The following is a 101,358-nucleotide window of genomic DNA, read 5'->3' as shown; positions in this document are numbered from 1 at the left end:
AAGCATCTAGAGACAATTTTGATTGTAAAAGGTGCTATATAAATAAAAATAAATTGAAATTGAAGCGCTGCAGTCCACCACAAGCTCAATGGTTTGGATGATATTGAGCTTCAGATCGTTGTTGTCGGACCATGCGATGAAGCTCTCTATTAGTCTTCTGTGCTCCTCCGTACACAACGATCTCTAAGTGAAGACGGCATGTTTCTCACTGGAAGTTATTCACTGAAATCATACACGTCGGCAAATTAGTGCTTAATGTTTTATATGCGACCTACACTAAGTCAGCATTTATTGAAGGTTAAATACAAATACAGGCTATACAAGGAGCTATAGTTCACATAAATATGAAAAGCGCTCATTAACAAAACAAAAAGCTCTAAAATGAGGATATATATGTATCACTACACGTGTATCACTATATCTGAATGTATGATAACATTTTGTGTGAATATGTTCAAATATGTGAGTATGCAAACACATTTTTGATCAATCTGAACAAATAGATTTGATTTAAACCTAAAAGGTAAATGGGCAACCACTGCACCTACAGGCTGGACCTTCCACTGAAAAACAGACAAAAAAATAACCAAACAAACAAAACAAGATGATAATGCCATGTGAAATGGTTTAAAAATTAAAAGTGACTAACATGATTAATTAATCGTTTAAGAAATTATCAAATTTCCTGTTCCCAATTTCCTGTTGGTTTGGTCAAACCAATTAGCTGACAATTCTTTTCAACTCTGGATTAAAGTTCTGGAAAAAAACAAAACAAAAAACTAGTAGGTGGACTTTGAGCTGAGACTGTTCATCAACCATTTCTGAAGTCAAGAATAACATTTCATTTTAAATTTATGAGTTCAAAAAGTCTGAAAGGTGTTGTGGATGAAATAATACATGAACAGATCCATCTCCATGTTACTACTGATGAATTTTTGTTTGTGCCTTTAAAGAAAATGATTATTTTACTATCATCAACTATTCTTCTTTTATCAATCAACTGACATCTAGTGGCTTATGGTATGTTGACTATTTTGTATCATGATACACTTGAAATATGAGCACTGAAGAGGTTTTTTTTTTTTACTCCATCTCAACACAGGCAGTACAGAAACAGGCCTTCGTTTCAACGCAACAAGTCGACCTTTAAGATCAGCGTGATTCACAGGGTCGTAGACTGAGCTTAAGTTTAAGACAAGAACGTCTACAGTGTGGCCACAAAGGCTACAGTAGCCCAAAAGAGTGCTGGTGCCTGCAGCACTGTGCACCTTGCTGTGATAAGAACGTGCCTTTTCAGCACTTTTTTGAGTTGGATCATTTTTCTGTTTGTCGGAACACGTGGAGCTGAGAGGCCACAATGCCGAAGATCGTAAATGTTTACGAAGATGTCTCACTCGTTTGGAGGAGGGGGGGAAATAAAAGTTCAGTTTCCTTCTCCCGGCGGTGATGCGTTTTGACCACATTTTTATGACGCGTATCGTTCGTATATTTCAGTTTATCGTATGACGTATTGCATCAAGATCAACAAAGCAGGATATGAAAGGAAATGCATTTTAGATTAGCTACACGCGTTAAGCCTTCAAATTTTCAAGAAACAGGCAAACAACAATTTATTTATTTATTACACATACATTTGTATAGATAACAAGGCACACTGTGAGGTTTTTTTGTCGGTATGTGTTGATTTTGATTTTAGGTTGTAAACATTACACGAAAAAGTCATAAAATGAATGATATTGGTGATCCTGCTCTTTATATATGCTTTTAAACCGATGTTAAAAGCAACGTTACTGCTGGCTCTGGTTTAAGTGCGATATCTTTTCAATAGACGAGCTTTGGCCATGAGGAGTCTCGACGTCACTAAAACCCCCTGCTGGGTTTTACGCTTGAAGCGGAGAGTGTGAGTGGAGGAAGAAGGGCAGCCTGGGGGCAACTTTTCGAGTGGAGCATCATAAAAATAGGTTTTCGTGTCGTTCAAAAATGGCTCAGATAACAAGCGAAGGGGCCGAACAAGATTCTCAGCCGTCGTCGGATCAAAACGTCACCGGTGAAACAGCAGAAACCGGCAAGGAGGGACAGGCCGTGCCGGACCCCAAACAGGAACCGGGCGACAACAACGAGAACAGAGCAAGAATGGACGTGAACAGTGGTCGTGGTGTGGTGGGGGAGCACGGGGACAGTCCGTCTCCTGTCCCCGACTCCGGCATAGAAACAGCATTACCGACCGAAAAAAGGGACAACGGTGAAGGGGAAACCGGTGGTAAACTCTCTGAACCGGGGAAAAGTCCCGTACAGGGGAGTTTGGCGAGTAGCACTGATTCCGCACAAGAGGGCTCCCGGGTGCTGAAACAAGAACAAAGAGAGGGAGAGAACGTGTCCTCTTCACCGCCTCCCGACCGCACAAAGACCGCGGAGAAAGCCGAGCACGGTACCAAAAGACGGGCCAGCGTAGAACTGACCTCGTCGGATGGAGAGCCGCTCAGTCGGATGGATTCAGAAGACAGGTCTGTTGAAGTAACGTTAGTAACCAGTATGAAGAGGCCTCACGCTGACTCCTAGAACAACCAGGGGTGATATGAGTTCGTAGCGTAATTTAGCACTAATTCAAGTGTTAGCTAAGGGTCGTTTGTTTACAGGTTCAGTTGTTTCGCCTCTGCCGGGCCAGCCGGCGAACCCTTACCGGTTCGGGAACGTTCCGCTAAGGTTAGATGAAAGGTGCGGGTCTGCGGGACATCTCTGTGGGGTTCAGTGTCCCCCCTACGGTCATTCAGGAAAGTTTTTCTCTGCGTATCCAAATTCGTTTTGGTTAAAATATCTAATGTCATATATATGTTTGCAAAACATGTCCACAAACTCCGTTAATAAGCGTTAGTAAGCGATGGATCGAGTGGTTTTTAGCACATGACAGTGGAAAATCCGTGACAGCCTTCATCAGCTCACAGCGTGTTATTGTTCAGATCAATTTCATTATTACACTCTAAAATGAATTGTGTTTCTTTACTGATATGCAGTTCATAGTTTAATCATTTGTCATAACTTTCTACAAAGGTGGTTACAATGAACATATGTTAAATTCAATGGTATCTGGTGACCACCAACAGCTTTTAATGGGGAGATATTATATTGATATTCAGAAACAGTTTACCTGTAAAGATTTGTGTTATGTTTAAACCCAAGACTGCTGGATAGGAGTACTGTAGTCTGTCTTCAGCACTTTTGACTCCAGCTTAACAACACAAAATGAGACTGGAAGAGGTACACACATATAGTACTTTAGTATAGAAAATGTACCACCTCGCTCACAGTATTGCGATATATTGAATTATAACACCTGTGTTGTGATATGTATTGTATCACCGGATTCTTGCCACACCACAAACCCAAATTCCAACGTTTGGTGTTCAGGGCTTTGACGGATTCCATTCATAATTTACTCTTGTTGTGATGAGTTTATTGCACTTACAAGTAACATATTGAGTTGGCATATCAACTTGCTTGACACTGTCCTCACTCAACATGTCTGTCCTCTGCTCCACTCTGTAGATCTGTAAGATAAGACAGGCAGGTGCTTCGTAAGGCCAATTTCAGAAGAGACTAATTCCTGAAACGAGTCTCGACTGACATTACAGGACTGGACAGTGTGATGTCGGGAAATTAAGAGGGAGAGTTGTTGTGGATGTACCCTGTAAGTGGAGGAAGAGAAGGAGGAAGCAGACACACGTACGCGTAATTTCAAAATAAAATGTAAAATTAATGGACATTTGGTGTAAATTGTGGCAGTAAAAAACAAACAAAAAAAAAAGATTCATTTTGGCCTGGCAGGGGTTGATCCAGAACAGAGTAAGTCGTGCAAGATGGTGCTCACAAGATAGTGACACCAAGGTTACCCACAGCTACACTGCAGTGAACTAACATCTAAATAACATTTATGACACACACACACAGGTAGCACACATCCCATGATCATTCATCCTTGTCATCACAGTTTGGCCCTCAGTTCGACGAGCTTAAGAGCTCTGGAGTATAGAAGAAGATGCCACGGAACTGCATCAGCATCGCAGGGTTCCGCCGTGGAACGCTCACAGTAACTTTTAGAACCAGAGGTGTGTTGCGTGCTTCATCTTGCAGGCTCCCTTAGCCGGCTTATGTACTTCACCTTTGCCGAATTTCACAGAACAAAGGTCACTGTGACAGACCATCTCAGCAGTAATGCACAGCGTTTTTTGTTTTTTTTAGGTGTGATGAAGAGAGCTGTGATGATAAATGTATGAGACTATAAATGTTTAAGAACTGCCTGTTAATTGATTTCAGCAGAATGGATGTATTCAGAAAAATTCTATAGCGCTTCATTCATTCTTATGAAAGTTTCTCTCTGGCTGCATATGCTCATAGGCCCACAGTAAATGCTCAGCTTGGTCAGCACCTCAGTTTCTCTGCCAGACTGGTATTACTGATAGAAAAGAGGAAGTTGCTTTTTTTAAAAAAAAAAAAAAAAAAAAAATTCCACACTGGGCTGGAGTTCATCTTTTACAGCGCTTTTACTGTATCTGATGTCGCTGTTCCAATTTAAAGTACTAATCTGACACCAGTGTGCTTTTTGTCCACCCCCCCATATTTAAAATCTATATAATCTTTACATCTCTCTTCATTTTCTCACTAAAGTAAATTACTTTAATCTTGTTATTTAAAGTAATGGGTTTGCTGTGCGTATTGGTTTTGTCTGTTCCCCCACCCCCTTTCTTTCTTCCCCTTATTCTGAACTTAAAACATTTCTTGATTCATTCAAAAAAAAAAAAAAATCAGACTTCCTCCCCCCCTTCCTCCTTGAGGTTTTGTGACAGACTGAAACTCTGAATCATTCAGAGTAGTTATGATACTAAGTTAAAATCCCGAACCACGCTCGGTGCATAAACATCAGTCATGCCAACAAAAGGGGGAAATGACAAAACTAACACTTCAGTGAAACTGTACACCTACACTGCTGCTTCTGTGGTACAGTATGAGTAACAGTGCAGTGTTTCTACGGCTGCTTTGGATCACTGGAATACACTGCACATGCTCCCGTTATCGCTTTGACTACAGGAGATTTAACTGAGCCGTGGTCATCTTTGTCCGTCCGCAAACGCGAGTCATGGTTATCTGGTTTGAAGCATCAGCAAGCGGTTGCGGCGTTTCTGTGAACGTTGAAGAAGCTAACGAGATAATAAGTGTCTGGAGGGAGGTTTTCCAACCAGGTCTGGCACCTGGCAGTTTTTGGAAATAGCACAGTCACCACAGCATCACATGTGAAGCTTTTACCAGTAAAGAAAAAATAAAATACAGAGGCACATTACCTTTTTCTTGAAAGCTCATATTTCCCAAAATGTCAGACTATGCCTTTAATTTCTATTCTTACTGCAGCCATGGTGAAGCATGCAGTGGGAGCAGCTGAGAGCTTGCGTACTTTAGTATCCTCTTCACCTGTTATAGTGCAGTCAGCGACAATCACTTGATTTTAGACATGTTAGAGTTTATGAGTGAGTGCCTGCTTGGATTTGGATGCAGACCTAATGTGTGTTCAACCAGTACATTCAAATTCAGAACTCACATTGCTCCCCCCCATCAGTTATAAAGAGAACTCATCTCCAATGAAGCATATCTTAACTATTTTGTAATCATTCAACCAAATAGGAATGAAAGTCCTATTAGTCATGATGCCAGGGGCTATAAATCTCAACGACCTTAACATACACACCTTCAGCATACTTTGAACCCGCAGCATAGTAATGACTTCACAGGTGAATAAAACAAGGACAAGGTGAAAACTGACTCAGTGAAATGGAGCTGTAAGGACAGTATTTCCTCTCATATCCTGGGATGAGAACACCATAGAGCTGCTTTCCCTCCTGCTCCGCTCTGCACAAATTGTGACCTTCACACATCAGATCGAACAATTTCTCCTCAAAACTCTGGACTTGACTGCATGTAAAAGTAGTTAATGAAGTGTACACCCGAATTGGAAAAAAATTTACTTTTTGAAGTGAATTGCTACAGTCTTGTAGGTATAATAAAACAGAAAAATACACTAAATATTTTTAGATTTGCCTTTGCATTCTTACGTTTTGTTACTGCGTTTAAATGCCGAGTGTTAATCCACAGTGTCTTTCCACTCAGTCACAAGCTTTTGAGACGCCATGTCTTGTTGGCAGTGTTTTATCCGCTTAAGGTAAAGGTAAATGTATAGTCCACTGTGGCTATTTGTATCTTAGGTTTTAATTTGAGCGTCTGAATAGTGTTCGGTTAAAGTCACAGAGGAGACAAACTCGGCAGTCTCCATGAAAATCAAATCTTTAGTGTCCACTTGGCTGCCTATCAACATTTGGTAATCCTGCTAGCAGCTGAAACACTTCACTGTAACTTTTGTTCTCACAAGGAGCAGGTGTGTGTGTGTTGGGGGGGTATATACAGTGAATATGTGTGTGTGTTTTCAGAGTTGTGAACCCTCGTTTCAGACATGATTAACTGATTAGCCGTTCAAAAGAAAATAAGTTGCTGCCTGTTTTGCTAAACGGTTTATCATTTCAGTCATTTTTTTTCCAAGGCAAAAAATGTCAAACATTTGCTTCTCCCTGATTTCTTAAATGTGTGAGGATTTTCTGCCTCTTATTTGTAATTTTTTGGGCAGGAATTTTTTTTTAGGGATAGTAAATGAAGAGTATTGAAAAACTGTGGTTTTGGACTGTTAGTCGGACAACAGAAGCAATTTGAAGACTTTGCTTTGGACTCTGGGAAGTTTTGCTGAGTATTTTGCTAAAAAACATTTATGAAAGTTCATAAACTGAATGGGTAACCATGAAAATAAGCGACAGATTAGTCCTTAATAAAACAATGATTAGCTCCAGTCCTACAGCAGATAGTGTGTGATTGGTAGTTATAAAGCTATAGTCCAACCAGCAGGGTTTTCTTTTCATTTCTACAGAAAAGTCCTGTCACAAATTCATATGTCGTAAGTCTGATTTATAGTTCAGTGTCTGATTTAACCTGTTGATAGAATCACCATGACACTAGACAGGTGTGTTGTACACGATCAGCTCCTGTCCTTTAATTATATTCTCCACAGGAAGTGTGTTCATTCTTTTGTCAGGGATGCAGAGTAAGCATCTGAAGTAACTAAATATCTTTGTTTTGTTTTTGTTTTTTGTGTTTTTTGACTGTTGGTCAGACAAAATCAGGCATTTTGTGAAGCTGTGGATGAACGACGTCATGAGGATCGTGATGTCGGATGGGTAGATGTCAGATACTCATGTAAAAGATCAAATTGAGCAATATAAGCAGCCCGCGACAGGTAAACTTAGCTTCCGCTGGAATCGTGATTGTTCTGCGTGAGTAGGATTTTTGGCTGTAGGTACCCCCCCCCCACAAGCCTCCAGTCATGTTCCCGCTGTGATGGTGTGTCGTGTCAGATAATCCTGCAGTGTCTGCTCTCGCAGACTGTTGACTCAACCCTCTGACAGTATTTATCTCCCGTCTCCCCCCAAGACGCTCCAGCAGTCGTTCATGTGCACGTGCGAGGACTGTGTTAGTTGTTTTACGGGAAACACTTTAGCTCTGACCCTCCACCTTAATTTTTTGTCCTAAGATGGTGAGATGTCCTAAGCGTGTGTGTGTGTTTTTGTTTCATGATTTTCTTGTGCCATCTTTCTAATGTCTTCTTTCCGTGTGTGTCATGTTCGTTGTCCAGTATCAGCAGCACCCTGATGGACATGGAGAGCACGGCGTCCAGTGGTCGCTCCACGCCGGCGATGCTCAACGGTCACAGCGGGGGCGCGACGGCCGGGGGCGGTCCGGCACCTGCTGGGGCCAAGTCTCTGAGCTACACGTGCTGTTGGGATCACTGCCAGCTTCTGTTTCCCAGCAGCCCCGACCTGGCAGAACACATCAGGGCCACGCATGTGGACGGACAGAGAGGAGGGGTCAGTGTCTCGATACAGGTTACTGTTTGTGTGTGAAGATCCCAACAGTTAGGAATGGAAAAGGCTGCTGTGTGTAAAGTCCCGTGGCATCAAATAACAGCAATGGAAAAATAGCAGTTAGTGAGAACGTAATCTGAACCAAGCACAGCACGCAGAGTTTGGGGATAACTGGACAGATGTCACAGTGACATCTGATAGCTTCTTTGACTCAAGCTGGAAACAACAACAGAGAAATAAATGCATAAATGCTATCTGAACTCACTTAAATCAGTCGTGTTATTAAGCTTTGACAGTACTGGTTCTCACTGTGTGAGGCAGGCCAGCAGAGATCATATCTACACTAAGTTCCCAAAATACTCTTTCTTTCCTGTGTCTAAAGAGGTCAAAATCTCAGGAGCACATGTACATAATGATATAATTCAATTCAATTCAGTTTATTTATATAGTGCAAGCACTTGGCGACAGTGGTGAGGAAAAATTGCCTTTTAGAAGGCAGAAACCTCGGAGCAGACCCCGGCTCAATATAATGATCTGCTGATCAGGTCAACATAAGGGTTCAGGCTAGTGACAGTATCTGTGCCATGCAATCAGCTGCATTAAGATGTGTGATCACAGAGCAACAACCAGAGGCAGCAGTAGCTTGTCGCAGCTGTGGAAATGCTCGCACCATCATTTTGCCACACTCTGTTTTACACATCTACTTTGGTGACGGTTTTTGAGGTGCCAGCTTACTGGGGATAGATGGATTGTAATGAAGAAAAAAAGGGTGTTTTGACATTTAAGCAGCAAAACTATGGAATAAGAGGAATTCATCTCAGGAGCTGGACCAGGAGCTGACAGTGAGAAATCTGTTTCCAACCTGTCTGAAGGCACATCAGAACCCCGGCTTTTCACACAAGCAATACAACACTGTGCTGTCCTTTGTATCCTCATTCTGATATTTGAGTTCAATTTGATGAATGACTGAAACCGTTTCTCTTTTTTTTTTGGCTCACTTTGTCTTCTCCGCTGTCGCTCCCCGTCTCTGATCCGCTCTCACTTGCTGGATTAGTCTGAAAGTATTTCAAGACTTCAGGAAGTCAGCTGTCGGAAAAGAGGACGTTCAGGCCAATACAGTAACCACCCCTACGCTGTGTGCTTTGACTTGGTTATCAGTGTGTGTTTGTGTGTGTTCCACACAGGTGTTTGTGTGTCTGTGGAAGGGTTGTAAGGTGTACAACACACCGTCCACCAGTCAGAGCTGGCTCCAGAGACACATGCTGACTCACAGCGGGGACAAGCCATTCAAGGTGACAGCATGCCCACGCACACACACACACACACGCGCGCACCTCACGTCAATCAAGTTGCTCATGAACCAGAGCACCTGACATAATCATGTCTGAGTGCCTTTTATGCTGTCAGTCTGAAATCCCTCTGTGCATCATGTGGGTCCACTGACACCGTAAATCACCCGTGTTCCCACAGTGTGTGGTGGGAGGCTGCAACGCCACTTTCGCCTCTCAGGGGGGGCTCGCCCGTCATGTCCCCACTCACTTCAGCTCACAGAGTTCATCCAAAGTGTCCAGTCAGGGAAAAGTGAAGGAGGAGTCTCCATCCAAGGCCGGCCTCAACAAGAGGAGGAAGCTCAAGAACAAACACAGACGCTCCCTCCGTATGTTCAACGCGCACACACACATTTATATTCAAATACATCTTCACCTTTTCCCCCTTTTTTTATAGATAAAAGCATACTCAAACTCAAAAAAAAAGGTCTTGCATAATCATACCATTTGTTTTGTTGCTGCATTTCAAAATTGTTTTTATTCCCAGCCCGACCTCATGATTTCTTTGACGCTCAGACCATGGACGCTATCCGCCATCGAGCCATCTGCCTCAACCTGGCAACACACATCGAGAGCCTGGGCAACGGACACAGTGTGGTCTTCCACAGCACGGTGGGCTCTCTCTCTCTCTCACACACACACACACAGGCTAGTCAGTGCAGGAGTTCTCGTGTCTTTCTGTGCAGCAGAGCATGTTCTTCATGTCATGCTTGTGTGTGTATTCAGGTAATAGCCAGGAGGAAAGAGGACTCTGGGAAAGTGAAGGTCTTGTTGCACTGGACACCTGAAGACATGTAAGTCTTGTTACTCTCTCTCTTCTCTCCCTTTCTCTTCCTCCTCTGCCCTCCTCATCATCTTGTGGCCGTAAAACAAAATAAAAGGTCAGATTAAGTTAAATTATGAATTCACTGACAGCTGTTTTTAGCATGTATAAAGTCCTTCATTGTCAGTCAGTTGTAGTCCTCTGTAGCCTCATACAACAGCACTGCACGTGTTCCATCTGCAGTCTCCAGTTCTGCATGTGGACTGGATTATTATATGTGTAACCACAGCTGGGTTGCTCACTAAGTATATAAATCTTCTAACTGGCCAAACTGAACTTTTTGTCCACATGCATGAGCTGTTTCAGATAGACATAACAATTTATGCAGTGAGAATAATTAGATAATTTTTTTTTTTTTACTTTAAGCAAGTTTCCAAATCCCATTCTCTCTCTTCTGTCCTGTTGGGTCAAGGTAATTTCACAGCCAGCTTGTTTGTTTCAGTTAAACAGAACTCTCATGCATTTCCCTGGTTAGTTTGGGCTGGTGGGAGATTTCAGCCTAATAATAACATTGCTTACAATATGAAGCATTAACATGCAGCATGATTTGCTGTCTTCAGAACTAGTTTTCCTTATGTGGGTCCTGTCACAGCTGCCCCACCTTTTAGTTAGCTGTCTATATGACCTCATGTTTAGTCTTCTTCGTTTGTTTTATAATAAGCCAGCATGAACGCAAAGCCAGACCACAACTAAATTGCACAAATATATCATGTGTTGGTCTCAGTTTGGACCAGATAAACTGAACTGATGTGAACTACAGATGTGAAAGCTGCCTCTCATAAGCAGCCAGACTGTGGGTTCAGTGGTTTTATTGACACCGACGGGAGTCTCAGTAAGGTGCTGCTTTAAAGGAGACGAGAAGATGAGATGATGTGTTTGGCTTTTATTAGATACCAACCCAATGTCATCGTTTTCAGCCGCCTAGACAGAATCTGGTACTGGTTAAAATGCAGCTTTCCACAGTTCACACTTAAAAGACAGCACGACTTGCAGACACTAAGTGTAAATGTGTTTTTAAACTGCGTGCCAGATTGCCAGATGTGTGGGTGAATGAGAGTGACAGACTGCAGCAGAAGACCAAGGTGGTTCATCTGTCCAAGCTACCCACAGACACAGCTGTACTCCTGGATCCCAACATCTACAGGTGTGTGTGTGCGTGCATGTGCACACTTGTGAGGATACTTTTGGCTGTTGATAAAAAAAAAAAAACACCAGGATGAAATAAGTTAAACCTTTTTTCTCCCACAGGATGTTCTTCTAACCACCTCAAGAGGAACTCCATTGTCAATTCCTGCTAATCCAACCTCGAGGAGATGGAACCCCCCCCCCCCCCCCCCTTTAACCTGCATCTTCAAGTTCCTCTTCTTCTCTCCTCCCTCTGCCAGAGGATTCTGGGAGTTGAGTGACTTAGTTGTCATGGCTGTTTGAGGTCTCCAGTGTTTTCTCCATTAGGTGCTGAGTTTACTGAGGAGATGTTGCTTGTTTTAGGTAACACAACTAGACTGAAAACTAACTAACAGGAGTATAACTGTAGACAGTTAGACATATGTAGAGAGAAGATGTCTTTGTAAATACTTGAGATTTGTAATATATTTTTATACCTTGAATTTTTTTACTGTACTGTAGATAGGTGTCTTTTTCTGCCAGACATTTTTAAATAGATGATTTAAAAACTGATAATATCTGTAATGTGCATATAGCCGGCATTGCTCTGGTTTAATTTCATTAAACTTTTCCAACCTCCACGCGGTCTGAAGTCTTTGCTTGCTCGCTGTTCATTTCAGCAACAGTCAGATATGTGTTTATGTCTATGGGACATACAACTCTAATTTTCACATGGCCCAAGTGTTCTAGGAATATACTGCAGCCATTAGTCTGTCATGTTAAAAATACATTGTAGAGTGTAACAAGGTGATTCAGACAGGCGGGCTGCGTAATGACTGGTACAATTACATAAGAGAATAATGAATGGCACACAAGGTGGTCTTGACTCATCCATCTTTTGTTTCAGGACAGGGCAGCAGAGGGAGCCCTGCTGTTGGCAGAGATGGTGTAACAGCAGGGTTTGTCTTAAGGTTAAACAAATGCAGTACAAAATTAAAAGAACTGTTAATTCTGTCTCATTTTTTTTTTAATTGAAAACTGAACATTGTCACTTTTCCTTGAATCCTTAAATCTTCCCCATGTTGATAATATGCACTTTGTAAATGCTTATTTTTATAGGCTTACTTTCACAGAGTAAGACATTCGAAACAATTATTTATATTGAAAACAATTATAACTATGAGTTACAGTGTTTATGCTTTATTGACATGGAAATAACATAAAAAGTATACTCAGCTAAAAGTATTTTTTTTTATTTGCTTTATTTAACAACCTTATATGAAACAAACGTTAGTATATAAATGGTGAACAATATACAACATGAAACCGAACTAAAGGTACACACTTGTACGCGAACTTGTCGTTGACGTCATATTTAGTGGCCGGAAATCGCAGACGGGAGTCCGCTGAGGAGAATGGCTGGGCTGATTAAAAAGGTACGGCTTAGAGGTCATGTTTTGTTTTAGTGATAGAAAGAAGCGTGATGGAGGATGCAGTACCCGCTAAGTTAACGTTATTTGCACTATACTGTCTGACGCCGTACTCACGTGGTTGACTTTTATCGGCACACTGTGCAGTTTGAACGAGATGTGTGCTGTATGTTGGCTAACGTTAGCTGATAGCTGTTTTGCTATCTGTGTTCGTGGTGCAGACAGCCTGGTCAAAGAACCACCGCATACAGGTCGCAGTACGAAACGTTAAGGATTATCCTACTATCCTACATTTACTTTGTATTATATTGTACTATATCTGTTCACTTGGATGATAGAAGCAGTGCAGTACCCTGTTGTTCTACATCGCTCTGAATTCATTTATGTGAAGAATTTAAAAATGAAACACTGTTCACCATCATTAATTATAGGAATGATAGGAAAATGTGCAATAATTGGTCAAAAAAAGTATTGATTTTTTTCGCGACAAACATATTTGTATATATTTATATAAAGAGAAAATATTTATGTGTTATTTGTGCTGCATATTTTCCTGTTGTAGCTAATATCATTAATAATGTTTCTTATAAGGCTTTCCTTTCAAAACGGTACTCTGATACTGACACACACAAAGTAAAATGTGGCTTGTCATTAATGTCAGTGGTTACACTTTAGTCTGTTAATTTTGCTTTTGAAAGACTGTTATTAACAGCTGTTGAAGGCTTTTAATTAGATGTTCAGGTCACAGGGCAGTTCTATTGTGTGTGTGTGTGATGGATATTATATGTGTATTATAGGCACCTATAAAGAAGTGAAGATGTAAGTAGCAGCTGAAGTAACTCATACTTAACAAGTGTTTCCTGCTGTTGTCTTCCAGACGACCGGGCTGGTCGGCTTGGCAGTATCCCACAGTCCACATGAGGTGAGCAGCAGACAGTGAACACACCACAGACCTATTAGAGCTAACCTTTCATTAGTGACCGGAATGCGTGCGGTTACTAGTCATCACAGCTCGCTGACGTACTGCTAGAGGAGTAGCCTTTAGGACTGTACAGTATATCATTTCAGCGTCGACATTGCAATGTGCAGTAGTCACGCTGCAGGACAGTTTTAATTTATCCTTTAGGCCTATTTATCTTCCACCAGATTAAGCATACAGTACTTTTGAACAACTTTAGAAATGGCAGATGAAGGCAACTGTGACGCACCAGTCCATTTGTAAAATTTCTTAAGAAATGTTTTTCCCCAAATACTGCCCCCCATTTGTTCAGGCCATATGTGAAACTCAAAGTGGAGGGGCAACAGAGGGCTGAGCCCAACTATGGTACAAGTAGAAGGAGAGCCCAAGTGGCCTTTGTTCAATCCAGCAACTAATCTGCTGCTCTTTCCTTCTCCCAGCGTCTGAGGATTCTGTATTCAAAGATCCTGGCGTCACTGCAGAACATGCCACAGGACGCAGCATACAGGAAGTACACAGAGCAGCTGGTCAGCGAGAGGTTCAACCACGTTAAAATGGTGAGTGAGTGAAACCTCTGGATGCAAACAAAGAAGCTTGAACTTTAGTGTGCCTCCCTATAGGCTGTGGACTTGGATAACTACTGTCGTGAAGCCCATTAGCTCAGAGTTTGCTATAGCGGCCTTGACAGCATTCACAAGAGGCAGCAGCAACATCAGAATTGTTAGTGGAGTAGTACATATAAAGGATTATCTTATTTTATCTTAAATATGATGTGAGGTAAAACGGTGATACCCACAGAAAAATAACATTTTGTCTCATGATGAACAAATGAATAAATATGTGAGGACACTTAAAAAAAAAGCGAATAACCAGTGATTCTGATTTATTGTTTCAGTGTTGTTTGAATCATTGTGTTTTGTTACCTTAGAATGAGGCTTTTATACCTACAGAGGGTGCAGGTCCTCTTCCACAGAGTCTGCCATGTGGCATCGCCATGTTTCTACATCAGCTCAGAAAAGACAAACTTGACTATAGAGAGGATATTTTATTTGTTTTTTTCCCCTCAGTGGTTACTGTAGGGGACGGTGGGATGAGGGGTGTTCAGCTGGCTCCAACTGCACCACTAGATGTCACTAAATCCTACACACTGGACCTTGTGTGTGTGGGCTTACATGTCACCCAAAGAGCTGACTAATCCCGAGTCATGCTTTCATGGTCATGTGTTCAAGGAGTGTCTCTCTTCACAGGAACCTGATGTTGAGAAGCTGGAGAAGAAGATAAACTGTGGGCAGATTGAAGAAGTTATTTTCCAGGTAGGTCACTGAGGCTTTTTCTTTTCAGTTTCTCCACATGCTTTGGCATCACTTGTTTACCTTAATAGGTGGACACACATTGTAACCATTTGACTGGTTATAGTTTTTACCTTTGGCATCAAGACTAAACAAACCAAGATATATTTAGTGTGGATCAGTTGGCATTAACGCTCAGAAGACTGTCTTTCCGTCAGTCCCATTCGTTTGAACAGATTAGATTTTTTTTTTAAATTGTCATGCTTAAAACATCTGTTTGTGTGTAGTGTTGAGTCCCAGTTGTGAAGGTGACTAAAGACATGGCAGTGTTTAGCACAATAACTCGTGCAACGTACAGGTCAAGTCAAGTCAAGTCAACTTTATTTGTATAGCCCATTTTTACAAGCAGTTTGTCTCAAAGGGCTTAACATAACATCAGCAACATCCTCTGCCCTTCGACCCTCACATCGACTAAGGAAAAACTCCCAGAAAAACCTTTAACAGGAAAAAATGGAAGAAACCTCAGGGTGAGCAACAGAGGAGGGATCCCTCACCCAGGACGGGCAGACGTGCAATGGATGTTGTACAGGCAGGAAATCAATTAACAACATGAGAAATGACATTACTAAAAAGATAAGCAAAACAAAATCTCAACTGTTTAGTTTCACTTTTGCTACCACCTCAATATGATTTTAACATTTCACAAGTTATAAGAAAATTATAGTAATGAAAATTATAATGAACTGCTGTAACATTCATGTATTCTTTTTTTATGTGATGTTGAGAATCACTATCATATCAGTTCGATTTCGGCCCGTAGGGAGAACCACCCCGCCCATAGTCGGTACATAGAGGAATGACAGGCAGATGTCAACAATACACATTGGGTTGGTCATAGAGCCGGCTACAGTTCAACTTGAAGATCTGGATGGAGAGATACCTGCAGAAAGATACAGAGAGAGAGAGAGAGAGAGAGAGGGAGGGAGGGAGAGACACAAGACTACGAGGAGCACTGGACATACATAATTCAATAGTATCGTTAATTCTAGTTGTCTAGTGGATCTGGTTTGGTTCATCCATATGCAAACACACACGATGAAGTAAGATGTGTTAGTGAGCTTTAGGTAGAGCTTTAGTATCTCACACTCAGCAAGAAATGCACATATTTCACCACATGTAAAGCATGATATGTGAATTTGTTAGTCATGGGGTGACATAAGTGTAACCGAGTGCTCTGTGTGTGTGTGTGTGTGTGTGTGTCCTGGGTGCAGGCGGAGTGTGAGCTGGCTCTGTCCAGGAAGATGATGGAGTGGAAACCATGGGAGCCGCTGGTGGAGGAGCCTCCACCTAACCAGTGGAAGTGGCCTATCTGAGTACACCTGTGTATACTGCTCATGTCATACTGTGTGTGTTTGTGTGTGTTCCATACCTCTGCTTCAAATGAAGTACTGTACAAATAAAAGTCTTGCAGATATTTCCCCATTTATTCTCAAGAGTCATTGTTGAATTGCTCACAGATTGACAAGTAAAACTGCAAGTAAAGCATATTGTATATACACCATTACATCAGTCAAGTACATTTTTACAGTGGTGTCTGACTCCACATCACTACAAATTGACATTTACTACAAATTGAAAAAAAAACCAATTATTTCTCCCAAATCCCTACAGAGGAACAGCTGGAACCAAACTTTGTAATAATAGGGGTGTTATCACAGATTTTCTAACAATAATCAGCTTTGGTTACTCAAGATGAATTCAAACCCACTTATATAATAATAATATTTAGTCAGTCAGAATTGTAAAAATAAGATGGAGTAGTTTCACTTCAACTGGAATGCAGCTGCTGTTGTCATCATCAATAAAGGAGGCATTATGTAGTGTGCATAGAGCTAAACATGATCCAACAAACAACCTCCTCCTCAGGTTTTGACTTCCTGGCTGCCGCTGGTGGCTTTCTGTAACAACTGGAGCATGATGGGATAGATGGGAGCAAACTCCTTCCCCTGCCGTGCCCTCACCGACTGCACATAGGCCTCCAGAGCGCCCCTTAGAGGACGAGGAGAAAACAGTTTCACCACATGATTAAGTGAACAGGTTTCAGCTAGCAATTCTTTTACAATGTACTGCTGACAGCCCTATATGCAAACTTCAGACTGGACAGTGGAAAAGAAAGTAAAAGCAGTGTTCCAGACGTGGAGTTAGCAGGCGCTGACTCCATTTTAACTAGCTGCTAACATTAGCTTGGCTTGTTTCCATGATAACTTGTAGATATTTGATGACTAAAAACAACCAAGATCTAAAAAGTGACAGCGATGTGACTTGAAACAGTTAGAAAGTAGTTGACAGAGAGAGAGAGAGGGGGAAAGAGAGAGAGAGAGGTGTGTATGTGTGCGTACTCTATGACACCAGTTCTGAATTACCCAAAGGGGTAAAGGGGTAATTCAGGGTACAAGCCAGTCAGGCCCCAGTTGTGCGATTGTGTGCATACTCTTCTACAACCTAACGGTAACAACATAACTTTTGTAAAAAAAATAAAGTTTACTAACTGTTTACAGTGGTCAGCTGAAATCACCTGCCAATTGGCAAAAAAAAAGAACTCGGTAAATGATTTGTTGTCAACTGGTAACACATGCTAAACTAAGCTTTTGCAGCACACGCTCACCAGTAGAGGCTGATCATTCACCACGGTTAAAATCACAGTGAGATCAAACAGAGTCTGTACATTGTGTTCTCTGAGGTAATGTGGTTTAACAGTGCGTGTTTATGAGAATAAATTGCCTGCCCATTCTGTTTTGTTCCCTGTAAAAACTGTCAGGCCTTTTGTTGATGGGATGGATTTCATACATGCAGCTCAGCTATACCAAGCCTTAGGTAAGAGTTACCTGTTATGTACCAGTACACTGACCAATGAAAGGAACAAGCAAATGGGGAAAAAAGGTTTACCTGAGGAGAGTTAGCCTGTCTCTCTCAGAGGGATGGTCATCCAGCCACTGGGAATAACGGGCGATGGACCACTCTGCTCTCTGTGGAGGAGAACACTGTTAGTTGCTATGGTGATATACAGTACACTCCTAAGTCAACAGTTTTGACTTGTGATTCAGCTAAGTTAAGAGTATTTAAGTCAAGTAACAACATGCTCAGTATATGTGTGTGTCTCTATACAGGCCTGGTGAGGTGATTTGAGCTCAGATGGGGCTCTGGTGAAGAGGAAATGCAGCAGGGTGCTGTAGGGGATCAGGTCACCAACAGCTGGACTGCTGGCTATCAGTTCGCTGGTCTGGAACAGCAGCGGCCTGGAGCATAAAATACACAAAAGAATGTAATATACTGCATACTGTACACAGTAAGGTTAAAAGGGCCAAAAATCAATTAAAGATTCATTTATTTATCATTCTTCAACAAGGCTGTACAGTGAAATGCAAGCTGCAGTCCCTCTATGCTACCCACAAAACAAAAAATAACCTATTATTACTATAAATAAATTATTTTTTGTTTGTGGAGTGTAGATGACGGACTGAAGAGTCTGAGGAAAGAAGCTGCTCTGAAGCCTGATGCTTCGACAGTGGATACTTCTGTATCACTTGTCAGACTGCAGCAGGATGAACATTTACTTGAGATATAACTCATTATAGTCACCAATATTGGTTCGGTTTTGAAAATTTAGCTCATCATATTCAATGACAGTTGGCAATGTTAATATTGTAGGTGGAAATCAGAACAAAAATATTAGGCTATTAAACCTACATAAATGATAAATTATAGTATTTACAAATAGCTATTTGCTAACAATAATAACAACAATGCACATTCTATTTCCTAAATGCTCAAAGACCCATTACATGATAAATTAGCTAAGAGATAAGAACAAACTCCTATTTTTCTTTATGTAAGAATGTGCAAGTCTTCGTGATACATGAGCATACGTACCTGAAGGAGCGCAGCATTCTGTACGGTTTCCCCAAATCAGACACTCTCCTGCATAGAGGAGCCACTGCCATCTCCATCTGACAAACACACACACACATGATGCATTTTACTGCTGTAGATATTTAAAATTGAGCTCAAATGAACACTTAATCCTTCAGAGATGTAGTGGAGTGGAAGTATAAATTTGCATAAGATGGAAATATTCAAGTACCTTGAGTCTGTGTTTTAGTGCGGTACTTGGGTACTTAGTTAGATTTCACGACTACTGGAATCGGCCACTGTGAAAACCTCACCTGTGCAAAGTCAGCAGCCAGCCTCATCTTGCCGCCCTCTCCTAGCGGGCGCAGCAGGCTGGTGTGGCGGATGAACAGCTCGATGGCCCTCCGAGCGATGGACTCCGTGCTCTCGTAAATGAAGTCCACGCACTGGAAGTGACGGAAGTAGTCAGCCATCACTCTGGAGATGAAGCCCTGCAGCTCCTTCATGTACAGGGAGCACGGAACATCTGGTTTATCGGGGCTGGACAGAGGCCTGCACCACACACAATGAAACCAAGGTTTTGTTTCACAGTCACTGATGGTGAGAACGAATACATTTCTGGAGAGCACATTCATGCAATAATCTACACTACAATGAAATTTACAAATAACAATCAGTAACAAAATACAGTATCAAAATATATCAAATACAACCAGTTTAGAACAAAAAAGAAAATTGAGCTGAACTGCAGGATTGAGTATTTTTTGCAGATGACATCATGTGTTGACAGAACTTGATTCTCCCTCCAGCAGCTTCCTCCAGAGGCTCAGCCTGATTTGCATTGATCTAGCTGAAGTCGACTGGATTATACAGCCTATTGTATGTTCAGCTGGCATAAAGGTTCAAGACTACAACTTTTACAACAGTCTATATTATGAATACAGTAGTCATTAATGGTTTGACTAGCTTTAGAATACCAAGAATAAGTTAATAAAAACAGGTTCGTCATATGATTTGGGTGGCACCTGAATACATGCACAGAGATACTCTGAAGTCAGTTTCTGTTTCAAAGAACTCTGCTCAATGGAAGAAATTGTTATAATAATGAATGGAAACCTCTTAAACCTGAGCAGCTACACACCCGAGTATCATTTGGAGGGATATAAACTTTTATATTCAAGTTAAGACCCATTCAAGTAACAAAATATTGTCTAAGCACAAGCAACTATAAAGGAAGACTGATGAATAGTTTAGAAGCATAATTATACATAAGTGCACAAAGAGAATAGTTACACTTAAAGAACAGTGGAAAAGAACCAAATAAACTGATAAAGAGAAGGTCCACAAGGTCTAACATCTTTTTTAAATAAAATATTACAATTTACAAATAATGTCTCCTTGACAGAGTTTATAATTCAATCTCTGGTCCCCTCAGTCAAAGCACAGCTTCCTGAAATGGTTCCAGGGTCTTTGGAAAAGAAATGTTGCTTACCCTGAAAAGTCTTCTTGGTGTAGCGTGATGATAATGGCTTCTATGGAGTCGCTCACTGACTGAAGGAGAGGCTGCACTGCACTGCTCATCAGGGCCTGCACTCCCTGAATCAGAAACAAGCAAAAGAAACAAAATGAGCCCTCTGATGTAACCTTCTGTAATGAAAGCACAGAGGAGACACAAGCACACAAACCTAATTTTAAATCCAGCCACAGGGTAACCACAAGGACCCAATAACATGAACCTTTATGCTCGTTACCCGTGTCTTAGGGGTAACCACTGTTGCCGTGACAACTTGTGCAGTCATGTGAGTAGTGGGTACATTATGCTGAAAGTCTGATGCACATTTGAGATACAATATACAGCGGGCATGTTATCCGCTGTGTGGGTGTGCTGATAAGAGCAGTATCTTTTCCCAGCTAAATTTCCACCAACATCAGCTGAAATTCAATATCTAACCAGCTAGACTGTATGCACCTGTTGGGGTAATCTGTTTGATGTATGTGTATCTGCATGTGCGTGAGACAGGAATTTCAAAACAGGAAAACTTCCCCTTTGCAGACTGACGTACAGCAGAACAAAATAATACATGCGCACAGCTTGTAGAGCAGATCACATCAAAGGAATGAAAAAGTGCTGAAAAATGTCAAAAAGTGTTCATTTTGAACGGCACATATTTACTGCAAAACCTTTCCCCAGGTGAAAGAGACGCTAAAACTGAAAGTAACATCTGAAAACAAAGAATGGGACTAAATATTATTACTTTGATAAACAATTTTAATTTTGTCGAGAAATGAAAGCTGAATGATAAAATCACGACGTTCCTGGTACACATACATACACGACCCCAAAACTATTTCCTGTGGGTTCAGCTTCTGACCTGTTGCACTAATAAGCAGCTTCTCTGCCTGTTACTGGTTCTCCAAAGGAACCAAAGTAAAAGATTTATGGACTAAATTCGTACAATCCTACTGCACAGGTCTGTCCGTCAGAATGACAGCCCCTTTGATTACCTTAACACTGAGAGCTAGGAATCAGCTTTTTGGAAAAAATACCCAGAAATTTGAAAACCCAGGTCCTTTAACAACACCTATTGCTATATATTTTGTCTGCTGCACAATAAAAATAAAAAAAGTTAACTAATTATGAGTATACATACACGACATAAAGCAGATGTACATGACATATACCCTTGTCTACATGAACCACAAAAAGTATTTTTACATTGTTTTTTATGTTCATAAAAATAATATATTTCTATTTTTCTCATAATACAAAACGATCCAGAATCCTGGAGAACAAATACAGTCTTAACATCGGAAAGGGGTCAGAGCTGCACAGCAGATGACATTCACACAGATGGTTAGAAGACTTTTACACATACTTGTCGTTAAATGACTGTTCCAGCTTTTTCAATTTTAATTCAATTACTTTTGTTTAGTTATGTTATGATGACAGGATGTGAACTTCAGGCTTGTGGTAAACTGACAAAAGGCACTATCATAATGTAATATACTCAAGAGGACATTTTCTACTGCAGTATGTTACAGCAGCAGGTAAAAGTCACTCCATCAGCATGTGAGTATCCTCACATGCTGATGCATGGTTAGGAAGCTTTACTTTGGAACGTTCAGGGGAAAAAAAAAGAAAAATCAATAACTATAAAAAATAAAGTTGAACTAACAGAACTAAAAAAAAAAAGCAGTTTGCTGTGATACCTCCAAAGAAGAAGAAAGGGCCTCTGCAGCAGCGGCTGGACATGACCCCAGTCCTGAAATAATCTGCAAACACAAAACACAGCAAGTCACAGATGTACAGGAAACCTTCCACAAACCTTCCACTCATAAAAAGCTGTTCAAAGTGCTATGTGTCGAAGTGCATTGCCCCCCTCTGCCAAAAAAAACATCTAAGGTTTCCATTATAAAATGACACACAAACAACACACACCACCTAATGTGAAATTCTGAACAATCAATGAGGTAAATATCAGCTGGCAACAATGTTAAGCCGATATATAGAAACATCCCTTACAGCCATTAGCATTTAAAGAACTTACAGAGCTCTTGTTTCTGATTTTTATGTGACATCTGTTTCACAGTTGGGTCAGATTGCCTCTCCATACTTGTGTTATTATTTTCCCTTTGACTTTTTTCTGTTAAAGCTCTGGCACCTGAATTTTAAGTGTCTTCACTGATGGCTTTGAAAAGAGAGATGACCATAACATGAATCAGTACCTTGGCATCAGAAAGAGCAAGATATGGCCCGAATTCTGCCACATTTCTATATCAGCACTGACAGCTGTTTCCATTTCTATTGGGTCCTCACTGAAAGGGGAACTCATAAGCAATAAACAACATGTGAAAAGTGTTGTTTAATATAATAACTTACTGGATATTTATTTCATCACATCGGCATAAATTCCACAAATTTCACATAAATCCAAATTATTTTCTACTTAAAAAAAATACCATCTGTTAAACAACTTAAACTGTATCTCTGCACTGGGAAGAGATATGCACAGGTGCAATGAAAGAATACTGATTGTACCAGGTATGGTACACTTTAGTCTGATAAATGGAGGTGATTTTTCTTTTTTTTAAAAAAAGCATGACTAACGCTAAATAAATCAAAAACATCCTGTATTATATCTATACACTTATTCTCCCATCTACCCCTTCCTATTTCACAATCTGTCTTTGTCCGTCTGTCCTTCTATCCCTCCCTCCGGCTTCCTGCAATAAATTCTCACTCTGTTTTCACACAGTAAAATTTTAAAGGCCTGAGGTTAAATATTTAATGTTGGGGTAATCTGTTTTTTTATGCCATTAATCAGCGAGGCTAGTGTGCCAGGACACACCATACATCTTTAATGGAGAGAGCTGAACACACTGCACCCTGACTGCTTTCCCTTTTATCCCTCTTTAATTTCCTTTCCTTTTTCGTTTCACATATGTGTGTGTTTGTGTGTCCATGTGACATCCCTGGGCATTAGAAAGGTAATAGTGCAATCAGACTAACACAGTTAGAACACTTTGCGTGTTATTGTGTGTGCCATGCTGGAGCTTTCATTGTCACGCCTGTTTACAATGTTGGTGAAGAAAAATTCAATTTCAATTTCAATTTATTTCTATAGCACCTTTTACAATCAAAACTGTCTCTAGATGCTTTACAGAGACCCAGAGCCTGAACCCCCGAGCAAGCAGACAGTGGCAAGGAAAAACTCCCTTTTAACAGGAAGAAACCTTGAGCAGGACCCGACTCACAAGGGAGAACTATCCTGCTGATAGTCGGCTGGGTGAAGGGGGGGAATCACTGACAGAAAAGCTCAGAAAACATGGCAGGACAGAACTCTGGCACTTTTCTCCTTTGTGTTAAAAGCTCCAGGCAATGTAGCTACAAACACACATGTGCAAAATGACCTTCTGTAATTCAGTAAAGCTGATTAAGCAAGAAGAAACTAGCCACTGATTGCATTCTATGCCTCTTATGTCTCCATTCTTGTGAAATGTAGCTGTTGTGGAGCTTCTTATCTTCCCTGTGGTGTGTACAGTTGACATACCTAAAATGTCTTGTTGCATAAATATCATGAGTGCATTAAGAAATTTCTAAAGCCCCTTTCAAACATGCACCTTGTTATGTAATTGTGATGGCAATTTAACACATCTGATTAAGCGTAAACTTCTTGATGTTGAGGTTCTTCTCAGAACAAATCAGTCTTTTGTCACTGCCCGTTGCAGTGAGAGGAAAGAGACCTTCCCACCCTATATTTTCTGTTTTCACTCTGACCAATGCTGCATGGACTCTACAGCATAAGTAGCATGAAAGAAATTGAGTTTTAACAGACTATACAGCTGATGAATAAATCATGAAATCAAGAGGGCAAGATACCCTCAAGCTCATAATGGCCATTAATTAAGTCTTCAATGGCAAAATAATTTGTAAAATCAATCACTAATGTTTCCCGTCCAAAAAATGGAAAACTCTACATTCTTGTATATCATAATTACTTTGCTCTTTTTTTTCAGCACTTCTGCCTTCAATCTGAAAAAAAATTAGATCAACACCGATATTGAAGTTTCTACTTTTCAGGTAAAATGTAGAGACTGTGGTACTTAATGTCCTCTCATTTTTGTTTCCAAACTTAACATAACCTCAGTGACTAGTGGATCCCCACGCCAATCTCTACAAGCCAACAGAGCGATGTAGCCAACAAGATGGCTATGCTCACGGCTCTTCCTTTGGTGAAGTATTGTAATTTCAGGTTCAGCAATACAGGGTAGTCCAGTCCAGTGGTTCAGACAGATCTTTGTAAGGATCTGGGCACAACAGTCTCTGATTATCCATTGTTTATCCACGGCATTTTCATCCACTGATCCTTTCATTTTCATCGTAAAGTTCAAGCTGGACTAGCAATGGATCCAGGGAGGGTGAGGGTCGAAGGGCAGAGGATGTTGCTATGATGTTATGTTAAGCCCTTTGAGACAAACTGCTTGTAAAAATGGGCTATACAAATAAAGTGTCTAGTAAAATTGTCAGGGTGGGACAACCAATGCTAGTGGTTTAAGGAGCTGTGGGCATTAATCATCCCAAAAATCCACTGCTCTTAATTTACACCCTGCACCTCATTCTCCAGCGTTGATGAGTTAGTATTTCTCCCATAGGTAATAAATGTTTTATCAATAAAACCAAAAACAAACCAACAAATAAACAGAAGATTAAAAAAATTTGAAAGAGCTACTGACTGATGCAACTGCTGTTGCAAATGGTAAAAAAAAAATACAAATATAAATGAATCGATAAATAAAAAAATAAACTGTGATATAATATGGCCAGATTGTCCATCTCTAGGTTACAGAACAGATGCCATCAGGAAACAGAGAGGGATATGACATGACATGATCCTCAGCTGGAATCAGACTGGGGATGTTGTGCACAGTAACTAAATATCATACTTTCCAACTCTCTGCTCCCACTCTCATGCTAGGTGGAAAATATCATACAAGCATGGTGGCTCTCTGTAGCAGGCCTGTCACATGTGAGTTCAGCCATCACTTAACATTAAGCAACACACTCATTTTTGAAAGAGGAAAAAAACCATTTAACAGATAGATGAAGCCAGATATGGTATACATTTCATTTCATTTCTTTTCAATTTCACACATCAGCGTGTGTTTCCAGCTATTGGCAAGTACTACTGCATGTGTGGAAAAAAAAAGTTGTAAAAAGCCTTTTGTGGCTCCAGGGGGAGCTTTATGAAGTCTGATAAATCACCTTGAAGGAATCTGCGACTGAACTTTTGCCAGTCGAGTTGCATTGTGGGTAATGTAAGCTCCAGGTTTTGACAAGGGAAAAGAATGACTGGAAAATCAAAATGAAAATGATTCTCTTGCATCGATTTGATTCCCCTTTTTAAACAGTCCATCACCAGTGGAGTACTCATTTAACCGAGCGAGCTATTTTTGATTACTGTAACATGTTTAAGGGTGGTCACATTTTAAGTGCAAAAAAGAGTGGAATTAACCAAACACTGAAATGGCGAAAAAAAAACTGAAGTTGTAGGATAAATGTAACCAAACAAATATTGACTGAAAGAGAAGAATTCCATTTGTCTCAATGTTACTGCATCTTGAATATTTAGTTTAGATTTAGGTTCAAGTCTATGTGTAGAACATTAATTACATTTTTGCATTTGTGTAGTCAGTCTTATGTTACGAAACTTAGGAACCAAAATGAATGTCACACTTAACACTTATATACACATATGAAATATGAAATTGCTACAATGAACACACTTGCTGGTGAACAAATTCAATTTAACGTAAAACTGTCTCTAGATGCTTTACAGAGACCCAGAGCCTGAACCCCCGAGCAAGCAGACAGTGGCAAGGAAAAACTCCCTTTTAACAGGAAGAAACCTTGAGCAGCACCCGACTCACAAAGGAGAACTATCCTGCTGATAGTCAGCTGGGTGAAGAAGAGGTAGAGAGGATGAAAGAGAGAGAGAGAGAGAAACATACATGCAATAAACATCACAAATTACAAATAAAATAGTATTTTTGTATGTTATGGTAACATTTCTCTACAGGTATGATCTGTGATATCTGAAGTTATGAAGCTGCATTCTTGACATTAACTCTCAATGTGCAGGTGTTTTTGTTCAGCAGACAGACTGCATTTATTAGCCTACCTTGGCAACAGCCTGCTGCAGACGATAGAGGGAGTTGACCACAGCAACGTTCCTCCTCTGGCCCTCTGTTAATGGACCAATCACCTGGCTGGCATCACCCTGAGTACACAACTGCAAACAGAGAGGCAGTGCATAACATGTGCACACATGATACACACAATTATTGGATATGTGCTATAATGTTGATTTGTCTATCTATTTAAACATTCTTAAATATTTCTTTGCATTACAAACATATGGTGTGTTCACAAGGAACAGAAATGAATCTTTTAATACAGGATTGTAGAAACACACACACGCACACACACAATGCTGTACACACCAGCTGTTCAGACTTTACACAGAAGAGCTGGACAGTCTTGGCAGCATTCTTTGCCACGGCCAGAGAGAGGTTTGGATCTACTGATGCTACATTCAGCTCGCTGCAAACAAATAAACAAATGAATAAATACAACAGATTTTAAATGTCATTAAAATAATGTTGCTATACAGTATGGCTGTAGCTGAACTGTAGCTGGCTGCATAATGGTTTTATCAATAATGATTCATTTCATATGTTTTCTTTAAACAGGCGTGCACCTGTGGGTTAGGGAGAGACTACTTTTTTTGTGGCAGAATTAAATCATTTATTGTGTTGACAGCAACATGTCAACAGGTCAATGCCTCACTGTTAAAGGAAAGGTTCATGTTTTAAAATTACACGCTGATACTAAATTTATTAACATCAGTTAGCTGTACTTGATGAAGAAAATATTTTGATCCTATGCTTTTGAATAGAATGAAGTACCTCTCTGCTATACTGCGTTTGCTGTCACGGTGCCATTATCTCAGCTTGACATTTGCTAGAGAGTGTTGAAAAGTGCTTCTATTTCAGTGTGAGATAAAGTCAGTTAATAAACTCAGCCACGGTTGACATTCATCAGTTTGGAGAAACAAAAGCTGTAGCAGTAATTGAGTATCTGTCATTTCTTCATACTTCCTTTGTATAACCAACAGTGTTACATAAGTGTTCCACTGCAGGCCCTCTAAATTGGCCCTAAGCCAGTAAAACTGTGAAAAACCCTACTGTACACATTGCAACTAAAATATACAAAAACACCCAAGCAACAACCGTCTGATCATTGAGGAAGAGTTGCCATTTTGATTCATACACCACACTGCTACAGCTGAATTAAATTAGGGTTATTTAGTTGTATGCGACGCATCCTAAACGGGACTGAGCACCAACAGGATGAGATATCTGACAATGTTCTTTTACTAAAAGGATGTGAGTGAATTTCTTTTCATAACCGGTAACAGGCCATTGATGCAAAAAAAAAAGGCTTCAAAGTAATAATGATGTCTGCAAATAAAAGCCTCAGTGTGCTTAGTAAGTACTTGTCTGAAGCCCCCTTTGTAAAAGTGGAATTGGGGGGGAGGGGGGCTATTGCGTCCAGCGATTGTTATAACTTTCCAACATTCGCAACCTGACGATCAGATCTACTTTACAATTAGCGAAAGACTATGCCATTATCCCCACTCCTCTAATTTTTTTGCATCTCACCCCTCTTTGTGACTGCATTATGTTTGCGCCGCCTTATAGTGTAGGCACTCTGAAACAGCTATAAACAGCTCAGATTTTAGATGAGCTCGGACAAACAAACTACTTTGTTTGAAGCAAAATAAGAAAAACAGTAATAATTGCTTTTTTGGGCCGCTTGGGACACACAAACTTCTGAACACAATGCAGACAATATCATCACCTTTGAAGGGGGAACCTGTAAAATGTGGCCAGGATGGGAAGATAGAGTCATAAATAAATGAGGCAGCATATCACCAGAGTAAACCCCAAATGCTGCTCACTATAAAGCTTGCTGTAGTTATCTTTGGCTGTGGGTATAGCTACTATTAGCTGTGGAGCTGATGGCCCTTGAGTCCCACTGCCCATGGTGACTCCCTCCCATGATCTGAGTTGTAGTATAGACAAAATCCATTGAGCTCTAGAGCAACTAGCTCCACCAAGCCTCCCAAAGAACATGGCTGGGAATGTCAGAGGAAGAAACCTTGACGACAGGGCATACAGCACATTGATGATTTACAGCGGCTACATCTCCCAGCTATAGCTATTGGTCTACTGCCTCTAGCGGTACACAGTGGTATTACAAGATTAGCACACCATCATTATTATTATTGTTTCCAATTCATTTTATTTCTTCATTCATTTGAAGTTGTGTTTGTGCACACCTGATAAGTGATATCTGATACTCACTCTCTTTTACGTCTGTTTACACCAGCCCATCTCTGACTATATCTATCTGCTACCACAATACTAATGAGCAGCATTTTCGGTAAGGGACAAGAAAGACACCTTCAAAGTTGTTAAGACCACTGCCTATCATTTTGTGACTGCTTGAGCAACTGAAATGCCTTGTAGGATAAGTCAATAACATTCAAACATGTCAGCACACTGTCATGTGGCAGAGGCACTGAATGATTTTGTCACTTCCAGAGTGTCTTTGCTATAAGGCAGTCAGACTGGCATGTACTGCACTTGCCTGCTTATGGTCTTGATGATGCTTTCCAGCTCATCGTTGGAGGGTGGGTTGTGGCCGCCTATAGGGAACACGAGGTTGATAGGATCAAACAGGCGAGAGAGGGACTTGGAGAGGTAGGCTGCTTCATACGGCTGCAGAGAGTCCTTCAGAGCTTTCTCTGGGCTGCACACACATAAAGAGATACATCAAAATAACATACACAATAGATATGTTCAGAACATATGTACAGCCAATAAATGCTAAAGAAATAATTTTTAGTAGCATGGATATGGCTGCTGCTCCTTTCTATGGGCCACAATGGCCAGTCAGATCAGAAAATAGCATCTCTCTACTGTAAGGTAGCCTTTAAAGATTCAACATTTCATATCTATAAGGGCACCATGATACCAACAATCTGTTTACTGTCTCAGATTGACATAATAATACCCTTTAATTGGCTAAAATATATGTGCTGACATTTATTAATGGAGCACTTAACTGCAGACATAAAATGGAAGTAAAATGCCACTGTGTCTCATCCCATTACTATTCAGTGCCAGTGTGTGTGTGTGTGTGTGTGTGTACTGTATTCATCATCATTAGCTCATGACTGTATAACACAGTGATAGAAGAAGAGGAAAATGTTCAAACATCCCAATGTATGCTTGTGCAGTAGTCAGCAGCTTGACTGACTGGTGTGTAGTAGAGACCTGTGCTTATAAGCATCTGTGCACACGCTTCACAAGTGTTCATACAAGAAAGGACTTCTCTCTTGTTTCTGTCATGTCTTCACTTCTTCTCCATCCACCTGTTACATCATTCCTTTGTTCCTCAGTCTGCCCTCCCTCTTCTGCACTCCTTCATTTCACTGTCCTCCCTCCTACCTTCTTTACATATACTGCCTCTGTAACAACACATCACTTCATAAAGATACAGTAAGAGGGGGTGTTCATACACCAGCATTCTAACTGGGTGTGTACACATTTCATGATAGTGTAGATAATTTAAAAATGAGTAACAATTTTATAATGACTGTGACTAACAAACGGGATTTAATGTCTTTGAGGTATAAAATCCTCAAAGGTTCCACATATTTGGGATATTTGTGTAACATGCAGAGAGGAAAAAGGTTCCCTAATTATATATATCCTAATTATCATTACTTACAGGAGTGTATGAAGCTCTAGTTCTGGAAGACTGTGCCTTATATTGATTTATATTACAATTTGAAAATAAAATTCCTTTACAAGCTAAACTCTATAGTCTTTGTTGTAACTCTGCTTCAGTCATTCCTCATTGACTTTAGACTTTTAAGGGCCAGAGGGATAGATGTACTGTTATAGGAGAACCTGGACATCAGATTGTAATATGGATAAAGGAAATGGTAGCCCGTCTAGCTTTAGAGAGACATTTTCTAAAAAGCATTTTCTAAAAACATTTTCTTTTATTTTCTAAAAAGAAAAGATAAGAACATTGAGGGCCTTTAGAACCCCTGTGTGAAGTTTATTGAAACTCGGATTTCAAAAACTCCATTTAGGATTTAAAGCTGTAAAGAAACTATGTACTTCTCTAATTATTATAGATTTCTTTTGTTTACTTATTTATTTTTTTTGCTAGGGTTAAGAGTAATATATGTGCCTTTTTGTTAAATTATCAATGCTTAACAGAAAAAATAAAAAGATATGCTTGATCACTTGCAACTGAACTCATAATTAAAGTGTTAATCTAAACAAACCCAAAGGAAAAAAAAAAAAAGAAATGTTTCAAAATAAACTTTTCCACCTCGGTTCACACCAACCAAAATAGCATGTAAGGTGAGACAACACGCTGAAGTAACTGCTTGTGTTGCAGGCTTTGTGTGAGCTCACTTGTAGTCTTGTTTGCCGTGTGTGAAGAGGTCTTGACTGTCTGCCTCTGTGGCTGTGATGTCCAGAGATATGTCCGCTCCTCCACCACTCGTTAGCGCCCCCTGCAGGCTGGCGCTGTACTGCTGCAGGCGGCGCCAAAGCTCGTTATACAGTCGCAACAGCTTGGGATACTCTCCTTCAAATGCCTGCTTCAGGAAGGACGAGGCTAGAGAAAGAGAGAAAAGAGAAAAGCACGGGAAGGGGAGGAAACCGTTTATTATGGATGGTAATTCTGAGTAAAGCAACGAGTGAGCAAAGTCAAAAAGAAAAATTAGCTTCTAGTTTTGTTTTTTTTTTAATAACTTTAACAGAACATTTTGAACTTCTAACTACTGCTTGTACTTAACATCAGCACTGATCTTCTATTGTATTATATTACTGTATTGTATTATTTCAGTTAACCAACAATCAGCAGCAAAAGAATGCAGGGTGCCAACATATCCAGTATTGTCAACACTGTACAAGAGATGTATTCATAAAATACAAACTTTATTGTGGCTGCACTTTTTCTCCTTCTTTGATTCTATAACGCACAGAGGTCCTGAAGGTGTGGACTTAGGAGGAAGGACTGCCTTGACTCCAGTTTCTATTTGCGATGTGCTATTCCCCTTGTCTCCATCTGTTTCTGACTGAGTGAATGATGACTTTACACCACCAGTTGGTTGAGCGTAAGCGTTTCCCCATTGCTCTTTCAAAAGCAGTCCAGGTTTTAACCTTGTCTTGTTTTATTAGTAATGTGGTGGTTTTAGGGCCTATACTCCTCTTTTCAACCATTGATTTGCTGGTTTTCTTACCCTCAGCTTATGTTAAAAAATGGTTACAAGAACAGTGCATAGAGTACAATACAAAATGGGTGCACTGGGAGAAGAGAAAGATGGCTGGAAATAAGCAAGAAGAGGAAAGAACCTTTCCTGTCAGAAGATTTGACAGTACATCCAACAGTGACGGAGATACAGAAAGTGAGAAATAGACAAAGAAAGACTGGCTCAACGTTTTGGTCAATATTCTTACAGATATTATAAAACAGTTTTTATTTACAACTTCTATAAGCTTCTATTTTAGTATGAAATATCATACAATCTACTTATCTTTTAATTTGTTTTACTGCTGCTGTGACACTTTTACTTCCCAAAGTGGGATAAATGGCATGTATCCTATTAAGTGGGGTTTTAACAGTTTTCAATTCAATTTTCAATTTCAATTTATTTCCATAGCACCTTATACAATCAAAATTGTCTCTAGATGTTTTACAGAGACCCAGAGCCTGAACCCCTGAGCAAGCAGACAATGGCAAGGAAAAACTCCCTTTTAACAGGAAGAAACCTTGAGCAGGACCCGGAACACAAGAATAAAGACAAGTAAAGCTACAGGAGGCTGGCATAACATTGAAAGAGATTTATAGAGGAAATAATAATATCATTATAACCAAATCCAAGAGCATGGGAAGATAGGAGGAGGCAGAAAGAGGAAAAACTTAACAGCAGCGCTTTGAACTTAAAAACTTAAAACTTAAAAACAGAACACCTCCCTACACTTCTGACAAAAAGCCATCTAGAAGTAATTTTTTCTTTCATTAAAAAAAAAGTCCTTTTCATTGTGTTTCTACTATGTATGTGTGTTGAAAATACACTGCTGCTGCTACACTGATTTGGATTTTTTTTGCTTTTTTTTTAAACTGTCCATCATAAGTGTGACAGAATAACAGGAACACAATACTAAATCTATACAGTTCTCACCGACCCCTACTGGAGATGTCTTTTAAAAACGGCTCAGTAATTCCTTTGTAATCTTTTTAGGCTAGGATTAGAAATAGTGCTGTTGTCTGGACTATATTCAGTGGCGGATTAATCGACATAGAGTTGTAGTCAGTAATTAAGGTAACAGGATGATGTATGAAAGATTGGGTTGTTTGCTGATGTATTTTTAATAGCTTTCAGATGACAATAGTGCTTTACGACATAGAGGAATAACATATCAGAGACACACAGTACTTAGCAGATACATTCAGTTTGACTCTGCACATGGGATTTGGTAACAATAAGAGAAATATACAATATCATCAGCCCAATCATTTAATCAACCACAACGAAGAAAAGAAGAAGGGAGGACAAGTAATATAAAGACCTATACAAACATGCCTGCATTACTCACATATTAACAAGCACCTCACCCTTCCTATTTATTTTTGCTCCAGAATATCTTCAGCACACAACTTGCTTGCATACACACACACACACACACGCACACACACAGCATGACAGAAACTGCAGGCTTATCAGTAAAGTGTGAGTGTGAAGCCAAGTATGTTAGTAAGCAGCCAAATCCGCCTCTCCTGTTCTCACTTTGTTATTCCCTGTAATCAGACAACTCTGTGCTGAAACGCCTCCATATGATCGTGAGTGAATGCATGTGTGTGTGTGTGAGTGTGTGTGTGTGTGTGTGAGAGAGAGAGAGAGAGAGATGTTATTGTTAGCATAATTAAGAACTCTTCTTCTGAGTCCTGCTCTCAAAAAAATTCACTCATGCACACACTGTTCATTTATTTATTTTTCTACTCTCTTTTGTCTTTGTGCTATACTTCACAATGCACATTGCAAAGAGACTCTGGTGAGATGATAAACAAGCAAGGACTGATTGCAACTGGTTCCAAATTGTTCAAGTCCTAAGTAGCACTTAACTTGAAAACTGATCGATTTCTCTTACTGACGTGTGTGTGCTGCAATCATCGGGATGCACAATCTCTCTGCGTTTCTTTTCACGTTGGACTTCCGCAAAAGCAGGAAAGGAAAAGACATTCAAACGTGTGGATGCAAAATTAAAAATATGTCTCAACAATTTTTGACACTGCATGTTATTAAATTAGAGAAAAGTGTTGTATGTATCTCTCCAAGCAATTACAAGAGCATCTATGAGCTAACGTTAGATTGACACAAGCAGCCTTACCAGATGTTTTCGCTTCTTGAGTAGGAAGACGTTTAAATTATGTCCAGTTTCATCTATTTTAGATCATGTTAATCAGACTTGGTTAGACAATGTCCAGATCTTTCAGGATTTATTGTCAGTGTTGGAAAAATTTGATTTTTTTACTTTTTTGCCCTCTTATATTTATATTTTTGTGCTCTTTACAAAGAGATATAGTTAGTAGTTCTCAACCAGGGATCCATAGCAGTATCATGGGGATCAGTGAGGACTACTGAAATAAATATTTGTATATATAGATTATTCCTCATTATCACTTGTATCACTTAAAAGTGAAGCATACTTCTTATTCAGATACACATTGGGGACAACAAAAGAACTCAAAAACTGTTTTCTGTCCACTGAAAACAGCTGCAGCACAGTGAACCTCTCATACACATCGCAGGGGGGGCGACCAGTACCATATATACAGATGGATGACGTCTCTACTTCCTCCAGTTGTTCAAAACTGAAACCAAAATATGAGAAATACAAGCCCCACCATCTTGTGCTGGTGACATAATTTGGAGCCAGATTCTGTGCAGTAGTGATAGAGCAGTGGAGCCACAGTATCGAGTTCCCGGCCCAATGATATGCCCAAAAAGCGACCCCCCTTTTTATATAGCGTCAAATGACTAATTAAAACCAAACTCAGAAAAAAACAACACTTTGACACACATCTGCATGAAAGGAACTACCTTAAAAGACAGAAACCACCTTCAGGTTTAGTCTGTGTCCATTCCGCTAGCATGGAGGACGATGGGTTCCATGACCTGTATTAGAGCCAGCCACCAGGGGGCGATCAAGATGTTTTGGTTTCACTTTTGGGGATATCTCATCTTAATACACTGGATAGTCAACGGGAGTAATAACTTCCAAAGAGTAAGAATTAAAGAGTTAGGGTACTCAGATTCCTTTTCGTGGTACAGAGTAACACTCGAGTTTTTCAATTCACGTTATCAGTTATTATCAATATTCGTGCAGTAATATTATGAGCAACTATTCACTCCTCATAATGCCCGCTCTTAAAATACCTCCTTAAATTTATGTTGAAGAGTACCACAACTGACTGCCTGCTTACTTTACATTCAGGTCAAATTACTTGAATGAGGTATTGCAGAGGTACTTTTAATGTACAGGTGTCTCAAATGTGCAGCTGAAGGCGAGGGGGTCCTTCAGACATTTCAGCCCATCCAAAGGCGTCTCTCACTCACAAAGGGACCTGAGAACTGCTCATTTAAATCTTGCTGCACAGAACTTACAGAATAACACTGCATTAACAGGTCAAGTCTGTGGTGTAGTCGCCTGCAGTATTCAGAATGTTTTTAGACTAATTACAACATTCCAGACAGCCACTGGTCTCTGCTCTCTGCAACTGTGTGGCTTTTTAAAAACTGCAATTGCGAGCAGTGACTTAATACAAAGTAAGGTTGTACCACAGGCCAACACTGATTCCAAGCTCTGATAGCTCAATGAACAACAGGCTGTTTATTACTTGCAGCCCCATTGATTCCCTGCTGTTAAATGTGCTCTTGTTACAGCCTGATGATTATGGCTCACTAAATGAAGCCTCCCACTACTTGTTTGTGCTGCTGTTTGTGCAGCAGCTATCTACTGGCTGCCTGAGAGAAACCTTAAAGATTTACATTGTTTGAAAAATGTCTTTTGGACTTGAATTAGCTGTACTGAGATTTTAAATCGTCTGGATCCTCTTAAACTGGACTAGTGGGGACTAAGGGGAAGGAAAAATGCCAGTCTTACCTTCAGTTGCTCTGTGAAACTGCTCACTGAGTGTGTTAGTTACATCATTCCAGAAGGTGTAGAGGATGTCAGGCTGACCATCCTATAATCAAGCAGACCGCAGAGAAACACAATGATTATCAAATATCCTTGTAGACCCTTATGTGTGACATGAGTAGACAAATAGCTGGAAACAGGTTTGGTGTTAGGGTGGCAGCTGCACTCCAAAGTGGCAAAGAAATGATTATTATTTGAATATTATACAACAGTAGATTATATGAACACTCCAGAAAAGAGCTCTGAAGTGAAATCTGTATGCAATAGTACATAAAAGTCAGAATTTTGAAAATAGTACATCACAATGATCATTATCTATCATGTATCATTACAGATACTGCCATCGCTGAGGTAGTCAGTCATGAAGCTAACTGTTCTGTGATACTAGTAATGGAGAAGAAAGAGAGCAGTAAGTGCTGTCACATAGGCAAAGAAACCATCACAGACACACAGTTTGACACACAGAGCCTACGGAAAGTGCTTTAATTATCTAATGGGACTGGACATGTGTGCCTGTATATTCTCCTCTAATCCTCCATTAGAGAAGCCTGTTGGAGGGCTGCTGTTCAGCTGTCTGACCTCTCCTCCTCACATCCATTACATCCTCACTTCCTCCACTTTTTTTTTTTTTTGCACCTTCACTGTTACCTCTGTCTCCTTTTTTCTTTCTTAATGGACCACCTCTATGTGAGCAGAACAGAAAAGGACAGGAGAAACAGATACTGTTGATATGAGGCTTTTGTTCCTTGTTTGGTCTGGATCCTTAATTCCAATGAAGGGAAATCAAAATTCTGCTGCGTATGGTAATGATTCAGACCATAGTGTGTTTTTGACTGTTTTCTGTTTCATCATGATAATGCACTTATGCACAATGCCAGCTCCTTAAAGAAAAGGTTTTCCAAGTTTGCTGAGGAAGGACTTGACTGGCCTTTACAAAACTCCAACCCCATCCAACAATCTTTGGGTGAACTAGAACGCAGGCTGATCAGAGATGGACATCACTAATGTACTTCTGTCTGAATGGGAGTTTAATCCCTGTATCAAGGTTCAACATCTAGAGGAAAGACTGAAACCAGAACAGTAGTGTCTGTCATGGAAGCAGGTTACAAGAAAAGTTCACCAAAAAAAAAAGAAAATTCAGTCGTTATCTAGCCACCCCAATGCAAATGGACAGTCAAAGTTTCTCAGTGCACAAAACATTTCTGGAGCTTCATGTTTTGAAACAAATAAACAAAAACATAACAAAAGAAACCCACAAACAATTAACTTGAAAAGATGTTATTTACACCAGAATGTTGACTGTTCTGCACATGCATGCATCCTGAGACAAGTTCAGCGCACGCCTCAGTATACCTGCTACCCTGAAGCTTCCTTCAAACACAACAGAGAGAGCTCTACTGAAGTTACAGAGGGTTACGCCTACACCCAACTGGGGTTATGATAGCAAACAACATTCTCATCTGGCAGCACATATATGTACGTTCAAACCTTCAGCTTAGCAGCTACAGGGAAGAAAAAGCCTTTTAAAAGGGTTTAAATAACATTTTTTTTCATCAATTTGGGATCTGTGGCCTAATTTTTTTATTATATTGGTCGAGCTATATGGAGCCACTCAGTTGCTTTTTTTTGTTTAGTTTTTTTTCACAGTATAAACAAGCCCCCAAAACCTTACCCAGCTTACCATCGGCATGGGTGTGAGTAGGTCATGACTGAGTTTTCATTATTGGGCAAACTGTTCCTTTAATGCCCAGAGAATGACATGCTCAACAATCACATCTGACTGGAATGTCCAGCTGCCCAAAACGTATTGGGGCATGCATTACTGGTACAGAACAAAACAGAAAACAGAGTATTACGAACTAAAAAAAAAAAAACAACACTAACATCTGAAAATCAATTGTGAAAACGACAAAAACTGGCAGCACGGATTGGAGTAACACAGTCTTAGCTCTTCCAGCATGTTAATAGTCTGGCAGCAACATCGTGTAAGAACATTAGCTCAGGAGATAATTCTCATGCTGAGAGCTGAAAAGAGGAGAGTCATAATAATCAAACCTAAGGGAAATAAAAGTATCAATGATCTTCTCCTTTCACTGCCTTCCAAAGCAGAGATTGTTTTTCTGTCCGTGTCTAATGAGAGGGTGATGAGTTAATTGCCGTCTTATGAAGAAGCCATGATTGGGGGGGGGGGGGGGGAGTGATTTCAGGATTAAATAAAAAAAAAAAAAGTATAATTCACTAATGTGTGTAACTATGGTAAATAAAGCCTGGGGATTGGTCTAACAGCTATTTCTGAATGCAAAGATTTATGCTCTACTACACTAATGATTACATCTTACAAAATATTCTAATCCTCAGGAAAAATTACAGAACATTTGTCACAATCAACACCTCAGTTGTCTGAATGCTTCTCTTTGTCACCTTCTCCTCCTTTATATTTATTTACTCTACATTAAAATGTAACTGCTAAGAACAAAACGATGCGTTGATGTTCACTTTCCTACGGAAACATGGCACTCCAGTCCACAACAGTGAAGAGAGGGAAGCTTTGCATTTAGACATGTCATTAGGTCTCCAACTCACACCTCTATCTCTGGGTAATTGGGGAGAGCTTTGTTTCCATAGTAACAGTCTTCCGCTCTGATTTGTACATCTAGGTTTCTGTGGAGGTAAGACACGCTGAGTATGGTCATGATAGTGTGTTAATGGCTGCCATGATAACTATTGATACTACTACTACTATTTACGAGTTTAGGGAGCAGGTGCTGGGGGGCCCGTTGTTTTTCTTTTCTTCGGTCTTGCTCGCTGAATAAAGCTGACCCCCAATTCATTAAAAAAAAAATAGAAATTTAACAAAAATTGTAGAACTAATTTCATGATCTTTACACATTTCATCACAAACTGCTTTACACACACTTTGGAGACCACAGAGAGGTTAATTAGAAAATACTAAAAACTAATTTTCTCTTTGTTAATAACTACATGGACAGATTGGAGCCTTCTCAGCCTATCATTACAGGTATTATACCAAAAGTAGAGCAGTGGTGCCCACCCACCTTTATGATCTCATCAATGAAGCACACATGAGTGACAGGGTCTCTCTTCTTCATAAGGACCTTTTGCAGATGTTGCACCTGGAAAATATAAATAATAAACTTCATATCTTCTTCATCAGTCCTGCTCATTTCTTTGTAGTTGTTGTTTACAAAATGCATTATTCAACACTCTGGCTGTACAGTCAGTCAGTTAGTGGTCTCTCTGAGCTGCTTACTTGTCTGCATGCAGCACATATCTGGTCCATCAGTTTCTCCAGGTTGGTCCACAGAGCAGCACGGAAAGCTGCAGTATTGCCTGGTGTTGGCAGCACTGCTCTGCCTGGTGCACCTGGAGGAAGAAATCCACTGTGTGTAAGCTTTCTGTTTGTTTGGCTGGGAAATGGAATGGAATGACACTAGTTTCACATAACTCATATCAAAAATAGAGTAGTGTTATTCTATTTCTTTCTCATTGTCATCAAACCGCATTAAAAAAAAAAAAACAAAAACCAACAAAGATTTAGTGGAACTCTCCACATTTCTGTGTCTGTCTGTGGTTCTCAGCTCCAAGCCCCATTGGTTCCTCCAATACACCAAATTTATATTTTCTTTTTTTTTTAAAAGGTTTTCCCAAAACAGGTAGTCACCATAGATTTGATCAAAAATTGCTTAAACAAGAGAAATTGGTGCATTTGTTGGGTACTATTTTCAGTGTGGATTAACCCACATTTGGTGTTCCAGTGAGTATTTGGGGCAGCAGGACAGAGTATGTGGAATTGATTCAAAATAAGATACAGTGAATGTGTTCGTGGTCATGAAGGAACATGTCACCCAGTGCAACAGTGCGGCTCACTGTTGTGTTTAATACATAAAACACAATACTATTAGATAGTAGCAGCACAATCATTGTTCTTTTATTTTTGTTCAAAACAGAAAAACACAGAATATCACCAGAATAGCATTTTTAAGACTTTGACACATTTTTATTTATATATCCATAGATATTTATTTTCTTTAGTGATGATCCAAAAATATGAAATATGCCAGGGGAATGGGGGAATAATTAGAATGATGATGTGGTCGGTACATCAGAGCCGTGAAAATGAAACGCCCTCAAGCTAGAATTGACTATTCTCTGTGGCCATGGTATAATAATCTATTTTGGATCAAGCTAACTCATGAACTAGGTCAAAACATAAAATTTCATTGTCTTTCATCTTTTAAAAATGAGGAGTGCTAGTGTGTGTATATAACCAAAACTTCTTAATGAGCTATAGCATCCTCAGGTGATACCTCTGGGGTTGGCTGGCTGTGTCAGACCCTTGATGTCCAGAGCACTGCTGATGTTGTCCTGTATGGTGGTCCTGTAACCCCCCACTACAGAGCTGATGGTCCCTCTTAGACTGCCCAGGTTGTAGAAGACCTGCAGGGCCGTGCCGACCTGAGTGGGATTCTGACGGACCAAAAGCAGAAATAAAGACAAAAGTTAGGGAGAGTCGTGAAGCTGGCAGTCGTCCATGGTGCTGTTTTTAACACAATGAAATCAACTTAATGGGTCTGCTGGTTCCACACACAAACACTCGAGCAGCGAGTACAGAGGTGACAGCAGCAGCTAAAAATACACCTTACATTGATTTAATGAGAGAGAGCTGTGAACATGTAGCAAGGCAAAGTCAAGACAAGAAAAAGTGAGAAGAGAAGAAGTTTATAAACACCATATTTGCCCCACAGCGCCTTTGAGTTGGAGTAATTTCTTAAAAAGGAAAAAAAAAACGACAATCTGAAAATCTTCCTACTGAGCCGCACACATCATAGCATGAAACTGAACCATAACAGGAACCAAAGGCGTTCATTTGAAGCAGCTGTTTAGAAAGCTGTTGTTGTTTAGTACAATGTGGAGACACGCTTTGTTTGAGAAAAAGACTGCAGGCAATGAGGTGAAGTCTGCTGAGAAAAGCAGGAGACTGAAGGAAGTCCTACATCAGAGCGTAGAAGACTAGACAGCTCTGGATGTTCAGATTCTCTCTGTGCTCTCAGTGCTTGGTGGAAAAGTTAATACACACATACACACACACACATACACACAGTGAATGCAATAGGACAACAATGCATTGAGCAATCCAGAACAAGTGTTGAACACATCCTGATTAAATAGCTGAATTTGTTAAATTAAAGCCATTGAAGTATACATTTTGCTTAGTTGCCATGCATCTTGTTTTGTCCTCTCAGCCTGTATTTGGTGTTTTTAGTTGATGTGGCCTTGAACTATTTGTTAATCTTTTTTTCACTGCTTTAAAACAGTAATTCCTAATGATACAGTCAGTAAGGTTAATGCAAGCTGGACCCAGATATGAGACATAAAATGGACGGATGGACTAACCAACAACAACAACGAAAAAAAGATTAACAGAAGTTATTCTAAGTTTTTGATTTAAAATGGGAACTTGCCCATTATGAAACAATGAGCTTCCTAGCAACTGCAGCTAGCATTAGTGACAGTATTTGCGATGTGTTTACAGTGTTTGGTCTGATGGTGCTGACAGAAATTCGATTAAAAAAAAAAAAAGATTGGACAGCCTCCTGCAGCATAATCCACTGTCACAACAATCCCATTTATAGTTCATAGATGTTTAACATCTCCTGACAGCTTGCAATCACACATAAAACATTTTATAACTAACATGACTGTCTGGGTCAGGGCAAGAAAAACCATATAAGACCTTTGTAAATGCAATTTAAGACTTAACCCCTACCAAGGCATGTTTTTAGGAAACTAATTTAAATGCTTTTTAAGACTAAAAGTATCTGTGTCTGATTTAAACTGGAAAAAGTAGTGCACAGAAAATGTTAAATGCATGCAAAACAAAATCAGTTTCAAAATAGCTCAGAGGCAAAAAAAAAAAAAAAAGAGTCAAAATTAAACTTTAATTTAGGTTCCCAATAGCCACTTTATATAGCTGCTCATTTAAAGGGAGTTTGGAGAGTTACCAGATCTTATCATCTGTCACCATTAACACTCCCCCAAAGTTACTGATTGGTGCAACATTTAGCCACTGGGGCTCAATTCATTTCAGATTTTTGGGAAAAAAAAAACAATATAGAGGAACTATTATGGAGAAGAGGAGGAGTTTTTCTACGTGGGTCAGTTGAGCTCCCACTCAACAGATGGGCTACAGGGTCTCTGCTGGCACAATCAGAGCGCTGAGGTGAAACTAGCTCCCACACAACCCAGGCAGCATGTCCAACTGCTTACATAACATTCACAATAAACAACTCCCATGGCTGATATAAGAAGCTGTCACCGTGTGTGTGTGTGTGTGTGTGTGTGTGTGTGTGTGTGTGTGCGTGTGCGTGCAGTGCATATGCGTGTGTATGTCTCTAGAGCCCCATATGTCCACACACAAGGCTACTCCAGCAGTAGTCAGGATAAAAATACTTCTACTGAGGGTGGAATACAAAAGAGGGGAGAGGAGTGTGTGTGTGTGTGTGTGTGTGTGTAAGAGAAGAGAAGAGGGGAGGGGAGGGGGGAGAGAGAGAGCGAGAGAGCATGTGTCTAATTTTGGGGGGGAAAAAAAACTGCTTATTGTCTAAATGTAGGAGTAAAAACCACTAGCTAAGACTTTGGAGAGACCTTTAAAGGAACAGTGACCTGAAACTTTTCCACCAGCTTCTGGCACACCTGTTTAACCTCTCTGCCTGTACAAACCACAGGACCTAAACCACAAATCCACCACTTTGTACTTTGTCATTTTGCACTTAAAGTTACGCTACAGTGGATAAACCCAACATTTGCTGTGCAGATGCTTTACATTAAAAGTCCTTGAGGTATCAAACTGTTTTGTTTTCCAGGCAGCTACAGGTTTTAGTGACATACAAGGAGGGCAGTGAAACCATTAACAAGGTTGGAATACATTCACTTCTATCATATACAATAAATATATAAATAACGAGAATTTTGACAATGGCAGGATTCTGCCAGGTTTTCTTTTGTGAAATCTATTAAATTCAGGCATTCTGAAACAGGCTATTATGAAATATGAATAAAGGCATTTCCATCTTCATTAAAAACCAGCTAAAATCACGGCAAAATCCTTCCCTACACTCATCTTCCTTATTTTCATCTCTTTTGTCACAGTTAAGTTAGTGTCACATGTCATCAGTTGTGTGTTCACTCAACGTTTGTCCTCTGGGTTCGCTCACAGGCTGTCAACATATCACTTTTCCAGAAACAGACTCATCACCGAACGGTAATCGAAACGGTTCCCAGGTGCAACTACTACCAAATGATGATTGACAAGGTTAACATTTTTAAACAAATAAAGCAGACTGAATGTTCACTGTGATGAATTATTTATCCCAAGCAAATTCAAGTCCTGCAGTCTCATTTTCACTCAAGCGATCTGCATTATCATAAATTTTACACACTTCAAAAATATGTCAGTATAATAGTTGCTTAAATTAACAATCACTTCAGTCTGCTTGTGATATCTTAAAATGTAACGCCAAAAGAGGCAATATTTTAATGAGCGTGGCTGATTTTAAATGTCAGAAGAAAAAAATAAAATCCAGAAGTAGATTTAATTTTCCTTTTCATCTGTACTGCTTCTTCATGGGCTACTTCCATTTCTGTGATCTCCTTCCGGACTCATGAGGAATCATGCTCCACTAGCCCTAAAAATGACCAGGAACTACAGACATTGTAAATTTTGAGTTTAGATCTTTATTCTTTAAAACTATAAGTACTCATATTAAAAGTAGCCTTTCATGTGATCTGTTCCCCTTGCTGTTATAAGTTCTGTCTACTTGTCACTGAGACTTCAATTTTTAAAAGAAACCATGTGTTACGAAGTTCTACCCAACAAAGAGTGTCTAACTGATTCTGTCTGTCTGTCCATTCTGTCTCTTGTGAGTCTCTCAATTTAATGAAGCGCAACTTAACGGATGCTAAATCACTGGAGTGCCTCACAACATTAACACCACTGACAGGTGAAGTGAATAACCTTCCAACCAGGTGGAGCTTCCAGCCTCAGTGCATAGGACCCAAGGGACCCAACATTCCAATGCCTGTGACAACAAAATACCACCAGAGGTCCCGGAAATTCAGCACCTCCACCCTTCTGTTTATCTGTTTTAATAGATTCTGTGTACATTTCTACAGCTTTAATTTCATCAGTACAACAAGAATATCACACTCACCACTCTGCTGTCCTAAAATTCTGTATTTAACAGAAAAGCAGAAACATTTTTTTTCCATTCACCAATTCCATCTACTTTGACAGTAGCTGCCACTGAATGGAGGGGGAAAAAAAAGGCGGTGAAACTCCTCATCTCAGGCAGAGGTATTGCACATAAAGAGCCCTCCACCAGTTTGAAGGGCACTTACCCTCTCATTTCTGATAGCCGTTAATGTGACAAATGGGCAGAAGGAAGAAGATGAAATAAACACAATTTGACGGAACGATAAGAGGTGTAATCAGAAAAGGAGAGATGTCTTGTGACCGAGAAAGACGTGCACCTGGTCATAGAGACTCTTGCATACTACCAGCCTAGCCTGATCCACATTCATCTCTCCATGCTGAAGTAGAACATAGCAGAACATAGCTGTACCATTAGCACACAAGATGAAACACCACTACAACACTTCTCTGGACACAGACAATGTGTCATCATGAACACTGAACAGAGTGTCACACATATACACACACACATGCAAGAACAGGTTTTCTTTAATGGGACACTGTCCCCTTGAGAACGTGGCTTTCTGGGGCAGATGAAGGTTAGCAGAGCTCACGTGTGCTCCCTTTCTCACATGTATTTTTACAGGATGACACATTTACAAAATGTGCATTGCTCTTCTACTGTTGTCCTTCTCTTTAAGTCAGCAACCACAGCTTAACGCATTTTGAAACTTTTAATCATTACAAATCTGAATGCAAAACAAAAAATTATCAGACCTCGGAAGAAGTGACAAAGTGAAACCAGCACACAGACCTTCAAGGTGAAGCAGACGTTCCCAATCGTACACAGACAATTGCTTAGCAAAAACTGGACACTGGAAGAGGAGTTAATACTAATGGTCTCTGCCTGTAGCAATTTACAGACTTCCAAAATAACAATGTGAAAAATTATGCTTGGAGGAACATTTCGTTTGCCAAATCGTTTCCTCGTCCACGAATTCTCATAAACCCACACAGAGTAGCGCGTCCATCCTCTGTCTCCCTATGAGCTTCAGCCTTCTTTCAAATGGAGTGAAAACAACAACAATGGCAACTGCTGTAGACAAGATACACTATATCGCCCAAAGTATTCGCTCACCTGCCTTTACACACATATTAACTTAAGTGACATCCCATTCTTAATCCATAGGGTTTAATATGACGTCGGCCCACCCTTTGCAGCTATAAGAGCTTAGGAGTGTGTTTATGGGAATTCTTGACCATTCTTCCAGAAGCACATTTGTGAGGTCAGACACTGATGTAGGACGAGAAGGCCTGGCTCACAGTCTTCACTCTAATTCATCCAAAAGGTGTTCTATCAGTTTGGGGTCAAGACTCTGTCAAGTTCTTCCACACCAAACTCGCTCATTCATGTCTTTATGGACCTTGCTTGGTGCTCTGGTGTGCAGTCATGTTAGAACAGGAAGGGGCCATCCCCAAACTGTTCCCACAAAGTTGGGAGGGTGGATTTGTCCAAAATCTCTTGGTATGCTGAAGCATTCAGAGTTTCTTTCACTGGAACTAAGGGGCCAAGCCCAGCTCCTGAAAACAACCCCACACTTCTCTATTCAACACCTTTCAGATGAACTGGAACAGAGATTGTGAGCCAGACCTTTTGGTCCAACATCAGTGCCTGACTTCACATGTGTTCTACTGCATGAATGGGCAAAAATTCCCACAGAAACACTCCAAAACCTCGTGGAAAGCCTTCCCAGAAGAGTGGAAGCTGTTATAGCTGCAAAGTTGTCTATGTACTTGGAATGCAATGTCATTAAAATCCCTGTAGGTGTAATGGTCAGGTGGCCCCATACTTTTGTCTCTATGGCATACCAAAGACACGTGCCTTCTCTTCTCTCTTTCACCACGACTACCACCATGACTAAGCTACTGTTTTCACCATCAGAAACTAAGTTAACTGGAACCAGATGGCCATTGTGCATCTCTTGGCAACCCTTTTGCCAACCTGCACATAACAAAATTAAGCTCTATAACTCCAGATGAACTTGAGGTGGGCAAACCAAAACAGGTTCCTCCCGGATAGTTTTACAGTTAGGCTGTTTTCAGGGGGAAAAAAATGCACTTTTGCCACAGCAAGGCTCCAAAACAGACACAGAATGGGGTATGAGGAAATGCAAGGCAGAGTGTAAAAACAGATTTTATTCATCTGCAGTTTTATTAGACTCAGCCAGAGCCACTTAATGCAGTAAATAGGCCATGATCATTATTTATATCATTTATGCATAAGTTCTTTTCCAGAATCATCTTCTGGGCTTTAGGATTTTAAAAAATATTGGATCTTTTTCAGTGTATGTTTGCCAATATCAAGTAACAAGTGAGAGAGTAAAAATAAGATGTCCACTGAGGTGCAGGCTGTTGTATTGCAGTATTGTCCATGGTGCTGATGAAGCTGTCACCATGTCGTTTTAATATAGCGTATAATTCACATTGAATAAAATTTAGCACTAAAAAACACTAAAAAAAGTGTTATCCTTAAAATATGAAGTAAATCATTTCAAAGTAGTCTTAAAATGCATAATGCAGGTGGATGCACCGATCTCTGATGATTGGTTTAGGAAAATCGGGACCCTCCCTCACAGTTACGGTGGAGGCAATTTCAGACTAATCCATGTACCTTTGGCCTGATGGATTTTCTCTTCTTTCTTTCAAAACAAAGGATATCAAAGCAGTTTCTAACATGAAATGAAATTTATAGAAATTCTCAATATTAATCCTAACCCTTCAACATTTTTAACAACAGCTACTTAGACTTATACTTAGACTTAGACTTTCTTTATTTGTCATTTGGATTTTCATCACAAACGAAATTTCGGTACAGTGGCTCAAGCATAGCAGGAATTACCGACATATTCTTTTTAAAAGAAAAAAAGTAAAAAATATAATATATACACACAATAAATATGCAGTAAAAAAGTACTTGAAAGTGAGGTAGTTTGTATAAAAAGTCAGTCAGCATATATACATATGTAATTATTATTGCACAGTGAGTATTTGTAATAAATAGTACTTTTGTAGATGTACAGAATATAAATATATTGCACAGTAAATAAATGGGCTGTAGTCCTGAGTGGTGTTTGTGTGGTTGAGGAGGGGAAGTGATCAAGTAGAGTTACAGTCAGTACAGTTACATGCAGGTTGTGTCCAGTCTATAAATGAGCATAGAAGGGCCCAAACAGACAAGTGCAAGACAACATTGGTGTGCCTACAATACACAGGGCAATCTCATGATTATTTTATTAAATTTAATAGGCTACTCACAACCATGCAATTTCCCTAACCTTGTCCAACATCAACATGAATTAGCTGCTAACTGGTCATATATTGTCTGTTAATATATCACATCCATGACTCTATTAACAATAATCTTGTGGCCAAATGAAGAATCAAAGCTATATGGCAGATACAGAGGAATCAGAGGACATACCTAAAAGTTGATGCGGGCATGTTGTTGGCTTGAAATTCGTATTCCGAGGGCAAAATTAACAGGTAAACATCTATATTTCTGTGGGGGGGTTTTTTAAACGCGGCTACAAACACTAATAAGCTTGTTAATAAGTTCTAAGTTAGTGATAAATTTTACATTTTCAGATTTTTGTTTCAGGATAGGAAATAACTTGAGTTGAAGGTACACGGATTGAGACTGAAAAAGGAAATGAATTATAATAATATTGTCTGATTTCAGGAAAAAGACTGCACTGCAGCAAACTAAAACTAGCTGATCATCATACAGTTCAGGTAAATAATGGACTCTCTTCCAAAAATAGAGAGGAAACATTTGATTCTAATACTTATATTTTATTTTTTTTTTGGAATTAGAAGAGGACAAAGTTCGAGCTGTACAACAGGTCCAAAACAAGCAAAAAAAAAAAACAGAGGTGTGTTTTTGTCTGTGTGTACCTGGATCTCCATGCCCTGCTCCAGCAGTCTCTTGGCCTGGTTTTCCACCTCCAGCCTGGCTCTGCTGATCAGCAGTAAATCGTTCTCAATCACCTCAATGCCACTCAGATCCACACCTTGCGACAGATAGTCTGGACCATGTCCAAGCAGACACATACAGACACACACACAAAAAAAAGAAACCACAAATTATTACATCTTCCACTTTCATTTGTGCTATCACAAACATCCAGTACTTCATTCCTTTCTATTAAGAAATATAACCTTTGGGATATGTAATCCTCTTAAATATCCCAGGAGTTATATTTCTTTGAAAAAAACAACACAACACTAACAAGACTCTTTTGTGTTGTTTTTTTGTTGACATGCATCATAGTGGTGTTGCTTCAATTCTTTTTATAATTTAGCACAATTAAAATTGGGTAAAATACTCCATAGTAATATTTAATTCTATAAGTTTTCATTTATTTCATCCATTAATAAATAAATGAAAACAACAGCAGAAAAGTCTGTTTGCACCCATTATAATTTGGGAAAGGGGGGGAAAAATGCTCTGGCTTGCTTGTATTTCTTTAAATCAATCACAACATTGCTCTTGTATGACATCTGTGTGCTCCTTCTCTCACCCCGCACTCCCCTCTCCCTCCCCCTGCCTCTCTCTCTCCCTCTCTCTCAACCCAACCGGTCAAGGCAGATGGCCGCCCATCTTGAGCCGGGGTCTGCTCCGAGGTTTCTGCCTTCTAAAAGGCAGTTTTTCCTCGCCACTGTCGCCAAGTGCTTGCTCAAGGGGGAATGTTGGGCTCTCTGTATTACAATTTAATTAAATAGTTTGCTCTAGAGCTGCTCTAACTGGAAAGTATCATGAGATAACTCTTGTCATGAATTGGCGCTATGTAAATAAATTGAATTTAATCAAAATAAATTAAATTAAACCCAGATTGCAACAGTGGTGCACCTGCAAAACTGTGTTGAGAGGAACAAGCCCTGAGATTAAATACATACATGCTTTGCTGGTATGAGGCCCCAACATCTGAGAACTTCCCCACTGCAGGACTAATAAAGGCATATCTTTTCTTATCTTATCTAGAATGACCGTGATCCGTGCAAAACAAAATATAAGAGCTGCTTACTTGTTTAGGTTCATACCGGTAACAACCTCATCAGGGTTATGATAACTTGGCATTTTCAGTGTGTAAGGTGCTAGCTCACGTGTTGTTGTTGTTAAAACGCAGACAGCAGACATTGGCTAAATAGGTGGCCAGTCGCAGGCTTACACCAACAGTCTACAAATCCAGTGAGTAAGTCTAAAGTACCAGTTACTGTTCAACTGGAGATACAGTGGTCAAACTGAAGCTTTAAACTGCAGTCTGAACCAAGAAGTGGTACTATTAGGAACATGACAGACAAAAAACAAATAACTGATGCATAAAATGAAATTATTTATTCAGGTCTCAAATAAGTGTCCCCTGATGCAGCCAATTCTATAAACTCCCAAAGTAAATTCCCTAATGTTCAATTGAATCTACAAAAAAAATAAAATGCAAAAAAAAAAATATATCATTTCATTTTTTAATTGTTTCCAGGTCTTTCAAGGAACACCAGGAGACATGGATGAAAAAAAAAATCATGTTCACATCTCATCTCACAAAGAAAATGATTTTTAATCGCTTTCTCAATAATGGCCCTATCGGTTTGAAACTTCATCAACACATTTCTTTTGTGATTAAATTATCATATTTCTGTTATTTAATTTGCATCGCTTTGACAGAAAACATGACAGAGGGACTAGTCAGCTTGACAGATTTGTCAGCAACACTTATTTCAAAGAAGCACATAGCACTTCTAACTGCGTGTTAAACATTTCCATTCTCCATTTGCCCCTACTTTGTTTGTCCACCCACCTGCTTTGGAAAGCCTGATCACGCATTAAAGGAAAAAAATATTGACTTGCCTTGCAACTGAATCCTGTTTTGGGCTGATATGAAATTGAAATTGATCTACCACCGTCAATATGTGTGATTTTGTCCAACAAACACTTGAAGTTCACCATGATGATTCGAACAGCAGCGAAAGCAAAATTGCAGGCATGATCTCTTTATCTGCTGTTAGCTCTCAGTCATTTCCACTGAACTGTTGTGTTAACACTACAATTCACAGTAAATTACTAAAGGGTACAACAGCAGAGTACGGCAGAGTGAGGCTGTAAGTGGTGTACAAAATGATATGTATGGCGCTGTTTGTTGAAATCGTCTACATGTCTCTTAACAGCTTCGAGGCAGTGACGCTGCACTTTTAACTTGTGTGAGAAGTTCATTCAGCTAGAAAGGAAAAGAGAAGCAAAGCCAGGCAGACAGAGGAGCAGACTGGAACAGGCAGACACAGCTAAGACATGAGGAAAGAAGACGGACAGCAGACAACAGACTGGTGCATGTGTGACTAAACCACGACCTGCTGGTGCAGCCTCCTTCTGGCAACACTTTCAAATAGTCTGAACTGAAAATGCATAGCTACAAGGAACCAGCAAAAAGAGAGCTAAAAGATTTACACACGTACGTACAACATCGTTAAAAGCTGCTGAATGAGGAAAAAATATTTTATTCAATAAGGGTTGTTTTTGTTTAGCAAGGAAAGTGCCATAGTCATTGCTGAGAGTGTTTTTTACAACTATCAGGCCTATTTGAACAAATCAAGAAATGCGGCTAGCTTTCTTCCACTGGGTGGTACAAACCAATACATGTCAACATAGATTAGATATGTTAGATAGATTAGATTATCTCATTGGACAATTGTTCCAATCCCTCACATTATTTGAGCAATAAAATATTTTTTGAAACTAAACTCGCCTGAAATGAACAGACACACAAATAGGAATGTTTGTTTGGGTCCAGTCCCACATGGTTTTCAATACTGAAGCCAGACATTAGGAAAAAATATAGACAAATCCAGTGATGGAAGTTGTTCAAGTTAATAAAAACAAGAATAAGGTTTTGTTCCAATTCTCCTCATTAATCCTTTTCCGTGTTGCTGAGACACACTTAGAGAACTGAAAGCATAGCTGTAAAACATCTCACTATAAAAAGGAACTGGGATCATTTGGGATTGGTAGACATTATCGAAATCCAACAGTAGAATGGAAATCACAGTAAGGTTGAGGATCTTTCTGTTTTCTCCTTTTTTGTAGTGGTTCACGCATGACATAGTTATATGCTGAATTACCACCTTTTCATGTTCATATTTTTTCCCGTGCTCTTCACAAGTTGTCGTTGGTGGTCCTGCCAAGTGTTGTGTGAGAAACCATTTGGAAGAAGGAGGCAAAATATCAACAAATTACCAAAGCAAGGCTTTGTAATAGCACAGTGTCCTAACTGCATACAACACAAGAAAGTGCCAGCAACAAAACCAGTACAATTTTAGTTTTTCCTACTGGAGTGTCCTCACTATAATGAGCAATGCAATGCTGCACTGCCGTTTTTAGCTGAACTTCTGTTGGACGTCCTGTTTCTATTTTTATTTCTCTCTCATGCATTGAAAGCACAACATTGACAAAGAAATGTTCATTCGTTGTAAAAGACAGTAGTGATGCGCAGATGGGTTCAAACATCATCCAAATCCACATGTCTATTTTCTGTACAACCACCCAAAACAATTATTTTCTCCACTTTAGTCCCAAAACACAAAGAGAATGCTGTTCCAGTGGGACAGGGAGAGAAAAAGTCAGATCCACAATGCCTGGAGCACTCTGAGCAACACATAGGGGCTATTAACACCAAATAAAACTAAACTGCTATCACAAACAAAGCAATTTATTGACATTTATTAATTGTGGCATTCACAATAATCACTTAAAATCAGTAGCGGTGGCATTACGAACAGCTGCTTGCAGACCTCTCTCATCGTTTCCCTTCTGTCTGTGGATTACTATTCTGGAATTAAAGCCATAACTTGTATTTACGATCACAAAAAGCAAACAGACTAAGAAACTGAAATAAGTAACATTTGTCTGTCTCCACTGTTTCAGCACTGTGGACAGCACTGTAAATGGCAGAGGCTCTGACGGGAATTTGCACTTACTCTTTCTGCTGCTGAGGGATCACTGCAGGCAGTGTAATTAATATATTCCACATTAAAGATGTAATAAAGCTCTATATTTAATGGAGTCAGTGTGGACGCAATGTCAGATGCATACAGCAGTTAGGCAATGGTGTAAGACACCACAAGGGTGAGCACGCTTGCCAAAATCTTTAAACAAATGTGTAACAAAAAGGGAGGCAGATTTGCTTTGCTGCTAACTGAGTCAACATCATCAAGTTTCATTGCTTCTTGATGATACTTAAGACATACGCAACACTCTGAGGGAACACAGGATATGTTAGGTGGCCATCATGTACAAACAAACACGCGACCTGAAGCCAATATACAAGCTCTCTGAGAAACTATGAAAGCACTGTGACTCTAAAAGCCCCACTACTGATCCCAAATGCAGATATATGCTTGAAAAGAAGCAGCACAAACAAAGTCTTGGTCTTCACAGACCTTATGACTGTCCAAATGAATGTAAATGCACACACATTAGGAGAGTCTGTCCTCAAAGGCATTCAAACTGTTGCACATGTTTGTGCACATAAGAAATAATGGCAATAATTGGGTGAAGAATGAAAAAAAACAACTTTTTTTTTTAAATCTCCAAATATCTGGCTGATTGCTGCATCAAGTGTTTGTCAGATTGTGGGTTTCAGAAGTTACAGAAATTGTTGGATGCTACTGCCTGTTAATGTGGGTGTTTAAGTGAATTAAACACTTGAGGTCTTCCATCATCCTGTTCTTTGTCTTTTGATATGACATGAAAAGCAGTCAAGTTTCATTCCTTTAGTCTCATGCCAACATCATCCCAACTCTCTTTTGATGACAGCCCCGATTAGAATTTTCCTGAGTATTAGCATTTTTTTGACAACCATATGTTTTGATAAATAAGGGAGACAAAAGGTACAAGGGAAATCAGCCGCTGATTATGAGAGGAGAGGCGTAGAGTTGTGGGGTGTTGGGTCTGATATCAAGCCACTTCAGATGTGCTATTTGTCTAGAGCTGCAGATTGTTTGCTCTTCTTCCCAGAGAGAGAGACGGAGAGTATTACCAGGCAGGTGGCGGGCTGAGACACAGAGGACCAGGGAATTGGACAGAAGCCACATTCAATTCAAAAGCCATCCGCTAGAAGCCTCAACCCCAGAACAAAGCCTGCCAGAAACCACGATCGAACAGCTGAGCCCCGTATCCCTTTGCTTGTTTAGATATGTGTGTTTGTGAGAGAGAGAGAGAGAGGGGAAAAGAAAAAGGTTGGTCTTTTCTGACTTGTGTCATAATATGCTCATAGGGCTGTCTAATATGCCACGCTTGAAGCCACACACAGACAACACAGGCCACTGGATATTATGTGTTGGTTCCCAGGGGATAAGCTGTGCTCTGGCACAGATGTGTCCTGGTTTCTGTGCTGAGGGAATTCAATCAGCTCATTCTTCAAAGAACATCCAGATAGATATCACTAATAATCAAAGTTACCCGTGACATACGCTTAACAACATTTATCAAAGTACTGAAATTAGTAGCATGGTGAGCGTGCCCCCCTACCCCGCCCCCTCTTCAGCGTCACCTTGGTGATGGAGGTAATCAGCAGAGTGTGTTATGGATGGGAACAGGCAGCAGGGAGGGATCTGCTTCCCGTTTATCAGAGCAGATTTAACGGTCAGGAAATAATTATCTGTGAGCGCAAATTAAGAAGGATGAGGTGGTAAGTGAGGGATAAGATTTCAGCAGCTTATCAATCAAAGTTTTGCTTTATTATGAATAGAATCAGTTTCAGTGAACACATTTGTGACGACTTCACTTGGGAACACCATAGTCTAACAATGTAAAAGCAGCACAGAGCTGTCCATCTGTTGATCAAGGCTGTGAAATGACACTTGCAGCTGAGTGAAAAAACGACTCAGTGGCCTTAAGGAGGGCTCACATTGAATCAGTTACGCATGTTCAATATTTTACTTTAGTATATTCACAGTGATATGTTATTTAAATTTATGTTGAAATGTCAAAGGCAAGCATTTCACCTCTTTTTAACTGAGAATGCAAACGAGAATTGAAAAAGAGCACAGATTTAAATGCAAAACCATGATAGTGTTTAATTCAAAAACAGAAACAGAATGACTCTTTTACTCAAACACTCACTTCACTTCTTGCATGAGTTCTGATAATAAATAGGATTTTGGGTTGATTGTTTGTTTGGTGCTTAACTTTTGAAAGAACACACATTGCCTGTCAAGTGTTTAGTCGAGTAAAAATGAGATGTGTTGCAACACAAAGCAGACAGTACTGCCAGAACAACTGATTTTTTGCAGGAAGATATTTTTCGGGTTTTTTTTTTTTTTTTTTAGCTTTCAAGAAGAAGAATGCCTGAAACAGCTTCTTAAACATAACATGCATAAAGAAGACCGAGGTTGTACAGCTGCCAGGCTGCAGTGTGTTACAACTAGTGTAAACCATGATGTGACGCTGTGTGTGCATTTGCTTAAAGGCACAGTGAAATTGAATTCTATTGTCTGGAATCTGATGGAAGTAAGGTTGAAATTGGATATTAGAGCAAGTTGACAATTGGGTATTGTTAAGATGTTATGATGTTTTATTGTTACTCCCACTCTGATTACAATACAAATTCTCATTCTTACTTATCCCTCCTACGTATTCTTGTGAAATGATTGAATCCCTACATGAAATCAAAACGTGTTGAAAACAAAACATACCGTAATGGAGACAGAGTTTTATGGGTCTTTTCCATACACATGCAGGTTTGGCTTGACTCAGCACATCAAACCAGCACACCAGGGGTTTACATCTCCATTACAACAGGGCTACCTGCAGCTCCTCATCCGCTGCTTATGCTCTTCCCTCCATGTAGTAGTACTGAAGAAACCACTAACAAATGGCTAATGCATTTAATTTCCTGTAAGTAAAAGTCTGTCATTGTTTTTTTTTTATTTAAAGGCTTCTATTATGAGGCAGCAAAATCGGAAATGTTGGGTTTTCACTCAACGTGTGACTTAACACGACTACTATAGCTGAAAGAGAATATGATGAAACAGTAAAATAAAGCAGAAACTACAAAAAGGAATGCAGGAGAGAATTTAAACTTCATAACACAAAGATTGAATTAGGAGCTACAAAGCTAGTGAGAGCTGAACACACAGAGACTTTTAAATATAGATTTTGTCTCTGGTATCCCGCATAGACATGAGTTGAGTCACAACACATGCTTGTATGATGAGAAGAACAGGGGAGGGGGGGTCATCTTGGGTCGGCCACGGTTGGCAAGACGTCACTGCCATGCGGGCCGGATGCATTTGGACTCACTCTGAAAATGGTCCATCTTGGCGATGAACTATAATGATGGATGCCAGTGGGAAAGCCCCATTAGGCTCCTATAAAGAGATATTTTGTGATCTGTCCCAATTCCCACCCACTAACTCTATCAACAGTCATGCACCAATCGTACACATACACTACTGAAATAAAATACTAAATGTATATTGGTTCTACTGAACCCTGTTCTACTGAAATGTACATGACTTGTGAATATAATTTGATTAACGAACAAGATATTCAGTGTCACTCCTAAAGAGACTGATATATTTAGATTATATTGGCCTTGGCGATTGTGAAGGATACACAAAATTAATGCCAGGCCTCACGCACCCCGTTGCTCTCACCGTTGTTAAAAGGTTAACATGTGGTAGTAATCATGTACAGTATGTGTGGTAGAATATCTAATGGTTTGTGTACAGTATATGAGTAGGTGTAATGGGTCCTGTTGCTGGCTTACTGTAACTAAAATTTATCTAGACTGTCCTTTTTCAAAGGTATGTCTTTTGCCCCCGTGGTTTCAAGGAATCAGAATTTACAGCCTGACCGCTGTTTCATAAATGCAAAGCACACACACAAACACAGTCCTGCGTTTGCTTTCACTCACATGCACCTCTGTTTGAAATAGCACAGCTGGGGACTACACAACAGCCAGAAGCTTTAGGGCAGCCAGCAGACAGCTTGGATATCAGGTTGAAATATTAATGCATTCATTAAACTTTAATGGATGTTTTCTGTTGCACTCTATTGTGCTTAAAGCAATTTTAGGTGTGAAACTAGCCTCACACATCATCACGTCATCTCTGCTGACAAAAAAAAATCTGTAACTGTCTATTTTTTTTTTCTCTTGGTCCCCAAGCTGCTTCCATCTCTGTTTCTATCTCTGCCACACTTACATATCATTCTCATGTTTTCTCCGTCTATATAACCCTGCTGTCTGCCATCTAAATAGCTCTTGCTTGAGATGTGTGTCTGGGGGGAACCTTACCCCCCGCTGAGTTGCACATGTCAGTGAAACAGCTGGACTGGAAACCATCATCTCTGCTTATGCTCCTTGAATAAACAGATGACGAGCTGAGATACAATGACCAGATCATGGAAGATGTGAAAAATCAGAAGTTCTTGTTTTATCAGTGGAGAGATGTGTGTCAGAGGACAATAGATGGACCCTGATTTGAATTCTGATCCATCAGTCTGCGTTCGCTTTGGCTGGCGGGGCTGTTGTTGCCATGCCAATGCCAAGTAGCCCTGATTAGTTCACTCACTAGCTACCTTGCAGTTATGTTTGGCAGGCAATAAGGGCAACACTGTGACTGTTCCAATGGTTGCCAGATTGGGACAATTAAGCACGTACCATCCAGCAGGAGCTATGCAAACACAAACAGTGGAGGAGTGGCCAAAGTCCTAAGAGGAAGGATGCTACCATTAGTATTGTCATGGCCACCGTCTCCTACCTGGGCTCTTTAATGAGTGCAAACAAACTTCTGGGTAGATGGCTCAGAGGTGAAGAGAAGGAAACAAGGGCTTAAAGGCAAAAACGATCTGTGTTGTCTCTGCATGTTGGACCCTAAGTTTCCCCCACTTATTACAGACAGCAAAAGAAGATTAACAAAGGAATTAAAGAAACATAAAAAAAAAAAAAAAAAAGAAACTGAAAAAATTATAAGGGGAGTGTTAAATCAGCTTTCGGAGTCCAATTAGTCAAGCGCAGAAGAAAAGGAAGGGGGAGAAGACAGTTTCAGAGAGGGAAGAAGGAGGGGGAGGGAGCGATGGATGAGTAGGAAGGGCTACTGGAGGCAGATACAGAGAGAGGCAGGAAGCAGGACAGAGAGACAGACCGACCGACAGAAAAAGAAGCACAGCACAGAGAAGAGAGGGGGAGGCAGAGCAGCAGCGTCAGTATCTCCCTTGCTCCCACAAGACTCTGTGGCAGCATGCTTGCAAACCACTCAAATTTCCATCCTGAAAGGACTCAACAGTGTGGTGCAAAATCCTTGAATGATGGACCACTAAGCTAAACCTCAGCCACCTTTGGGGATTGAAATTGCAAAAGACCCATAGAGAAGGAAAGCACTCCGACAGACCCAAGGATCACTGAGGACTGGTCTTTGTCTAAAGGTAAACTAACACACACCACAGTCATTTACTAACACTGTTATCTGTGTTCTGACAGCAAGGCAATATGAATGTTTTGCACGCAGGCACTGTAAAAACACATTTAGCTCGAGATGAAAACACACACACAGAGCAAGCTGACATGTAGTTCAGCCTGTGAGTCACGATTTTCAAGCAGCGATTATTTTGAGTGGAGAATAATTAGACAAAATGAGCGGCTGTCAAAAGCAAGGGACATGGGTCTTCATAAGCTAACCAGAGTTCACTTCCTCACTAAGAGACAAGCTCTGCTGTTGTAGGAAAGCTCATACTACACAAAGTGGAGAAACTAAAAATGGAACTCATTTGACTCCTAATAGTGAGGTTGTGTAATATAAAATACAACTAAAAGAAAAGATTATTAAGTTTATATGAAAAAGAAGATTATGACGACAGTATAACTGCTACAGAGCTAAAAGTAATGAACCGAGTCTCAGAAGAAGAACAGTGACAGTTGATGGCAAATGTTCCTTTATATCATAAAACTGCTAGAGCTGCACCTAACAATTACTTTCATTGTCACTCGTTATTTCAGCTTGATTTATCAACTGTTTGGAGCAGAAAATATTGAAAGGGGACATTTTTAAGTCACAAGTTTAGTCCTGTCAACAGGGCAAAACTCAAGCATTTATTGAATTTAGCTGTAAGGATTTGACCCACTTCTATTCTTTACTGTAAATTGAATATCTGTAAATTAGATATTCAATTTACAGTAAAGAACAGAAGTGGGTCAAATCCTTACAGCTAAATTCAATAAAAGCTTGGCATCTGTGGTTAATAAATGCCACATGATGAATGCAATTATTAAAACTGTGATTAACTTTTGTTGACCATATAATGGACCATATAAAGCTAATTCTTTCCCTCACCTTGCTCAAACCTGGGCACCCCTTTAAAGATTTATGTAACTGCAGTTTAAGGCGGCTCTGGAACCTGGGCGTTTCGCCAGAACTTGGTAGGTGTGCCATTTTGACAGTAGTAGGTGTTCCATCAGATTGGATGTGATTGGCTGGTTTGGTTTGGGCCCGAGTTTTGCGTGGTTAAGGTTAAGGTAAACCTACGTCTGTCAACATGTCCCACACTCCATGTTTTTATCTGGCTAAAATAAATTTCTGGATTTTTCCAGAACAAAAAACAAACAAATGTTACATATAACCCACAACAACCTACATGGATATCAAAAAATAACCCATGCACAGGTCAGAGACGGATATCACATTTGTCTTATACCAAGTGCCATGTGATAGCTATTGTTCATTCATATTTAAATGAAAACTCTGAGGCAGGACTATGTCTGGCAATCTAGTATGTTACTAAATTCAAAGCAGGAGAAGTTGTAGCCCAACTGAACCCAACTAGTGTGACATGCTCACGTGGTTATCTGAAAATAGTCTGTGCAAATGCCATATTGTTAGGGACATTCTGGTAGCTCACAAGGTGGAGCGCACACTATGTTTGTTTACAGCAAAGGCCCAGGTTCATTTCCAGACCCTGTCCTTTAATGCATGTCATCTACTCTCTATCCTACATCCCATTCTGTCTCCCTCTAGCTGTCACTATCTCAGTAAAAAAAAAAACATCTTAAAGTAAAAAGAAAAATCAATATAGGCCACGGTATTTTTTTTTAAGGCAAACTGAGCAAATGACCTCTAGTGGTGTTTAAATGACCAAAGCAGAAATGCACTGGGACACAAATACACATGTAAATACAGATAAACACCATCCATCCATCCATTTTCTATACCGCTTATCCGTCACCATATCTACTGATATTATGCATGTGTTGTGTACAGAAATTAGAATTCACAAAATAATATTTTTGATAGCTTATTTTGAGTAATATAAACACAATTTCAAAAACTGCTTCTTACTTGATACTACATGGTATCTAAACACGAAGATCCTAAAACGAACATGTTGCTCAAACAGAAATAGTCTGAAACTGGCCAAATTTTGATCTAAATTAGGAACTGTCAGTCTGTCTGAAAATGAATAAACATGACTAAGAATCCAACCAGAGCTTTCAGTTTTTGTCAGACCCTTACTACATACGCTTGAAATCTTTTCACATTTAAACCTCAAGACAATCCAGCCGGTTTTTAAACTAAGAACTGACTGAGACAGTGTGTGGCCAGTTGTTGTGACAGTCAGTCAGCATATCGCTTCATACACTGAGACAGTCTGCAGACAACCAGTTCACAGTTTTCAGTGCTCATTTGCTGAACAAGTCATGATGAGGACCATCAAAGAGAATAGGCAAGGCATCAGAAACTGATTAAGCACACATTCGGCATACGCACAAACTCAAGCGCAAATACTCGCAAGGACAGGCGTCCAATTAGCACAGAAGGAGCAAGCTGTCAGGGGATGATAAACGAGCTGAAATTATGTCAGAGACACGTGATGCAACATGCAGACTAAGAGGACACATTTTTTTTCATAACATTTTACAGAAATCTTCCACCCTTTCCCTTTGCAGGTTTAAAGATGGAATGTGAGGAAAAACACAAGGGAAGCTGATGATGATGACGAAAGGATATGACACCATTCTCCACTTCAATCAATTCTCACTCGCAGTGTGTGAAGGATAAAGCGGGAGTAAAAAGGCTGTGAATGTTTAAGACTTAAGGGATCTGTTTCTTCAAGTGGTCTCCGAGAACTACATGACCTATATCCAGGTCTGTGACCTTTGCTGCAACCCTACTCCCTCCCCCCACAACACCCTTGGATCACATGGGAAGTCAAGGGTTTGACTGGGTCGCCCCAAAAGGAACAACTAAGCCTGATGTGATGCGACATGAGTTGCTGTGGACCATATCGACATCTTCGCCATCCAGAGAGATAAAGAGACAAGAGCGAAAGACGTGCAATACCTGAAAAGAGGAGAGTAGTGAAGAGAGCGGGATTGTTCTGGCACTGGCATCATTTTCAGGCAGGGATGAGACTAGAGGCAATGGCTCAAGCACAGCAAACAATGAAGAGACAGAGCTTTGCATGAAAGAAAGCATTGATCTTAGTGCACCGCACTGATGTTGCAAACCACATGCCCCCCAATGAGGGGCGGGTGTGTGCTGCTTTCTGTGTTTCACAAACAGACTATTCCCCTTGCGTGAGTGGAGCCAGTATCCCCAAACTTAAGGCCAGCAGAAGATTTTTGAATTGTCTGTCAAATTTCAACATGTTTTCAGAAGTAATGCTGCAAATCAGCTGCATCACGTGAAGATTGATGTTCAGCTCAGGATATGGTGGGATGGTCTGACATGTTCCACCAAATTCCTTGTGGCCACTTTGACTGCTGCTGAGCTGGAGAGGACACTGCTGGGAGGAGTGGTGAGTTTAAGCCTGATATCTGACCTGCACTCTATTCTCTTTAGTCCAAACTATAGGGGAAACAAGGTCAATGAATTACAAATTCTAGTATCCTTGCATTTGTTTTTTAGGCTTAGCAAATCAAACCGGGAGTCTCAAATTGGCAAATTGTTGTTTGCTGGACAGAGTCTAAAAGAGTCTAACTTCTGCACACATAATCATTCTCATATTCAGGGGTGTGCATGTTGGGTCACCTGTTCTGGAAAATTACAAACTTTGTACATCCTTGAGTTGTCTGCTCTTTGCCATAACATCTTCTCCAGAGTTAAAATCAATATGCCCAGACAACCCAACACTGACAACATAGTACTTGAATTTGACAGCCTAGATTCTACATTGAACAAAGTTGTGTTTGGTATCATCTTTTTGGGCATCTCGTTGAACTGAGAGCACTTTTTATAGTTACAGTTTGACTGCACATGCCCCATTTTAAGAGCCTCCCTCTTAGTTATAATGGTAGTTACCATATCTACGCACGCAAGGGTCTATCAAATTCATTACAGTTTTGCCAAAGAATGACCATTTCAGTCTTGTTACCCTCCTCCAATTCAGTGTTTTCATATGTGTTTCATCGCTGTTCAAAAACATTTTTTCTTTACCATTTTAATAAAATACAGTAGCACTTAAAATAAAATTTTGGTTAGTGCAAAATGAAGATACTTACCTATTCTGGAGCAACACTGTCAACACAGGTCAACGCCATATTATCTGTAACACAGTACCTCTCAAAACCAAAAGTCTAACCCTCAACTCTTGGCCTGTTTGATGCAAAATGCTCTCCAGGCCTCTTCCTCTCATCAGGATAATGCACACATCCCCAGTCGTGATCTCTGCAGCCACCATGAGCAACATGACGGTGCTTGACAATGCTGACCCCTTTGACCTTGACATGACCTCCTCTGAAGCTATATACCCCATCAGCTTCCAGGTAATTCTACAGCTCTGTGCACAGATCTCAGGTGGCTTTTTTTCAACCAAACCTGTATCATGTGATAGCATGATATATTCTTACATACATTATATACTGCAAGCAAATCAATCAACAGAGATCTTACTAGGTATATAATATTGTCAGGAAACCTAACTGTTTGTCTCATTAATGTGTTTAGGAATTTGGATTTTGGATTGAAGAGTGATGATGTAAAATATAAATCAATCTCACACTTTATTATTACCAATATTCATTATGATAAAAATGACATTGAATGTCATACTAAATGCCATAATGTTCTTTTTGTTGGCAGGTTTCTCTGACAGGCTTACTGCTTTTGGAGGTAGTCTTGGGCTTGAGCTCCAACCTCACTGTGCTCGTCCTCTACTGTATGAAACAGAACCTTATCAGCTCTGTTTCCAACATCATCACCATGAACCTGCATGTGGTGGATGTGTTGGTGAGTCTTGACCTCTTTTATCAGTTACTTCTGTGCCAACAGGGATTTGACATCAAGTGGTTGCATAGTGACAATTCTAGTCCAACAAAAATGACCTCTCAGCACTGCTACCATTTCAGTAAATCCACTATTGTGCTTGCACACATTGACTATGTCAGTCAGTTGTTTGTTCCATTCAGTTCATGTGGACATTATGTCTAAAAAGTTTCAAATGGGCCAAAATAGCTTCTGTTTTGCCAGTCATTGGACCTAAAGTACGGTAAATGAGGTCTGATTATCAATAAGCACTACCACAACCCCTAATATTGCCTATTTGCTCTCATACAAATAGGCAATAGTTCATTTGTTTGTAGTAAAAATTCCCAATATGACTTACAAAATACAGGAATTCAAGAGAATGTGGCAAAATCAAACTGACGGTCTGATGTCCCCTTTATTTTAGAGCTTACTAAATTTATCCAATGTCCTGTGGTGCAAAATGTAGGCATTTTCAGTACAGCTTTTGATTTCTAAGGGGACTAAGTATGAAAAATATCATGCACTGAGATATGACCTAAATTTCTGTCTTGTTTCAAGGTGTGTGTATGCTGCATCCCACTGACAGCCGTGGTAGTGTTGCTTCCTCTGGAGGCGGATACAGCCATGATCTGCTGTTTCCATGAGGCCTGTGTCTCCTTTGCAAGCGTAGCTACGGCTGCTAATGTTCTGGCCATCACAGTGGATCGCTATGACATCTCAGTGCGGCCAGCAAACCGCGTGCTTACGATGGGCCGAGCTGTAGCTCTACTGGGATCAATCTGGGCTCTATCCTTTTTCAGTTTCCTGGTTCCGTTTATGGAAGTGGGTTTCTTCATCAACTCCAGTTCAGACCTTGTGAACCAGACTACAGTGGTTGCAGTGGTTCAAACAAATGAGTACTACACAGAGCTGGGTTTGTACTATCACCTGCTTGCACAGATCCCCATATTCTTTTTTACAGCTGTGGTAATGCTAGTGACTTACTACAAGATCCTTCAGGCGCTTAACATTCGCATTGGAACTCGCTTTCAGCACAACCTACCTAAAAAGAAGCAAAAGAGCAAAAACACCATCTCTTTGAGCACTGCAACACAAGCAGAGTCAACTGACGCTTCACAGAGTAGCACAGGAGTCAGGGGAAGTGGGAATGCACCTTTGGGCATGCGGGCATCAGTGTCAGTCATTATTGCATTGAGACGAGCAGTAAAGCGTCACCGGGAGAGACGGGAGAGACAGAAGCGAGTCTTCAGGATGTCCCTTCTCATCATTTCCACATTCCTACTTTGCTGGACTCCAATAACTGTGCTCAACACCATCATCCTCAGCACTGGGCCCAGTGATTTAACTGTTCGCCTCCGCTTGGGATTCCTGGTGATGGCATACGGAACCACTATCTCCCACCCACTCCTATATGCCTTCACTCGGCAAAAGTTCCAAAAGGTTTTGAAAAGCAAGATGAAGAAGAGGGTGGTTTCTGTAGTCGAAGCTGACCCTACTCCAAACAATGTAGTCATCCATAACTCATGGATTGACCCCAGGAGAAACAAAAAGGTCACCTTTGAGGACACAGAAGCCAGACAAAAGTGTCTGTGCTCACAGGACGCAGAGTAATGGGATTAACTCAGATGTAAATATGTCAAATATGTACAGGAAATGGGACCTGGTTACACTTCAAAGAAAAAACAAACTATGCCAGAAAAAAAAATGATAAAGTATTGTTTTAGAGGAAGATTTTTTTTTTTTTGGAAAGCATCTGAAAAAAATGATAGAAGAAATGTGACTATGATGGGGAAATATACTACAAATAAACTAGCTAAACATACAAGTGCTCATTAACGTTGGAGTACATAAATCACGGGCAGCTTACTAAATGAATATTAAAACGACAAGCTAAGAAAAGATGATGTGTTCCTGACATCAGAGGAATAAACTGACAAAAGTAAAGGAGCATCCTTAAAGTAAACATCACATGTAAAAAGGGAAACTACCACCAGCTGAATATGCATGAGGTTAAGGGTTGCATTTATAGTCGATTTTTTCCTAAATACAAAAACATGTCTCATGATACATGTCACAGACACACAAAAAAGGATAATTTATTGCTATTTATTGTGGAATGTTGTGGAGTCGTGGCGTGCTCTCAAGGACAATTCAGTCATAACTCTGTATCTAAGCAGCAGTGTTTGTTGTTCTCTGGTTAGCGTAAAATGAGACAAATGTCTATGTACAGTCACAGAATACCTTGAGATTGTTTGTCACCCTTTGTAATAAACAACCAAAGGCACAGTATGTGTAGGTATCCCTCTGCTCTCTTTAGCTTCTCAAAGTGGAATTAGATACAGGGACAGAACACATCAGGCCATGTGAAATTTTATTTCGCCTTCACTTTCCTCAGAGGGGTCACCTCTGTCCCTTATGCGTGCACTCAATCTATTGTTCGAAGCAGAAAATATCTTAAAGGTGCAATTAGTAAATCAAGGCCAAATTTTCATTTCCAAAAACATTCAAAAACTAAACTGTCAAGAGAAACAAAATGAGAAGAAACAACGGCGGTATCCAGCTGTGTTGAGGCTGAGCCCCGTTGCCAGTTGTGACTTTCCCTGTGATCTAAGGCCGCAGTGGAAACACAATCCAGTCATCCGCAGGACCACTAGCTCTACAGCTATCTAACTGAGCTAACGGACACTATAGTTACAGCCGAGGTTAAATACAGCAAATGGCCCTCTCTTTTTTTCCTGTTTTCCCTCTGCTCTGTGTGTGTGTGTGGAAGGACTAAGCCCTATCCTCAATGAGACACAGAGCACAAAGGAGAGGAGAGAAACTAGCACAACTTTAAATGAAAGCAAAATGCAGTAAAGCCTGAGCTAAAATGAAATAAGTGCACATAAATTGGGTAAAGAATAGAGAAGAATGATATATGTTACATGCAGTGTGGACTAGAGAGCCAAACAAGTCGTCACCAGTGTGGACACTTTTTTTTCCCCAGTTTCAGAAGTAGACCGTAAGATTGTAATTTGCAAAACACATGTTCCACAGGGGATCAGCTCGATACATCTTAGACTTACATACATAACATAGATAAACTACAGGTTCTAAACCTTTTTATGGACTTAAATATAAAATATAAAACATGTGAAATTGTCTTTCGAGTATTTCACTTCCTGATTTTGTCACATTGATTATGTCTTAAAGCACAAATAAACACGGTCATACCTCCACATAAGCCTGCAAGAAGGTGCCACATCGCTGCATTTTGTGTGAATTCAGACAAAGTGTTTGTCTGACACCTGCAGTTCTTTTCATATAGAGAGAGACAGCAATGTCAGTCCCACTGAATGCCCAGCAAAAAGACAGTTTTATTTTCAGTATAATTCAATCCAGGCAAAATGCATGACTATTTTGTTCATGGCTTTCATACAATTTCTATGTAAGCAAAATTGTTATCAGAAGGAGAACCCTGGGATAAAGTCATATCAAATGGGCACTCATTTGGGTCAAGGTCCTTGATATTAAAAAGTTTGAAAACTACAGTCATGGAAGAGCAGACTACTGGTCTTGGTGGAGGTAGTTTGTTTACTTTCCCCACATAAATCATATTTGTTTCATCCCACTAGCTTAGGATCAGGCTATCGGTTGCCTTCTAAGTTTTATGAGTTTTCTTACTTGTTCTTCTGAAACACGATAGCACAATTACAGCCTGGAACATAACAAGAGGTCATGGGTTTGATCTGCACTTTGTCAAAATTCATACAGCATTAAAATCCCTACCTTCTCGCTCCATGTAGGGCATCTGACTATCAACAACACTAAAATGGCTGCGATGTGAACGAAAATGACTCAGTTTGGTCAGCTAGGAACCTTCCAACTGAAAATGTTCTCTATGTGGCCAGCCTGACTCAGTGCTGCATATTGTTTGAAGGAGATATTTTACAGGATTTGAAGAAGGATAAACAAATACAGCAAAATGTGTAGAACTCATTTTACTATTATGTATTATGTTTCAGTAATTAATGGCCCAGAACCAACCAGATATAGACACTTAGAGGGAAGAAAATACAGTCTTTCCAGTTACAGCTGACACATGCACGGGTTTTACATGACAATTTTGAGTATATACTGTATATATAATGTTAATGTCTTTTCATTTTAAAATTTGTATCGAGTTTCTTACAACAGTTGATATTTGTATTTAATGGAAATTTGGTTCAACTAAGACCATAACATTGTAAGCATGCTAACATGATCACAATATAGCCTACTCTATAGTAAGAATCTCTGTCTATTTCCGCATAACTTCCAACACCAGAGGCCAAGCCAACGGCCCATTCTGTTCAGATCATGTTTTGAATGGGCACTGTACTTGTATGACGAACCCAATATAATGATGTTGACACAGTGTTTACTATGTTCACCATCTCAGCTTAACATGCTAGGATGCTAACGTTTGCTAAACAGCTGAGGCTGGTGATAAAGTTATTAGTTTCAGGTATTCTGTCATAACCCCAAGTGCTGAACAAACTAAAATTTGAACCCGACTTGGTAAATCTATCTAATAGTTGTTGAGACAGTTTGCTCACAACTGAATGCCAGCCTCATGGTGACAGTATAAGGAAATTCAAATCAACTGTTGTTGAGATATTTCAGTCTGGACCAAAGTAGTCTACTGACTGATTAACAACACAATCCATATAGCCATACTTCTTTGAAATTTACCAATATAGTGTCTACGTTGTGTATTTTATTAAAGATGAAGGTAACCTCCGTGAAAAAGAATCGCCACTAATCGACTATTCTTCTTTACACCTCACTGAAGTGATTCCAGGACCCCACAGTATGAACCATAACAAAATATGAAGTAGCAAAGCCCACTTGAGAAATTGTTGGAATTGCTGGATAACAACCAGAGCAAAAGCCAACACTGTAACACCTTTAAGAGTCTGTTGCTGTGCCGCAGAACACTGAGGACAATGACCCCATTTAAAAGCTCTTTGCAGCCATGGAATGTGTGTCAGCCTGTGTGTGTGTGTGCGTGTGTGTGTGTATTATGACAAGTGGTCACAGGCTAGCAGGCACAGGTTTCTGAAAACACTTGTCCTTGTGAACCCCCTCTGTCACGCTTAGTGGCTTGTGATAACTAAAGGTAGTATGGCAGAAAGATAACTGGTGGCGGTGACATGCAATGCATCAATATCACTTTTCCTCTGCTGACACCAGAAGGTCACACAGTCCTCTGAACCTATCCAGTCGTAGTTAGACACAACAATCCTGACAAAGGGACTGAGCCCAAGTCTATGATGCAGAGCTACAGAGAAAAGGGTCGAAGTGGGCTTCATGGTGTCATTACCTCCTTGACATGAGGTATTTCCACACTGGTGCAGAAAACTAGAGTGTTTACGCTTCACACAAAGTGCTTATCTGATCTTCTAACTCTGTCCAACATTTATCCGTGCTCACCTTTCCACTGATGGAATAAGGCAGCCTGCAATTTCTATCACAATCATGCAAACTTAAAGACAGAGACTGAGCAGCTGTGTGGAAGTGCAAAACTGTGGAGGGTTTCAAGTTCTCTCTCAAGCTTAAACATGTGTAGCACCACGAATACCTCCAAAGAGTGACTTAAGATGTGCATTGTTATCCTCACTTCTCATCTTGCCCTGTTTTATGATGGCAGGTTTTTCATTGTGAGATGTAACATTATGATTTATGTATTGTATTGGATGGGCTTTTTATTCAGTAGTATCATAATCGTGAGTTGAGCCAATAGTTGAATCAATATGATATCTATATCTAGTTGAAGTAATGGCCACTATCAGAAAAAAATAACATAGGTAATGTCTACTGACAAATCTAGTTTGAAGAATATATGTTCTTGCAACTACAGTGTGAGCAACACACCACAAAGAGAAGTAGCAGCTCTTTTCAGTTGACTGTCTTGACCTGCAAGACAAGCCCCTCTTGTAAAAACCCAGGGCAGCAGCATCCAGCTCACAAGCTTACACAGGGTGTTTCATGCTGGGCTGGCTGCCAGCCAGTAGAAGCACATGAGTGGCTAATGAAGAGAGCGGAATAGCAAAGTATGCCACAGACACCTACTGTCGCTATGGTTGTGAGGAACGTGAGGAAACAAACCAGAGCTAAAACACCACTGAAGATTTGACAGGTGACTAGTAAAATAATTCTGACTATGTTGCTCTATGACTGCAGGTCATGATGTGACATTATGCAACTGTAATTAAGTGGATACGGTACTTTAAGGTTCAGTGCTTTGAGTTTCTTTTGGAGCCGTTTGCACATAGACGTGGGCAACTTCACTGTGTTGAGTGGTCCTTCAAAACTTCTCAGAGCTTTTGAGGTGAGCCATTCCTTACTCAGTGTTATGCACATTGCAGGTAATTTCCTCTAACAGTCAGTTTAAAATGATCTTATGAGCTGTAGTGCACTGACCTTGCAGTAAATTGTTAGTAAGTGGGTCTGCACACTGTGCTCAAGTGCCTCTCCACTGTGTTCTGCACATTCAGTGTGCAATACCATGCCTGGTCAAAGGTGGACACCATGCAAGCTACTAAAGCAGAGAGCAACTACCAACTCTAATTATCATCGGATGATCAAAGATCTTACTTGGCAAATACATTCAAATGTTTTTCCTAAGTTCAAATTTAGATATAATTAAATGAGTTCTACAGGAAGGAGGTTAAATCACCTAAAATATCAAACTGGGAACAAAAGTAAACAATAGTCATCAATGAAAGATGTCCTCTAAGGGGGACAGAGGAAATAATGAAAAAATCAAAAATAAATACAAAAATTGATTAAACAAGACAGGGTTAATAAGTAAAGTATGAAATCACATCACAAAATCCCACTAGAAAAAAAAATGACACATCACTAACTAACTAAGAGGCAAGCAGCCCCCAGGAAAGAGCAAAGAGTACTTCAGTAAACTGGGATTTAAGGTAAGACTTGACCTAATACTACATGAAAGACTGTTCCAGATCTTTACAAGCAAAGCAGAAGCTCTTAAAATCCTTTAATTTTCACTGTAGACTAGTATAAGACAAGTTCACAAGATAATATTGATTTTGACCATTTTAAATTATTCCTGACAGGCAACAAAGAGATACAAAGAAGCCAAAATTGGAGTGAAAAAAAACCTCATCCGGTTGCAGAATTTTGTACGCTTTCATTGTAAAATTCAGACCAACTGCTGCACAGATAAACAAACAAGGAATTAAATATTCAAGGTGAATAGATACAGTATAAAAGTATGCATGAGTTTGGCAGATTTACTAAAAATAGTCCTAAATCTGAAAAAATATGAGTGCATTTTTATGTTTACGTTCAGCTCTTGAACATATTAACGCATACTGAAGTTCACAGTGTTCATTCTGTCGAACCATTCCCGAGCAGGATGCCGTGCATCCTACAGCTGACACAGCAGGCACCACACTGCGATTTAAAGGTCAACAGCCCTGTCATCACTGAAGCTGTTATATGATACCCACTTCCAATAATCATGTAGACCACAAAACATCCAAACTAGACAGTACAGCCAGCCACTGTCTGGCTCATAACACCTCAGTTATTTCCAATGTCTGCATGAAATAATAAGGGAAGTTATAAAAAAGAAAAAAAAAACTGTGTTTGACAGTTTGTGCTACTTGGGGACAACTCAAACTAATTTTTACAGCTCACCTATTCCAGTAAGTGTATTTCGTACTCATGCTTAAGTTATTTTTAGGTAAAATGTGGTTTGATATGTTTATGTAATCCGTATTTAATTTATTCGGTTAAAAAGGTCTGTGGTTTAGCGATAAACCTTTGATGGTCTGGAAAATAAAGGTGCATGTCCTTACCTAGTTCATTGAGGCTCTGTGCAGCCTTGGTGAGCTCCCTGCTGCCCCCCTGCAGCTGACCCTGGAGCCTCTTGCTCAGGTACAAGATACGAATGATCCTCCGCAGCAGGTCACAGGCCACCTGGAGCAGAATAAGAGGGAGCAAGCGTGATAAACAAGATGGTAGGGTAGTCAGTGTTTTGCACTGGCTAGTCTCTTTGAAGTAACAGGCATGTGGAAAGAAAATATCCCTGGAAAAACCACGCAAGAATCACATTATAATCATCAAATGAACTTGAGGTTGGTCTGGGAGCAGCACAGCAGCCACTTGCTTCACCTTTGTATTTGCTGATGTTGTCTCACATAGGATTTGTCTGCTGAAAAGCAATTTTGTTATCCTTTAGGAGATTTTAAAATTACAACCTATTCCATATCAGCTGCCTTATTTCTCAAGCATCTTTTCATTTTATTCATATTTCATCCAACTTACATTTAATACTCTCATTCACTGCATATACAACATACAATTCAGAGAAGGTAATATTTTTCTTGATAGATAGTTGATCTAATCAAATATTTTCAATTCAATTAAAATCAGTTTATTCACGTAGCGTCAATTCACGACAAAAGTTATCTCATGACACTTTCAAATTAGAGCTGTCAGAATTTGAGGTCATAGCCTTCTCTAAAATGATGCAAATTGTACTTGTATTATTATTACACATAGTACTTTCAGCCAAACAGTCTTATTTATAGTAAATGCTTCTTTTTAAAGCCAGGAGAGGAAAAATATTACGCTTTATGGTTGCTATGCCAACTCATATTGTAACCATGGAGCTACTCACACTCCTGAATATTCAGACAAAACAGGAAAAAGAGACAAATAACAAAGTATCTCTCAAATTAGCTTGTATACACGGTGGGGATTACATCAAAACTCAAACTATGCACGTTGAGTCTGATTCATTTGAAACCGGCCAGTCCTATTGTGCAGATATCTCCAGAGTCGGTGTGTCCACGTTTATTATCTGAGGCAGATAAGGAAATGTAATGTAATGAGAGAAAACAATGGGACTCATTCAAAGTGCATCTGCTATCATCAATATTTTCTTCTCTGAATTTGTTTCTATGTCAAAATAATGAGCTCCAAAGTCACCATTAAGCTGAGCTCACAGGGCTTGCTGTTACTGTGCAATAATCTGTACTCCTTTGATTGTTTTGAATGGCAGTAGGGGTATTCGTTTCACTGATGTCATCAGGTGGTCACCCTAATTCAAATGGTGTTTCACTGATGGGCCTACAATACCTCCAGAGGGTTCAACAGCAACACATGTCACCCCAGGTGAGCCCCACTCTGCTTTAACATGGGTCACAGCCCAGATTGGGTCTTTTCACTTCAGCAATCGCCAGCTAGAGGTGCTTTTGTGTGTTTTGGGAAACAAAGTCACTCATTTGAGAAATGTTTTAATTATAATGACTTAAACAATATTTTTCTTATCACACTGGTCCCATCAAAAGGGCTTCAATACACACAACATTCACATGTTGATAGGAACAATACTAGTTGATGCGCAAGTGTCATGAATCTGATGGGAATTCTGCATGAGTACTTATTTTGTGTGCAAAGTAAAACCATTTCCATGCACATATTAGTGAATGAGGCCCTCTGCTTTGTTGATGAGGGGGAAATGAGAAACAGAGGCCTTGGATTCCCCAGTGACTGCTGTTTGAGTCAAATCCAACTCGTACTGAAGGCTCAGGCCAGACACAAGACCGAGAGATCTCTCTCTCTCTCTCTCTCTCTCTCTCTCACACACACACACACACACACACACAATCTGAGGGACACAAAGCCATTAGTCCAGGAGAGAGACCTCAGAATCACGCTGACCTTTTTACAGCCGCTGTTTCATCAATATTTAATCATGATTCCCTTGGCTATACAAACAGTAGAACTGAATCCCAGTGTTCTTGCTGAGCTATGAGCACATGTGCTTGCTTGTTCATGCACACACAGCAGCTTGGAGCTCGCACACGACAAACCTCTTGCCTGCATGTGGGCAAATGCTGAGCCTCTCTCCTACACAGGGTCGATTTTTCTGTGGGTTTTAGAAAGCTTCGAAGCAAATGTAAAATCATGCTTTTTGATAAGACTGTCATGCAAAGAACTGTCTATCTACTGTCTATCCACAAGAAAGTTAATATAATACCATCATGAAGTGTGTTGTAGATGGTTACCTGCAGTCTGGCAAGCTGGGTGATCCTGGCCACAATCTTGTTGTAAGGATCAACTATCTTTGTCCTTATCCTGCAAAGACATACATGTAACAACTGTAAACGGGACAAGGAATTCTTACAAACAGCAAAAAGCTATTGAAGGTGTGAGTACGTGTCCAGGTTTTTGCTGAAGATATATGGTCTTTGAAATGTTTCTGAGATGCAGACAACAGGATCATGGAACAAAAGATTTAATGCATTAGTCTACTAGCATCAGGTACTGAAGTCAACATATCCAAGTTAATGTTGACAATAAATACATCCAACCTCACTAAAGCCACAACAAAACTTATTTACCTGTCAACAGCTGCTTGCAGAGCACTGATCCTTGTCTGCATCATCTGAAGGACCCCTGAAAACAACAACAACTTTTTTTGCACTACTTAGCATACTTCATCTGAGGAACGTTGGCGCTCTCTTGTGGTAAAACCCAAGAACTGCAACAGTTTGAAAAACAGGTCATATGGCTAATTCTGCAAATATTATTATACAGCATTATCTAATAGTCATTGTTTGGCAATAGGCTACTGTTCAGGCCATTTTTAAAAAGCCTTGCCACATGCATCAATCTGCCAGTGGCAACATTTTTGGTGAGTTTTGAAAGTTGACAGTTGGGTTCTGAATATTATTCAAATGATGAAATGAACCTCTATGAACCCGAAACCTCTAGGACAACATGTCCCAGGAAAACAGCATGCTGGCAAAAAGATCAATGTGGCAATGTGGTAGAAACTTCCATTAAACATTTTACAAAACACAGTAATGCACACAAGAATTTGTTTGACTGTTCAAATCAATCTGTGCTCATTACCAATACCACACCACAAGTATGCTTTATAGTGTAATATTTTAATAGGTTTATTTTCATTGTACACTCACTGAAGCCACTGGCTGCTTGATAAGAAGTGAAAGATGCATTCATGTTCAAACTCACATGTGGGATTTATTGCATGCCTGAGTGCACCAACAGGTTTTCAAAATGGTCATTGCATACACTAGGCTCACTATTCAGAAATAACATAACTTGAATTAAGGAAATTGAGTTATTTTACTTAAAGGTTACTTATTGCAGGCAAGTTACTAATGTCTGCAATTGATTTGGTGAGCACACTGAAATGAACTGAACCCAAAGGCAGACAGGAAGATACATAAATCATTCTAAACCATCCATGAAGCTGTTCCTGTAAAATTCGTTCTCTAAGTTATATAATGGTAGCATAATGAATACATAGATCTGTACCTTCAAGAGATTCTATGCCAGTTGCCTGAGACAGTAGATCTTCATGTCTGGCCACAACCTGGAAAGAAGAAATATAAATATATATGGATGGGGCACCTATTATTGTTATCATTGTGTTTCTTCAGCAAGTCAAAAGTTTCTACTTAATTTCACTGTAAAATAAATAAACAAAAGTCAGTCTCCAAAAACCATGCTTTAAGACTATGCCAGCTGTAACTGAAGAAGAAATTATTTGCATTTCATAGGATAAAACACAACGCATGGCACTGATACATTAGGGTACACTGTTTTGATCGGGAAAAAAACTAAGGTGTAAGGCACAGAGGCGTTGTATTTAGTCCCTTAATTATTCATAGAACCTGAATGAAGCCAATCATCTCCCATTCCCTTTAAAAGCCACAGCTGCTCTGTGTCAGTGTGATGCAAGGATCTCAGTCCATGGATCATTCAGGCAGGCTCATAAAAATGATCACTGCGTTTAAAAGCAGATGGGTTGCAGGTGGGTGAAATAATACATCATTAATAAGGAAAATATTAATTACATGACCTGCAGAGATCCAAGTGTATCTCCCATTTAAGAGAGATGCTGTGCCACTGAGGCACAGCAGGTTTACTTACTGATTATTTAAATGCAGACGGTATATGCCAGGACCTAATGTTAATTAATGTTCTGTGATCTTCTGCAAACCCAAAAGGTTACACAGCCCAGATAATAAAATGTCTCACAACATTTGCTGCAGTGACATTACTGTGTTTAGATGTTTAAAATTACTGAATGCAGCCTCTCTAACTGTCAGCGACGAATCGCTGCATCACCAGTGTGTAAAAAGCACAAAGTATGTGTGCTGTGTAGCCGTGACCTTTAAAGAAAAACACTGTGCCGCTGACTGTATATCAAGTTTTTGCTGTTCAATGGCACAGTCGCTTTCTGTTGTGTCATGATAGCAAAAAGCCTTCAATGCACCTGACTTAACCACATTTTAAGAACAACATGCCCATGGGTGCACAGGTGAAGGCAAGTACTGATAACTGCACTGGTTGGAAACTATCATCTTTGCACCAGGAATGTTTTAGAGAGCTAAAACTTTGGTTGGGTTTATACTAAACATGTGGGTTACAGTATGGGTGGATTTAAAGAGAGCAGTCAATTCCAATTTTCTAACTGTTTGGTCTACTAAATGTCAAAAAGGCGAAAATATGAACCAAAATTCGAAAGAGATGTTTAAACCCCAAAAATATTCCGTCAACTATTATAAAAGATTAATGAAGAACAGAAAATATTCAAGCTGAATGAAGAGTTTTTTCTTTCCTAAAAGAATTATTCAAAACCAATAATCTATCAACAAACTAACCACTGATTTATTTTTGTCGATCCACAAACGTATTAATCAACTAATTATCCAGGTCAGAATGACACATCCAAATCAGAGATCGTCTATATGGGCAGGAAAAGCTTTGACCAACATCTGTGTCATGCTATACCAAGTCTAGCATTGCGTTTAATGTAGAATTTCCAAGTTCATGTTATTTGCAGTGCACTTATTTACCAGTAGATGACTAATGGATTGTGAATCGTTTCATATGAAGCCCTGACTCACGAATATTCATGAGGCTCTATTGAGGTCTGTTGGGTTAGTAGTACCTGGCTGTGCAGCTCCTTGTCCAGCTGACTGATGCCCTGTGCCAGCTTGGCCAGCTGCTCAGCAATGACAGCATGGTGAATAGCCTGAGCTGTGTACGTCTTCACATCAAAGTCCTCTGCCAGGAAATCAGTGTAGCATTCTGGAAACACAGCAGCACATCCCCCAAACAATTCCGTATGTTGTTCACGCTTAAAACAAAACACTGTTCCCTAATATCTGACATGCGGTGTATTGCAGATAAACCAAAGCAAAACCGGCTCTTTAATGAAGTCTTTAGTCTATTTCTCTGTTGTTTTCTGCTTTTCTTTGACAGTCAAGTTTGAGCAAGACCTCTTTCAACATCAACATCAGAGCAGCAAAGTCCTGCACAGTTTGCTGTCTCTCTGTCCACCTAGTCGGTCTCTTGGTTTAATCTGTCACCAACGTAATTTCCAGGTTAGACCAATGATATCAATAGTAGTGCAAATACAAAAATGTATCTTCGGTGCCTGAAAAACGTTTTCGGTGAATTTCACTAGCAGAGACAAACACGTCATAATAAAATCTGAAGAGATGTGGTAGCCTTTCGGTCGGAAAAGTGCTTTGTTGGATTTTTTTCAGTAATTAGCAGCGGAACGACTGTGAAAAAATGGCAAAGCTGTTCATAATATGTTTTGCATATATATTCCATTAGCACCGCTGTTTATGAAGTTGTTTTTACCATCTTTCAGAATTGAATTCGTGGAAGCTTCTCTTCCGTCCTCCATGTTGGTACTTCCGCGTGTGACGTTTAAACTAAGCGACAAGAGCTAGACGTAAGCATTAAAGGGCTACTACACTCGCTGAAGCTACTTCTTAACATGACGGTATGATAACCCCTATGATATCAGAAATTATACCATATGATATGTAGGGTATCTTCTATGATATCTCCTTTACATTTCAATTGCCTTTTTCAAGTATGAAGTCTCTCAAAATCGGAATCACACATTATCTTTTTCATTCTTAAAATTTATTTATTTGTTTAGAATCTAATCAACATTTATTTATTCATTCTTCTACAGACATCATGAAACATCCGCATTATCCACCAGGTAGCAAAAAATCAAGTATTCTTTTTGTGTTAAATTTTAGCTCTTTCAAAAAATGATCATAATGCATTTGATCCTTAGACAAAAGTTAGAAAAACAAACAACAAATCAATTTTTAACACTCATGTCATCCACTATTTGTGTTTTAATTTCATTTGATGATATGAATTACACAAAATGTCAAATGTAGACCTCAAGAAAAGACAAGCAGGCCAGCTTGCTAGACAATGAAAAATGAAAAATTCTATCCATAACCAAGTATATATACATCACATTTGAGAACGTCATAAGAACATAAGACCATCATGCGGTTAACCGGCATACTCAACGACAGCATACAGTATTATAAAAAAAATTTAAAAAACCCTCTCAAGTACCATAACATAACATGGACATTTTGACTGAATTAACACAAATATCTAAAAATATTAATAATCCCTTAAATGCATTTCATTAATGTGTACCTGTGCCCCAAGATTGTGTATGTTAGACTGCCTGTCTAGTGTCAAAGTCTGTTCTCCCTTTGAATAATGTTTTCCCCCCTGCTATGCGTTTCCTGTCGCATGCCTCTGTCATTGGTCGGGGTTAGCGTTTGCAATAGGTCAGTGATTCCCAACCTTCTTACTTGGTGCCTCCTCCACTTGTCTCTAAGAAAAGACCTCCCACCATGATCTCTACCAATACTGTCCTGGTTTGTATGTCTCATACATATACACATCATAGATACATCAACCTGGATTATTTTATAGTTTGGCACATTTGGCATAACATGACTGTTAGAGGTGATGGGCAAGGTAAGACTATAAACATGTCCATCTTGCGTTTGACAAGTCTGTAAATTTGATGCTGTCTTTTACATCTTTATGAAAGCTCTGTGACCCTACTAATCCAGACAACAAATTAAACAATACAAAAACAAAATGAATATGCTGAAATGAATACACATCAAATAATGTTTACATGAGACATTCAGTATACAGACAAACACATTTGTTTTCCCCCAGAGCACCAACATTAATCAACTCTTTCTAGTTAGCAGTTGTCATCAGGGTATTTAACCAGTGTTAAAAGGATAACACAATACTACGGTATCCATTTCGTGAAAATCACCTTTTTGGCAACAGCAAAAAGTAAAGCCACTTATGATATTGTTAAAAAGGCAATGTAGACAGGACCATATTATAGTGTCAACTTTGGCCATGCTTTTGTCACAACAATGATTCTCTGGAAAACATCAGCCCAAAACTTATAACCTAAACCTATAAATGTATTTCTTTAACAAATGAAGTTGTGACCCTTCATGATACAAGCATTTCAAGACAAATGGTTAGACCTTAAAATTATCCACTGATAATGATTAGGGATAAGCAGGGGGATTATCAACCTTTTGTGCGATTGGCAACAAAATTAATTAATTGAAAAATGTGCTACTTTGGCTCTGATGCAGATCATCTCTGTGGTCAGCACTCTCTTATGTCAGTCGTTGTAAATTTTCAAGCCTGCTTTGTGTAAAGGAACACTGGACAAAACCAGCATACCAAATTTTACCATTAGGTGTCACTCTTGACTCAGCAGGAGTCAATCGAGCCCATACTTCAAAGTGGGAGCATATTAGTATTGATATGTATTGTAGCTTGTTAAGTAACTTTAGACAACATAATCAGCAGCAACTCGTTACTGATGAGAGTTCTCTCTTGTGGACATCAGCCAAAGCAGTAGTCCCACTAGTCACACTAGTCCATCCCAACAAAACACAAGGCAAGCACAGCACTGTGGCACTGAGCTAACCGGTTATACTTGGACTCTTGCTAACTAGCCACATACTGTTAGCTCTCTCCACCTACCTACACCTGACTAAACTCCTATCAGTACTGAATAATCTGAATGTGCAAAGTAATGGGTACCTTAAGTTATCAAACAAACAGTGGTGTAAAATATATAATATTTGCCTGTAGAAGTGTAGTAGTAGCACGGAACTAAAATAAAATAATAATAAAAAAGGTACTTTAAATCACTGGTTATTCGACATTTTGAGACTAAGATTTTAATTTCTACTGTAAATGTATATCAATTCTAAAGAATGTTATTGGTGTCCTTGATTACTGATAATCAGAACACCAAACCTACAAAATGCAGTTAAGGTACCCTTTTCCCCTGCTTCTGGATCTTTCTTTGACTGTCAGTAAGATTAGAATTATACTTCAGCTTTGGATCGCTATAACTACATTGAGAAGTATTCCTTTAATGCCCGTGGATATTTTAATAGGAAATCAAAGGATAAGTTCAATTTGTATAACACAGGATCAGAGGGGCAGTGTTTTTGCCACCTTCTATACCACAGAGACTAAAGTATGGGTAGAGTTTCTCAGTGAAGTTACAGCCAGTAAAGGAGTAGATGAGAGCTGCTGTATCTGCATCATAAAATGAGATCAGACCCTCGTCATAATCCACAAACACTCCCACCTTCTGAGGCTTTGACTTCAGAGAGAGTAAGACACCTGGGCCAGCAAGAGCTTTGTACTCAGTTCCCTTTCTTAACCAAACAGTCCAGTAGCCATTCTTAGGGGACAATCTGATTTTTCCCTTCCTCATGACCGATTCACTGGCCACTCCTACATCCCAGTCAGTCTTCCCTGTAACGTCAACTTCATAATAAAATCTGCCTAAGGAGAAACTCTGACTTCCTAAAACAGCATTACAAACAGAAAATCTCTTTGGGTTGTCAGAGACACTCTTTTGAATCTCATCACACTTGACTTGTTTCCCATCCTCAGACAGGATGAGATATGGACTTGCTGTATCAGGATCAAGAGTCACATCCACCATATACTGTTGAGCCTTCTTCAGCTTAATATCAGCACACATCTTCCCCACGTCTTTACTGAGTGCCTCCTCCAGCTGAGCCACAGCTCTCCTCACAGCCCCCTCATAAGACGAGCGCACTCTGACCTTTGTCCAGTCTTTGGTGGGTGGAACAGGGTTCAGGGATGGGAAGCTTTGGAGGAACTGGAGATGGTCTTCAGTGCGTGAGAGCTGCTCCACTTCAGCACTTCTGTTCGTCAACTCAGAGATTTCCTCTTCCAGCTCTTGAACGAGGACTTCAGCCTGTTTCTCTGTTGTTTTGTGTGTCTCTTCAATCACATCGGTGAGCTGAGCAAGACTCCTCTCAACAGACTGGATGAGAGCAGTGAAGACCTGCACACTGACTGCTGTCTCTCTGTCTGCATCTTCCCTACTGAGCTTCACCGACTGTTTGATCTGCTGAATCTTCACTCGTCTTTCCTGGATCATCTGATGAATTTTAGCTTCATTCTCCGCCAGCGCAGCCTTCTTTTGTTCATATTCCTTTTTCAGGGGAGAAAAGTGATGTCTCTTGTGATCTGTGGCGATGCACAGCCGGCACACATACATCTGATCTGTCTTACAGAACAGCTCCAGGGGTCTATCATGCCTCTTACACATTCTGTCTTCCAGGTTCTCCACAGGGTCAATCAGCTCATGTCTTTTCAGGCCTGGAATTCTGTAATGAGGCTCCAGGTGAGACTCACAATAGGAGGTCAAACACACCAGACAGGACTTTAGGGCTTTCATTTTGGTTTTAGTGCAGACTTCACAAAGAACATCTCCTGAGGTGGCACGTTTTTGCACTGAGCAGCTAATAGTTCTCTTTATAGCTGACTGTCTGAACTGAGCAGCCACCTCAGATAAGATGGTATTGACCCGTACCTCAGGCCTTCTGTCAAAGGCATCTTTACACATGGGACAATAGCTTTGGATATTAATATTCCAGTGGGATGTAATGCAGTTCTTGCAGAAGTTGTGTCCACATGGTATGGTGACTGGTTCGGTGAACACATCCAGACAGATGGAACACAGAAGCTGCTCTTCAGAGAGGAAACTGCTGGCAGCAGACATGTCTAGAAAACAAAACCAAAAGCAGAAAAAAATGTATTATTAGCATTATTCCCCTTCCCTCCATACTGTTTAACATCATTAGCCATGACTCTCTTCAATATTAGATGCTAAATTGCTACAAGTCTGAGCACACTGATCCTCATCAGGCTGCACAATTTAACACTTTAAATGAAATGTCTTGGTATATTGTGAAGCCCTAAACAGTTTTTCCTTATTAATCAGAATTCGTGTACAATTACGAATAAAACATTTTTTGTGGGTGTAAGAAAAGAAAAATGTGTTTCACCTCATTTTCAATGTTTAAAAAGTTACACTTCACACATCACATTTTTTCCTTGTATGTTGCCTTTGTGTGTGTCATTTCTGTATATGTTTAATTTAGTTTCTAGTACCTCACAATATGTGCCTATTCCTTGAAGGCTTCCCTCCTTAAATAAAGACAGCTGCTATTTTACATGATCCTCTGTGTGGATGTCTGATACTTCTATTTGACCCTCTTTATTACTGATGAAAGTAAGGTTACTTACTTTTCATGCAATAGCGTTTCTTATATATACCTACACAGGCTTATACATATGAAAAAAAACCCGACCCGTATTTATTTACCTGATTTAATATAATAATAACAGAACATAAATTCCAGAATTTGCAAAAAAAATTTAAAAAAATTAAAAAAAAATTTAAAAGAAAATGTAGACTTTTTAGAGTGTATGCGCTTCTACGGGAAAACACGAAACAACAACAAAAAACAAATCAATAAATCCGTGTTCTAGATAAGTAATATGATATATAATATATATAGTAATGTGTATAGTAAATGTGGTCGGATAACACAAGCGGCCCCTTTGCTTTGCCTCTTCAGTCTGGGAGTGCTTTGAATAGCAATATGCCCTTTGACTCTGAGAAAGTGGGCTACAGCTCGGAGGACTGACAAAGTTAAACTTCACTAAAGCCTTTTCAGTGGACAAAGCTCCTCCTCCCTCTTTAGTTGCGCCCTGTGTAAACACAGCAAACGCCATTCACTGTACTCACCGGCGTGTCTCTGATAAAGATGTAGCCTGTTGTCGGTGAACAAGACAAGCAACAGCCAAACAGCCGCTACCTTTCAATAAAATCCTTTCACTTTCATTTCTGCATTGTGGCGGTAAAATTGTTTCGTTTTTCCGGTGTTCCTCCGCCGCTGCCACTCTGCAGGCAGACTGAGGGATTGCGGGCGGCTGGACAAAACTTGTCAAACTGGGTTCCCCCATCTTCATTCACGTCCAGTCGCCTTTAACTCTATTACCAGCATGGGCAATTGCATGTTAAGTCTCTAGTCGCATGTGTGTTCTCCACATCTTACTGACCCAGTCAATGGTGGCACCATTTTTATACTAAAAGTGGAAGCCCAAACCCAATTAGCAGGCTAATGTGCCCTTGAGCAAGGCACTTAAGCCCTGATTTGCTCCCCGGGCGCCTGACAGTAGCAGTGTGTGTCTGTGTTCACTGCATGTAATTTGCTGGGTGTCCTTGTCTGTCTCTCTCTCTCAACCCAACCGGTCAAGGCAGATGGCCGCCCATCTTGAGTCGGGGTCTGCTCCGAGGTTTCTGCCTTCTAAAAGGCAGTTTTTCCTCACCACTGTCACCAAGTGCTTGCTCAAGGGGGAATGTTGGGTTCTCTGTATTACAGTTTAATTAAAGAGTTTGGTCTAGACCTGCTCTAATTGGAAAGTGTCATGAGATAACTTTAGTTGTGAATTGGTGCTATATAAATAAACTGAATTGAATTGAATTGTTGTACGTGTGTTCAACCAAAGATGGGTTTTTTTTTCTAATCTGAAGAAATGTTTTACTGGGTTTATATGGAACAGTAATAGGCCCAGGTTATATCTATCTCTCCTACTGTATACCTCCCATACAACTGAGGTGGGTTTAGACTGCCTAATATGAACCTTCATTACTGGGCAGCCAAACTCTGTGCAGTCACATACTACTTTTCAACTATAGACATCCCAACCTGGATGAATATAGAAAACAATTTATTAAAATTAATATTACAGCTATATCTCTATAGAGACTCTACAGAGTCAAATAAAAAAAACACTCAAAATCCCTTTCTTAGAAATACTGTATTAGTCTGGTATCAGGTTCGTGTCTTCTTAAAGGAATCCTGTAAGATTTCTTGTTTTTCCTCCAATTTGGAGTAATAATAACTTTAAGCCAGGGAGATTTGACATGGGATTTAAACTCTGGACGAATACAGGAGTAAGATGAAAGACCTATAAAAGACCTATACAGTGATGGTACCTTGATGTCTTTTGAACAAGTGGCTAAATATAACATTCCTAGGAAACATTTTTTTAAGTATCTATAAATAAGAAGTTTTATAAACACACAGACTTACAGTCTATACACAGACTCCACTGTCCTCTATAGGGGTCTTGCAATAAACCATTTACAAAATAAAGGTTAGTTATCTAAATTTTACAATATACTGTTTGCAAGCTCTAAAGAAAGTTCTCTTTCATATCTTTCTGCATGGAAAAATGATCTTCAAATAGGCATCTCAGTGGAGGACTGGGAGGAGGTGTGTGTGTTAGAATGAATTCAGACTATTAACACCAGGTTCAGGTTGTTACTGTACAAATGGTTATTCAGAGCATACTTCACTCTTGTAAAGCACAGGCATTCCTGACAACTGTATTAAATGTGATAGAGAAATATGCACTCTGTTTCGCTGTGGGATTGTGAGACTTCGATGACATTTGGACACCTTTCCTACATTTCATAATAAACTTATCTGGGGTTGATGGTGCTGTTGTATTCTTTTATTATTTGGGGTGGGTTTTTTTTATATAAGGGAGCTGAAAAATCAATAAACGTATTCATGAAAAAAACTATAAAACTGTGTGTGTTTTATAGCAGGTCTAGACTAAACTGTTAAATTTAGTTTTCAATACAGAGAGACCCGACAAAACCCCCATGAGCAAGCACTTAGCAACACTGGCGAGGAAAAACTTCGGAGCAGACTTCAGCTCTACGTGGGCGGCCATCTGCCTTGACCGGTTGGGTTGCGAGTGAAATAGTGAGAGAGAGAGAGGGAGAGAGAGAGAGGAAGAGTGAGAGAGTGAGAAGGAGAATGAGAGGGAGAGATTGCTAGAGAGGGGGACACACAGACAGATGTATTGCAATAGCAATAATAACTGATTACTGGAATGATAAAAAAACAACATGAACAATAATAATAATGATAGTAGTAGAAGCACTAGTAGTAATATAGAAATATGATTAAGTGGTAATAACATCATCATCAGTCATCAGTGTCGAGCAGGACCACAGCAGGAGGTCCAAACACGATCCATGTGAACCTGTGAGACGAGAAAGGACTCCTGGAAAGGAGTCAGGTAAGTGACATGCATTCGTGGGACATGAATGTGTGTACAAGGAGAGTTAGAGGAGGGGAGAGTGCATCATGGGAGATCCCCTGGCAGTCTATATAGCTGATAGCAGCATAACTAGGGGCGAGCCTAAGCCAGTTCTAATACGCTTTATCTTACTCATTTTACCTCTACTCTTAAACATAGAGAGGGTGTCCTCCTCCCAGACCAAAACTGGAAGGTTGTTTCACAGCAGAGGAGCTTGATAACTAAAGGCTCTGGTTCCCGATCTACTTTTGAAGGGGAACCACTAGTAACCCTGCATCCTGGGAGCGTAGGGTTCTGGTTGGACAATAAGCTACTCTGAGCTCTTTGTGATAAAATGGTGCCTGACCGTTTAGGGCTTTGTATATGAGGAGAATTTTAATCTCTATTCTAAACTTTACAGGCAGCCAGTGTAGAGAAGCCAGTACAGGAGAAATATGGTCTCTAATAAGAGTTTTTGTCAGTACACATGCAGCAACATTCTGGATTAGTTAGAGAGTCTTCAGGGACTTGTTGAGGCAGCCTGATATTAGGGAGTTGCGATAGTCCAGCCTGGATGCGTGGACTAATTTTTCTGCAGGTTTTTGAGACATAACATGCTTAATTTTTACGATGTTGTAAAGATGAAAGAAGACAGTCCTTGAAATTTGAGCTATGTGTGAGTTAAAGGACATATCCTGGTCAGACTTCTTACAGTGGACCTGGACACATCAGTTAGTATTAGTATTGCATGGCTTTCCAGCAGAAAAAAGCTATCAAATATAGAATACTACTACAAACACCAGTAAAAAGATGACTACAACAAATCTTAACATTAAAATAAAGTTCTTAATTATTCATTAATTACAATAGAGCCACTGAATTAAATCGCATCAGACTGCAAGTGTGTATGATACCGTGTCCTGCTATGGCGTGAACTGATCACTGACCAGAGATGAACTGATAACACACAACCTCAATATTCATCAAAAGAGGTGCAGAGTATCAAGCATGGTTCTGCACGCGTGTAAAACCGCCCAAGAAAATATGGTGTATGCTGTCACCATGTGGCCATCTGAGGTCACTGCAGTGGAGGTCTTACATTTTATAACAACAACAATTTTTCTTAAAGCAAAAGGGGGTAAGAACCATTTAGTCTACAATACTCTCACAGGTAATATAGTTTATTTCTTCATATTTCTCAGTGTTCATGATCCTAGACTGATATGTGTTGCACTACATTTTTAAAATGTGTTTTCTCTACTATAGCATCTGTGTTGATAACCCCGCTCAGACTCTTTCATCCTCTTGTCAGGTTAGCAGGTTTTTACATTTGAAGATCACTCAGATCTGTCTTCAGTCTTTTAATGAAATATCTGAATGGGGGAAAAAAAAATAGAAGATTTACTGAAATGAAACATTTTCCCCTGAATGAAAACCAGTAAAGGTCTTTTGTGAGTTTGACACAAGGTCAGCCACACAGCCAACACAGATTATCCTGTTGATAATGTGAATAATAATTGTATAAAGCATTACAATGTGCTTTATAACCGATAGATACACTACCAGTCAAAAGTATGGACACATCTTCTTATTCAATGGCTTTTCTTTATTTTTATTGTTTTCAGCATTGAATATTAATACTGAAGACAATGAAATTATGACATTGTAATGTATATGTAGTCAACCAAAACGTGTTAAATAAAACAGAATATGTTTTATATTTTGGATTCTTTAAAGTAGCCACCTTTTGCTTTGATGACAGCTTTGCACACTCTTGGGACTCTTGGCACCTTGAGCAGCCTCATGAAGTAGTCACCTGAAATGCTTTTCCAACAATCTTGAAGAGTTCTCAGAGGTGTTGGGTACTTGTTGGCTGCTTTTCCTTCACTCTCTGGTCTAACTCATCCCGAACCATCTCAGTTTAGATCGGGTGAATGTGGAGGCCAGGTCGTCTGATGTAGCACTCCATCACTCTCCTCCTTCTTGGACAAATAGCCCTTACATTATCTAGAGGTGTGTCTGGGGTAATTGTCCTGTTGGAAAACAAATGATGGTCCCACTAAATGCAAACTGGATGGGATGGCATGTTACTGCAAAATGTTATGGTAGCCATCCTGGTTAAGTGTGCCCTCAATTTTGACTAAGTCACCAACAGTGTCACCAGCAAAGCAACCCCACACCATAACACCACCTCCTCCATGCTTCACAGTGGGAACCACACATTCAGGAACTGTCTGTTCACCCTCTCTACGTCTAACAAAGACATGAGGATTAGAACGAAAAATCTAAAATTTGGACTCATCAGACCAAAGGGCAATTTTCCACTGACCTAATGTCCATTACTTGTGTTTCTTGGCCGAAGCAAGTCTCTTATACTTATACTTATACTTATGCTTTGCCACAGTTCGACCATGAAGACCTGACACACACAGTCTCCTATGAACTGTGGCTCCTGCAATATGTCTGCCACTTGAACTCCAAGAAGCATTTATGTGGGCTTTAATCTGAGGTGCTGTTCTCAGGCTGGAGAGCCAGTTTCATCATAGCATTTGATGGTCTTGTCGATGGCACTTGGGGATCCATTCAAAGTTGTTGAGATTTTTTTGGATTGACAGACCTTCATCTCTTAAAGTAATGACAGAGTGTCTTTTCTCTTTACCTAACTGAGTATTTCTTGCCATGATATGGATTTGTACAGTAGCTGTCGTAGCACTAATAGGGCTATTGACTCTGGACCAAGCCTTCCTCTGCACTAAATGCTGATAGTCTGACGCACATTACGAAGGCAGTATGTCGATGCAGGTTCTCAGTCATCCACGTTATTGTAGTTGAAGTGCTAGAAGCAAAGGCAGCCAGACATCTTCAGGTTGTTGAAGACATTTCATCTCTCATCCGAAAGTCCTGCTGTAGTCGTTTTTTGACTCTTTCCACTGCCTCGGTTGTGGGTATGCAGGTGATTCGCTTCTAGCTCTTCAACATTAAGAAGGCAAGAAATGGCATGAATTAACTCTTGACAAGGCGCACCTGTGAACTGAAAACCATTCCAGGTGACTACCTCATGAATCTGATAAGAGAATGCCATGAGTGTACAAAGCTGTGATCGAAGCTAAATATGGTTACTTTGGACAAAAATATAAAACATATTCTGGGTTGTTTAACAGGTTTTTGTTTACTACATAATTCCATACGTGTTCTTTCATAGCATGGATGTCTTCAGTATTAACTACGATGTTGAAAATAATAACAAGAAAGAAAAACCACTTGAAAATGCAGTATAAACATAGAATGAAACACACAAAATATATGAATTAAACAGGGAAAAGTCATGAGGAAATAAAACACAATAAAAGATAGGATAAACTACAAAACAGTGGGTGCAGGTGCAAGACTTAAGTGCAGCGTGGCCCATGAAAGAATGAAAATTGTAAAATAAAAACTCAAAACATCTCTGGTGAAGAAAAATGTAAGAAACCTTTTGCATGAAGAAACACACCTAAAAAAGATGAGAGAGGAATGAGGAATACTTTCCAGATGGAGAATGAAAAAAAATGAAAAAGAAAGGCCTTAAATAGAGAACTGAAGATAAGACGAAGCAAAACAAATGGGAAGGAAGGCTTTTGATGCAGTAAAAAGGATTCATGAGGAAAGGAAGCCCCTCGATATGGAAAATAAAAAGATGGCCATGATGAGAGATGGCTACAATCAAGAAATGTTAGACAGAGGATCAGGGAGGCTTTCCAGGTAGAGACAGATAACATGAAAAAGGAAAGAGAAACCTTAAACAAAGAACTGAGGGCACACTGCATAAAAAAGAAAGCCTGAAAATGATGCTATAATTAATGACAGGAGGATGTTCAAGATGGAAAAGGCAATGATAAGGAAGGCTTACATTCAAAAGTAGACTGGCTTAGAGAGGATGAGGGAGGCTTTCCAGAAGGAGAATGCTGAAAAAGAAAGAAAAGCCTTTTAACAGTGAATAAGATGCTGTATGTGTGGAGAACAAGGCATTTGAGATGAAAAAGTGGCAGAATAAAAGGGTAAGAAAAGCCTTCATTGAGGAAAAGATGGATGACCAGAGGATGATGGAGGCATTGTGCATTGAGCCTGCATAATACTACAAAAGAAAAATGTATCAAAGAACAAAAGACACCAGTCTAAAAGGGAATAATCAAAAAGGCCATGACTACCAGTGCTACCAACATGTTTGCCAGTTCAAAAAAAAAAAAAAAAAAAAGTATGTTAAATAAATACATCAATAGGATAAATTGAATCTGTTGGACAATGGATTTACAGGATATTGGATTAGATTAGATAGATAGCATAGTGTTTAAATGTTGAGTACAGGGTTTGTGTTAAATGTCTTTGTTTCTGATGATTATGGCCTGGGGAAAGAAGGCATGAAGGTGACAAGTAGTCCTTGTTTTATAAGATTTCTAAGACTCTAAGGCATTATTTAGAAACACCTGCCCTGAAATTTACCCTTACATAATACCTTAAAAAATGTGAGTTTAGTCAAAAATAGCCATGGACCAAAACAGAAAATCAAACTTTTGGAGCACAAGATCAAAGTGATGGCAGAGGAGATTTAAGTCATATAGCATGTATAATTTGGTGGACTAAACAGTGGATTGAAAAACTGTGATGAGTCCTCCATCTCTACCTGCTGGTTGGAGGCACTGGGAGGTGCTAGGTGGAGTTGGGAAGGTTGTCAGTTTGTATCTGCCGTTCTGGACTGGACCTGTCGAAAGGCAAAAAGGGCCACCTTTTTAAAAGCTTGACTCCATCTCAGCCCATCTTGCTTTACACTATATTTTCACTCACCCACACATTTCTAACATGACTGAATCCTCTCCTAGGTACACATACAAACAATTACCGGTAACCACTGTCTTCATTACTTTTTGCAATTAAATTAGTTTATCTGGGGTTTTTTAACCGCTATATCTGTGTGTGGCCTCCCTTTTGGTTGCCAGCCTTGAGCCATGTGGAAACACAAAGCCAAGCTGTTTGAGATTGTGTTGCCACTGCAGTGAACTGGTTCGTCAATCAAATATCACTCCTGTCGTCATGGATACTTTGCATTGCTAGAATTACTAGCTTATGCTACTGCAATTGTCCTAAGCTAGTAATTCCTCCAACCATTCAAGTAGCCATTTACAACCATGTCTGTCCACATTCATACATGCAAAACATTTTGAAGGATTTTAATAAAAGAAAATAAGTAGTTCCTGGTGACATTGAATATAATCACAGTGTTGACATGTATAATTCCAGTCAATAATTTCCAGTGAGAAACTTTCTGTCTTGACTTCACAGTGAATATTTTGACAGAGGGGTAAAAGGACCAATAGAGAGCAATAGAGAGCAATAGATTGCCGCAACAATCACGTGAAGTTCAATATCTGTAAAATCCCATGAGCTTGTAGTGGGCTACTGCTGCATGTCTATTAGTGTGTAAATTCATGGAGAGAAACAAAAAACAAAGTCAAATTGTCAAATTCTCTCAGACAGTCAACGGAACTTTTTTGTTACATGTCTTTGGCTTTCCAGAACAGCATTCATCACTCTTTGTTTATCGGAGATTTGCTGCTTTTCAAAGTGATTTGGGCAGATCAGTTCCCAATTCCAAATGGTTCTGTGGTGTTCTGTCAAGTGAGTCGACGTTTCAGCAAGTGCTATGAAATGTAGATCACACATGCTTCCGTTGTGACACTTTCCACAGGGCATTGGTGGTATAGTGGTGAGCATAGCTGCCTTCCAAGCAGTTGACCCGGGTTCGATTCCCGGCCAATGCATAGTCTGTGAATGGTTTGTGGGAATAACCTTTACTGTTTTCAAGCTGCTGTGGTAAAGCCTTTCAAGTATGTGCAACGTTGTGCCATTGGAATATTGTCTTTCACAAAATAACTGCTGTGGTTGCCAACATGTCTTGCCGTTTCCTGGTATGCTGATCAGGTGGTGAGATTTGGGCTTCACTTAGCTCTTCTCTCATGTGTCTCTCGCCTTTCAGAAAAGCCTTCTTCAATGTTTATCGTGCTCTTTCTGCTCTGGGTAGAGAAGATTCCATTAGTGAATGGTGCCGTTGGAGAAAGGCAGAGAAACGCTGTTTTGCAGGGTACATCACAGTGCTGTACGTGCATGACAGTGCTAAAGTCTCATTCCCTGACCGGGAATCAAACCCGGGCCACGGCGGTGAGAGCGCCGATTCCTAACCACTAGACCACAAGGGATGCATTGCTTTCCCAGTGAAGGATACAAAAGCGGACGAATTTAATTACCACTCTGTCTGACGTTTCCCTTGTTTCGTTAATTGATGTCTTCAGAAAAAAAACATATGCACGTCATCTTATCTTATCTGCCTCTTGGCTGTCACGGCCCATTTAATCTGGCATGAGATCAAGGTATATTGTTCTTGTCAAAGCATGGAAACTGTTGCATTGCAGTTCTGTGCACTGATTGTCACAGGTCTTAACAATGGTCAGCCTTGCTGGACAAAACCCTTGGTTCTCGGATAAATGACACATTCCTCGTCAACCAATGGTATGTAGCAACCACATTACTTAGAGCTGAAGGGTGGAACTGATGTCCACACTTTTTGTTGATTCTAGGCTTGATCAGGTCCATTTCTTCTGGAAAATCAGGTGGTCCCAAGATAAGGCAGTTGTGGTTGGATCTGGCCTTGGGATACATATTCAGTCCAGCAAGTCCATGTTACTGTATTGCGCTGCAACTTGTAGGGCACATGTACTGCTGTCATGAAAACGCAAAAGCATTGCAAAGCATTGGTGGCATAATGGTGAGTGTAGCTCCCTTTCCAAGCGGTTGACCACTTTTGAGTCCCAGCCAGTGCATACTCTCTAATTGTTCTCCTGTTGTCAGAAAATTTGCAATGCCCTTGACTTTGTCCAGTTGCTGTGGTAAAGCATTTAAAATTGGTGCCACATTCTGCTTTTTCAGTGCTGTGTTTTACAAAGTTCCTGTTACAATTGTCAACATAGCAGTCTGCTTTCTGCGAACTTGAGCTTAACGGAACTTTTTTGTTACATATCTTTGGCTTTCCAGAACAGCATTCATCACTCTTTGTTTATCGGAGATTTGCTGCTTGTCAAAGTGATTTGGGCAGATCAGTTTCCAGTTCCAAATGGTTCTGTGGTGTTCTGTCAAGTGAGTCGACGTTTCAGCAAGTGCTATGAAATGTAGATCACACATGCTTCCGTTGTGACCCTTTTCGCAAGGCATTGGTGGTATAGTGGTGAGCATAGCTGCCTTCCAAGCAGTTGACCCGGGTTCGATTCCCGGCCAATGCATGAGCTGTGAGTGTCCTGAAGTTTGTGGAAACAACCTTTATTATTTTCCAGATGCTGTGATAAAACCTTTCAAGTATGTGCCACATTGTGCCATTGGAAAATTGTCTTTCACAAAATAACTGCTGTGTTTGCCAACATGTCTTGCGGCTTCCTGGGACGCTGATCAGGCGGTGAGATTTGGGCTTCACTTAGCTCTTCTGTTATATATCTTTCGCCTTTCAGGAAAGTTTCCATAAATGTTTATCGTGCTCTTTCTGCTCTGGGTAGAGAAGATTCCATTAGTGAATGGTGCCGTTGGAGAAAGGCAGAGAAACGCTGTTTTGCTGGAACAACTATGTCACAGTGCTGTACGTGCATGACAGTGCTAAAATCTCATTCCCTGACCGGGAATCGAACCCGGGCCGCGGCGGTGAGAGCGGCGAATCCTAACCACTAGACCACCAGGGACACGCTGCATTATTGGCTCACTCTCTCTGACGTTTCCCTTGTTTCGTTAACTGACGTTATTTGCCTCTTGGCTGTCACGGCCCATTTAATCTGGCGCAAGATCAAGGTATGCTGTTCTTGTCAAAGTATGGAAACTGTTCCATTGCAGTTCTGTACACTGATTGTCGCGAATCTTAACAGTGGGCCACTTTAAACAACAAAACCCTTGGCGCTTGGATAAACGACACGTTCCTCCTAAACTCACAGTGCGCAAGTACTCTGCACTGTTTAGGGCTGATGGAAGGTTACTAATAAACACGGTTGTTGTTTATTCTAGATTTGATCAGTTTATATTTTCGTGCAGAGAGCTTTAATGTAATTCAAGCTGCCCGTGTGCAGTTTTTTTCTATGTTCTGCTATCAGTGACTCTGACTGCAGCATTGATTAATGATTCAGTGTCTTTCCTGAATGCGTTACTGTTGTTGGCTCACCAGGCTAAATATCAGCTAAATGCACTCAGTTTCTAACGGCTGTGTGCAGTAGATGGTTGCCCTTTGTGTAGGTGTTTATTGAAAATATTTTCCTACCATTGTATAATGTGCTCGATGGTTTTACTAATGACTTTTGAAACTGGAACTTGAATACTTAGGATTCTCATGCCTTTTAACTTACCTTTTCTAAACTATAGTAACATTTTTTTAGCTAGAAAATAGAAGTGCAGTGTATTTGTATTCACTGTTGTTTTTTTTAATTTTCCACATGTGACATCAGGCTGTCAGAAACTGCAACTTTTAATGTGGAGTAAATGAAGGCCAATTACAGAAAATTAATTCCTACCAACCCCATCACAAAGACCACACAACAGTCTGCAGACTATCCCAACCTGACCAAGAATCTGTGGGATGCACCAGAATAAGCCAAATCCACCCCACCTGGTTGGAGGGTGGGTGCACATACATAGCCAGAAAGTGACATCAAAACTCTTTAGAAGTACTTGCAAAAAAAGTATAAATTCTTGATGTTTCATTGTTTACATTCACAGAAATCTCACACAAATTGCTGGCAGGGCGTGAACTAGCAGAATTTGGGTGTGCAGTTACAGTTGAAGCATCAGTAAGTGGTGTTTCTGTTTTTTATGTGCAGTACGTTCCACTGACCAGATCAAGGTGAACTCCAAGGAAGATACAGCAGGGATCCTCTGCCTTTGAGAAGCAAAGTGCTTCTTAACAGGCTTTGAAGAGCTGCCTCTCTGTCACTTTTGCCATGCTTTTCTTTTCCCATTCTCCTCCTCCTCATTCTTCTCTTTCTATCTCACTAGCTCTGCTCTAAATAAGCTCTGTAACATCTGTTTCTCTCTTCTAATGAAGGTCCTCTTTCATTACTGATTTCCTAGCATTTCCTCTCTTTTTTGTGGGTATTGAAAAGGTTTGGTTTGGTGATGTGAGAGGTGCTTCTCAGCTGAGGTGGAATTGAGTCCTGGTCTGCAATGATAAGAGGAGACAAAGCAAACTTAGTGGGGATAATCAACATTGTCTTAGTAGTGTTACCACTTCTACAGTGATGCCTTAATTATACAATATTGTGTGGAAGGTCACTCACCTGTTGTCTTTGTTCCAGGGTGGTCAGGCTAAAAGAGTCCCTGGGAAAATTGAATGCCAATTTAAGACTCTGGGAGATACCATATTGTTAATAAGAAAGGGGGTGGCAATGTATTGTATATTTTCTTTCCAGGTTTCTGTCACATTATTGTATAGTAGTATATAAATTGAGAGCATGTCGGCTGTGGGAGACAAATACAAGGGGATATGTATTTTAATTCTGTTTGTAAGTTGTTGTAATGTTTGATGTTAGGGGAGGGGTATATTTTCCTATGTTTGGCAGTGGCTGAGGTCCTAATCAGTGGCAGAGTATAAAAGGCTGCCAGTATTTAGGAGGGCTGGCTGTCAGGACCACATGCTGCTTGGGGTCCATGGTGTTTGTCTATTGTTCTCCTGTTATGTGTTTGTGTGGGTGAAATAAACATCTGGTTGGTCTGCACCTAACCTCTGCCTCAAGCCTTGTGTTTTTAAGTTCATCCACTACACAGCCATCCTAACATCTCTCTTGTCATCCCTCTCTCCTTCAGAGAACTTCATTGTTGAAAGCGCCATTTAGTCTGCGAGGTGCTGTCGGTTTGTTTTGTAGAACCTGCTGTGATCTCTGCTCTAAACCAGAAAAGTAACACATCACGGGATATACACATTAATCAGTAGAAGCAGACATTTGGCCTGGATGTTTACATATTGAGAGAATATATAAGCACATATAAGTCAAAGACTAACTTCAAGTTCTTTTGCAGATTCCACACTTACGTGTTTTCCTGTTCATGGAGGATTATGAAGATGTTTACAGTCAGTGGAAAACTTTCCTGTTGTGACAAGAATAGTTCTAAAAGGCTGTTTACCTCAAAGTCCTGTCCTTCTGTTGTAGGCAAATCTTATTTCCGCCATGCTCTCTTAGTGCTGGCTGTACGCCATAGCCCTTTGATGATTCTCTTGTTTGGGTGTTTGTGACTGGAACACATCCAGTTTCTTGTTACTCAGTCGAGAATATGAGGTGGCTACAAATAAACACTGAGTAGTTTGGAGAGTAGTTCCAAGTATTTCAAGTAGAACAGAAATATCACAAAGTGCTCGAATTTAATCAACATTTTAGCTTTATGCTTGACGGCAACAGTATTGGGCATGATGATGGAATGAATACGTTTAGAAAAGCAGTGCAAAGATTGCACCGGTCACCTGTCCTGCCTCATTTAAGACACACTGGCAGCTGGGCTCTAAAAATGGCAGTTTGGTTAAAGGTTTGGATTCCTTAACTTTCCAACAAATCTCAATATTAGGTCAAAATGTTTAGGTGTCTAATACTTTTATGTTCAATCACCTGTAAAACTAAGGACATTCCTAACAGCCTCAACTGTGCTGTGCGTTTGGTGTTAATTTGCAAATATTAGTATACTAAAGTAAGACGGTAACAATTAAATATAATATGCGTGATAAACATCAACACGTTGACTTTGTGAGCTTGCGCAGCGGCTGCTAACCATTTCTATAATAAATGACAGTTTGCAGAGATGAAGCTGACAAGCTAGATCTGCATCTGCTGAAATTAGCAACATGCCTGCAATTTCCTAGCCTGTAATCAATAAAGTATATCTATCTATCTATCCATCTATCTATCTATCTATCTATCTGTCTATCTGTCTGTCTGTCTGTCTGTCTATCTGTCTATCTATCTATCTATCTATCTATCTATCTATGTCAGTACTGTAGTATAATATTTGCATTCTTTGCATGCCCATGAGTTGCCCATGAGTTGCATGCCCAAACACCCATGTGTTTTTTGAGGAAAGTACAGAAAGTAAAGTCCCATTCTGCTCTCACCTCAGAGTGGAATGACTGAGTGAAAATCTGAGAGATGCACTGAAATAAGATGAATCTACCCTCCCACCTGCAGGAACCACCCTCAATACACAGGCTCCAAAGGATCCAAAATTCTGATGCTGGTGACAACAAAATACCCCCTGAGATCCGGCCTCGTTTCCCTTGACAGCTCAGAGCTGTTCTGACAGCTGTTCTGGAACTGAAAAATATTCAGCAGGTGGTTTTAATGCTGTCGCTGATCAGGAAAATGACATTTCAGTTCATCACAAATGGGCAGTCAGGTTTTTCCTCCTCAAAGTATGTGGACACACCTATGCAGGAAAATTAAATTAAAATCTGTTCATTTAAGTGAACAATTTTTATGTTTAGTGCAATGTTATTCAAAACATATGGTAGATATTCTGTCATTATTAGAACTGTGGATTTGGGTTCGCCCTAACTGATTCCATTTTCTTCTTGCATTTGCAATTTGGGGAGGGTTTGAATGGCACTTGACGACAGGAATGTTCTGTGGAACCCGTTTGTCGATCAGATGCTTGTGTGTGGAGTTTGCATGTTCTTCCCTAGTCTGCATGGGCTCCCTCTGGGATCACGAGCTTCCTGCCACAGTCCAAAAACATACAGGTTGGATTAATTGGTGACTTTAAATTGCCTGTAGGCGTGAATGTGACCATGAATTTTTGTCACTATTTCAATCCCAGCTGACCAATGTCAGTTGGGAGCAGTGATAGATAAAAGATTTAAATGGCTTTTAAACTCACTGGTGATGAACTTCTTTGACCCAACTTTTTTGTTTAATGACAGGAATTCACAGAAAATACAGAAAAGCAGTCATCAGGTTTTGGTGCCAGTCCCAAAGAAATCTTATTTCTTTGGCACTAGAAAGAAGTCCTCTTTCCTTTCTTATCTATTGACCAGTCCGAAACCTATTTAAACCTATTTTAAAAAATCTGCTTTCTCTTTCCCTTTTTACCTGAATGTATGGGACTGCAAGATACATGCAAATGTCTCTGTGCAGCCACACAGTAGAAGGGAAGGGTATATACACAATATAGACAAAAGTATTGGGACTGGGCAGGGTTGCCAGTGGCTGGTGACTATGGGTGAGAGGCGGGGGTATACCCTGGATATATACCCTAGGCGTCAGTCACAAAGACAGACACACATTGGGACAATGCACAGCAGCCAGTTAACTTAATGTGCATGTGCATGCAAGCTGTTACAGCTGCAACTCTGCCTATGTATTTAGAACGCGATGTCATTAAAGTCCCTGTTGATGTAACGATCGGATATCCAAGTGGAGTGTTACAACATTTGTTGAGGAATAACTACAAACACCATTTAATAAAACATATACTTTATTTTCTTGGTGCAAGTCAGACATTGCACGAGTCATTTCAGTTTCATGTCATTCCACCGTAAGTCATTCACAATCAACATCACTGCCAACAAAACCACAACAAGCAACCAAACAACAACCTTCAGAGGTTACGATATGCATGAAGCCACAAGTCTCAGCTCCTCGCACAGAGGCAGACACACTAGCTTATTATACTTGCAGAAGGCTCACGACATCAGGTCTTACACTGTATCCAGTTCTCGAAATGGAGGTCAGAGGAACTCATAGTTCATGTCTAAAGATAAACTAGTTGTTTTGAAACGTATTACATTTCTAATAAGTCATGTAATCTGAGAGCTCTTTGTTGTGTTCACTGATCGACTCTGATAGTGAGTGTGGTTAAATTAATCTTGTGTCAAACTACTCCCTTCGTGTGCAACACAACAAACGCAACTCAAAGGTCCACTTATTAGGTTTTCCTGAGCTTCCAACTGCATCTCTTAAGTGAATGGAGCTGGGCCAGGTTTTCAAAATTAAGTTTTAAAAACGGGTGTAATCATTTTTCTGTCAAAAGATACGGATCCTGTCAGTCAGCAGCCAAGTGCACTGCATGAGCAGGAGGACAAGCGTTTGATTATCATTATTTGGAACTTATCTACAACATGAATTTCTGTTCGAAAATGGTAGAAAATGGTAAAAGAAACTACCAATACTATTTACTTAATTACTTCTCATGAAGAGGAGCCTGTACATTTACAAGCTACATCTTCAAAGTAGCTTCCACACCTCTTGTTGTTGCTTGCAAAACAATGGCTGTTGGATGTGAATGCCCTCCTTGATTTTTTTCTGCGGCCGACCAACGACTCCCGGTTGATGCCGACTGACCATTTGTCATGATGCGACCAAAGATTGCATGTGTGTGTGACTGAGTGCTGGACAGGTCAGCTGATTACACTCCCTTCACTGAAGCAGAATCTGGCCCTCTGAAGAGCTAGTAAGTGAGCCTTTGAGCTTATTTTATTACACATACTGTTTCCAATGTCAAGTTTGGAAATGATTTTCATTTACTTCATAATAGTGACATTTTCCAATACACTTTCACTGCACTAATGTAAATACATGAATAATTCTCATAGGCAGAGCAGAGGACTGAATTATAATTTTGTGATTAAGTGCCATAAAAGAAATTACTTCACATGAACCTAAATAATAAAATCAAGCAAACACAAATGTCGAAAGCAGATGTGCATGTTGAAGTAAAGCTGTTGTAGACAGGGCAACGCACGGAGCTCCCGGTGGTCTTCAACCGGCCATTCGCTTCTGCTCACCCCACGAAAGGCTTCTGTGGCTCGACCAGTCTGTTTGACTCCAACACACTGGGTCCACCTCCGAACACGCCACAGTCTCGACGACCCCCCCTCCTCCCCCCTCCTCTTCTGCTCTCACACAGGCAGGTCATATGAGTAACCAGGTCTGTTTTATCCAGCAACCTGGTGGCTGGTGTTTGGGCTTCAGGAGGTCTGGGCGGTGACCTGCTGCCCTGACCTGTGCACAGGATGGTACAGCATCTGGAGAACGGCGGTGGTCTATGCCCCTCCTGTCAGTCTCCTCTCCAGCCGGTCTAACTTGGCAAGGTTTTCCTTCAGAAGTTTGGAACCAGGGCTCAGAAGCAGGGCTCGCTGGTAGTACATCCTGGCTGCTGCGTAGTCTCCCTGCACACACAAACAGTAGAACAGTAGTTCAGTTCAGAGGCTCTGTCAATAGCTTAACTGTAGTTTAAATTCAGTTGAAAATAATTCCACAGAAGAAATAAATTCACGACAAGCGAAAGGAGTCAAAAGCATTTCATGATATTGTTGTACCTTTCATGTACAGAAGACACACATTAGCTACAAAGCATAATTTCTCAGCTGAATTATCGACGAGATCGTTTTATCATTAAGAATTCTAAGTCACACTGAAACATCTTGTTTTAAAACACTGGGGGAGGCGAGCCTCTCAGTATGAATCCTCTGTTCTATACTGCTAATTATTATTAATGCACATGATATACTGACAAATGAATGGGTGTTATTTTTCCTACTGACTTAAAGGGAGAACTAAGATATTATTAAAATAATATCTAGAATCTACATCCTACTGGTGCACTTAGAAAGACTTTCTATCTCTTTTCCATGGACGTGACACCCTGCAGCTCCTTTCTCTGAATGCCTGCCCAAAGCTTTGGATCGTGATCCTGCCTTTTTTTCACTCAAAAAACAAAACAGATCCACCCTGAGCTTTAATGAATGCATCTGTCTGCACTGGACTCCATGATGCCTCATACAGGCATTTTAGCTGTGTCTCACTCAGCTGTGTCTCACAGACGAGACCGCGACCCATGTTGTTTATTAACACTACAGTTTTTTTTTGGTTGTTTTTTGACGATATGTGCACATGAACAAAGGCACTGAATAAACATTTTCATCTACATGTTGCTAGGAGGAGCAGAGTGTGCTGACCTCTGGCCAGTCAGACACATTTTTTTTAAACCAAGTTTGATGAAAGCTGGAGCTGTAGTGATGAAACATATTTAAAATCATGCATCGTACGTTCCAAAATGCAAATGACTTTTTTGTTAGTGTCTGTAATGTTCCTGTTTCTAAACTGTTTCCTGAGCAGTTGATATGGTCAGCTGAACTGGTTTACAGAAAATCTAACTCAAAGCTATCATTTTCAATTCAGCCCATTTATTTACTGTGCAATATATTTATATTCTGTACATCCACAAAAGTACTATTATTACAAATACTCACTGTGCAATAATAATTACATATGTATATATGCTGACTGACTTTTTACACAAACTACCTCACTTTCAAGTACTTTTTACTGCATATTTATTTGTGTATATATTATATTTTTTACTTTTTCTTTTATAAAGAATATGTCGGTAATTCCTGCTATGCTTGAGCCACTGTACCGAAATTTCGTTTGTGATGAAAATCCAAATGACAAATAAAGAAAGTCTAAGTCTAAGTCTAAGTCAATTATCACAGTTAGGTACAGTGTGGGCATGTTTTGACTTTAGAAATGAAGGGTCGTTTGCTACCTTAATGTGCTGAATCCCTCCCATATTCATCCAGGCCTGGGACTGGTCAGGTTTGAGCTCTACAGCCAGCTTGTAGCTCTAGGAGGAGAAAACACACTGGGGTCAATCAGACACTCAAGAAATAACAACAAGATTTACACTGTGGTCTGATCCCTACCAAGAATCTAAGATGAGCTCACAACTTAAAACTGTTGCAAATCCACATCTGAAGCTGGTTCAGAAAGCAAGCGATCATGTTTATAGTGTTTCCTGACCACACCGCACAACCTTTATCTGCACGGAAGGAAATATGTTTATATTTGTGTGCTGGTCAAACAGGCTTGTGGGGTGAAGGCAGAAACTGATGTCCAACTGTTTGGTCTATGCAAACACAGGAGACAGGATCGCTTTATGTGTGAGGCGGCGAGGTGAAATCTCAGCACAAGTGGTCACTGGAGACGGATTTTAAAACGTATGACACTGATGGCGAATGCAATCAGTCTTACTATGACGGGACAAACTGCATACAGGTGATCCTAAGACTCCATCATTCTGACTGGCAACTGACATAGTGCTGCACATCTGTTGCAGATGTGCATTGAAGAAATTGGGGATAAGTTTCTTCTCTTCCTACATATGATATACCAGGACAGTTAGCACTGATCTGAAAACAAATCATTTGATTTTAACAGAAAAGTTAGAGCCAAGCAGCATTGTAGGACTGCAGAGCCTCAACCCTCAGTTTACACAGTAACGCAGTAAGTGGTGCTTAGCTTTTCTGAATTGAGTCTTAAGTCAAATAAAGAAATAGAAACAAACTTTATGAAAAAAGTTTGCTTAGTCTTCGTCACACTTCTTTAAATCAAGCCCCAATGCTGAAATTATGGTTACAAAGCCAAAATATGATTAATAAACAGCCAAGGAAACAGTCTGCAATATTTAAAATCCTCAACATTTGCACCTCATTTATTTATGTGTCTTATCTGCAGGGGGTAGGCCAGGGCCTTGGATGTTAGAATGAGCAGCCCAGACTTTCTGCTCTGACACATGAAGGGGGGGCAAAGTCCTAAAATAAACCAGTGAAAAGCCATACTTCAAACAGCTTCTCAGGCTGCTCGCCTTGTGTTTGTTTTGCTCCTTCAGACACCATGATAATGCCAGAGAAGCAGCACAACATCACACCATTATCTGTATCAACTAATGAAACAGTTTCCCTGCACAAACGCCGCTCTCTTTAAAGCTGCAGTGACCTGAGATGACCTTCTACGCCTTTCCTGTTTTGTTTCCATTCCGTCATTGTTTCCCACAAGGTGCTCAGAGTCGTCTCTCTTTCGCTTGTTTGCTTTCACTCCTGTCAGACCTTTTTCTCAGGAAGTCAATCTAGTCTTCCTGTACAGGAAAAAGTATTTACAGAGACTTCCCTCACAGATTAGATTTGAGCCATGGGTCTGCAGACAAGTTGTTCACAGAGCGCCAACAGATCTGCTTGAACGGTAACTCCCGAAGCGAAAATGAGTGGCTACGGGCCAAGGCAATCCTGTCTCGAAACGATCGCGGTCGAGGGCTGGATCTCTTTCTCATGTTCGACTTTTGTTAACAGCTTTTCATGTCATTCTTTTCAGTCACCTTATACTTTCAGTTGCATATTTACAAATTGTTTTGGAACTTCAGCTGAAAATGCCAACCCTAGCAACCTTAAGGAGGAAAATCATTTAGGGCTCAGATTTAAGAGTTAAGAAACCTGAGCAGGATATATTTTGTTTTCTTTTTCTCATAATCCTTCAGTTTCACCTCAGGCTGAGGATGGATTATTCTCAAATGTAACTTAATTAACTTTACGTCTCATTATCACTGGGAACTGGTTCATCTGTTCATTTACCAAGTGGTAAGTCAGATCATTTATCACCAATCACCACTGCAGTGTGCGTATCACCGTTAAATCTATAGTTTATCAGGGAGTACAAGTTCTTTGTGTTGGTGTATATTTTTGGTCTGCTTCCACTTTTCATATAAGTGAAAGAGCTTTTCCACTGCAAACATCTAACTTTCTGCTGTTGTTGCTATGGTGATTGCAGAGTCGCTTGGTGTTGGCACTGGCGGGCTTATATGTGTGCGATGTGTGCAACCCTGTGACATTTGTCCAATGGCCCCGTCTTATCTTTGGAAAAGAAAAAAAAAAGGGCTTGGGTCAGGACTCACATCCAGCAATACCGGACAGGTTTGGGTCTCAAAGGCATGGGTACAAGTCTTGGTGTTACTGGACTTCGGTGGCACCTTTGGCACTGGAGAA

The 101,358-nt window shown here is 40.0% G+C and overlaps 6 protein-coding genes and 3 non-coding genes across 11 annotated transcripts in view; 5 read left to right on the top strand and 4 right to left on the bottom strand.

The window, feature by feature from the left end:
• The first annotated feature begins 1,841 nt into the window (after positions 1-1,841).
• Positions 1,842-11,845, top strand: LOC124053878 (zinc finger protein AEBP2-like). The gene is made up of 8 exons (XM_046379449.1): positions 1,842-2,504; positions 7,721-7,952; positions 9,134-9,241; positions 9,420-9,606; positions 9,765-9,889; positions 10,004-10,071; positions 11,131-11,244; positions 11,349-11,845. The coding sequence occupies exons 1-8, from the start codon at positions 1,981-1,983 to the stop codon at positions 11,359-11,361; spliced, it is 1,371 nt and encodes a 456-aa protein (XP_046235405.1). The 5' UTR covers positions 1,842-1,980; the 3' UTR covers positions 11,362-11,845.
• A 673-nt stretch (positions 11,846-12,518) lies between these two features.
• On the top strand, positions 12,519-16,363 carry ndufa5 (NADH:ubiquinone oxidoreductase subunit A5). Its single transcript, XM_046378488.1, has 5 exons — positions 12,519-12,640; positions 13,512-13,556; positions 14,033-14,149; positions 14,840-14,905; positions 16,153-16,363. Exons 1-5 carry the CDS (start codon positions 12,620-12,622, stop codon positions 16,252-16,254), a joined length of 351 nt encoding a protein of 116 aa, XP_046234444.1. The 5' UTR covers positions 12,519-12,619; the 3' UTR covers positions 16,255-16,363.
• cog5 (component of oligomeric golgi complex 5) lies at positions 16,345-75,978 on the bottom strand. The gene is made up of 22 exons (XM_046378484.1): positions 75,840-75,978; positions 75,139-75,278; positions 73,497-73,554; positions 72,554-72,608; positions 72,218-72,287; positions 70,001-70,121; positions 47,811-47,941; positions 39,973-40,132; positions 38,916-39,028; positions 38,701-38,778; positions 35,609-35,690; positions 30,851-31,055; positions 29,004-29,165; positions 26,792-26,891; positions 26,470-26,580; positions 22,001-22,063; positions 20,283-20,386; positions 19,105-19,342; positions 18,812-18,888; positions 18,051-18,177; positions 17,828-17,907; positions 16,345-16,930 (listed from the first exon to the last, which is right to left on the bottom strand). The coding sequence occupies exons 1-22, from the start codon at positions 75,883-75,885 to the stop codon at positions 16,804-16,806; spliced, it is 2,448 nt and encodes an 815-aa protein (XP_046234440.1). The 5' UTR covers positions 75,886-75,978; the 3' UTR covers positions 16,345-16,803.
• LOC124053389 (G-protein coupled receptor 22-like) lies at positions 57,045-64,580 on the top strand. Of its 2 annotated transcripts, XM_046378486.1 has the most exons (5): positions 57,045-57,333; positions 59,849-60,699; positions 61,522-61,666; positions 61,983-62,129; positions 62,706-64,580. In XM_046378486.1, the coding sequence occupies exons 3-5, from the start codon at positions 61,544-61,546 to the stop codon at positions 63,756-63,758; spliced, it is 1,323 nt and encodes a 440-aa protein (XP_046234442.1). In that variant the 5' UTR covers positions 57,045-57,333; positions 59,849-60,699; positions 61,522-61,543; the 3' UTR covers positions 63,759-64,580. The 2 variants fall into 2 exon arrangements, with proteins under 2 accessions (XP_046234442.1, XP_046234443.1); XM_046378487.1 differs by lacking the exon at positions 57,045-57,333 and having other exon boundaries at positions 59,828-60,699.
• Positions 75,979-76,124: 146 nt separating the features above from the next.
• LOC124053388 (zinc-binding protein A33-like) lies at positions 76,125-81,439 on the bottom strand. The gene is made up of 2 exons (XM_046378485.1): positions 81,157-81,439; positions 76,125-80,126 (listed from the first exon to the last, which is right to left on the bottom strand). Exon 2 carries the CDS (start codon positions 80,122-80,124, stop codon positions 78,493-78,495), a length of 1,632 nt encoding a protein of 543 aa, XP_046234441.1. The 5' UTR covers positions 80,125-80,126; positions 81,157-81,439; the 3' UTR covers positions 76,125-78,492.
• A 7,791-nt stretch (positions 81,440-89,230) lies between these two features.
• trnag-ucc lies at positions 89,231-89,302 on the top strand. Its single transcript has one exon. It is a non-coding gene; the product is annotated as a tRNA-Gly (tRNA).
• Positions 89,303-90,742: 1,440 nt separating this feature from the next.
• On the top strand, positions 90,743-90,814 carry trnag-ucc. Its single transcript has one exon. It is a non-coding gene; the product is annotated as a tRNA-Gly (tRNA).
• Positions 90,815-91,189: 375 nt separating this feature from the next.
• Positions 91,190-91,261, bottom strand: trnae-cuc. The gene has a single exon. It is a non-coding gene; the product is annotated as a tRNA-Glu (tRNA).
• Positions 91,262-95,999: 4,738 nt separating this feature from the next.
• tmtc1 (transmembrane O-mannosyltransferase targeting cadherins 1) overlaps positions 96,000-101,358 on the bottom strand; it is a 97,786-nt gene continuing 92,427 nt past the window's right edge. For both annotated transcript variants that reach the window (XM_046378611.1, XM_046378612.1), the window contains exons 18-19: positions 99,090-99,167; positions 96,000-97,710 (exon numbers count right to left, since the gene is read on the bottom strand). In XM_046378611.1, coding sequence (XP_046234567.1) covers positions 97,585-97,710; positions 99,090-99,167 — 204 coding nt within the window. In that variant the 3' untranslated portion in view covers positions 96,000-97,584. The remainder of the gene's footprint in view (positions 97,711-99,089; positions 99,168-101,358) is intronic.

Source organism: Scatophagus argus, chromosome 22 (genome assembly GCF_020382885.2).
Source record: "Scatophagus argus isolate fScaArg1 chromosome 22, fScaArg1.pri, whole genome shotgun sequence".
NCBI lineage: Eukaryota > Metazoa > Chordata > Actinopteri > Scatophagidae > Scatophagus > Scatophagus argus.
This window is presented reverse-complemented; position numbering and strand designations above follow the sequence as displayed.

Coding starts and splice junctions, on each gene's coding strand:
- LOC124053389 (XM_046378486.1), top strand. CDS start 61,544: ATGCACACATCCCCAGTCGTGATCTCTGCAGCCACCATGAGCAACATG. Junction 61,667..61,982: donor TATACCCCATCAGCTTCCAG/GTAATTCTACAG, acceptor TTTTGTTGGCAG/GTTTCTCTGACAGGCTTACT. Junction 62,130..62,705: donor TGCATGTGGTGGATGTGTTG/GTGAGTCTTGAC, acceptor TCTTGTTTCAAG/GTGTGTGTATGCTGCATCCC.
- LOC124053878 (XM_046379449.1), top strand. CDS start 1,981: ATGGCTCAGATAACAAGCGAAGGGGCCGAACAAGATTCTCAGCCGTCG. Junction 2,505..7,720: donor CGGATGGATTCAGAAGACAG/GTCTGTTGAAGT, acceptor TTCGTTGTCCAG/TATCAGCAGCACCCTGATGG. Junction 7,953..9,133: donor TGGACGGACAGAGAGGAGGG/GTCAGTGTCTCG, acceptor TGTTCCACACAG/GTGTTTGTGTGTCTGTGGAA.
- ndufa5 (XM_046378488.1), top strand. CDS start 12,620: ATGGCTGGGCTGATTAAAAAG. Junction 14,150..14,839: donor GGTTCAACCACGTTAAAATG/GTGAGTGAGTGA, acceptor CTCTCTTCACAG/GAACCTGATGTTGAGAAGCT. Junction 14,906..16,152: donor TTGAAGAAGTTATTTTCCAG/GTAGGTCACTGA, acceptor TCCTGGGTGCAG/GCGGAGTGTGAGCTGGCTCT.
- cog5 (XM_046378484.1), bottom strand. CDS start 75,885: ATGGAGGACGGAAGAGAAGCTTCCACGAATTCAATTCTGAAAGATG. Junction 72,288..72,553: donor CTGCAAGCAGCTGTTGACAG/GTAAATAAGTTT, acceptor ATGTCTTTGCAG/GATAAGGACAAAGATAGTTG. Junction 39,029..39,972: donor ACAGCCAGCCAACCCCAGAG/GTATCACCTGAG, acceptor TTCTTCCTCCAG/GTGCACCAGGCAGAGCAGTG.
- LOC124053388 (XM_046378485.1), bottom strand. CDS start 80,124: ATGTCTGCTGCCAGCAGTTTCCTCTCTGAAGAGCAGCTTCTGTGTTCC.